The sequence below is a fragment of the Salmo salar genome, chromosome ssa22 (assembly GCF_905237065.1).
Source record: "Salmo salar chromosome ssa22, Ssal_v3.1, whole genome shotgun sequence".
Lineage (NCBI taxonomy): Eukaryota > Metazoa > Chordata > Actinopteri > Salmoniformes > Salmonidae > Salmo > Salmo salar.
In genome coordinates this window covers 2,819,770-2,955,983 of record NC_059463.1, presented here as the reverse complement: position 1 = coordinate 2,955,983, position 136,214 = coordinate 2,819,770, and the positions used below count along the sequence as shown (strand labels likewise).

Genomic DNA, 136,214 nt, shown 5'->3' with positions numbered 1-136,214 from the left:
ATCTCTCCTCCACTTTCAGCCCGGAGAGATTGACATGCAAATTATTAATGTTAGCTCTCTGTGTACATCTAAGGGCCAGCCGTGCTGCCCTGTTCTGAGCTAATTGCAATTTTCCTCGGTCCTTTTTTGTGGCACCTCACCACACAACTGAACAGTAGTCAAGGTGCAACAAAACTAGGGCCTGTAGGACCTGCCTTGATGATAGTGTTGTTAAGAAGGTAGAGCATCGCTTTATTATATACAGACTTCTCCCCATCTTAGCTACTACGGCATCAATATGTTTTGACCATGACAGTTTATAATCTAGTGTTACTCCAAGCAGTTTAGTCATCTCAACTTGCTCAATTTCCACATTATTTATTACAAGATTTAGGGTTTAGAGAGTGTTTTGTTCCAAATACAATGCTTTTAGTTTTAGAAATATTTAGGGCCAATTTATTCCTTGCAACCAACTCTGAAACTAACTGCAGCTCTTTGTTGAGTGTTGCAGTCATTTCAGTTGCTGTAGTAGCTGACGTTTATAGTGTTGAGTCATCCACAAACATAGACACTCTGGCTTTACTCAGTCAGTAGCATGTCGTTAGTAAAAATTGAAAAAAGCAAGGGGCCTAAACGTGGATAAACTAATCTTCTTAAAGAAAAACTTGAAAATCTGATAAAAAAATTTTTATTTTTTTCCTGTAACCAGTCTCAAGTGGTCCTATTTTGTTTAAGGCACTGCAATGTGACTTAATTTTGATATAAGCTGCTGGACTATGTTGAAGTTCTGTTTTAAATTACTATTTTATTTCACGTTATAAAGGCAGGCACTGCTGTTTTTTATTGTCCCTTTGTTTCCATATGCTCCTGGGAATTCAAGCTACCCATGTTTACTATTATAATAAATGGAAAATCTAAATACAGATTACATATTTCTCAGGCATTAATTTTGTCAACGTACCGAACCATGAGTTTTGTGAACCGTTTCACCCCTAGTAAATATGCATGCAAGTTTTGTTCTAATCAAAAGGGTCACGCTCAAACATAGCCCCTTTTTCATTTAATTAATGTGGAACGACTCTATAAAGTAAGAAAATAGAATGGGTGAAAGTATCTAACAACATCTGGACCAATAGCAATTCCTGATAACTATATGTTTTTTAATGGGAGTAGTAAACAATCGATGAGAAGTTCTACAGCACTACTCTTAAGGCAATTCTTATTCATCTTTGGTATAATCCAATTTACATTAGTATTCAGACCCTTTGCTATGAGACTCAAAATTGAGCTCAGGTGCATCTGGTTTCCATTGATCATCCTTGAGATGTTTCTACAACTTGATTTGAGTCAAATTCAATTGACTGGACATGATTTGGAAAGGCACACACCTGTCTCTGTGAGGTCCCACAGTTGACAGTGCATGTCAGAGCAAAACCCAAGCCATAAGGTCGAAGGAATTGTCTATAACGCTCCGAGACAGGATTGTGTCGAGGCACAGATCTGGGGAAGGATACCAAAAAACGTCTGCAGCATTGAAGGTCCCCAAGAACACAGTGGCCTCCATCATTCTTAAATGGAAGTAGTCTGGAACCACCAAGATTCTTCCTAGAGCTGGCCGCCCGGCCAAACTGAGCAATCGGGGGAAAAGGGCCTTGACCAGGGAGGTGACCAAGAACCCAATGGTCACTCTGACAGAGTTCTAGAATTCCTCTATGGAGATGGGAGCACTTTTCAGAAGGACAACGATCTCGGCAGCATTCCACCAATCAGGCCTTTATGGTAGAGTTGCCAGATGGAAGCCAGTCCTCAGTAAAAGGCACATAAGATAGCTACCAAGAGGCGCAGCGGTCTAAGGCACTGCTTCTCTGCAACCATCACTCCTGTGTTCCAATGGCATGTTGTGTTAGTTAATCCAATTATATCATTTAAAAGGCTAATTGATCATTAGGAAACCCTTTTGCAATTATGTTAGCACAGCTGAAAACTGTTGTTCTGATTAAAGAAGCAATAAAACTGGCCTTCTTCAGACTAGTTGAGTATCTGGAGCATCAAGATTTGTGGGTTCGATTACAGGTTCAGAATGTCCAGAAACAAAGTACTTTCTTCTGAAACTCGTCAGTCTATTCTTGTTCTGAGAAATTTCCAAGAAAGAAACGCTGTGTATTACTCCCTTCACAGAACAGCGCACACTGTCTCTAACAGAATAGACAGAGTGGGAGGCCCCAGTGCACAACTAAGCAAGAGGACAAGTACATTAGAGTGTCTAGTTTGAGAAACCGACGCCTCACAAGTCCTCAACTGGCAGCTTAAATAGTAAAAATAGTACCCGCAAAACACGTCTCAACATCAACAGTGAAGAGGCAACTCCGGGTTGCTGGCCTTCTAGGCAGAGTTGCAAAGAAAAAGCCATATCTCAGACTGGCCTAAAAGATTAAGATGGGCAAAAGAACACAGACACTGGAGAGAGGAACTTCGCTTCACTGTTGACGATGAGACTGGTGTTTTGTGGGTACTATTTAATGAAGCTGCCAGTTGAGGACTTGTGAGGCGTCTGATAACGGAGTTTGCAGGTGTGCTAACATTATTGCAAAAGGGTTTCCTAATGATCAATTAGCCTTTTAAAATTATAAACTTGGATTAGCTAACACAACGTGCCATTGGAACACAGGAGTGATGGTTGCTGATCATGGGCCTCTGTACGCTTATGTAGATATTCCATTAAAAATCAGCCGTTTCCAGCTACAATAGTAATTTACAACATTAACAATGTCTACACTGTATTTCTGATCAGTTTGATGTTAGTTTAAATGGACAAAAAATTTGCCTTTCTTTCAAAAACAAGGACATTTCCAAGTGACCCCAAACTTTTGAACGGTAGTGCATATATTACACACACACCACCAGTTAAACCTTTCGTGTTACGTGAGTAGCCTACTTTATTCCATCAAATGTTTTGAAGGTGCATTTCATCCTTTTCCCCAATTTTGGATCACCACCATTGTTGAACTCCTTGTTAATTCCTGACTCAGAGGAATGAAAGAAGAATATCTGAAGCAGAAAAGAATAAGAAATATCTATGATTGTAGAAAATAAAATAGAAAATACGGTTACATGTGGTCCTAATTGGTATCAAAAGGCACAATGAGCATTGACACAGTAATTCCAGAATGTGATTTACACTTCTGATAGTGGGCCTACTCATTTCCCTGTGTGGTGTGTTGGCTCCCTCGTGTGGCTAGGAGAGCGAAGCGCTGCAGTTCTGCTTGCTCCACTAAGCCTTGAGGGCAGCAACATTGACTGGATCTAGTTTCAGCATCTTGAAGTAGGAAACAAGTTGATTTGGCACCTCAGCCAAGACGCTCTGGGCGAGGGCTTCCTTAGGATCACAGTGTCATGGGATGAGTGCCAACAGCAGGACAACAAAACAAACAAACTCAAGATAGAAAAGTATGTAAAATTTGTCAATATTTTACCAAAGTGGTATGGACTGGTGCTTCACTACCCACTGATACTATTACAGACTAGACTGATGTAATGTGATGTTCCATCGTGAATCTTCTCAGTGGTACGGACAACACACTGCACAATGACACAACCACAGACTAAAATAAACATACATTGGCAAACTGTCTGAAGGGCACAAACTGAACAATGTCCCTGGCCACGGGTTCGCCACTCAGGGACTTTTCCTTCTCGGGTCGTGGTGTATTTTGCCAATCATAACACAGGGCCGCGTAGCAGAGATGCGGTGCGCTCGGTCCACTTTTAGGCCTTGGGGGAAATTGTCAAATCCCCAACAGTTTTGGTATGAGTTCTGCCATGAACTGTGTTGGTCTGCCCTTCTTAATTTTTTCTTCCAAGCCTGTGATTTTGATATTCGAACGCCTTGAACGTCCCTCTAGGTGAATTAGCTTGAGTTTCATAGCTTTGTTTGCTGTTAGTAGCTCTTCATACTGTCCCTCGAGGGTGGTGATTCGTGTCTCGTGGTCACTTGCTTTTCCTTTCAGATCAATAATGCGGGTTGTATGTTCAGCCAGGGAGGTTTGCACTGATTGTAAGGATGAGCCAAGATGATTAAATCGAGCGTTCATGTCCTCTTCCATTTTCTTGATAGCTGCTAATATAATAGTCGGTGAGGGCTCCGAGTCAGGGATAGCCATGCTAGCCATTACGGCCAGGCTAACGCAAGCCTCCTCGTGCTGTGGTGGGGACTTTGCCGTGTTTCTTTCTGGTTGTTTTTGGATTAATTAGTTTCCCCTTGGCCGTGTTTCTCATGGAGTTGCTCATTGTAGCAGTTTGGTCGTGTAAAAGTAGAATTTAAATCAAATTTAAGCAAGGGTGAGGAGGAGTTAGTCGGAGACGCGTCTACTCCATGTGGTGCTCACTAGCGCCCCCCATGATCGCTCACCTTTGTTGTTGTGAGTGGTAGGGGGAGGGCTTGGGACAAAAGAGACGGAGCCAGAGGTTTCAAACTCACCAAAATCTGTCCAAAATAAGCCCAATGTATTTATATGCGCTTATTTTCAAACTAAGCTGGTCACCTGCTTTCTTGCCTTTTGGACAACGACTCCCATTGTTAGGGCGGAGACATGAGCTTCTTGTCATTATATACATATCTCTGGTGTAAATGGGAGGGTGCCCAGCACAGAAGGACCAAACGAGACCAAAAAGACATGAGAACAAGCGGACATATAATAAACGCTCATAAAAACGAAAAATGTATTCTGCAATAGAGACATTTGGAATACATTGTAATTTGATATATCGCCCAGCCCCACATTCAGTGTCTTGATAAGTAACTCCAGCGTAGATTTGGCCTTATGAATTCATCTCCCAGTGTCTGGTGGAAAGCAGACAACCAGGCTTTCCTCTAGGATTTTGCGTGTGCTTTGGTCCATTCAGTTTTATCCTGAAAAACTCCACAGTCCTTAAAGATTACAAGCAAACACATAACATGATGCTGCCACGACTATGCTTGGAAATATGAAGAGTGGTCCTCAGTAATGTCTTGGATTTGCCCCAAACATAATAGTTTCTATTCACAACAAAAAGTGAATTGCTTTGCCACATTTTTTGCAGTTTTACTTTAGTACCTTATTGCAAACAGGATGCATGTTTTGGAATATTTTTATTCTGTACAGGCTTCCTTTTCACTCTGTCAATTAGGTTAGTATTGTGGAGTGACTACAATGTTGTTGGTCCATCCTCAGTTCTCCTATCACAGCCATTAAACTCTAACTGTTTTAATGTCGCCATTGGCCTCGTGGTGAAATCCCTGAGCTGTTTTCTTCCTCTCCGGCAACCGAGTTAGGAAGGACGCCTGTGTCTTTGTAGTGACTGGGTGTATTGATACACCATCCAAAGTGTAATTAATAACTTCACCATGCTCAAATGTCTACTTTTAAAATGTTCACCAATCTACCAATAGGTGCCCCTCTCTGCGAGGCATTGGAAAACCTCCCTGGTCTTCGTGGTTTAATCTGTTTCAAATTCACTGCTCAACTGAGGGACCTTACAGATAATTGTGTGGGGTACAGAGATGAGGTAGTCATTAAAAATCATGTTAAACACTATTATTGGGGCCTCACGAGTGGCACAGCATCGCAGTGCATGAGGCTTCACTACAGCACCGGGTTCGATCGGCCGTGACCGGGAGACCCATGAGGCGGCGCACAATTGGTCCAGCGTCATCCGGGTTAGGGGAAGGTTTAGCCGGCCAGGATGTCCTTGTCCCATCACGCTCTAGCGACTCCTAGTGGCGGGCAGGGCGCCTGAAAGCTGACTTCGGTCACCAGTTGTACAGTGTTTCCACCGACACATTGGTGCGGCTGGTTTCTGGGTTAAGTGAGCAGTGTGTCAAGAAGCAGTGCAGCTTGGCAGGGTCATGTTTCGGGGGACGCATTGATTCTCGACCTTCGCCTCTCCTGAAGTTGTACGGGAGTTGGAGCGATGGGACAAGACTAAGTATCAATTGGATATCACAAAATTGGGAAGAAAAAGGGGTAAAAGTACCAATTTCTTTTATTAAATACTATTATTGCACACAAAGTGAGTCCATGCAACTTATTAAGCACATTTTTAGGTTTGCCATAACAAAGGGGTTGAATACTTATTTGAGTCAGCTTTAAATGGTTTATTCATTTGTAAAAATTCAACAAAACATGATTCCTCTGTCATTATGGGGTATTGTGTATAGGCCAGTGACAACATTTAATCCATTTTAAATTCAGTCTCTAACACAAAATGTGGAAAAAGTCAAGGGGTGTGAATATTTTATGAAGGCCCTGTATATCAAAATCGATCTATTGTTTGACTACCATAAAGCCACTAAGAGGGTCATCTGCATTGGGCATCCTCTGTCTAAATGGAAAAATATGACCCCACCCATGTTCAGTTTATTAGATAGCTAAATAATATTTTATTTAGTCTATAGCGCTAGGATAAACTTTCATTCATGGTTTGGATTATTTTAAATAGTCACCGCTAACTTGAGTCAACTTTATCCAACACTGCACAAAAACAATAGGATTGATTGGAAGTCATTATGTTCGAACTGTGTAGCCAAAACAGTAACTTTAAATCAATCCACTCTATTTTGCTCTCTCCCAGTCTCCCCTCCAGGAGGCTGAGCCCCTAGGACCGTGCCTAAGGACAATCTGGCACAATGATTCCTGGCTGTTCCCGTCCCCAATCCACCTTGTCGTGTTACTGATCTCGTGCTGCTGTTCCGACTGCAGCTTTGAACCCCTGGCCTGACTTCGGAGTACGTGCTACCTTATCCCGGACCCATGCTGATCAAGCTCCCTTTCTCTCCTCTAGGTTTTCCTCCTATGTTCCTTTATTTTTTTTAGCCACTGTGCTTCTGCCTCTGCTCTTTGCACGCCCATTATTTTTTGATTAGCAGTGGCTAAAGTTTATTCAACTTAGCAGTGGCCATTTAAAGGTAGAGTCAGCAACGCAAAGTAAACAGCAACATTGGGTCGATTTCCAAAACAACTAAGAGTGTTGAAGCGCGGGGCTAAACTTCAACTGTTTTGGCCTTACAGCCATCACTTTTCAAAAGCATGAAGCGCACATCTTTTGCTATTGCAACATTTTGCATCACACTCATGTACAATATCATGCTGCTCGTGGCAACATCATATCCCAGAGTCTCAGTTTAAGAAAACCTGAACCATGGATGACGGTTTCTCCTGGTCCCAGTCTATTTTCTTTCATGAGAGGAAGGGGGGGGAAGAGAGGTGTTGCATGTGGTCTAGAGTGCTGCATGGGTCCGTTTTGTTTTAAACCGCACCCGCCCACATTTCAAGCACCATCTTTTTTTCACAATGAGATACGCCACATTGACAACTCAAAACGCTTAGAAAAAAATAGCTTTCTAAATTATCCTTCTTGACTAAAGAAAGTGTGACAAAGTTGGCGGTTACCTTGTACACATAAAAAATGTTTCTTGAAGTATCTAATATCTAATTTGTTGTCAATAATTAGATCAATACAACAGGTAAAAAATTAGGCTGAGAGCTAAAACACGGATTAGAAGATCAAAAAGCTCAATCTAGCAAACATGCTCTCCTCTATCCTTGCTTCCAACTACCTCTCACCCTCCAAAGACATATAGACCTGTATTTCATCAACTGAAATAGGTGGGAGGGGCACACAGTTACAATCAGCCAATCCTGATTTTACACACATATTCAATTGACCCACTTAACTGCTGCAGGTGAAATGGTGAAAAACATGTTTAACATCAGGGCTGAACTGACCAAGATGCACCTCCAACAACAACTTCACATAATTCTGCCCAAAAACAATGATAATTTCTCTCAACCAGTGGCATATGGGCTTTTTAGGTGAGTGTTGATGTTCTATGATAAGCACTGCACACGTTGTCAAAGGCAGGGATGCAAATGATGTATCTTGTCCATTCCCAGTGCGCCTCTCCAGGGTGCTGTTGGAGACGCAGCACTGTGGCGCTCCACCAACATTCCATCAAAGAAATGACCATAAATAATGTTGCATATGGTAGAAAGAGTATGTGGCCTTTTCTGTAGCCTACACGCTGGAGATAAAATGAGACGGAAAATGTTTGCATCATGCAGGTTTCTACGATCAAATAGCCTAACCTAAAATGGCGCCCAATGAAATATAACACGAGCTGACATGCTAAATAACATATCCTAAGAACAGGGCAGGTCAAAGTAAAAATTGACAATATGGAATGGACAATCAGGCTAGTCATCTAGTGGATTTCATCTAGTGGGTTACTTTGTCATGATCAGTGGTTTCAAGTTTGTATCCATAAATATTTTACAAGCTGATCATAGCGAAAAATAAAAAGAACTTCTGCATTTCCCACTGTGTAAACATACTGCTCAAGATAACTCCTTCTGATAAAGTTGGGTAGCTGATATTCAGAGCTTAAATAGCCAAATTGATTAGTCACAGGAATCAGGACTAATAAAGCCAATACAATAGCCTCTTTTACAAACGGTGGGCCTACCACATGGATGGGCATTCATAAAATGTAACTGTGGACCGACATGGTAGGCTAGACCCCAGTAAGCACAGACCAACGTCTTGTTTTGGTCCTGTCTGGATGTCTTTTTGGGGGTTTAACAAAAGGTTGGCCTACCACAGAGATTGGCATTCCAAAAAAAATGTGACTCACCACCTGGATTCGGTCTTATGTAGCAACAAATGAATCTGTTTTCTTACATTGGATAAAAGTAGAGACTCAGAGCTACAAAATGGTATATCATACACGGCATTTGAGGAAACAATGGGAAAGTAATTATGCTTTAACAGTTGATTAACTTGTAAACTCACTTTTGAGAAAAGTCTTTCAATGTTTTGGCACTACTATTGGAGAGCCCTTCTTTGTCTACACCCATTCAGCATTGTTCACACCCTCTTAATTAAGCCTTAGCCCCACCCATCTCTTTAAGGGTTGATCCGAGCATTCTGTACTAACTTGCCAGCTACTATATATAAATATATGAGAGTGAGTGAGTGAACAGGTCACTGAACATTACTCGCCCTAGCAGAGCTGGTAGGCTGCTTTGTTATCCAGAGCGTTGGTGACTGCAACTGTGCTGTCAGATTGTCCATTCGTAAATTCAGAGCGTTTCGCGTTCAGAGCGCACACTGGACGCTCTGGCCAATAAGTAGGGTTGTTCCGAAAGCTCTGACCTCACAACGACAGTCAGGCACCCAAGCTAACTGGCTAACATTGGCTAGCTACTTCCATACACATAATGAGAGAACACCCCACTCTGACCATTTTACTCACCCTAGCAGAGCTGGTTAGGCAGTTTTCATGTTACCCAGAGTGTTGGTGACTAATAGTGCTGCTGGCTACAATTGAATTACGCTTTGTTGCCAACGTTTACTGACACAGGACATATTCAACCGGTGTTGAGCGCTCAAAAATGAATCAGTTATTCTAACCAACCAGGTTATATGGCTATAACTAATAAAGCAAATGTGTCTGAGATACGAAGAATAAGATCATACACATAACGTTAGCTAGCGACCCCACCAGCTAACATTAGCTAGCTACCAGTACACTTGAAATGAAACCACTGTCAAAATTAGAAACGTGTAATATCAGAAAATGTAGCTAGCTAGACTATCTTACCAGTATACATCATGGTTGGACGCGTCTCCTGTCTGATGCCATTCATGGTTGCCTTAGTTTGACAATGTAATCCGGACTGGTGTTCTCTCCATCTCCTTAGCTATCATACTCAAATTCCACTGATTTCAAAACTTGGTCTTCCAGAAAGTGGAGAGCATACACATAACGTTAGCTAACGAGCCAGCCAGCTAACGTTAACTAGCTAACATTACACTTTAACTTGACATTAGGTTTATGCAGTTTTACTACGCGATACATTTGGAAAAAAAGCTGTGTTTGACACTATTACCTAGACATACTGACCAGCTCCAATAGACAGACATGTGCTATATGGCAGAACAATACAAACTCATCTCTCGTAATGTCCAGCCCACTCATTATCTCAGTCAACCATGGCTAGTGGGAAGGTTGCTCACTTTTTCTGTGGCTAAACCAACTAGGCTCGTAATTTAACAATTGTATTCGTATTTACAGATGGCATACAAGTTTGATATTAAGGCACATGAAAGTTCACATGTTTGAGAAGGCATTTCTGCCAAAAAAACGCATTTTGATGTAAAAAAATATGTTTTTTTGCGTTCGAACACCTCTCCTGTGAATTAGTGACTTGCAACATACGCCTAGTTTCATGAATCGGGTCACAAATGACATATTTTCAACTTTCATTCAGAATCGAAAACGTCCGGAAAATACGTCTTTTCACCTTTTATTCAGAACCTAACTTTAACATCTGGGAAAATACATAATTCTGCTTACTGGGACTATTCTTGTAGGGGTAGCAATTTTTAAGTCCAGGGCCGATTCTGGTTAATAAGGATCCGCCCCTTTTTTTCCCTCCAATTTTTGCCTAAAATGACATACCCAAATCTAACTGCCTTTAGCTCAGGACCTGAAGTAAGGATATGCATATTCTTGATACCATTTGAAAGGAAACACTGAAGTTTGTGGAAATGTTCAATTAATGTAGGAGAATTTAACACATTAGATCTGGTAAAAGATAATACAAAGAAAATTGTTTTTTGGTATTTTTTCTCTACCATCATCTTTGAAATGCAAGAGAAAGGCCATAATGTATTATTCCAGCCCAGGCCCAATTTAGATTTTGGCCAGTAGATGGCAGCAGTGTATGTGCAAAGTTTTAGACTGCCCAAATGTGCCTAATTGGTTTATTAATACATTTAAGTTCATAACTGTGCACTCTCCTCAAACAATAGCATGGTATTTTTTCACTCTAATAGCTACTGTACATTGGACAGTGCAGTTAGATTAACAAGTATTTAAGCTTTCTGCCAATATCAGATGTCTGTGTCCTGGGAAATGTTATTGTTACTTACAACCTCATGCTAATCACATTAGCCTACATTAGCTCAACCGTCCTGCGGGGGACACATCGATCTTGTAGTGGTTTTAACATGTTTATTGCAGGATATGAAAAATGACTGAAAACAGGGCCCTTTAATAATAACAAATTCACACACAAAATGTGGAATGTTCAGTATTTTAGTGAGGATGCGTCTCACAGAAAGCCTATAGCCGACATAAAACACCACCATTTTGTTTAGATAATCAAATAGTTCAATTGAACTGAAATAAACAAATTCCCAGACACATAAACAGGATGCAAAAATATATGTATTTTGAAGGATATTGCCTACTCAAAAACTTTACCAGCCGCACCGGTTTCAAATTGATATGGTCTAAATCAGGGATGGGCAAATGGCGTTCTATGAATTATTTATTTGGAACTCAGTCGGGTTCTCAACTTAATGTTGAGAGTTCGAATACACAAGGTGCAATTTCGAAATGTGGTTGTGCATCAGCAGTTTCTCTTGTTGTGTGTCAGTCACTGACAGTCACTCAATTAGCCCATGTAAGCAAAACATTTTTAGATGTATAGAATTGCAGCTAACGTGCTGCAAATTTTTCTCTCAACTCCATGGCAAAATGTGTAGAATTTCATGAAATTAAATAGAAATGGCAGGGGCCGCAGCGGTCAAAAAAAAAAAGGCAAAATCCTCTCTATGTCCACGACAAAATGTGTGGAATTGCAGGAAATTAACTCTAAAACTGAAATGTTTTGCTCCCAACTAAATTTCACTTAGGGCCCCCAAAAGGCTACGGTCGGCTCTGACTGCATGTGTGGGTATAGATGTAGGAAGACCCACGAGCCACTGCAGCCCAGATTGTTTTGTAGCACCCACCCCCTACAAAGTTGCCCATCCCTGGTCTAAATTAACGAAAGCCGTAATTAACATAATACAGTGCCTTGCAAAAGTATTCATCGTTTTTCCTATTTTGTTGCATTACAACCTGTAATTTAGATGGATTTTTATGTAATGGCCATACACAATAGTCCAAACTGGTGAAGTGAAATGGAAATAATAACTTGTTTAAAAAAATTCCCCAAAATAAAAAACAGAAAAGTGGTGAGTGCATATGTATTCACACCCTTTGCTATGAAACCCCTCAATAAGATCTGGTGCAACCAATTACCTTCAGAAGTCACATAATTTGTTAAATAAAGTCCACCTGTGTGATCTCAGTATATATATATATATATATATATATATATATATATATATATATATATATATATATATTATATACACACCTGTTCAAGGAAATTTTTTTAAATATCAACACCTGTTCTGAAAGGCCCCAGAGTCTGCAACACCACTAAGCAAGGGGCACCACCAAGCAAGCGGTACCATGAAGACCAAGGAGCTCTCCAAACAGGTCAGGGACAAAGTTGTAGACAAGTACAGATCAGGGTTGGGTTATAAAAAAATATCAGAAACTTTGAACATCCCACAGAGCACCATTAAATCCATTATTAAAAAATTGAAAGAATATGGCACCAGAACAAACCTGCAAAGATAGGGCCACCCACCAAAACTTTGCAAGGAGGGCATTAATCAGCGAGGCAACAAAGAGACCAAAGATAACCCTGAAGGAGCTGCAAAGCTCCACAGCGGAGATTGGAGTATCTGTCCATAGGACCACCTTAAGCCATACACTCCACAGAGCTGGGCTTTACAGAAGAGTGTCCAGAAAAAGCCATTGCTTAAAGAAAAAAATAAGCAAACACGTTTGGTGTTCGCCAAAAGGCATGTGGGAGACTGCCCAAACATTTGGAAGAAGGTACTCTGGTCAGATGAGACTAAAATTGAGCTTTTTGGCATTAAGGAAAACACTATGTATGGTGCAAACCCAATACCTCTCGCACCCCAAGAACATCATCCCCACAGTAAAGCACGGGTGGCAGCATCATGCTGTGGGGATGTTTTTCATCGGAAGGGACTGGGAAACTGGTCAGAATTGAAGGAACGATGGATGGCGCTAAATACAGGGAAATACTTGAGGGAAACCTGTTTCAGTCTTCCAGAGATTTGAGATTGGGATGGAGGTTCACCTTCCAGCAGGACAATGATCCTAAGCATACTGCTAAAGCAACACTCGAGTGGTTTAAGGGAAAACATTTAAATGTCTTGGAATGGCCTAGTCAAAGCCCAGATCCCAGTGGCTAGATGTGCCAAGCTTATAGAGACATACCCCAAGAGACTTGCAGCTGTAATTGCTGCAAAAGGTGGTTCTACAAAGTATTGATTTTGGGGGGGATGAATAGTTATGCACGCTCAGGTTGTCTTATTTCTTGTTTGTTTCACACTAAAAAATATTTTGCATCTTCAAAGTGGTAGGCATGTTGTGTAAATAAAAAGGCTACAAACCTCCCAAAAATCAATTTTAATTCCAAGTTGTAAAATAGGAAAAATGCCAAGGGGGGATGAATACTTTCGCAAGCCACTATAATGAACTGATAATAAACTGAATTAGCCTATCGTAAACAAATAGCCTACCAACTTGCACTTTCTGCAAGCTGTGTATCCATCTTCCGGGTTGTCCTTGTCCCCAAGTACTCCAAAATCTTTCCAAACCAAACCAGGGATTTCACTTGCCCAGCACTTGTTTCCATGATGGTGTATACCAAGGGTATTCAACTCATTTTTTTTTTTACCTTTATTTAACCAGGTAGGCTAGTTGAGAACAAGTTCTCATTTACAACTGCGACCTGGCCAAGATAAATCATAGCAATTCGACACATACAACAACACAGAGTTACACATTTAATCAACAAAACATAAGTCAATAATACAGTAGAACAAAAGAAAACAAAAAGTCTATATACAGTGAGTGCAAATGAGGTAAGTTAAGGCAATAAATAGGCCATGGTGGTGAAGTAATTACAATATAGCAATTAACACTGGAATGGTAGATGTGCAGAAGATGAACGTGCAAGTAGAGATACTGGGGTTGCAAAGGAGCAAGATAAATAAATAAATAAATACAGTATGGGGATGAGGTAGGTAGATAGATGGGCTGTTTACAGATGGGCTATGTACAGGTGCAGTGATCTGTGAGCTGCTCTGACAGCTGGTGCTTAAAGCTAGTGAGGGAGATACAAGTCTCCAGCTTCAGAGATTTTTGCAGTTCATTCCAGTCATTGGCAGCAGAGAACTGGAAGGAAAGATGACCAAAGGAGGAATTGGCTTTAGGGGTGACCAGTGAGATATACCTGCTGGAGCGCGCGCTACGAGTGGGTGCTGCTGTGGTGACCAGTGAACTGAGATAAGGCGGGGCTTTACCTAGCAGAGACTTGTAGATAACCCCCCTCTTACCCTACGAGGTCCGGGTGCCTGCTGGTTTTCTTTTCTACCTGATAAATAATTGCACCCACCTGTTGTCCCAGGTCTAAATCAATCCCTCATTAGAAGGAAACAATTAAAAAATGCAGTGTAATTGTCTTCGAGGTCTGGAGTTGAGTTTGAGGGGTGTAGGCTATCATCATCACCTTTTTTATTTCTGCGTTGACGTTAGCCATTTTCGTGTGAGCTAGGCTAGCCAGGGAAAGTAGACTTGGCAACGTATTCTCACGTGGGGGGGATGAAACATAAAAGATTCAGCTCCACACAAATACTTGACAACACACTACGTGCATGGCTGGTAGCATATATGTCTGCCACACCGCTCACAGGATGGAATTCTCAACACAATGCAACAAGCTCATGGGTTCAATTTTTTACCTTTATTTAAAACGTTTCCGACGTGCGATAATTGTTCTTAACCGCGAGCCGACCTGCGGGTTGAAAGTACGTTTTCATTTTTTGTGGGTCGAAATCCGATGCAGGATTCTAAAGTGGTCTAGACTCACCGATGCGTTGTTCTGCTGTGTCGCCCCTGATGCGATGCCTGCCACGTGGTTGATGATGGGGGAGAAGTTGGTGGGACCGTAGAGCTTCACCTGAGGTAGGGCCATGCGGTAGGCCTCCACAATCCCCTGGACTCCTGCAACACAACACGTAGGGCCACATTAGTTTGAGCTAGAACTGCTGTATATACCGTAGGGCAATGGTACCAAAACACTAGAAGGTCCAAATAGTGACAGCATGCACAATATATTACTTTGGCAGAGCCAGGAGTAAGCATGATTTGCATTGTCCACAAGAATGAATGTAATCCATGGTACCAATGTTAACAAAGCCGCATTGCAAGCCAGAACTTCCTAAAAAAAATCTATGTTCGGTAGTTGGAGTTTGCAGGGATTTATTAACGTACATACTTCTAACTTTAAAAAAAAACATTAATTCTACTTTTTAGTCAGGGGAAACCCATTGAGACCAGCACAGCAATATAAAATAATCACAAAAAAAATACGTAACTGTTCAAAAGTTTGGGGTCACTTTGTCCATTAAAATAACATCAAATTGATCAGAAATAGTGCAGACATTGTACATGTTGTAAATGACTATTGTAGCTGGAAACGTCAGATTTTTTTATGGAATATCTACATAGGTGTACAGAGGCCCATAATCAGCAACCATCACTCCTGTGTTCCAATGGCACGTTGTGTTAGCTAATCCAAGTTGATCATTTTAAAAGGCTAATTGATCACTAGAAAACCCTTTTGCAATAATGTTAGCACAGCTGAAAACTGTTGATTAATGCTGATTAAAGAAGCAATAAAACTGGCCTTCTTTAGACTAGCTGAGTATCTGGAGCATCATCATTTGTGGGTTCGATTACAGGCTCAAAATGGCCAGAAAAAGACTTTCATCTGAAAAACTGGACAGTCTATTCTTGTTCTGAGGAAAGAAGAATATTCCATGCGAGAAATTGCCAAGAAACTGAAGATCTCGTTCAACGCTGTGGACTACTCCCTTCACAGAACAGCGTAAACTGGCTCTAACCAGAATAGAAAGAGGAGTGGGAGGCCACGGTGCACAACTGAGCAAGAGGACAAGTACATTAGAGTGTAAGCAGATTTCCTCTGTCCAGTGTCTGTGTTCTTTTGCCCAACTTAATCTTTTATTTTTATTGGCCAGTCTGAGATGTGGCTTTTTCTTTGCAACTCTGCCTAGAAGGCCAGCATCCCGGAGTCGCCTCATCACTGTTGACGTTGACACTGGTATTTTACGGGTACTATTTAATGAAGCTGCGAGTTGAGGACTTGTGAGGAGTCTGTTTCTCAAACACTCTAATGTGCTTGTCCTCTTGCTCACTGGTGCACCGGGGCCTCCCACTCGTCTTTCTATTCTGGCTAGAGCCAGTTTGCGCTGTTCTGTGAAGGGAGTTGAACACAGCGTTGTACAAGATCTTCAGTTTCTTGGAAATTTCTCACATGGAATAGACTTCATTTCTCAGAACAAGAATAGACTGACGAGTTTCAGATGAAATGTCTTTGTTTCTGGTCATTTTGAGCCTGTAATCGATACTCAGCTAGCCTTCATTTCTCAGCTAGTCTAAAGAAGGCCAGTTTTAATGCTTCTTTAATAAGCACTACAGTTTTCAGCTGTGCTGTCATAATTGCAAAAGGGTTTTCTAATGATCAATTAGCCTTTTAAAATTATAAAAACTTGGATTAGCTAACACAACGTGCCATTGGAGTGATGGTTGCTGATAATGGGCCTCTGTACACCTATGTAGATACTCCATTTTAAAAAATCTGCCGATTCGAGCTACAATAGTCATTTACAACACTAAATGTCTACACTGTACGTCTGATCAATTTCATGTTAGTTTAAATGGACAAAAAAATAGCTTTTCTTTCAAAAACAAGGACATTTCTAAATGACCTCAAACTTTTGAACTGTAGTGCACATGCAGTTGAAGTTGGAAGTTTACATACATTTAGGTTGGAGTCATTAAAACAAGTTTTCAACCACACCACAAATGTATTGTTAACAAACTATAGTTTTGGCAATTCGGTTAGGACATCTACTTTGTGCATGACACAAGTCATTTTTCTAACAATTGTTTACAGACAAATTATTTCACTTATAATTCACTGTATCACAATTCCAGTGGGTCAGAAGTTTACATACACTAAGTTGACTGTGCCTTTTAAACAGCTTGGAAAATTCCAGAAAATGACGTCATGGCTTTAGACGCTTCTGATAGGCTAATTGACATAATTTGAGTCAATTGGAGGTGTACCTGTATTTCAAGGCCTACCTTCAAACTCAGTGCCTCTTTCCTTGATGTCATGGGAAAAATCAAAAGAAATCAGCCAAGACCTCAGAAAAAATTGTAGACCTCCACAAGTCTGGTTCATCCTTGGGAGCAATTTCCAAATGCCTGAAGGTACCACATTCATCTGTACAAACAATAATACACAAGTATAAACACCATGGGACCACGTAGCCGTCATACCGCTCAGGAAGGAGACACGTTCTGTCTCCTAGAGATGAACGTACTTTGGTGCGAAAAGTGCAAATCAATCCCAGAAGATGCTGGAGGAAACAGGTACAAAAGTATCTCTATCCACAGTAAAACGAGTCCCATATCGACCTGAAAGGCCGCTCAGCAAGGAAGAAGCCACTGCTCCATAACTGCCATAAAAAGCCAGACTACGGTTTGCAACTGCACATGTGGACGAAGATCGTACTTTTTGGAGAAATGTCCTCTGGTCTGACGAAACAAAAATAGAACTGTTTGGCCATAATGACCATTGTTATGTTTGGAGGAAAAAGGGGGGATGATTGCAAGCCGAATAACACCATCCCAACCGTGAAGCACGGGGGGGGCAGCATCATGTTGTGGGGGTGCTTTGCTGCAGGATGGACTGGTGCACTTCACAAAATAGATGGCATCATGAAGTAGGCAAATTATACGGATATATTGAAGCAACATCTCAAGACATCAGTCAGGAAGTTAAAGCTTGGTCGCAAATGGGTCTTCCAAATGGACAATGACCCCAAGCATACTTCCAAAGTTTTGGAAAAATGGCTTAAGGACAATGAAGTCAAGTTATTGGAGTTACCATCACAAAGCCTTGACCTCAATGCTATAGAAAATTTGTGGCAGAACTGAAAAAATGTGTGCGAGCAAGGAGGCCTACAAACCTGACTGAGTTACACCAGTTCTGCCATGAGGAATGGGCCAAAATTCACCCAACTTATTGTGGGAAGCTTGTGGAAGGCTAACTGAAATGTTTGACCCAATTTAAAGGCAATGCTACCAAATACTAATTGAGTGTATGTATGTAAACTTCTGACCCACTGGGAATGTGATGAAAGAAATAAAAGCTGAAATAAATTTCACACTCTTAAAATAAAGTGGTGATCCTAACTGACCTAAGACAGGGATTTTTTACTAGGATTAAATGTCAGGAATTGTGAAAAACTGAGTTTAAATGTATTTGGCTAAGGTGTATGTAAACTTCTGACTTCAACTGTACATTGAAAACTTACATGTTAGAACTTTCAACATAACAACCATAAAAATATTTTCATTCAATCCAAACAACTCCCACTCAAGACATGTAATACTAGGGTCTTAAACTGCCCTGGCGGCACCTGGGAATCAAGATGTAAGGAGTTCTGCAGGCTATTCCAAGAACGGGGGGGCATTAAAACTGTAAGCGGATCTACCTAGATCGATACGGACTAGTGGAACCTCGAGAGTTAACCATCCCTGTGAACGGGTTTGGTGTCCCATATTGTTTTATTTTAACAGTGAAGCGAGGTAGGTAGGAAGCTTTTTCAGCAGCTTTGTAAACAAAAAGGGAGTAACGAAGTGATCTACAGGACTTTAGCGAGGACCAGCTGACCTTCTGATACAGGATACAGTGGATGAGCATTAAACCTGTCACCTGTGATGAAGCGAAGTGCGCTATGGAGCGAAGTGCGCTAAGTGCGTTAATTAACATAGACACAGTTAGCATCACCTTCAAGCATAGCCTACACCATCACAATAATTCCATTATTTATTTTAGACAGGTCTAAAGAAATATGATACGAAGAAAATGTAGTCTATTTCAGAAGAACAGAATAGCATACTCTGTTGTCCTTATGTTAGGAACTGACCTGGCTATGCAATATGGCTGTGGGCAACACACGTTAATTTAGAAGACAAGATTTTCTTAGAATTCCGTAGCATTATTTGATATTATTTTATAGTGTGAAGAACACAATTGAACAAAGCTGAATAAAATATAAAGGATATTTTCTCCAAACGATTTGAGGGAGTGCGCACATGCGTCTATTCTGTGTTGAGTGGTTAACAAAGAAACAGGTACTCCTACAATACAAGTCAAAAGTTTGGACACACCTACTCATTCCTAGGGTTCTCTTTATTTTCACTATTTTCTACATTGTAAAATAATAGTGAAGACATCAAAACTATGAAATTACTCATATGGAATCATGTAGTAACCAAAAACAAAGTGTTAAACAAATCCAAATATATTTTATATTTGAGATTCTTCAAAGTAGCCACCCTTTGCCTTGACAGCTTTGCACACTCTTGGCATTCTCTCAACCAGCTTCATGAGGTAGTCACCACTAATGCATTTAAATTAACAGGTGTGCCTTGTTAAAATTTAATTGGAATTTGGAATTTCTTTCCTTCTTAATGCGTTTGAGCCAAGCAGTTGTGTTGTGACAAGGTATGGGTGGTATACAGAAGATGGCCCTATTTGGTAAGACCAAATAGACCAAGTCCATATTATGTAAAGAACAGCTCATCAAGCACTATGATGAAACTGACTCCCATGAGAACCGCCACAGGAAAGGAAGACCCAGAGTTACCTCTGCTGCAGAGGATAAGGTCATTAGAGTTACCAGCCTCAGAAATTGCAGCCCAAGTAAATGTTTCAGAGTTCAAGTAACATCAACTGTTCAGAGGAGACTGCGTGAATCAGGCCTTCATGGTCAAATTGCTGCAAAGAAACCACTACTAAAGGACTTGCTTGGGCCAAGAAACACGAACAATGGACATTAGACCGATGGAAATCTGTCCTTTGGTCTGATGTGTCCAAATTTGAAATTTCTGGTTCCAACCGCCATGTCTTTATAAGATGCAGAGTAGGTGAATGGATGATCATCCCATCTGGTTTGCGCTCATTTGTTTTTCAACTGGATAATGACCCAAACACACCACCAGGCAGTGTAAGGGCTATTTGACCAAGCTGGAGAGTGATGGAGTGCTGCATCAGATGACCTGGCCTCCACAATCACCCGACCTCAACCCAATTGAGATGGTTTGGGATGAGTTGGACTGCAGAGTGAAGGAAAAGCAGCCAACAAGTGCTCAGCATATGTGGAAACTCCTTCAAGACGGTTGGAAAAGCATTCCAGGTGAAGCTGGTTGAGAAAATGGCAAGAGTGTGCAAAGCTGTCACCAAGGCAAAGGTTGGCTACTTTGAAGAATCTAAAATATATTTTGATTTGTTTAACACTATTTTGGTTACTACATGATTCCATATGTTTTATTTCATAGTTTTGATGTCTTCACTATTATTCTACAATGTAGAAAATAGTAAAAATAAAAACCCTTGAATGAGTAGGTGTGTCCAAGCTTCTGATGGAGTTATTCATGTAACTAGTTGTGATACAAATGTTGGGCTATACAGAGCATTCGGAAAGTATTCAGACCCCTTGACTTTTTACACATTTTGTCACATTAAAGCCTTATTCTAAGATGGATGAAATGGTCTCCCCCCTCAATCTACACACAATACCATATAATGACAAAGCAAAAACAGGTTGACATTTTAGCAAATATATAAAAAAAGAAATACCTTCTTTACATAAGTATTCAGACCCTTTGCTATGAGACTCGAAACTGAGCTCAGGTGCATCCTGTTTCCATTTAGCATCCTTGAGATGTTTCTACAACTTGGGAGTCCACCTGTGGTAAATTCAATTGATTGGACATGATTTGGAAAGGCTCACACCTGTCTATATAAGGTCCCACAGTTGACAGTCCATGTCAGAGCAAAAACCAAGCCATAAGGTCGAAGGAATTGTCTGTAGAGCTCCGAGACAGGATGGTGCCGAGGCACAGATCTTTGAAAGAGTACCAAAAAATGTCTGCAGCATTGAAGGTCCCCAAGAACACAGTGGCCTCCATCATTCTTAAATAGAAGCAGTTTGGAACCACCATGACTTTTCCTGATCCAGGCTGCATCACATCCGGCCGTGATTTGGAGTCCCATAGGGCGGCACACAATTGGCCCAGCGTCGTCCGGGTTTGGCCGGCCCCCAGACCAATCTGAGCAATCGGGGGGAGAAGGGCCTTGGTCAGGGACGTGACCAAGAATCCGATGGTCACTCTGACAGAGCTCCAGAGTTACTCTGTGGAGATGGGAGAAACTTCCAGAAGGACAACCATCTCTGCAGCACTCCACCAATCAGGCCTTTATGGTAGAATAGCCAGATGGAAGCCACTCCTCAGTAAAAGGCACATGACAGACTGCTTGGAGTTTGCCAAAACGCACATAAGAAACAAGATTCTCTGGTCTGATGAAACCAAGATTAAACTCTTTGGCCTGAATGCCAAGCGTCACGTCTGGAGGAAACCTGGCATCATCCCTACGGTGAAGCATGGTGGTGGCAGCATCATCCCTACGGTGAAGCATGGTGGTGGCAGCATCATGCTGTGGGGATGTTTTTCAGCGGCAAGGACTGGAAAACTAGTCAGGATCGAGGGAAAGATGAACGGAGCAAAGTACAGAGAGATCCGTGATGAAAACCTGCTCCAGAGTGCTCAGGACCTCAGAAGGTTCACCTTCCAACAGGACACCGACTCTAAGCACACGGCCAAGACAATGTAGGAGTGGCTTTGGGCCAAGTCTCTGAATGTACTTGAGTGGCCCATCCAGAGCCCAGACTTGAACCCGATCGCACATCTCTGAAGAGACCTGAAAATAGCTGTGCAGCGACGCTCCCCATCTGCAGAGACGAAATGGGAGAAACTCCCCAAATACAGGTGTGCCAAGCCTATAGAGTCATACCTAAGAAGACTCAAGGATGTAATCGCTGCCAAAAGCTGCTTCAACAAAGTACTGAGTAAAGTGTCTGAATACTTTTTGCTTTGTTATTATGGGTATTGTGTGTAGATTGATGAGAAAAAGATTTTGGGAATTAATTTTAGAATAAGGCTGTAACAAAATGTGGATAAAGTCAAGGGGTCTGAATACTTTCTGAATGCACTGTATGTTTTGATTATTAATACATTATAAGGCTGCATGATGTGACTAATGATGATTTGAAAAAAGTCACATGAAAGGCATGAGCTCTGCTTTGTTTGTGCAGGCTGTACGCATTTCATCAGTCTCTCATTCACAATTTGACAAGCACTTGATAATGCCTCAAATTTCCCGGTGGCATCCCCTTTGTGTGGCCGTAATGCCCCCCCCCCAAAAAAACATGTATTTTGCGGTCTGTGGCCGTTGTGCCCTTGGCCTGAATATGATCATTTTAATTCCCTCCTCCCAACTTTGTACCGAAGCACCTCTCACTCACATGGCTCTCCGTCACATGATCGGGTCTTTCTAACAGGCTACAAGTGAAGACACATCGGGGACGCAACTGTGTGTGTCCTTATCCAATTCCGAGGACCATATTTAAAGATATTAGAAGAACTATCCACATTTATTTTTCATCAGCCAACAAGATGAGTAGGCCTACTGAACAGCAAAAGCACTAGCCTATGTGAATCTACTTTCCCCACAGCACAAAAGTTGACCTATTCTGTGCAATAAATAAATATTCCCAAACATAGTCTGGGAGAGTTGTGGGATGCGATAGCGCCCAAATTCATACAACCACTAGCTAATCAAAAACCTGTGAGAACGTGTAGCTTAAAATGTTATGATAAACTATTAGGCTATTTCTTCATATTATATGCGCAGCAATGTGCACATGGCAGTAGGCTTTTAGCACGAATGTTCCATTAGCAAGAAAAAAACATTCTCAAAAGTGACCACAAATGTGATTATGCATGTATTGCTTTTATTATAAATGCGCATTTTTATGGTGAAAATTATCTTCCCCAAACCGGTGCGCCGCCTATGTATGCCAGTTAGGCTCTACACCCGTTGTAAAGCGGATTAATGTGCTTTATTTTAAGAAGTTATTTGGACACTTTAGTTGTGATAAAACCTTATCAAAACATATAGGCCAGGCTACATGAGGTGGGCGACTATGTTAATTTCAAAGAATTGATTCTAGCTTTGAAAGATTCCAAAAAGTGTCCAATTATTTCAGGTCCAGTACCATCATTGGGACGCAGGTGTGAAAGATTAAGCAGGCTACTGGCATAACACATCTGGCTAAAAGACTACTGTAGCTCTGTTGGAATAACTTAGATAACTTTTACACCTTCTGGAAACAGAAGATACTCTACAGGAATGACGGAGTCCATCAAAATCATCTTGACTCCTGTCCACGCCTTTCAAGGCTGCGTTGATACAATGACCACAGCTAAGATAATCTCTACCATTGTGTTGCTGACTTATCGTAATGCTGCAGCAAATGTACATTATCCCAGGGGCGTTGGCAGTCACAATGCAAGTAACCTAATTTATGTCCCTCTAACTCCCCTAAATGTCCCTGTCGATCCTACAGCTACTGATCCAGTAATTATGTGCCTATGAACCAAAGTTATACTGTTAGCACAGAGGCGGTGTGCCCCAGTAGGAAGTCCACTGTGTGCAGCTCACCCTGCATTGTCTACTCCCGATAAGCTTCCCAGTAAAGCAATAAAAACAATCAAGCAACCCAGAAAAGTGCTAAAAAATAGCCCAATAACATACAGTTGAAGTCGGAAGTTTACATACACCTTAGCCAAAAACTCAGTTTTTCACAATTCCTGAGATTTAATCCTCGTAAAAATCCCCTGTCTTAGGTCCGTTAGGATCATCAATTTATTTTAAGAATATGAAATGTCAGAATAATAGTAGAGAATTTTTGATTTCAGCTTTAATTTCTTTCATCACATTCCCATTGGGTCAGAGGAAAACATACACTCAATTAGTATTTGGTAGCATTGTCTTTAAATTGTTTAACTTGGGGCAAACGTCTCAGTTAGCCTTCCACAAGCTTCCCACAATAAGTTGTGTGAATTTTGGCCCATTCCTCCTGACAGAGCTGGTGTAACTGAGTCAGGTTTGTAGGCCTCCTTGCTTGCACACACTTTTTCAGTTCAGCCCACACATTTTCTATAGGATTGAGGTCAGGGATTTGTGATGGCCACTCCAATACCTTGACTTTGTTGTCCTTAGGCCATTTTGCCACAACTTTGGAAGTAAGCTTGGGGTCATTGTCCATTTGGAAGACCCATTTGCGACCAAGCTTTAACTTCCTGTGTCACGTCCTGACCAGTAAAAGGGATTATTTGTTATTGTAGTTTGGTCAGGGCGTGGCAGGGGGTGTTTGTTTTGTGTGTTTCGGGGTTTTTGGTTTATGTTCTAGGTTATCTATTTCTATGTGTTTATCTAGCTTTTCTATTTCTATGTTAGTTTTGTCAATGACCTCCAATTAGAGGCAGCTGGTTGTTGTTGTCTCTAATTGGAGGCCATATTTATGTGTGTTCGTTTTCACTTGTGTTTGTGGGTGGTTGTTTCCAGTATAGTCTGTGCACTTTATTGGACTGTTTTCGTCGTTTGTTTTGTTTAAGTGTTTTTCCTTCAATAAATAAGAAGATGATAAATATACCCGCTGCATTTTGGTCCACTCCTTACGACGACCGTTACATCCTGACTGTTGTCTTGAGATGTTGCTTCAATACATCCACATACTTTCCTCCCTCATGATGCCATCTATTTTGTGTAGTGCACCAGTCCCTCCTGCAGCAAATCACCCCCACAACATGATGCTGCCACCTCCGTGCTTCACGGTTGGGATGGTGTTCTTCGGCTTGCAAGGCTCCCCCTTTTTCCTCCAAACATAACTATGGTCATTATGGCCAAACAGTTCTATTTTTTTTTCATCAGACCAGAAGACATTTCTCCAAAAAGTACGATCTTCATCCACATGTGCAGTTGCAAACCGTAGTCTGGCTTTTTATGGCGGTTTTGGAGCAGTAGCTTCTTCCTTGTTGAGCGGCCTTTCAGGTTATGTTGATATAGGACTCATTTTACTGTGAATAGAGATACTTTTGTACCTGTTTCCTCCAGCATCTTCACAAGGTCCTTTGCTGCTGTTCTGGGATTGATTTGCACTTTTCGCACCAAAGTACGTTCATCTCAAGGAGACAGAAAGCGTCTCCTTCCTTAGCGGTATGACGGCTGGTCTACATTTTGTTTCTGACGTTTTGGCAGAATCTTTTTGATTTTCCCACAATGTCAATCAAAGAGGCACTGAGTTTGAAGGTTGGCCTTAAAATACATCCACAGGTACACCTCCAATATCTCAAATGATGTCAATTAGCCTATCAGAAGCGTCTAAAGCCATGACATCATTTTCTGGAGTTTTCCAAGCTGTTTAAAAGGCACAGTCAACTTAGTGTATGTTAACTTCTGACCCACTAGAATTGTGATACAGTGAATTATAAGTGAAATAATCTGTCTGTAAACAATTGTTAGAAAAATTACTTGTGTCATTGTAAGGGCTGTCGTCGGAAGAAGACCAAAATGCAGCGGAGTTAGTGTTCAACATATTTAATTATTGCCGTAACACTATTCAAACAAAACAAGGAACTGACAGCCAACACAGTCCTATCAGGTGAAACATACTAAACAGAAACAATTACCCACAAAACCCCAACGGAAAAACATGCACTTATGTGTGACTCCCAATCAACAGCAATGAACTTCAGCTGTGCCTGATTTGGGAGCCACACACGGCCCAAAACAAAGAAATAAACACATAGAAACAGAACATAGAATGCCCACCCAACGTAACACCCTGGCCTAACCAAAATAAAGAACAAAAACCCCTTTCTATGGCCAGGGCGTTACAGTACCACCCCCCCCCAAGGTGCGGACTCCGGCCGCAAAACCTGACACTGAAGGGGAGGGTCTGGGTGGGCCCTCTTACGGCGGCGGCTCAGGTGCGGGACGTAGCCTCTGCCTCACCCTTGGCATCGCCCTCTTAGGTGGCGCACCTGGCCGCGCCGAAGGTCTGGTGGGCGACCCTTGCTGCGCCCCGGCTGGCGGGCGGCGATGGCTGCGCCCGGCTGGCGGGCGGCGATCGCTGCGTCCGGCTGGCGGGTGTCCCTTGCTGCGCCCGGCTGGCGGGCGGCGATCGCTGCGCCGGGCAGACGGGTGGCGATGGCTGATCCGGGCAGACGGGCCACTCCGGCTGGGCCGGAGGGCAGGCGGGCCACTCCGGCTGACCCGGGCAGGCGGGCCACTCCGGCAGATCCGGCTCAGGATTCACCAGGCTGGGGAGACATGAAGGAGGCCTGGCTCTGGGCGCAGGCCCTGGACTCAACAGGCTGGGGAGACCCGCTGGAGGCCTGGTCTGAGGAGGCAGCACAGGAGAGACCAGGGTGGAGGGATCCACCGGAGGACTGGTCCTTGGAGGAGACACGGGACGAACCAGGATGGGGAGACCCATTGGAGGACTGGTCCGTGGAGGAGGCACGGGCTTGACCAGGATAGGAAGACATGCAGGAGGCCTGGTTCTGGGCGTAGGCACAGGACGTGCAGGGCTGGGAAGACATGCAGGGGGCCTGTTTCTGGGCGCAGGCACAGTCTTCACCAGACAACCAGCACGCACCTCAGGACGAGTATGGAGAGCTGCCTCAGGTGACATCATTTCCACGACACGCTCCGTAGGGCGAATGCCGTGCCTTATGCACCAAACTAGCAGCTTTCTCATCTCTCTCCCCTTTAATTTCCCCATTAACTCCTTCACAGTCTCTGCCTCGTACCCCTCGCTCACCTCCAAAGTCAACCCGACTGGCTCTGGTTCCGACCTCGGCTCCGCCGACTGTCCCGTGTGCCCCCCCAAAAAAATTATTGGGGCTGCCTCTCGTGCTCGTTGTGCTCTCTCTCCTCATAATATCGCCTCTCCGCTTCAATCTCCCACTGCGGGAGGCGATACTCCCCAGCCTGAGTCCATGGTCCCTCTCCGTCCAGTATCTGTTCCCATGTCCACGAGTCCATCAAGCTGTTCTCCTGTTGCTCCTTCCTCCTCCGCTGCTTGGTCCTGGTTTGGTGAGTAATTCTGTAAGGGCTGTCGTCGGAAGAAGACCAAAATGCAGCAGAGTTAGTGTTCAACATATTTAATTATTGCCGTAACACTATTCAAACAAAACAAGGAACTGACAGCCAACACAGTCCTGTCAGGTGAAACACACTAAACAGAAACAATTACCCACAAAACCCCAACGGAAAAACATGCACTTATGTGTGACTCCCAATCAACAGCAACGAACTTCAGCTGTGCCTGATTTGGGAGCCACACACGGCCCAAAACAAAGAAATACAAACACATAGAAACAGAACATAGAACACCCACCCAACGTAACACCCTGGCCTAACCAAAATAAAGAACAAAAAACCCCTCTCTATGGCCAGGGCGTTACAGTCATGCACAAAGTAGATGTCCTAACCGACTTGCCAAAACTATAGTTTGTTAACAAGAAATTTGTGGAGTGGTTGAAAAATTAGTTTTAATGACTCCAACCTAAGTGTATGTAAACTTCTGACTTCACCTGTATGTATCCTAAGAAACAAGGTAAATGAAATCGATAACTTGCTAGTATCAGATGACATTCATATTCTGACTATATCTGAAAGTCACATACTATAGATACAGTGATAGCAATACATGGTTATAACAGCTACAGAAAAGCCAATGCTTTGCAGTCCATATTCAGAGCCACATTACTGTTCAACTTAGAGGATCTCATTAAATACCGTTGAAGTAATATGGTTACAGGTTCACCTGCCTCACCTACAGTCCATTGTTGCTATACACCACCAAGTGCTAACAGTCAGTATCTGGATAATGTGTGTGAAATGCTTGATAATGTATGTGATATCAACAGAGAGGTATATGTTCTGGGTGAACTAAATATTAACTGGCTTTTATCAAGCTGCCCACTCAAGAAAAAGCTTCAAACTGTAACAAGTGCCTGCAACCTGGTTGCCTGCTACCAGGGTATTTATGAAATCATCAGGTACTGATCACATCTTTACTAATGCTGCAGAAATTTGTTTTTAAAGCAGTATCCAAATCCATCGATGGTAGAGGGCCTAATATAAAGAGATCACACAATACGTTTTGTAATGATTTCTATGTTGATGATGTAAATAATATTTTCTGGTCTGTGGTGTATAATGAGGGGCAACCAGACACAGCACTTGACACATGAAATGGTTTATTCCAGTTACTAATAAGCATGCAGCCATTAAGAAAATGAGTAAAAACTGAAATCCCTGTGGATTGATGAGGAATTGAAAAATTGTATGGTTGAGAGGGATGAGGCAAAAGGAATGGCAAATAAGTCTGGCTGCACAACCGATTGGCAAACGTACTGCAAATTCAGAAATCATGCAAATAAACTGAATAAAAATAATCAACTATACCACGAAAACAAAGATAAATGACATAAAAATAGTCAAAAGCTTTGGAGCACCTTAAATTACATTTTGGGCAAAAAGGCAAACTCAACACCATCATTCATTGAATAAGATTCATTCATCACAAAACCTACTGGATATTACCAACTACTTTAATGATTTTTTCTTTGGCAACATTAGCAAGCTTAGGCATGACATGCCAGCTACAAACACCGACACTACACATCCAAGTATAATTGACAAAATTATCAAAGACAAGCGTTGAAATTTTGAATTCCGTAAAGTGAGTGTGGAAGAGGATCATTTTTTGGTCTATCAACAATAACAAGCCACCTGGGTCTGACAACTTGCATAGAAAATGACTGAAAATAATAGCGGACGATATTGCCACTCCTATTTGCCATCTCTTCAATCTAAGCCTACAAGAAAGTGTGTGCCCCCAGGCCTGGAGGGAAGCAAAAGTCATTCCCCTACCCATGAATAGTAAAGCCCCCTTTACTGGCTCAAATAGCCAACCAATCAGCCTGTTACCAACCCTCTGAAAACCTATGGAAAAATTGTGTTTGACCTGATACAATGCTATTTTACAGTAAACAAATTGACGACATAATTTCAGCATGCTTATAGGGAAGTACACTCAACAAGCACAGCACTTACACAAATGACTGATGATTGGCTGAGAGAAATGTATTAAAAATATTGTGGGAGTTTTTGACATTATTGATCATAGTCTGCTGCTGGGAAAAACATGTGTGTTATGGCTTTACTCCCCCTGCTATATTGTTGATAAAGAACTACCTGTCTAACAGAACAAAGGGTGTTCTATAATGGAACTTTCAGTAAATCCAGCGTGCCTGTGTATGTCCAGAGTACTCAACAGTCAACACTTAAAGAGCTGCAGTCAGTTTCAGAATGGGTGGCAAAAAAACAGTTAGTGCTAAATCTAAAAGCATTGTATATGGGACAAATAATTCGCTAAACCCTAAACCTCAACTAAACCTTGAAATAAATAATGTGGAAATTGAGGTGTCTAAACTGCTTGGAGTAACCCTGGACTGTAAACTTTCATGGTCAAAACATGTTAATGCAATCGTAGCCAAAATGGTTTGTTGTCTCTGACGTATTGTTGTCTCTACCTTCTTTCCCTTTGTGCAGTTGTTTGTGCCAAATAATGCTTGTACCATGTTTTGTGCTGCTGCCATGTGTTGCTGCCATGCTGTGTTTGTGGTCTTAGGTCTCTCTTCATGTAGAGTTAGATATGCAGTGTTACATGGTCAAAACATGTTGATGCAACCGTAGCCAAGATGGTTTGTTGTCTCTGACTTATTGTTGTTTCTACCTTCTTTCCCTTTGTGCTGTTGTATGTGCCCAATCATGTTTGTACCATGTTTTGTGCTACTACCATGCTGTGCTGCTGCCATGCTGTTGTCATGTGTTTTCATGTGTTGCTGCCATGCTATGTTGTCTTAGATTTCTCTCTATGCAGTGTTATGACATGTTGAATGCACCGCGCTCTCTGTTTAACTACAAGACATGCCACCAGAGGTCTCTTCACAATCCCAAAGCTCAGAACAGACTATGGGAGGCTACTATGGGAGTACAAACCTCAGCAAAAAAATATATAAATAAATCATCTCACTGTCAACTGCATTTATTTTCAGCAAACTTAACATGTGTAAATATTTGTATTTGTCAGGATGAGCCTGCAGAAAGGGTACCACATGAGGGAGGAGGATGTCTTCCCTGTAACGAAAAGCGTTGAGATTGCTTGCAATGACAACAAGCTCAGTTCGATGATGCTGTGACACACCGCCCCAGACCATGACAGAACCTCCACCTCCAAATCAATCCCGCTCCAGAGTACAGGCGTCGGTGTAACGCTCATTTCCTTCGACGATAAACGCGAATCCGACCATCACCCCTGGTGAGACAAAACCGCGACTCGTCAGTGAAGAGCACTTTTTGCCAGTCCTGTCTGGTCCAGCGACGGTGGGTTTGTGCCCATAGGCGACGTTGTTGCCGGTGATGTCTGGTGAGGACCTGCCTTACAACAGGCCTACAAGCCCTCAGTCCAGCGTCTCTCAGTGTATTGCGGACAGTCTGAGCACTGATGGAGGGATTGTGCGTTCCTGGTGTAACTCGGGCAGTTGTTGTTGCCATCCTTTACCTGTCCCGCAGGTGTGATGTTCGGATGTACCGATCCTGTGCAGGTGTTGTTACATGTGGTCTGCCACTGCGAGGACAATCAGCTGTCCATCCTGTAGCGCTGTCTTAGGCATCTCACAGTACGGACATTGCAATTTATTGCCGTGGTCACATCTGCAGTCCTCATGCCGCCTTGCAGCATGCCTAAGTAACGTTCACGCAGATGAGCAGGGACCCTGGGCATTTTCTTTTGGTGTTTTTCAGAGTCAGTAAAAATACCTCTTTTGTGTCCTAAGTTTTCATAACTGTGACCTTAATTGCCTATCGTCTGTAAGCTGTTAGTGTTTTAACGACAACTCCACATGTTCATTAATTGTTTATGGTTCATTGAACAAGCATGAAAATGGCTATCTAGTAAAGATCAACAACCAACTTGACAGAGTTTGAAGAATAATGTGCAAATAGTGTATAATCCAGGTAGTGCAAAGCTTTTAGAGACTTACCCAGAAAGACTCACAGCTGTAATCCCTGTCAAAGGTAATTCTAACATTTATTGTCTCAGGGGTGTTAATACTTATGTAAATATTTGTCTGTATTTCATTTTCAATAAATTTGTGATATCTAAAACATGTTTTCACTTTTTCATTTTGGGGTATTGCGTGTAGCTGGGTGAGAAAAAAAATGTAATTAATTTTGAATTCAGGCTTTAACAAGAAAATGTTGTATAAGTCAGGGGTATGAATACTTTCTGAAGGCACTGTAGGTCCATGCCTCTATACAAATAATTTGGTAATGATCCTTAGGGCTAAACATTTCCATGACCTATATCTACCCAACCAGGAAGGCAAGCCAAGAGCTCCGTTGCTGTATTATGATTCTCATCGCATCCCCCCAAAGTGTGCATTTCCTCTTCCTCTCATAAATTTAACAGCATTTGACTGGTGTTAGCATTGGCTCGAGAGTGTATCCACCAGATTTCTTAAACAAGATAACGCATTTAAAATGAATTAGGTGGCGGGTGGAAGCCATCTATTCATTTACTCATGGCCTCTTCCCTCTTGGGCGTTCTACAGAGCAGAAAGAGTGTTCTTCTTACGTGTCATAGTCTTGGACCACCAGGCCCACTGACCAGGTGGCCGCCAGGTACTGGATCAGACCGTCAGGACTCAGGTAATGCAGGGACTGTGGGGATCGAGGGTCGCCATTCAACCCAGTGAAGTCAATGCCCACCTGAGTGATGAAGTCCAATTGGCACAAAAAAGCTCAAATAAAGACTAATTTAAAATAAGCAATGTTTAAAAGATGTAGCCATTGATTCTTAAAGGGCAATTCCACCACATTTCATACTCATTATTTATCTCCAGCACCAAACCAGTGTCTACATACGTGAAAACAACACGGTTCTATGCATTGTGGTTAGAAGTCAAGTGGCTGCCCTCCACAAGAAAATCAGCAGACTTCCTCACTGGGTTAATGCGGAAGACACATTTCAGTTGAATGCATTCAGTTGTACAACTGGCTAGGTATCCCCCTTTCACTTCCTTCCTTCCTTCCTCTGACCAGCTCACAGGGTAGGATTAAAAGTAAGACAGTGGTCCCACTTACACAGTGACTTTCAAAACCTGCAACGAGTTTCTAGCCACAGCGAGGGTATTTTCTTGCTCCCCATGTCACAGTGCTTCTAAAATGTTTTAACTTTTGATGGTGTCGTCGGGTAGAACTTCATATTTTTTCGGCACAAGGTAGAAATGCACCGTTTTCACATATGTAAACACTGGTATTGTGCTGGAGATACTTAAAAGGAGGTTGACAAAATTATGAAATTGCTCTTTAAAGAATATAACGTGTAAATACCTTACGATCTTAGTCCATTTGTCATACCCCATCAGAACCCAAAATATAATCTTATTTTACTCCATTGTTTATAATCAATGTAATTGTAAACAAAAACTGTAGTCTATGTATTTGAGAGTGGTTACATTTCTACAGCCCCCCTCAGCTGTTTACAAAGACAAATGATGGTGTTTTTTTGTATCCCGGAATTCCCCTTTAACTTATCTTCATTAGTGCATTTCCAATCCATCAAAGATAATGCTTGAGTTTTGGACATGAACTAATAAGCACAACTTCAACCTTTTATTTCTGATTGTGTCCGAAGAGCTTACTTACGCTTTGAACACACCGACTGTGTCTGGCGTTTCGATACACCAGAAGTACATTCATTTCCAATGGAACGCTGCGTTTGCCTTGCAGCATTGCGTTGCAGAGGCAGTTGCAGTGCGTTCTGTGTGGTGCATACGTTCGATTGTATGCGTAGACTTGACAGAAAGTAGCAAAATGTGAATGTTGAATTTTTGTTGCACACATATCCAGTAAAAAAATGTGGGATTACATAATAAAAACAGTTTGACTGGAGAATTTGTTTAGATTTTTTATTCATTTAATTGTCAAGAATATTATTTATTCGATGACATCCACAAATTAATTGTGAGAGCCTATAATATAATTTCCCTCAACTGCAGTTTTGGAGCGAAATGCAATAATAAATAGTCAAGATAGCAGCGTAGGTTCTTTCAACAATGAGACCAACATTGAGGAAGGTGGTCTTGATCGCACTGTTGGGCCGGGACCAGCCCCGCTGAAAGCGCAGGTCTGTGTGGTTCCAGAGATGGTTAAAGTCCCGAAAGCAGGCAGGAGGGTTCCACCGTCTCATTCAAGAGCTTCGAATGTTTGGAGAGGAATTCCGAAGTTACTTTCGTCTGGACCGAAGCCAGTTCGATCACCTGCTCCAGATGGTTGGAGCCAGGATCGCCCGGATGGATACCAACTACCGGGAGTCCATCAGCACGGTTGAACGCCTGGCGATTAGTCTCCGGTAAGCTTTTGATTGATTCATTGTTTTTATGTGCAACCTAGCTAGCTAAAGGGCGCTGTAGTTAATATTCCCTATTTGACATCAGATGTGCTTTTACAGAATGTTCATTAGGACTATAACTTTTCCCAAAGTTGGTTAATAATAATTTAATTATGCAATGTTACCAAATGAAAAGAAAATTGGGGTGCCTTCTGCTCTGATGAAGGTAGGCTAGTCTTCTCCAGGATCCATTGTTGTTCAAGATAGTTACAGTCATTCATTACATTCTTATTGGACTCAGGTACACTCTTAGAGAAAAAGGTTCCAAAAGTGTCCTCCTGCTTTCCCCATAGGATAACCATTTTTGGTTCCAGGTATAACCCTTTGGGGAAAATGTTATACATGGAAGCCAATAGGGTTCTACTTGGACCCAAAAGAGGTACTACCTGGAACCAAAAAGGGATCTCCTATGGGGACAGCCAGAGAACCCTTTTAAGTAGATAGAAAGAATGGTACTAAGAGTAGAGTTGGCCTGGGCTACAGTTTAATGATATAGTCATTGCCTTTGAAACAGTACACAATTCAGTCTTTGTTAATGATGGTTGATGAATATTACAATATAATTAGTAGATCATTAAAAAAAACAGTAATGAGGTAGCTATAGGAGTAGATAGAATATGTGGGTGGAATTCAAGTTACACACAATATTGATCATTATTTGGAATTATATTCTAGATTCTTGGTGACAGGGGACTCCTACAGGACCATAGGATTCAGCTTCCGAGTTGGACGGTCCACGGTGCAGGCATTGTCCCCTCTGTGGCACAAGCCATTTGGGACTGTCTGGTTGGTGAATACATGCCTGTCCCCACAGAGGAAGACTGGAGGGCCATCGCTGCTGAGTTGCTGGAGAGGTGGAATTTCCACAACTGTCTTGGCTCCATTGATGGGAAACATGTAGTAATCCAGGCTCCACCGTGCTCAGGTTCGCAATTCTACATTTAGTTTACATATTAAGTTGTACTCTTGGCGGTTGTAGATGCCATCTACTATTTCTGTGTTGTCGATGTTGGTGCTTATGGCAAGGGAAGTGATGGCGGGACCCTCCGGGACTCTGCCGTCTGCCAGGCACTTCAGGATGGCACCCTGGAGATTCCACCACCTGCATCACTCCCTGGAGCTGAAGACCTGGGACCTGTTCCCCACGTCTTCGTCGGCGACAAGGCCTTCCCTTTAAGACCCAACCTCATGAGGCCCTACGCTGGAGGCCAGCTGCCGTTGCCAAAGCCTGTAACGATCTTTAACAAACGATTGTCCAGGGCAAGGTTAGTTGTTGAATGCGCCTTTGGGATTCTGGCAGCCCGGTGGAGAATGTACATTTAACATTACATTTAAGTCATTTAGCAGACGCTCTTATCCAGAGCGACTTACAAATTGGTGCATTCACCTTATGATATCCAGTGGAACAACCACTTTACAATAGTACATCTATATCATTTTTTTTTGGGGGGGGGGTTAGAAGGATTACTATATCCTATCCTAGGTATTCCTTAAAGAGGTGGGGTTTCAGGTGTCTCCGGAAGGTGGTGATTGACTCCGCTGTCCTGGCGTCGTGAGGGAGCTTGTTCCACCATAGGGGTGCCAGAGCAGCGAACAGTTTTGACTGGGCTGAGCGGGAACTGTGCTTCCTCAGAGGTAGGGAGGCGAGCAGGCCAGAGGTGGATGAACGCAGTGCCCTTGTTTGGGTGTAGGGCCTGATCAGAGCCTGAAGGTACGGAGGTGCCGTTCCCCTCACAGCTCCGTAGGCAAGCACCATGGTCTTGTAGCGGATGCGAGCTACAACTGGAAGCCAGTGGAGAGAGCGGAGGAGCGGGGTGACGTGAGAGAACTTGGGAAGGTTGAACACCAGACGGGCTGCGGCGTTCTGGATGAGTTGTAGGGGTTTAATGGCACAGGCAGGGAGCCCAGCCAACAGCGAGTTGCAGTAATCCAGACGGGAGATGACAAGTGCCTGGATTAGGACCTGCGCCGCTTCCTGTGTGAGGCAGGGTCGTACTCTGCGAATGTTGTAGAGCATGAACCTACAGGATTGTGTCACCGCCTTGATGTTAGTGGAGAACGACAGGGTGTTGAAGAGCGCTTGGTCTCAGCCCCTCAAATGTCGATGCCTGCGTAAAGGCCACGTGTTCTCTATAACTACCTGCGGCGGTCATTCCAGGAGCCGCTCTGGATGGAGATGGGCACGCCAAATGGTCACCTACCTGATGTCACCAGGGCAGGTGCCAACAACGCCCCCAGACAGGCACTCCAGGTGAGAGAGAAGTTGACCACCTACTTCTCATCGCCAGCAGGTGAAGTTCCATGGCAGTATGCCGTGGAGTGAAACTGCTCTTTTAAGAGCCCCCTAACACAAAGGTTACTTTAAGAACCATCCACCGTTGTCCATAAAGTTGCATTTTTCCCCCAGATTACTTTATGTATCATTGTCTCTCTTCATTTGGAAGCTATATTTAAGTGAAATTTGGGAGTAAAGACCACACCTTAACCCCTTCCCTCTCCTTAACGTCAGTATTATACACACCTGGCATGGTACATCAGGTGAGCAGGAGCACTAATTAAAGGTTATACGACATACAGTTAGTATGATAACAAAGGGAAAGGGTAACCTAGGGTCCATACAAATAGTACAGTTTACCACCATGTTCACTGGCCTGACAAAATACAGGTGGGAAAAAAAACGAATTCGGAAAATAATGTGTTTTTACTTTCATCTTGTCTTAGATCTGCAAAGGTGTAGGGAAGAAATAAGCAGATTAAGTCTAAATGAGATATTAATAAACAACTGACTATGAAAACATAATTTACTAAGTATTCAAGTACAGGAAAGAATGTTTAAAAAAATAAAACTATTGAAAGCGGTGTGTGTGCGTGTAAATAAAATAAAAAATGAATGTGTAGCCTGTAATCTGTAAGAGAACAACAAGAGCATGTTATTTTGGTACAACTGCAGACTGATACAGGGACTACTCATAAAGCCTAGACGTAGTAGGGGAACTTCAGACATGGCCATAAAGAGAGAGAGGGCAGGGCACTGGAGATCTGAGGGACAGAGAGGAGTGGAGAAGAGGTGTGTGTCTGTCTCTGAAAAAAATAAAATAATGTGTAGCCATAACACAGCTAAACAAACAAATGGTCCCTGGATGTCATGGACCAGTCGATGGAACATAACTTCACAAACAGTTTCAACACCCGGATTTTCAAGTGGTTTTAAATGAAAGAAATACATTGACCTTTAGTCTTGTAAGAGACCAACAAGAGCTTCTGAATTCTCCGGTGTATGGGTTTCAATTCCGTCAATTCAGAAATCTATGTAACCCTAATAATGAATGCTATCCTAGGACTTTATAAACAAATGACTTTATGAATTGACTGAATTTAAATGGAACTGACGTGTGTGAAAAGAAAGGTACAATGAGGGAGGTCAAAACAACAACCAGACAACTCCTCTCCTCTTCCTGTGAGCTGATCGGCTAAATTGACTCCATTTCTGAAAGGGAAGAGAAAAACAACATATACAAGCTTAAAATGATATGACACCATAAAAGGTGAGATTTATGTTAACTAAATACTGCTTGTGTAGTTAGAGGCATAAATATAGGAACAGTGTGGTAAAGTTGGTAATACTTGCTGTTTACTCATGGAATTTGTATTTCAGATCAAAAGATGAATGTGACAGGCAAATATTTAGACAGCAAACTGTTGTTTTAGGATATTTTCTAACCCAGAAACAACAGCTATACATTTGCCTCATTAATACTTTGATCTGAAATACCAATTAGCCTACATGACTATACTGTAAAAATGACCTACTTTACGTCACTGTTGCAACACTTATGACACTACCTGTGAAGTGGAGAAGAAAAAACGTACCATTGAACTCGGCTTCGAAAAGCAGCTGATACATTTTAACCTTGACTGCTGCTTTTCTTTGCTGAAGCAGCCTCTTCAGTGTTGGCACCAGGCTCATGGCAAAGAGGGTCTCTTCATCCTCCTTCCTGTGAGCATCAGGTTGGGCTGCATCCCTCTCGATGGCTTGGAGGAGCCTTTGCTGAAATGAGTTGAGTGGATCTGGGGGCTGGTACCTCCGATGACGCCTGGTGTGACATTGTTCCTCTTCGTTTCTCTCTCTGTCTCCACGGCCACATCCTGTTCAACGAGGTCCTCAGTGGTCACTTCTGTGAGGTTCATAATAATCTCCGGTGGTCCTAGATCCAGCGGTGCTTCCTCCATTTCATTGTCTTCCTGGCTGCACCGGTGGTGGTCATACTCGTGGATGACGTAGTAGAGGGTCTGGCTGCAAAATTGCCACTCGTTGCCCTAGGCACAATAAATATATCTAGAAAAGAATGTGGCAGAAGCGCCAAGGCTGCTGGCCTGAAGCTGCTGACCCAGACCTCTTTTTCTCTTTCTCTGCCCTTCTCTCTCTGTGATACCTGTCCCTGAGTCCTCTCCACTTCCGCCTACAGTCTTCTTCTACATAGACATGATAAGCCAAACCATTACCTAGCATACCTATAGTTATTAGATAGCTGTCACCTACTGTACACAGACATACACACGGTTGGTTATCTGACCAAATGATCAGGGGTACAGTAGTATCTACCATTTATTACTATTTATGACATACACACTCACACTCTTTCAAACATGATTATTTGGTAAAGTTATCAGGGGTAGTAACTAGCATAATTTATTTGACTATTTCTTCACACACACACACACACACACACACACACCTCATTGGCTAGGTTAGCAAGCTAGGTTAGCTAGCTAGCCACATCTAGCACATGCTCACTACTAAACTGACCTGGCAATCCTACTATCGTGGACACTTGTCTCCAAGCAGCATTTTTTCGTGTTTATGTCCCTGTAGCTGTCCGCAGTTGTGTCAAAAATACACCGTTTTGAGGATACTGTGAAAACTATTCTCTCCTCCATGTGTCCAACCGCATGCGACCATCTGCAAAAGGTACCTGCATCAGAATAGTTGCATAGCTGCGCAAAATGTTATGTAGCAGTGTTTTCGAAGCGTTACCGTAAAATTTATTTGGCAACCTCCCATGACATAGTCCAGGAATGTGTACCGTGCCTGTATCTAGGGGGAAATTACTATTAGCTTTAGAAGTAACAAAATTTAGAGGGTAAAATCTAAGGGCTAATGATAAGCTACTGTGCAATTAATTATAACCTACCTGGCAGCCCTTGACACTGATTACACCAGAGTTTTAACTCTTCTTCTGCTTCTCTGGATGGACACAGTCAAACTCCACCTGATTAAACATCAATAAAAAGGTTCACAATGGGCAATATAAAACTAACTCAAATAATAAACTACCTTCACCATGATTAAATAAATGAGGTGGAAACCCTTTACATTGAGATGCTCAGATTTTATACATGTAGTTAATACAGTGCATTCGGAAAGTATTCAGACCCCTTCCCTTTTTCTAACATTTTGTTACATTACAGCGTTATTCTTAAATATGTTCCTCAATCTACACACTAGAGGTCGACCGATTATGATTTTTCAACACCGATACCGATTATTGGAGGACCAAAAAAAGCCGATGCCGAGTGTGGCTGTTGTCAATGTGTTCCTGGTTCGAGCTTAGGTAGGGGCGAGGAGAGGGACGGAAGCTATACTGTTACACTGGCAATACTAAAGTGCCTATAAGAACATCCAATAGTCAAAGGTATATGAAATACAAATGGTATAGAGAGAAATAGTCCTATAATTTCTATAATAACTACAACCTAAAACTTCTTACCTGGGAATATTGAAGACTCATGTTAAAAAGGAACCACCAGCTTTCATATGTTCTGAGCAAGGAACTTAAACGTTAGCTTTTTTACATGGCACACATTGCACTTTTACTTTCTTCTCCAACACTTTGTTTTTGCATTATTTAAACCAAATTGAACATGTTTCATTATTTATTTGAGACTAAATTGATTTTATTGATGTATTATATTAAGTTAAACTAAAAGTGTTCATTCAGTATTGTTGTAATTGTCATTATTACAAATATATATCTCGGACGATTTAATCGGTATCGGCTTTTTTTGGTCCTCCAATAATCGGTATCGGCGTTGAAAAATCATAGTCGGTCGACCTCTAGAAAAGAATGGTATAAACTCCCCAAATACAGGTGTGCCAAGCTTGTAACGTCATACCGAAGACTCGAGGCTGTAATCGATGCCAAAGGTGCTTCAACAAGATACTGAGTAAAGGGTCTGAATACTTATGCAAATGTGATATTTCAGTTATATTTTTAATAAATCTAAAAACAATTTTTTCCCTTTGTCATTAAAAACTATTTCATCCATTTCAGAATAAGGCTGTAATGTAACAAAATGTGGAAAAAGACAAGGGGTCTGAATACTTTCCAAACGCGATGTAAAGCATATGATATTTATACTGTAAAAAGCACATAGAACAATAATTCAATTGTAAACAGAAACTGGCCCAATTTGTAAATAGTGAAGTTTGTGTAATTAGATGTAAATATAATTACACAGACAACTTTAAAATGCACGTAACATGGTATCTTTACAACTTAATGTCAAGTGGGTGTCATAAAGAGACAGAAGCTTAACAGTAAGGTAACCAAAAAGTTTAAGATTGCTAGAAGAAAAAGGAAGATATGGTCTCACCGGCAAACCAGCTTCCTGTAGCTCCGACACATTCGTTTGGAAAACACCGATAAGTTCATGCGAGCCATCACTATCATAATCAGAGCAGTGGACCTGGCGAAGAAAGAGGGACAGGAAAGGGAGTTTAAGAGAGAAAAAAGGACGGAGAGGGGTTCCCTTAGGCTCACCGGACGGTCTTTAGCATGCGAAAGCTGGGCGGTTGTGCAAGTAAACTCGCCTATAATATCTGAACTTGTGTCTTTGTCCTTATCGTAACACGTGACCTGCCAGTAACAGACACGTAGGTAAGCCCTGGGGCTACAGAGATCCCATAACAATAGGGCTGTAGGTTATGTCAAATCAAAAAGGCACACACAACTTTGAGGAACTCTCATTTTCCCCCATAAGAGTTTGCTCAAGGGATAAGAATCAATGCTTGAATTTGGCAGGAGCTCATCGGAGCCTCTTATAGAATATTAGCTAAAAAGTATTGTGGAGCTCCTGCACCTAAATAGAAAAACAGTACCAGCACCCAAAATGAGTACCGGAACCTATTTCAGTCCAAATCATGCACTGATAAGACACCTATTTTATGACATTTCCACTGGATCAGGGCATGACATGTTTCACTTTCTCGCTATGGTTATCGAAGAGAGAGAGTTTTCAAATACATTGAGGAACTATTGTAATTCTCAATGGATGTAAAAACAGACTTCATTTGTTTGCTGTTTGAGGTGAAGAAAACATTACCTTGAGAAGCTCCACAGGTAAGTCAATCAGAAACACTATCAGATCCTCAAATGGGCACATTTATATGCCGACATTTGCGTGCAGGCCAGGTAGCCTATAGGCCTACTTCTATGCATCAACATTGACAGCAGCGCTCCAAACAAAAGACAATGAATAAATTGACAGAACTTGTAAATGAAATTAAACAAAAAACTTGTTTCACACAAGTGTAGCATATGTTTTGCACTCTGCAAACAATGTGTCCACTCAGACAATGAGAACAGGAAGAATGATAATAATAATAATAATAATAATAATAATGAATGCATTAAAATAAATGACAATAAACAAAGTAGCAAACATTGTAGATTACAAATTACAGGAATTAAACGGTAAATGTACGACTGGTGATATATGTAATGGGGAATTGATATACACTAACAATGAAATGCAAACAATTCACACTACGAAGTTATTAAACAATGAATGTGCACAAATTGGCGGGAGAGAGTGCATTCTGGAGAGAGAAGTGCATTCTGGGCGCATGGTCAATCTGACGTCTGCATTGGCCATGTAGCATTTACAGTAATATGGCCTAAGCAGAAGTCAGGGCATTCATACTTCTTGTGCTTCGCGGAGCAGTGCAGAGCTGTTGTCAAGGAAGTGAGTTTGTGTTTGTACAGGATGTACCGCCCCCAACTACCGTCAACCAATCATGTCAATGCGGAGCTATACAGAGCCCTCCGCATTGTTACAAAATTTAGGAGGCGCATGGCAATGCGGTGAAGAGCTCGATTTGGCCTCCACAATTGCGTCACACCCTCCATATGGAGCCTCCGTCCACATTTTCGAACCGAACATAAATTGGCTTTTTAGTGAAGACATCAAAACTGAAATAACACACATATGGAATCACACAAGTGTTAAACAAATCAAAACATATTTCCTATTTGAGATTCTTCAAAGTAGCCACCCTTTGCACACTCTTGGCATTCTCTCAACCAGCTTCACCTGGAATGCTTTTCAGTCTTGAAGGAGTTCCCACACACACTGAGCACTTGTTGGCTGCTTTTCCTTCACACTGCGGTCCTACTCATCCAAAATCATCTCAACTGGGTTGAGGTCGGGTGATTGTGGAGGCCACGTCATCTGATGCAGCATTTCCATTAAGCTCCTTCTTGGTCAAATAGCCCTTACACAGCGTGGAGGTGTGTTGGGTCATTGTCATGTTAAAAAAAAAAAAATGATAGCCCCACTAAGCACAAACCAGATTGGATGGCGTATCGCTGCAGAATGCTGTGGTAGTCATGCTGGTTAGGTATGCCTTGAATTCTAAATACATCACAGACAGTGTCACCAGAAAAGCACCCCCACACAATCACACCTCCTCCTCCATGCTTCACGGTGGTAACCACACATGCGGAGATCATCCGTTCACGTACTATGCGTCTTACAAAGACACCGCGGTTGGAACCAAAAACCAGGACAGATTTCCTGGGGTCTAATGTCCATTGCTCGTGTTTCTTGGCTCTCGCAAGCCCTTTCTTCTGATTGGTGTACTTTAGTTGTGGTTTCTTTGCAGCAATTCAACCATGAAGGCCTGAATCACGCACATCACCTCTGAGCAGTTGATGTTGAGATGTCTGTTACTTGAACTCTGAAGCATTTATTTGGGCTGCAATTTCTGAGGCTGATAACATTAATGAAGTTATCCTCTGCAGCAGAGGTAACTCTGGGTCTTCCTTTCCAGTGGGGGTCCTCATGACAGCCAGTTTCATCATAGCGCTTGATGGTTTTTGCGACTGCACTTGAATAAACTTTCAAAGTTCTTGACATTTTCTGATTGACTGACCTTCATGTCTTAAAGTAATGATGGACTGTCATTTCTCTTTACTTATTTGAGCTGTTCTTGCCATAATATGGACTTGGTCTTTTACAAAACAGGGCAATCTTCTGTATACCACCCCAACCTTGTTACAACACAACGATTGGCTCAAACGCATTAAGAAATTCCACAAATCAACAAGGCACACCCATGAATTTAAATGCATTCCAGGTGACTACCCCATGAATTTGGTTGAGAGAATGACAAGAGTATGCAAATGGTTGCTACTTTGAAGAATCTCAAATATAAAATATTTTTGGATTTGTTTAACACTTTTTTGGTTACTACATGATTCTGTGTGTTATTTCATAGTTCTGATGTCTTCACTATTATCCTACAATGTAGAAAATTGCACAAAATAAAGAAAAACCCTTGAAGAAAACCCTAGCTGTGTCCAAACTTTTGACTGGTACTGTATATCAACCAGTCAACTAATTGGGGTCAGTGCTAATTTACATGCTTGTTTTTCCACAGTATGAGTGATTTTATGACAAGTTCATTGAGTTTCCCCAACGTTATTTTGATGCACCTTTCTCTCTACAAGCCTGGTCTCCACAAATCTCTGCACTCGCTGGCAAGAACTGACAAAGTCAGACCAATTACATTTGCGCATACGATACACCTGTATTCTACACCCCCATTTCTTTCGACACACGCAGTCAACGGTAGCCATTGGGTTCTTAAGACAAACAAATATTGTGATAAGTACCTCTGTTCTGTGAACCAGCTGCCACTTGCCATCATCTTCTTGCTTAAAGAACTCTAGGAATGGATCAGATTTCCCAAATAAGTCCTGCAAGAGAGAGAGAGACAAATAGGAGCACTGGCAAATGAATAATGGAAGGGAGAGAATTTAGAAAACTGTTTATTACTCCTTAATAATGTAGAACATTTATTGTACCATCTTATCCAGGCCTTTAGCCTCCAACTCCAGCACTATGGCCCTGTTATCCTTTATCTCCTCAGCAGTAATCTTTAACATACACAATAAAGCACAAATTGGGGAATTCATATGATCATCTCAAGACACTGTTTGCATTAGCCTTATGGTTGTTATCACAACATTTACATAAATGGGACCATTATACATTTACACAGCCACTTAAATACTTAGAGTAATGGTGCCTTTTCCTGCAGGCTTACCCTTCTTCATTTGTAGAGGTCTGGTAAGCATCTTGCGGGACACAATCTGAAAGGCAAATGGTTGTTTGGTGGAGGCACACCACCATTCCTAGAGAAATTCCAAAACGCCATTGGGTTAAGTTCACAGGAGGTTGGTGGCACCTTAATGTGGGAGGACGGGCTCGTGGTATTGGCTGGAGCGGAATGGTATGAAATACATCAAAAACATGGTTTCCATGTGTTTGATGCCATTCCATTTGCTCCGTTCCAGACATTATTATGAGCTGTCCTCCTCTCAGCAGCATCTACTGGTTAAGTTAATACCTGCGAAAATAAAAGTATCAACACAAGGACACAAAGATGTGAGAATAATTGGTCCACACTTTCTTATATCCTAACCTGTCCCAGTGTGCACTCAAACCCCCCCAGGAAGTCATCATTCAGATCAACAGACTTGTTGTCTATGTCATAGACACCCAGCTTCAACTACTGCACTTTCTCAAAGCGGTAGTCCAGGAGCAGCTTCTTGAAGAACTCCGGGTCCCGGCAGTTCTTCACCCTCTCTGTGCGGTCCAACTGTATAGTGAGCCAGAAAGCATCTTCATGAACAAACCATAGGCCATTTCATTATATACATTAACAATTATTAGATGTTTCAATTAGTTAGCGCTTTCTCCCTACCTCGGTCCACTTGTCATTCCCGATGCTCTGCAGCATCACGCTGAGGGGGTCGGACTTGGATCCAACATCTTTGTTGAGGAGATTGTTGCATGAGATGGAAAGCTCTACTTGACACACATTGAGTATCCATCTGAAAAACACAGGAAGAAAAAAAATGGATCAATTATGACTGTATATTAAAGCCACAGTCTGCTCTGCAATTAAAAACAATAACAATGGGGCCCCTGCCACTTGTTTTGGTATAAAGCTGAGGGATAGGGCCAGGGAAAGGAAAATCCTCTCAAATTCATAGATAGTATGTGGACACCTGCTCGTCGTAAGATCTCATTCCAAAATCATGGGCATTAATATGGAGTTGGTCCCCCCTTTGCTGCTATAACAGCCTCCATTCTTCTGGGAAGGCTTTCCACTAGGTGGGAACACTGCTGCAGGGACTTGCTTCCATTCAGCCACAAGAACGTTAGTGAGGTAGGGCACTGATGTTGAGCGATTAGGCCTGGCTCGCAGTCGGCATTCCAATTCACCCCAAAGGTTTCGATGGGGTTGAGGTCAGGGCTCTATGCAGACATTTCTGTATGGACCTCCCAATGTGCACAGATGCATTGTCATGCTGAAACAGGAAAGGGCCTTCCCCTAACTGTTGCCACAAAGTTGGAAGCACAGAATCGTCTAGAATGTCATTGTATGCTGTAGCATTAAGATTTATCTTCACTGGAAATAAGGGGCCTAGCCCGAACCATGAAAAATAGCCCCAGACGATTATTCCTCCTCCACCAAACTTTACAGTTGGCACTATGCAGTCGGGCAGGTATCGTTCTCCTGGCATCCGCCAAACCCAGATTGACCCGTCTGACTGCCAGATGGTGAAGTTGGCCGAACGCCATCTGGGTTTGGCCGGTGTGGGCCGTCATTGTAAATAAGAATTTGTTCTTAACTGACTTGCCTAGTTAAATAAAGGTTAAATACAAAACATAAATGATGGTGTTTTAATGGTCATTTCAATTCATCCCATATCCCAGGCTAAGCTTTAACGTACACAACTCAGTAAAATCGCAATTTTGCGATTAAACGCTTCTCACCCTGATAAGCACAGGGACAGGTAGCCTACTTCCTACTAGTTGACATCTGTCAACTTGTCATTGAACTAGGCACCTTGCATGGAACCAACCAAGTGCGTATTTTACAGTAAAGACTCGACTTGGAGGAGAGAGAGCTTTCTATGAAGGCAACAACCATTTTTCATCAAAAACCCATTTTGAAGAGAGTGACAAGAATTCCATGGGCACATGAACGCCCATAAAAGAACAATCAACGGATTTGCCTCATCAAACTCAAATCAAGCATTGGTGTACTTTAGAAAAATAAGTAGGCAAATGTTACAAATATTACCTTGTCGCACGAAACGGCAATATATCGGGTGTCCTATGAAACAGTTGTACTTGTCATGCAACTCTAAACTGCACTCTGCCGTAACGCGATATAAATGTCGAGTCGAGCTAAGATTTACTAAATTTGCTATCTGACAAAAAAAGGTGTGGCAGATGTCAAGTGAGCATGATAGCTAAACAATTGGATAAGCAGCCAGCATAAAAACGTTCCTATTGGACAAGAGGCAACGTCACTCACGCTGTGCCCCCAGTGCAGGAAGTGACTACACACACACACACACACACCTTGTTCAGGCTGCACTCAAATATTTTTTTTCCACCCCTAGAGATAATACAAATGTAGCCTTTTACAATTAGCCGATACAGCCGATGTTCTGGAATACAATGTTAACGTATAAACTCCGCTCAATAAACTGACATAACCACCGTTGGAAACGAAGCTAACTAAACCAGATACAAATGTATGCGTAACTGCACAATATTTATTTTAGTGTTAGATCACTCATGCTTTGCGAATTTGCAAATGAATTCGGTCCTTATCAAAATCATTAACACAAATAACAGAAACTACACATTTCTGCACTACTACTCGTCTAAATGTTAACAATCTTATCACATTTCAATAAAGGAAACTATTCATACTTAACAATAACTGTTATTTGTATGTTATACCACACACAATGGGCAAACAATTCACTTTCTGTATATAGCAAGGCTGCATTTGCTATGTAGGCCTACTAACATTCCCACACGTTTTTCTCTCAAATTCTGCCGATCCATTTCTCCACACCTACAGTATACATTTGATAGTTATACATACATTTCTGCACATATCCTTGGACAGTTGGTCTATTCAGCTCTAATGATACAGGGCAACAGACAGTGCTGCAAGTTTAGCACATCAATTACTTTACAAATAAGTATAGGAATTAAGTTAATGAAATACAAGCAATACTGTAGTGTTAACCTTTCACTGCATTACTGAGGTGGTGAATGATTTCTCTCAATAATAATTGTCTCCATTTACAACCCAATAGATCAAACCTTCTAGTGTTGTAGGCCTCAACTTCGCTCAATAAACAGACATGAAACATTTTTGGAAACATTGCACAACCTATACTGACCAAAAATATAAAACGCAACAATTCCAAAGTTACAGTTTACAGTTGAAGTCAGAAGATTAAATGTATTTGGCTAAGGTGTATGTAAACTCAGTTGTTCACAATTCCTGACATTTAATCCTAGTAAACATTCCATGTCTTAGGTCAGATGGGATCACCACTTTATTGTAAGAACGTGAAATGTCAGAATAATAGTAGAGAGTGATTTATTCCAGCTTTTATTTCTTTCATCACATTCCCAGTGGGTCAGAAGTTTACATACACTCAATTAGTATTTGGTAGCTTTGCTTTTAAATTGTTTAACTTGGGTCAAACGTGTTGGGTAGCCTTCCACAAGCGTCCCACAATAAGTTGGGTGAATTTTGGCCCATTCCTCCTGACAGAGCTGGTGTAACTGAGTCAGGTTTGTAGGCCTCCTTGCTCGCACACACTTTTTCAGTCCTGCCCACAAATGTTCTATAGGATTGAGGTCAAGGCTTTATGATGGCCACTCCAATACCTTGACTTTGTTGTCCTTAGGCCATTTTGCCACAACTTTGGAAGTATGCTTGGGGTCATTGTCCATTTGGAAGACCCATTTGCGACCAAGCTTTAACTTCCTGACTGATGTCTTGAGATGTTGCTTCAATATATCCACATAATTTTCCTCCCTCAGGATGCCATCTATTTTGTGAAGTGCTCCAGTCACTCCTACAGCAAAGCACCCCCACAACATGATGCTGCCACCCCCGTGCTTCACAGTTGGGATGGTGTTCTTCAGCTTGCAAGCGTCCCTCTTTTTCCTCCAAACATAAAGATGGTAATTAAGTCCAAACAGTTCTATTTTTGTTTCATCAGACCAGAGGACATTTTTCCAAAAAGTACGATCTTCCTCCACATGTGCAGTTGCAAACCGTAGTCTGGCTTTTTAAAGCGGTTTTGGAGCAGTGGCTTCTTCCTTGCTGAGCGGCCTTTCAGGTTATGTCGATATAGGACTCGTTTTACTGTTGATATAGATACTTTTGTACCTGTTTACATCATCATCTTCACAAGATCCTTTGCTGTTGTTCTGGGATTGATTTGCACTTTTCGCACCAAAGCATGTTCATCTCTAAGAGACAGAACGTGTCTCCTTTCTGAGCGGTATGACAGCTGCGTGGTCCCATGGTGTTTATACTTGCGTACTATTGTATGTACAGGTGAACGTGGTACCTTCAGGCGTTTGGAAATTGCTCCCAAGGATGAACCAGACATGTGGAGGTCTACAATTTATTTCTGACGTCTTGGCTGATTTCTTTGGATTTTCCCATGACGTCAAGCAAAGAGGCACTGAGTTTGAAGGTAGGCCTTGAAATACATCCACTTCCAATTGACTCAAATGATGTCAATTAGCCTATCAGAAGCTTCTAAAGCCATGACATCCTTTTCTGGAATTTTCCAAGCTGTTTAAAGGTACAGTCAACTTAAAGTATGTAAACTTCTGACCCAATGGAATTGCGATACAGTGAATGATAAGTGAAATAATCTGTCTGTAAACAATTGTTGGAAAAATGACTTGTCATGCAAAGTAGATGTCCTAACCGACTTGCCAAAACTATAGTTTGTTTACAAGAAATTTGTGGAGTGGTTTAAAAAATGAGTTTTAAATGACTCCAACATAAGTGTATGTAAACTTCCAACTTCAACTCTATATATCAATTGAAATAAATTCACAAGGCACTAATTTTTGGAATTCACATGACTGGGAATACAGATATGCATCCGTTGGTCACAGATACCTTAAAAAATGGGCTTCACAACGGGCCTCAGGATCTCATCACAATATTTTTGTGCATTAAAATTGTCTTAGATAAAATGCTAATTGAGTTTGTTGTCCGGAGCGTATGCCTGCCAATACCATAACCCCACCGCCACCATGGTGCACTCTGTTCACAACGTTGACATCGGAAAACCGCTCCCCCACATGACGCCATGAATGTGGTCTACGGTTGTGAGGCCGGTTGGACATACAGCCAAATTCTCAAAAATGACGTTCAATTCTCTGGCAACAGCTCTGGTGGACATTCCTGCAGTCAGCATGCCAATTGCACACTCCCTCAAAACTTGAGACATCTGTGGCATTGTGTTGTGTGTCAAAACTGCACACTATAAAGTGGCCTTTTCTTGTCCCCAGCACAAGGTGCACCTCTGTAATGATCATGCTGGGATTTTTTATTTCAGTTCATGAAACATGGGACCAAAACTTTGTTACATTTATTTCATAGTAGATTTGATTGAGACTTCTAATAGGGAATGACACAAATTAGGAAAATAATTTACTGAACAAAAATATTTGTAAAAAACAATCCCCATTTGAAATCCAGTGCCAGTTGGAAGTGATGGAACCGTGGCTTATTCTGCAGAAGGCTGTCCTAGTGTCCCATGTCAGACTCAATCAGGATTTAGGATTGTGTGGCCCTCTGTTATATCAACAAAGACCAGCTATATGGCAATATTTGATATACACTTCATGACCAAAAGTATGTGGACACCTGCTCACCGAACTCCAAAATCATTGGCTTTAACAAAAATGTATGCACTCACTACTATAAGTCGCTCTGGATAAGAGTGTCTTCTAAATGACTAAAATGTAAATGTGAAATTCTAACATGGAGTTGGTCCCCCCTTTGTTGCTATATTTATTTATTTTTTAATTTTACCAGGTAAGTTGACTGAGACCACATTCTCATTTACAGCAATGACCTGGGGAATAGTTACAGGGGAGAGGAGGGGGATGAATGAGCAAATTGTAAACTGGGGATGATTAGGTGGCCATGATGGTATGAGGGCCAGATTGGGAATTTAGCCAGGACACCGGGGTTAACACCCCTACTCTTACGATAAGTGCAATGGGATCTTTAATGACCTCAGAGAGTCAGGACACCCGTTTAACATCCCATCCGAAAGACGGCACCCTACACAGGGCAGTGTCCTGGGGCATTGGGATATTTTTTAGACCAGAGGAAAGAGTGCCTCCTACTGGCCCTCCAACACCACTTCCAGCAGCATCTGGCCTCCCATCCAGGGACTGACCAGGACCAACCCTGCTCAGCTTCAGAAGCAAGCCAGCAGTGGGATGCAGGGTGGTATGCTGCTGGCATACAGGTTGGTGTATATCAGCCTACACTGTTCTGAGAAGGCTTTCCACTCTTCGTGTCCATACTTTCCATACTCGGCCTTGTCTCAGGATAGTAAGTTGGTGGTTGAAGTTATCCCTCTAGTGGTGTGGGGGCTGTGCTTGGGCAAAGTGGGTGGGGTTATATCCTGCCTGTTTGGCCCTGTCCGGGGGTATCCGACGGACGGGGCCACAGTGTCTCCCGACCCCTCCTGTCTCAGCCTCCAGTATTTATGCTGCAATAGTTTGTGTCGGGGGGCTAGGGTCAGTCTGTTATATCTGGAGTATTTCTGTCTTATCCGGTGTCCTGTGTGAATTTAAGTATTCTCTCACTCTCTCTCTGAGAGGACCTGAGGCCTAAGACCATGCCTCAGGACTACCTGGCCTGATGACTCCTTGCTGTCCCCAGTCCACCTGGTCGTGCTGCTGCTCCAGTTTCAACTGTTCTGCCTGCGGCTATGGAACCCTGACCTGTTCACCGGACGTGCTACCTTGTCCCAGACCTGCTGTTTTCAACTCTCTAGAGACAGCAGGACCGGTAGAGGTACTCTGAATGATCGGCTATGAACAGCCAGCTGACCTGTTGCAGCCTCTACAACCACTGTGATTATTATTATTATTTGACCATGCTGGTCATCTATGAACATTTGTTTTTCTGTTATAATCTCCACCCGGCACAGCCAGAAGAGGACTGGCCACCCCTCATAGCCTGGTTCCTCTCTAGGTTTCTTCCTCAGTTCCGGCCTTTCTAGGGAGTTTTTCCTAGCCACCGTGCTTCTACACCCACATTGCTTGCTGTTTGGGGTTTTAGGCTGGTTTTCTGTACAGCACTGTGTGACATCAGCTATTGTAAGATGGGCTTTATAAATACATTCGATTGATTGATGTTAAAACATTGCTGCGGGGACTTGCTTCCATTCATCCATCCACAAGAGCATTACTGAGGTCAGGCACTGATGTTGGGCGATTAGGCCTGGCTCGCAGTCAGTGTTCCAATTCCTCCCAAAAGTGTTAAATGGGGTTGAGGTCAGGGATATGTATGTGCAGGTGAGTCAAGTTCTTTGACACCAATCTCGACAAACCATTTCTGTGTGGACCTCGCTTTGTGCATGGGGGAATTGTCATGCTGAAACAGCAAAGGGCCTTCCCCAAACTGTTGCCACAAAGTTGGAAGCACAGAATCTCCAGCCAACACTTAGCATTGCACATGATAATCTTTTGTCCTAATGTTGCTTCCTGAGGCAGTTTGGAACTCGGTAGTGAGTGTTGCAGCTGAGAATATTTACGCACTACGCGCCTCAGCACTCGGTGGTCCCGTTCTGTGAGCTTGTGTGGCCTACCACTTTGCGGCTGAGCCGTTGTTGCTCCTAGACGTTTCCACTTAACAATAACAGCTCTTACAGTTGACCGGTGAAGCTCTAGCAGGGAAGAAATTTGACAAACTGACTTGTTGGAAAGGTGGAATCCTATGCCGGTGCCAAGTTGAAATTCATTAAGCTCTTCACTAAGGCCATTCTACAGCCAATAATTGTCTATGGAGATTGCATGGCTGTGTGCTCGATTTTATACACCTGTCAGCAATGGGTGTGGCTGAAATAGCTGAAGCCACTAATTTGAAGGAGTGTGCACATATTTTTGTATATATAGTGTAGCTTACTGCTTTAGGTAACAATCCGGTTGACTGCTTAATTTCAAGAGTGTGAGAACTATATTCCTGCTTTTCCCGTCTTAAGTCGAACCACAATAAAGCAAGTCCAGCAAACCTAGATATAGGCATAATGGCTCAAATACTTAATTTATTCCACACCATGTGTCACCTCGCACAATTCATTAAAATAACTAGTACTTACCTCTGCATGTAAATCCAATAGTGAACCAAGTGGCTCTCATTGCCTTATACCCAACAGCTTGGTACCCAGAAAGTAGGTGTAATGCATAATATTCAAAAAGTTTTTTCCAGAAGCACACTCAGTGACTTTGAAAGGAAGCAAACCAAAATAGGCATGTATGAATACTGAATGACAGGTAAGTCCCAACTTGCTTTGCATCGCAATTCATCAGCTTTTTCCCCATCGGCTCTCTCTAACAGACACAAAGGCATTTTTCAGGCCAATTTAGTTCACACCATGCCCTAGGTTGTCATGTCTGTCCCCAACAACCCACCACTTCACCCCAGTGCTGTATACTAGGCCCTTCTCAATCCGTGGACTCGTTAGAACCCCCAGCATTTCACTCTTCTTTCAAACATGACGAAGTAAACAACTTATTTGATGAGCACCCTATATGATTACTCTGCCTGATTTATAGAGACCGAAAATAAAACAAGGCTGTATACATATGACATTTAAACATATATAATTCATGTTCAGAGAACTTATATGACCTCAGTCAATAACTTTCCATTAAACCGCATTATGAAAACAAGACAAATGTAGGTTTAGCGGTAGGCTAGCTTGTAACACACAAGAAACAAAGACTCTCTTAGCCTTACAGTAGGCATGTTTGCCACTAGCATCTATAGTGGAATTGAAAGTGAGCCTTGTGACAGTACACAATTTATTCCACTCTCAACACAAACAGAGACAATTTATGAACAGAATTATATACAGTGCTCCATCTTGACAATTTTACTGCTGTATTGTAACATGTCTGGGACCATATCAACAGTGGCCTACTGAACAAAATACTTTAAAATAAAAAACACTTGAGTGAGGTTATCATTTGTGTGTGTCTCTACATCCAGTATGAATGCAGTTAAAGGTAGTTTGGGGAGCAAATGCTAACTAGCATTAGCACAATAACTGGAAGTCTATGGTATCTACTGGCATGCTAGCATTTACCATAGACTTCGTCATTGCGGTAACATTAGTTAGCAATTGTGCTAACGCTAGTTAGCAACTAACTTAACTGCACGCTGAGACAAAAATTGTATCCACGGCTTCATCTGACTCTGTGGAACTAGACAGGGCTTAGCGGCCAAGATCCTGAAGTATCCCTGTAAAGGCAAGGGTGTCAAACTAAATTCCTGGAGAGCCATGTGTCTGATGTATTTTTTTTTTTGTACAATTAAGACCTACACAACCAGGTGAGGGGAGTTCTTAACTAATCAATGACCTTAATTGATCAATCAAGTACAAGGGAGGAGTGAAGACAAGCTGAACTTGGCACTCAAGGACTGGAGTTTGACACGTGTTTTAAAGTAACTGTCCAGTGTTTCCAGATTTCTATGAAATTTGACCTATAATTAAATTACAATATGAGCCAAATCGTTCTGTCCAATAAAAAGTACTTGTAGGCCCAGTGCAGTCAAAATGTAGATTTTCCTGTGTTATACATTTCCACACTACGAGGTTGGAATAATACTGTGAAAATGAGAATGGCCTTTTAGCGTAAGAGCTGTTTGAAAAGACCTCTTGAAATGTCATGCTTTTTTGGTGGGATGGAGTTTTAGCCTGCCTGGTGACATTGCCAGGTGGTAAATTAGTTAACAGACCAATAAGGGAGTTCGAAAACTCTCTGCCAATAAGAACTAGTTTTTAGTTTTCCCCTCCACACTCCTAGCAAAATTCTTGCTTGAGAAATTGCGCTTGCTAAGATGTTTTTTTGACCATTTTAATTGAAAACAGTCACAGTAATTGTCACTCAGAAATTATTTGATAGTGAGCTAAAAACAGCTGCATTGGGCCTTGCTAAAATGCAGCTTTTATGGGTTTGGATGGTCCACCACAAGACCATTGTACTTGCATATGGAGCAGCAAGAGCAACTGCCCCTCCCTACCGTCAGGCCATGCTCAAACTCTACACCCCAACCAGAGCACTCCGTTCTGCCACCTCTGGTCTCTTGCGCTCAGCCCAGTCCAAGCTCTTCTCTGTTCTGGCACCCCAATGGTAGAACCAGCTTCCCCCTGAAGCTAGGACAGCAGAGTCCCTTCCCATCTTCCGAAAACATCTGAAACCCTACCTCTTCAAAAGAGTATCTTAAATAATCCCCCCCCCTTCTCAAATATTCATGCAAGTAGCCCGCTGATTGGCCAGCTCAGCCAATGAGCCAACATGAAATGTTCTATGAGGAAATAGCAAGCATTTTTTTAAACAGTCTGAGATACAACTGAGTTGGGGATTTGAAGTTTTTTTTCTCTAATTTATGCTTTGGCCACAAATACAAGTATAAAACGGGTTAACAACATTATTTGGGTATAAGTTAACAGAACGCACTTTTAAAAGTGAGATTTTCATTGGCGAGTTACTTTAAAGGATGGTTTCTAAAACAGATTAAGCTTGGTCCTGTTCTAAAAATGATTCTAAACAGAATTGCCATGATAAGGCATTTTAGTCCAGGAATAGGCTTAATCTGGTTCTGGGAAACTGGGTATATAGGTTTCTTAGTAAGATCCGATTGAATTTCCCATTCAACCCCTGTATATCCTATATGTTCACTTGCGAAACCTAGATATAGCCAAGCCTATATGACCTTTTAAAGTTAACCTAACCATCCCTAACAGCAATACTCATGCCTATCTAAACTTTCTTTCATACCTGGAACATGTTTGGGAAAAACTCAGTGCCTTCCCTTCCAAAACCATTTTAATTGTTCATATGGAAAATCAGCAAGCAGTGAAAAAGCATTGGAGAAAAATAGAATGCCTTGTAGATAGATCTATGTCAGGAATGTCATTTTATTGACAAAAGTGTAAGCTAAACAGTAGGCTATATACACACACACTTGTGAAATAATAAACTGGAACGTCCCCAAAAATGAAACATAAAAATGTATCTTGTCAGGCAACACTACAAAACTAAGACATTCCAAACAGCTCATACTTTCAAAAAGAACATATCGCAGTGGGAGGGTTGGCAGATACAAAATATTCTAAAGAGCTCTGCAGACCATTAAACCAAATGCAAAGTTCAAAATGTTTTTCTCAGAAACAAGCAGTACAATCTCACATCATAGCTAACATTAACATTTGCATTTATTAACAGTGAAAAACAGCATAGAGCAAATAAGCAAACGCTTTAACCATGGCACAATAAGTGTTCTCTGTACTAACACCATGCATGGCAGCATTTGGTGAGTACCCCCTTTAGAATATCGTCACAAAGCACAGGTAAAAGTAAAGACAATGTTAAATCTATGGAAGAAATACAAGAACACAAAATGTGTCAGGGCATTTGAAAATGATACATGCTTCCAAGTCAAAGTGATGTCTCAGCACAGCAATAACAGACTATCCTCCTACTCCAACCATATTATTTTGACTTTAGAAATGAATTTCAGCGCTCTTGCTCGAAACGGGATTGGACTCAAGCTACATCAACATGGCAAGTTGGCTTTTTGCCATTTGAAAATCCACATCCTACTTTTGTAATCATATTATACATCAAATCGATATAGCAGTTTTCCATTTCATTCCTACGCTACAAACTTTGGTAAAGGAACTAAAGATAGTTGGGAGATTAAATGCAAGTTCTTACCTTTGCATTAATGAAACCACATGTTTCACTTAATCATTATTGGTAGAGGGGAAAATTGGGAGTCTTATCCTAGGGTTATCTTCACTTTCCTAGCCCCAATAGGCCTATCATTTAAATCCATGACAGCAGACGTTGCCTCCTTGTGCGACTCAAAGGCAACCATTGCCTCGCCAGTGGGCAGGCCCTTTTCACTGAACTGCAGACAGACTGAACCAGGCAGAACCTGATACCCATAAAAGAAATCTAGAATCTCATCGACTGTTACAGTGAAAGGCATGTTTTGGATCTTTACAATGGTAGGTCCACGAGGGTTACCAGGGCCTCCGGTTGATTGCCCTCTCAGAGGGTCAGAGCCAGGGCCAAAGGCAGACTGAGGACACCCTCCTGATTGCCCATGGCCACCTCCTCGGTTGTTGTTGTTGAGGCCTCTGCTCTTTCTAGGGCCATTGTCAAAAGGTGGCATGCCCCTCAATCCCTCTGGCCCAAAGCCAGGTGGGCCATTGTTGCTGCCTGGTCGGAAGCCCGGGGGTTCCAGAACTGCTCCAGGCAAGTGACCGGCAACCATGGGTGGGGGAATGCTAAGGGCTACATCCCCTAGACTTGCTGCAAGTGGGGGTGGAGGGGGGCCCGCTAGTCCATTACCTGGGACAGTAAATGGTGTAAAAGGACCATTGCCTAAATTGCCTACAGTGTTTCTGAGGAAGTTGAACTCTTCTCCTGTCATACCGGCAAAGGGGTGAGCTTGAACTGGATTCTGTGCATGGCTGTGTGCCTGGCCTTGAGTGTTCCCTTGGGGTTTCTGGCCTCTTTTAACCTGTGGTGGTGGGTTTCTCTCAATTTCCTTCATCTGCTCAAAGGTGACCAAATGTACAAAGGCATCTCTGCCATTTAACTTCTGCCTGTGTAGTCTCTCAGCATTTAGCGCATCCTCCTCTGCCCTGAACTGCATAACAGCCTGACCTAGACTGTTACCACTGCTGTCAACCAGAACTTTAAGACTTTCGTCAAATACTGAAATGCCTTCTAGAAACAGACGGACATCTTTCTTCGACGCATTAAATGGAATATTTGAGATGTGAGCACAGTTTCTAGGGCTCTTGCCTGATTCTGAGTTGTTTTTCTTATCACCACCCTGCATCCTTTGACGAATTGAACCAATCTTTTCAAACATAGCTTTTTTACTGATGGGGTGAACTTGTATGAATCGGCTACCCATATACTGCATGTGACAACCGAGGGCAACTTTGTAGTCCATTTCCTTTTTGAACTCGACAAAGCCCTCGCCTGTAGCTCGGCCAGTGGGTCCATAAGCAATGTAAATGCTGTCTTCCACAATATCCAAGTTTTTGAAAAACTCAAAGATCTGTTTGTTTACTGCTTCATAGGGCAGGCCTTTCAGGTAAACACAGAACTCCTTGTTGTGAGGGGAGCGGGACCTCGCACGGTCTCTGGTTGACGGGGACGCTGAACTCATGTTGCTGCTGACACTCATCCACTGCCTCTCTGTGGCCGGAGAGATGTCCACGTACCTCTGCCCTAACATTCCAGTGCCTCTTTTGAGTGCCTCAAAAGTGTCCTGAGGGGAAAGGAACTTGACCAGCGCCCTGCCGCTACTCCGGCCCATGTTGTCCCTGACCAGTCGGATGGAGTCCACCGCTAACCCACGGAAAAACTCCCTAATATCTGTTTCTGTACCTGAGAAGGGCAGGCCTTGAAGGTGGACATATAACTCGTCTGAATTACCTATTGCTGCCTTCATGTGTGCCTGGAGATTTAACAGAGGGTTCATATGGCCCAGAAACATGTGGTTTGGGGTTCCTAGAGGCAGCCCTGAGGCCAGTCCACCAGGGGGTGGGATGCCTGGGTTAAATGGTGGCATTGAGCCCATGTGGGACAGGTGACTCATGGGAAGGACAGGGGGGCCTTGGGTTAAAGGTGACACAGTGGGAACAGGAGGCATAGAGGACACAGGTGGTGGAAGTGGCATGGGGGGTATGGAAGGCATGGGTGGCAGGGATGGCATGGTTGGCAAAGGGGGGATAGGTGGTGGTACAGAGTTGAGGGAGGACATGGCTGTTGTCATAGTGGATCCCATGGTAAGATTTGGGCTGCTGAAGTTGTTGCTGAAACTGGGGGGCATGTTTCCCATGCTAGTGGTGGCAAACGTGGACACATTTTTGTTGCTTATAGTTTCATGTGCAGATGCAGCTGTGGTGACTGTGGTTGGTGTGGTGTTGCTGAAGCCTTGTAAAGTGGTGGGTAAACTGCCCCTCCCACCTGTGCTGACGGTGGGGCCTGGCCTGCTACCGTTTCCTGCGGCTCCCTCCACATTGCCTGTTTCAAAACGCCTGCGGCTAAGTTCGATCATATTCTGCATCTCTGTCTTGCTGCTCAGCAAAAGTGACACTTTAGAACCTTTGATTGCTCCCCCTGTACGCATCATGCCAAGCCTGGCATCTTCATCTGTGGCGAAAACAATAAAAGCCTCACCATGTTCACCCCCTACAATATGCACCCCACCATCCGGGATAGTCAATCCAGAGAAGAAATGGCGTATGTCCATGGTGCCCGCCACTATCGGGAGACCCTGCAAGCGGATGACCACAGCCATGCTGCTGAGGCGAAACAACACACACCTGCAGGTGAAAAAAGGCAACCACCGTAAGACTAGAGGAAAGAGTAAAGAACAGACAAAACAAAAAGAGCAGGAGACAAACCATGATTTAGAAAACAGCTTAGGTTTGGAGGTATTCGATAAGAGAGCCCAATGCATCAATAGAGGAATTCAAAATACATGTGCAAGTATTAGGCCGTCTGTCTACTCATCACCACTCTTACACAGCCATCCACACATTGCTTCATTTACCACATACATCAGCCTTGGCTCAAGGACATTATGTAGGCCCAAGGTCTGCTACGCAAATATTGGAGAAATTTAGCTCGTAGGCCTAAATCTTGCTCATAATTAGACCCAGAGTACCACACATTTCAATGCTGTAAATTGGATGAACCTGTAGCCCAACTTCCAATTTATCAATCTGATGCATCATGAGGTCTATGTCCAGTAAAGGTCAGGTGGAAGAAGGTGCCTGAATTTAAAGGCTGAGTAAGTAATTTTCTAAGCTTGCAGGATGCATTACTTACCAACAACAGCTGACAAATCCTAATAAAACTACATCACGTTCTGAAGTTGACTTTCCTTTGTCTAACTACACTATCTTGAATGTAGCAAAGAAGTTCTGTGGTTCAGAGTGCAGTATTTAGTTACGTAGTGCAAATGTTGGCTAGCACGTTTTTCACACTGTCTTTAGTCAGCAGGGGGAGCAGGCCTGTACAGGAAATTCCCAGTGTTGCCTAGAGTTCCTCGAAAGGGAGACAATGCTGGCAGAGCGACAGATTTACATGATTCTATGCTAGATTTGTACCGAACAATTAGCAAGACAGCTAAAATGGCGTTGAAAAAGTAAGACCTCAGCTAATAGGGAGAAGTATCTAACAAAATAACTACACTATGGCAGTCACTAATTCGAAATTATTTACATACAATAGGAATTTGGGTACATTTGTGGACGAAAACCCTACTTACTCAACCTTTAAAATATAAAAACGTGTCAATTTGATACTACTGCAATGCAGTGTCCGTAACCCATTGGACGACACTGTGCCATCTCCGTAGCAACTGGTAAACATAAAAATGCATTTATGAATCATTTAAATACCAGTCAAGAATGTTGTTTTATCACGACACCAACCATATTAAAACATTAAAAGAGCAAAAACAATTAGCCTATGCTTAGGCCTGAGTCTCAAGCATTGTTTAGAGCAAGTGTTGGACAAAACAGCCTATCAAAAAGCAAGTAGAGAGAATGTGGTCCACAGAAGGCAGTCAGGTCATGAAGTGGAGACATTTACTTAGGGCTTTGTGGATGTGGTATTTTGCCAAAGAAAGCCACTAACATACCATGCACTCCCTCTATACCACTCATACCTTGGTAGGTCATTCTTAGCTCTCCTCACCTTCAGAGGTTTCCACAATAGAGTGAACATTGAGCCCAAAGGGAATCAATAAGGTCAATGAATATTGCCTAACAAAGCGAATAATTACTGGTAAAAACCACCAAGAGCCCACAGGAGGTTGTGAAAGTTGGACTGGCAGTCAATTGAATGAACCTATGTTCAGGACATATTTACAAGCTTACCTGTAATAATAAGTGGTGCTTCGTTAAAACTGTGGCACAGGATATCCAAGCCAATCCTGACGGCAAGCAATTTAAATCAATTCTAGACTGTAACAAAAGAATAGGAAATGGAAGCAAAAACATGAGCAAACAGCAGGCAAATTTAGGCATCCTTAGTGAACAACATGTACAAAACACTCTTGATTCAGACCCAGCACCATATCAGCTGTTTTGCGTCAGTAGATGGTCAGAGAAATGTAGTAAATTGGCATCAACAATAAGAGCACAAACTCTTTGAAATGGCTGCCTTGCCAAAAGTCACACAGTAATAATAAAAATCATGCATCTCATAATTTCTGATGTTGACATCAAGCATAAAGAGACATTTGATTCATCACAGCAATCCATAATAGCAAAATAAACATGCATGCCATTGAAAAACTTCAGCAGTGAAATACAGAATTTCCCCCATTCTAACGGAATACCTTATTCTTAGGTACATTTCTAAAGTATTCTATATAAAACGTAAATGATAACATCTCTAAATGTAAATGAGGGATGTGCAGTTCACCTAGCAATGTGCAGATTGCCTAGCAATCAAATGTACATTGTTTAAAGCACAGTTTTGCACGTCTAAGTCAAATGACACCTCTAAAAAAGCCCCCAATGAACGACAGGTTTGTAGAACCATGACTCTTTCGAGTTTTATGTTCGCTGGTAGGGAGGAGGGATGTGCATTTTACCTTTTGTGGCTGTTTGAGTACTTGCATGATTTTTTTGTTTACTCAAGTACAACAATTCTAATCAAAAAGCTGTTTTTAGAACACTGGTGGAATTTCTCACTGGAAAATTGTTTGTGCATTTATCTACAGCAGTTGAGGCTTGTGGGAGGAGCTATGAGGACGGTCTCATTGTAATGGCTGGAATAGAACGGTATCAAACGCATCCAACATAAAGACACCACACGTTTGACTCCGTTCCATTAATTCCATTCCAGCTATTAGAATGAGCCCATCCTCCTATAGCTCCTCCCACCAGCCTCTGGCAATATACCGTTTTTGCCAACAGTGAGCAACAACGCCTAATTTATCATAACCATTACTGAAAACTCATCTGAATTGCTAAATTGCCTCATTCAGTCAATAAAAAAAAAGTATAATTTAAGATTTATTTACTAAATAAACCCTTGCTCTACAGAATAATATAATAGATCAAAAGAATGAATGCTTTAAATCAAGTTGACATTGGTAATCTGACATTGAACATCTGTCATCTTTTGTGGAGCAAAGACGTTTAAGGACGGGGAGAAATTACAATAAAGCAAAAACAAACAGGAAAGATTTTCTGTGCAAAATGTCCAAATGACAGTTTGGCTGGTTGTAAGGAAAAAGAAAGATTTCAGTTCAGCTTGGATGCATATTTTATGTGGTTGAAATAGTATCAACTTTTATGAAGACAGCACCTCTACAGATCGTAACTAACTGAGCACTGCATTCTCTCAAGATACAGAAATAAATTATTTCTCTCCACTCCTGTTCCCAAGTCAAAATTTTGCCTACATTTGGTGTATATTTTTTTCTGCAAGAAATGCTTAATTCTGCAGGAGTTAAGGCTATAGCCCTATTCGCACGTGACTAGTACTATTAGAGAACGTTGGTTATGTGTTTATTACCCCAGAATGTCTGCCATTTCAGCAGACGATTAGGACGAGATACGTATTTTTTCTTCCCCAAACTGCCCCCTTTAATTGTTATTTTTTTTATAAATTGATGGAAGCCTGGAGATTTTTTCCCCTAAATGTTTAGATATTTCAACAAGTCCAAGCCACAACAGGTTACACTGATAACTTGGGAACCAAGCTCAAGTTTCTTAAACATCTTTGGTATAGTGTCACCATAAAATTTGAATTGAGGAAGTGTGATCATAATCATTAGGATATTTTAGCAATGCGCAGTAGAAGACTTCCTAAAAGCCCCCCCCCGGCTAACTTGCACTTCATATGCTTTTGGGGGGGGGGGGCCTATGGATGAGAAAGTGAACTTGTTCCAAACGTTTAGCTCAGCTGTATGCCGTTTTGCGATCTATTAACAGCAAGGTTTGCATTAAATAGGCGCAATGTTTTTTTAACGATGCATTTGGCGATGTTCAATTAATTTGCACAAAACGTATAAACAAAAGCATTCACTGTAAAAGTTAAAAGTATTAACTTTTACAGTGAGTGCTTTTGTTTATACGTTTTGGGAGCAGCACTTTGTTCAATTTATTGAATCAGTTATTGTTTTCTTGCTCAAACTGCGAGCAACACCTCTCAAACCACAGGGATGTCGATTCATACTGGGCTAGTATTAGAGGACTTTGGAGTTTGCCAATAAACAGTAGGTTATTCTGGTTAGTCAATGTCCAGATTTCAGTTTGCATTTAACCCATCTAAACAGTAGGCCATTGTTTCCTTGAAATGCCACAGGCCTATTTGAAGTCCAGTCTTGTGACTGTCTAATTTGTATTGCGCCTCACAATAATCACACATAACATGATCCTCTTTTACCACTTCACCAAATCTTTTCCAAACATGACTTTTCTGGCCCTCCCTTCTCCTTATTTTAAACTCTCCATTCACAGCTTTTGTCTCATTGAATTAAACTTTAACAATGTCCTTTTGCCACCGTGGATTGAAGGTAACTTTTTCTGCCAGTTAAGCCCTAAAGCTTATGCACTAATACTAGATAGCCTAAAAACATTAATGTAGGCTAAATAAATTGCACAATAATGATACATTTATAGATTATTTAAGGCATTGTTTCTCTATATTCAACTCGCCTGCGATCCACCCACCCTTCAGCCACACAATATTTAATGACCCTAAACCAATCCTCCCCGCGGATATAACCACGGGGACTGCGGGTTGTGTGTTAACCCGCGCATCACTATTGCGCATGAGTCGGTTTTGTTGCTAAACATCCAACCAGCCTATGGACAAACCCTAAATCAGGCCCGTTGCGTCAGTCTCGCACTGAGGATTGTATTCAGAGCCTGCCCCATGAAAAATATAAGCCTGGGCCTACAATGAAATGCAGCCTCCCATATTCCTTATATCGTATACAAAATGTTAGAGAAAAAACAACCACCTGCGCGTTAACACTCATCAATGTAACCTCAAAGCTTCAGCACACTACAATCTCTCAATTGTGTGGGAATCTTTCTACAAAACATACAGGAGACAAAGGTCACTCCTGAGAGCACCTAACCACCTGGTACACATCAGCAACAATGGACAATGAGAGAGGTCATCAACTGGCTTACTTTTAAACACGTGTGCACTTCAACATGACAAAGCAGAATATAACCCTTCGGATGACAAAATGCAAAATAATTTGCAACTATAATAAGCTAGAAATAAGCTACAAGAGAGAAAGTTAACTTCAATGCAGATGCCATATTAGCAACAGATTAATATTTGCTACGGTTAATATTTAAGGAAGTATTGCCAAGTAAAGGGTTGTTGCGCCATAAAATAATCCATCAATGCATATGCCGCCATTTTGGGGGGGGATTTAATATTCTCTCATTATGGGAGTTCCACCGCTACTGGAAACACAAGTTAAGACAATAGTGCCTTCCAAATCGGGAAAAAGGAAGTATCGTTGTTTGAAAATGTTATGACCATGGAGATCAAAAGATAAGCTGTAAGTCTATTCAAGTAAGACTACAGTCAGCACACCGGTGCATATCCACGGTTACGACTTCAAAACGACTGCTAATGCCATATGGCAGGGTTTGACATTCAGGGCTGTCCGCTGGCCCAGAAACATCTGCCGAGCTCAGCGGGCCAGTTAATCAAGCTTTCATATGGCCCACATTTTCAAACTCCAAAACTGAAAATAATGGGGTCTATTTCATCTTCCCTTCGTGACACTTCACACTTGTTATCAATCAGCATACGGTTTCTAAGCGGAGGCAAGAATGTCAAAGCCTTCCCTCTCCGTCTCGAGTGAGCCCCGCCTTAGTAAGGCCTGGATACTCACTCCAGACCCGCAGAGTTGAACAACGGCACGCGCATTCCACAATCACAGAATAAAAGTCCTCTACCAGCCTTTTTTCATATCATACACCCAACAGAGCAATATCTTTATTAACAAAGAAAGGCCTAGTCATACACTATGTAGCTGCCTGATTGTCAAAACATGAAAATGATTTACACAAAATCACTTACAAAATAAATACAAATATAAATACAAATATATTTTCTAATGCTGCTCTCTGTAGTCTATAGAATTGTTTAAAAGCCAAATTAAATTTACAGAAGCTGTTAATGAGCTGTCATTTATCCGTGGAATATCCACTGTCGGGTGGCAAGAGCGTGCAGCTCCTCATACAGCCGATTGCTGCATGGACAGAAACGTGTTCTAATAAACCCAGTCACTGTGTAACATTCCTAAATGCAATCTCGGGAAAAGACAATTTAGATGGCAATTATTGTAAAGAGCTAGATCCCAGCTTTCCCATGCAGTTTTATTTCGCAACTCCAATTTTTGCACAATTGCAGCGTTTTACAATCAGAGTGTCTGGCATGACAAAAAAAGTAACTGCAGGAAGCGCGTCATGGTCATTGGAGTGTGTAAACAGTAGGCTTGGAATGTAAAATTCACACAATTACACTAAACACTGTAAAATCACATGATTTTATTAGGCTAGTGGAAGTTTAGGATATTAAACAAGCAACAAGATCATATTTAGAGTCTGATATCTAGCTAATGATCAGGGTAAAAGCAGATGAGCATCCCCATGCTTCAGCCATGTGGCCACTATGCTGCAAACTGTTTAAAAATGTAATATCCAGCCTGTAATATGGACCATGTACAGGCACCTAAATATATTACCTTTCATCAATATGTTATTGGGCCCAGGAGGGTGTATTTTTATTTTCCAAACAGTTGTTTGGATTCATTTTCTTCAAATTAAAAAAATGGACTGCAAATTAACATGAAAAAACCCATGATTGAAATTCTGGTTCATAACTTGCTTTCCTGTGAACTTGGCCCGGGCAAGTTCATTTCTCATTCGGGCCAGTCGTTTTCACTTGGTACTGGCCCAGTGTGCCACTGGCAAATGTATCTGACCTGCATATGGGCTTTTCTTCTAGTCTTCCCATTCAAATGAAATCGTTTCAAAATGTTGGCCTATTCTTATGGTAACTGGAGGGATACATATTGATTCAGATGATCCACATACCAGTATGTTTCTATCTGTATTTCATCTTGATGTTAACTTGGGCTAGAATAGCCTGTGTACATAACAATTAAACATCAAGGTTATTGCCCATACAAATAAGTGGTAGACAACAACCCAGACTTGAGGTCTCCAAAGGACGCATTAGAGTTGACGTTAAAACCTTACATCGAAGAGGGACCTGGGCTCCCCAATCTCTACACAGGACAAATAGCACACACAGGTAAGTTGATGAAATAGCAGCAATGAAATAGTATGTGCACAAAAACGCTGTCAACATGAACAACGCTGTAAGACTTCATTGTAAAACACATTCGCCAGTAACGTACCGTTAGCTAAAAGCTCAGTCCGCCAGAGTACAAAAGCAGTTGCCAATCTGAAGGGCTGCAGGTAGACAGCAAATTCTGCAAAACTACAGGAAGACCGCATAAATATTACATCCAGTATTGTTTAATAATTTTAGCCATTATTGTTCAGTTGGATGTGCACCACTGATATTTACTTGAGGAAAAGCGTCATGCTAGATAGCTAGTTTGATTCATGTAAAAGAGCACAGTCAAGATGGCGCTGGTCCTACATCGAAAACGCTTTATAGAAACTAGCTAGTTAATTAACCAGGGCCTGGTTTCCCAAGAGTATATTATGGCTAAGATTATAGTTAGGACCATTGAATGGTTCTAACGATTAACTTAGCCATAAGACCCTTATGGGAAACTGGGCCAAACAAGATTGGTAATTACTAGCGGCAACATTTGCTAAAAACAGAACAATTGCACTTCAACGTACTGTAATTCTTCAGATTAGTAACATCACAGTAGTTAGCTAGCTAAACAACCAAAACAAGACAGAACAGCGAACCTAAATGTTTCCCCACAACCGTTCTAAACTTAAACCATGGCTAGGATCAGAGTGGTAGTTAACATTATATATAGCCTGTTTGCTAAAAACATAGCTAGCTACCCCATTTGGGCAGGCCAACCATCTAAAATGCCGATAAAAAAAACGACGCTGTTAGCTAGCTAGTACTTGCTAACCATTCATTCTCGCTATAGTCCCCGCATGTCTGCAGGATTATATTTCACTGGTGGATAACAATTTCAACATTAGTGGCATTTGTTTGCTGTTTTTTTTTGTCCTTACCGAAATATCTGTTAAAAGATCTTTATTTTATTTTGTGATGCGTTCTCTCCATTCCGTGCTCTTCTCTCTTCTTGTAGCTGGTAGTAAAATGTCGGTCGCGCGACGAACTCGAATGGTGACGTAGACCTTCTCAGCTCTCATATAATACCGCCATCTAGTGGACTCAAACATGATGTTTTAGACAACATTTTATATCTTTGTCAAAATACTATAATTCAATCAGAGCATGTGTAGAATAATTTAAGAAGCAACATAACACAATTCAGGGTCAGGCCGAGTCAAATGTTTATTGGAGCGCTAGCTACAAACATATGCATGTATGTATACATTATGTGAGATTAGATTGCTGTTGGACATTATGGAAAGACATTTTGGGAAGAGTAATGAGTCTGCTGTGCTATCTGCTGCATGTACAAAGCAGAAACAACAAGCGCTGTAAATGTTCAGTCACGGTGGTGGTAGATTATACTGATGTCATAAAACAGCTGGCCATGTAAATTGGTGTGCATACTTCCCTCACAATAAATATTCAAATCAGTTTAAATGATAACATGCAAGATTCATACAAACAATGCACATTTTGCCAGAGACTATACAAACCAACTGGGGAGAATTTCCATTATTGGAAGACTATTAACCCACAAGATTGGCATTCAAATTCACAAATTGAGATGAGGGAAATATTTGATCAATTTCCTCATTTAGTGACATGAAATCTGTACTGTTGACTTTAACCTTGTTAGCATGCTGTGTGTTGTCAACGTATAATGACTTATCCATGAACTAAATGGAATGTAGCACATGCTACATGAATTAACCATTTTGTAACTTGCTCTCAGTCATGAAATCCCATGTTCAAAGCAGCTGATAAATTTTGTTAACTACTTAAGAGCACTTGTAAAGAACAGGAAGGCATGCACACAAATTTATGCTCCCAATTCAATGCTTTAAGGGACTTTCTGTTCTTTATAAGGTTTCTTTATTAGCCCAGCACCTACATTTAAGGATGTGCGTATGAATACAAACTTTTCTAACTACTTAAGAGCAGAATATATGCATCAATAATAATAATAATAATAATACTTTGTAAAATACAAAGGAACAAATTATTCAGGTCTGCAAATACAAAATCTAGTCATAAGCCTACACTAAAGTAAGTCAGGAAGTTGTGCGTGTTTCTTGACAGTATAACTAATTACTAGTCATCACAGGAGTGGCATAGTATGCAGCAAACTAAACAAGTTTACTATTCACAATGCTCTTAGGTATGTTTCCTGAAGGCTTTCTTTAGTGCTGCGTCCATTTGATGCTCTTCAGATCAATTCCTTCTTGCACCATCTCCCACAAGGGGCTGAAGAGAAAAAGAAGATGGACAACAATGAATATATTAACCTATGAGTGCATTGCTAATATTGCAAATTAAAAGGCTATATATTATAAAGTATTTAATTAGATCATCAACACTATGTGTACAAAAAATATTACAATTTCTTTCCACCAGTAAATTTCTAGTTAAGTGACATTCAGCATGTACATTTTGCGGTGGTTTCCTAGACACAGATTAAGCCTAGTCCTGGACTAAAAAGCACGTTCAATGGAGATTCTCCATTAATCTTGATTTGTAGTCCAGGACTAGTCTTAATCTGTGTCTGGTAATCCACTGTATGTATGCTATTCTACTCTTTTTCTCTCACCTCATCTCTCTCAGGCGTTTGACCTGCTGAATGCACTTGTCCGCTGTGTAGTCCACTTCTGCCTCTGTGCTAAATCGTCCGATTCCAAATCTTCAGGTATTTGGAGTAACAACAAAAACAGACTAGGTAAAACACCAAAATAATACCATTCAGCTGCAACATGTTATTCTTGACCCTGCTCTTCTGTAATTAGGAAATATAAAAAGGAACATTTAAATATTTCAAATCCCATGACCATCCATTTGAGCTTCTTGAGTTGTGTTCCTAACCGTTACTCACCTGATTGAGGAGTGGGCAAGGTCCTCATCTGTTCCAATAGCTCTCAAGACATATGAAGGCTCCAATGAAGCAGAAGTGCAGGCACTGCAGGAAGATAGCATCATCAACGTACAGTATTTTCATGTGGATCCAACTTAACTTAATATAATACATTAATAAAATCAATTGAGCCTCAAATAAATAATGAAACATGTTTAATTTGATTTAAATAATGCAAAAACAAAGTGTTGGAGAAGTAAAAGTGCAATATGTGCCATGTAAAAAAGCTAACGTTTAAGTTCCTTGCTCAGAACATGAGAACATATGAAAGCTGGTGGTTCCTTTTAACATGTGTCTTCAATATTCCCAGGTAAGAAGTTTTAGGTTGTAGTTATTATAGGACTATTTCTCTCTATACGATTTGTATTTCATATACCTTTGACAATTGGATGTTCTTATAGGCACTTTAGTATTGCCAGTGTAACAGTATAGCTTCCGTCCCTCTCCTCGCTCCTACCTGGGCTCGAACCAGGAACACATCGACAACAGCCACCCTCCAAGCAGCGTTACCCATGTAGAGCAAGGGAAACTACTCCTCCAATAATCAGAGCGAGTGACGTTTGAAACGCTATTAGCACGCACCCGGCTAACTAGCTAGCCATTTCACATGGGTTACACCAGCCTAACCTTGGGAGTTGATAGGCTTGAAGTCATAAACAGCGCAATGCATTGCGAAGGGCTGCTGGCAAAACGCACAAAAGTGCTATTTTGAATGAATGCTTACGAGCATGCTGCTGCCTACCATCGCTCAGTCAGACTGCTCTATCATATCATAGACTTAATTATAACATAATAACACACAGAAACACGAGCCTTAGGTCATTAATATGGTCGGATCCGGAAACTATCATCTCAAAAACAAAACATTATTCCTGTTACATTGCACAACCTTCAGTGTTATGTCATAATTATGTAAAATTCTGACAAATCACCCAAAGTGTTGCATATACCCTGACTGCGTGCAATGAACGCAAAATGACACAATTTCACCTGGTTAATATTGCCTGCTAACCTGGATTTCCTTTTAGCCAAATATGCAGGTTTAAAAATATATACTTCTGTGTATTGATTTTAAGAAAGGCATTGATGTTTATGGTTAGGTACAACACCATTAACTTGTTACGATTGTGCTTTTTTCGCAAATGCGCTTTTGTTAAATCATTGCCGTTTGGCGAAGTAGGCTGTATTTGTTAGGAAGAAATAGTCTTCACAGTTCGCAACGAGCCAGGCGGCCCAAACGGCTGCATATACCCTGACTCTGTTTGCAAGAGAAGTGACACATTTTCCCTAGTTAAAAGAAATTCATGTTAGCAGGCAATATTAACTAAATATGCAGGTTTAAAAATACACTGATCAAAAAAATAAAGGGAACACTTAAAACAACACAATGTAACTCCAAGTTCTGTGAAATCAAACTGTCCACTTAGGAAGCAACACTGATTGACAATGAATTTCACATGCTGTTGTGCAAATGGAATAGACAACAGGTGGAAATTATAGCCAATTAGCAAGACACCCTCAATAAAGGAGTGGTTCTGCAGGTGGTGACCACAGACCACTTCTCAGTTCCTATGCTTCCTGGCTGATGTTTTGGTCACTTTTGAATGCTGGCGGTGCTTTCACTCTAGTGGTAGCATGAGACGGAGTCTACAACCCACACAAGTGGCTCAGGTAGTGCAGCTCATCCAGGATGGCACATCAATGCGAGCTGTGGCAAGAAGGTTTGCTGTGTCTGTCAGCGTAGTGTCCAGAGCATGGAGGCGCTACAAGGCGACAGGCCAGTACATCAGAAGACGTGGAGGAGGCCGTAGGAGGGCAACAACCCAGCAGCAGGACCGCTACCTCCGCCTTTGTGCAAGGAGGAGCAGGAGGAGCACTGCCAGAGCCCTGCAAAATGACCTCCAGCAGGCCACAAATATGCATGTGTCTGCTCAAACGGTCAGAAACAGACTCCATGAGGGTGGTATGAGGGCCCGACGTCCACAGGTGGGGGTTGTGCTTACAGCCCAACACCGTGCAGGACGTTTGGCATTTACCAGAGAACACCAAGATTGGCAAATTCGCCACTGGCGCCCTGTGCTCTTCACAGATGAAAGCAGGTTCACACTGAGCAAATGTGACAGAGTCTGGAGATGCCGTGGAGAACGTTCTGCTGCCTGCAACATCCTCCAGCATGACCGGTTTGGCGGTGGGTCAGTTGTGGGGTGGCATTTCTTTGGGGGGCCGCACAGCCCTCCATGTGCTCGCCAGAGGTAGCCTGACTGCCATTAGGTACCGAGATGAGATCCTCAGACCCCTTGTGAGACCATATGCTGGTGCGGTTCCTCCTAATTCAAGACAATGCTAGACCTCATGTGGCTGGAGTGTGTCAGCAGTTCCTGCAAGAGGAAGGCATTGATGCTATGGACTGGCCCGCCCGTTCCCCAGACCTGAATCCAATTGAGCACATCTGGGATATCATGTCTCGCTCCATCCACCAACACCACGTTGCACCACAGACTGTCCAGGAGTTGGCAGATGCTTTAGTCCAGGTCTGGGAAGAGATCCCTCAGGAGACCATCCACCACCTCATCAGGAGCATGCCCAGGCATTGTAGGGAGGTCATACAGGCACGTGGAGGCCACACACACTACTGAGCCTCATTTTGACTTGTTTTAAGGACATTACAAAGTTGGATCAGCCTGTAGTGTGGTTTTCCACTTTAATTTTGAGTGCGACTCCAAATCCAGACCTCCATGGGTTGATAAATTGGATCTCCATTGATTATTTTTGTGTAATTTTGTTGTCAGCACATTGAACTTATTTAATTCATTCAGATCTAGGATGTGTTATTTAAGTGTTCCCTTTATTTTTTTGAGCAGTGTATATACTTGTGTATTGATTTTAAGAAAGGCATTGATGTTTATGGTTGTAGCAACGTGTACCTAAGCGATTATATGCAACGCAGGACAGGCTAGATAAACTAGTAATATCATCAACCATATGTAATTAACTAGTGATTATGATTGATTGATTGTTTTTTATAAGATAAAGTTTAATGCTAGCTAGCAACTTATTTTAGCTTGTTACTGCATTCGCGTAACCTCGTGGAGTGCAATGTAAAGCAGGTGGTTAGAGCATTGGACTAGTTAACCGCAAGGTTGCCTAGTTAAATAAAGGTCTAAAAAAAAAAAAAGTAATAATAAAAAAAATATATATTATAATATATATATATATTTTTTTTTAAATGATAATAAAAAAAATTCGGCCAAATCGGCATCCAAAAATACAGATTTCCGATTGTTATGAAAACTTGAAATCGGCCCCAATTAAATCGGCGATTCCGATTAATCGGTCGACCTCTAGTCCAGTGTGTTTTTTTTGCCCATCTTAATCTTTTCTTTTATTGGCCAGTCTGAGATATGGCTCTCTCTTTGCAACTCTGCCTAGAATGCCAGCTTTCTGGAGTTGCCTCTTCACTGTTGACGTTGAGACTGGTGTTTTGTGGGTACTATTTAAGCATTGTACGAGATCTTCAGTTTCTTGGCAATTTCTTGCATGGAATAGAGTTTTTCAGAAGAAAGTCTTTGTTTCTGGCTATTTTGAGCTGTAATCGAATGCCCTAATGCTGATGCTCCAGATACTCAAGTAGTCTAAAGAAGGCCAGTTTTATTGCTTCTTTAAATCAGGACAACAGTTTTCAGCTGTGCTAACTTTATTGCAAAATGGTTTTCTAATGATCAAATAGCCTTTTAAAATGATAAAACTTGGATTAGCTAACACAACGTGACATTGGAACACAGGAGTGATGGTTGCTGATCATGGGCCTCTGTACGCCTATGTAGATATTCTATAAATTTGCAGTTTCCAGCTACAAGTCATTTACAACATTAACAATGTCCACACTGTATTTCTGATCTATTTTTTTTTATGGACAAAGTGCTTTTCTTTCAAAAACATGGACATGTGACCTCAAACTTTTGAACGGTAGTGTATATACACAGTACCAGTCAAAAGTTTGGACACCTACTCATTCCATGATTTCTTTATTTTTACTATTTTCTACATTGTAGAATAATCATCAAAACTATGAAATAACACATGGAATCATGGAATAACCAAGAAAGTTTTAAACAAATCAAAATATATTTGAGATTCTTTAAAGTAGCCACCCTTTGCCTTTGACAACTTTGCACACTTGGTATTCTCTCAATCAGCTTCATGAGCTAGTCACCTGTAATGCATTTCAATTGACAGGTGTGCCTTGCAAAAAGTTAATTTGTGGAATTTCTTTCTTTAATGCATTTGAGCTAATCGGTTGTGATATACCGAAGATAGCCCTATTTGGTAAAAGACCAAGTCCATATTATGGCAAGAACAGCTCAAATAAGCAAAGAGAAACAACAGTCCATCATTACTGACATGAAGGTCAGTCAATACATTTCATTTCAAGAACTTTGAAAGTTCTTCAAGTGCAGTCGCAAAAACCATCAAGCGTTATGAAACTGGCTCATGAGGACCGCCGCAATAAAGGAAGACCCAGAGTTACCGATGCTGCAGAGGATAAGTTCATTAGAGTTACCAGCCAAATTGCAGCCAAAATAAACGCTTCAGAGTTCAAATAACAGACATCAACATCAACTGTTCAGAGGAGACTGCATGAGTCAGGCATTCGTGGTCTAATTGCTGCAAAGAAACCACTAACTCCTAAAATGACACCAATAAGAAGAAGAGACTTGATGGGGCCAAGAAACACGAGCAATGGACATTAGATCGGTGGAAATCTGTCCTTTGGCCGGATGAATCCAAATTTGAGATTTTTTGTTCAAACTGCCATGTCTTTCTGAGATGCAGAGTGGGTGACCGGATTATCTCCGGAAGTGTGGTCCCCACCGTGAAGCATGGAGGAGGTTGTGTGATGGCGCTTTGCTGGTCAGTGATTTATTTAGAATTCAAGGAACACAACCTGCAGGGCTACCACCACATTCTGCAGCGATACGCCATCCCATCTGGTTTGCGCTTAGTGAGACTATCATTTGTTTTTCAACAGGAAAAATTACCCAACACACCTCCAGGCTGGGTAAGGGCTATTTTACCAAGGAGGAGAGTGATGGAGTGCTGCATGAGATGACCTGGCATCCACAATCACCTAACCTCAACCCAATTGAGATGGTTTGGGATGAGTTAGACCGCAGAGTGAAGGAAAAGCAGCCAGCAAGTGCTCAGCATATGTGGGACCTCCATCAGGACTGTTGGAAAAGCATTCCAGGTGAAGCTGGTTGAGAGAAGACCAAAAGTGTGCAAAACTGTCAGAGGCAAAGGGTGCCTACTTTGAAGCATCTCAAAATATTTTGATTTGTTTAACACTTTTGGTTACTTCATGATTCCATGTGTTATTTCATAGTTGATATCTTCACTTATTCACTTATTCTACAATGTAGAAAATAGTAAAAATAAAGAAACCCTTGAATTAGTAGGTGTGTCAACTTTTGACTGGTACTGTGTATGTACAGTGAGGGAAAAGTATTTGATCCCCTGCTGATTTTGTACGTTTGCCCACTGACAAAGAAATGATCAGTCTATAATTTTAATGGTAGGTTTATTTGAACAGTGAGAGACAGAATAACAAAAAAATCCAGAAAAACTCATGTCAATAATGTTATATATTGATTTGCATTTTAATGAGGGAAATAAGTATTTGACCCCCTCTCAATCAGAAAGATTTCTGGCTCCCAGGTGTCTTTTACACAGGTAACGAGCTGAGATTAGGAGCACACTTTTAAAGGGAGTGCTCCTAATCTCAGTTTGTTACCTGTGTAAAATACATGTCCACAGAAGCAATCAATCAATCAGATTCCAAACTCTCCAACATGACCAACACCAAAGAGCTCTCCAAGGATGTCAGGGACAAGATTGTAGACCTACACAAGGCTGGAATGGGCTACAAAACCATCGCCAAGCAGCTTGGTGAGAAGGTGACAACAGTTGGTGCGATTATTCGCAAATGGAAGAAACACAAAAGAACTGTCAATCTCCCTCGGCCTGGGGCTCCATGCAAGATCTCACCTCGTGTAGTTGCAATGATCATGAGAACGGTGAGGAATCAGCCCAGAACTACACGGGAGGATCTTGTCAATGATCTCAAGGCAGCTGGGACCATAGTCACCAAGAAAACAGTTGGTTACACACTATGCCGTGAAGGACTGAAATCGTGCAGCGCCCGCAAGGTCCCCCTGCTCAAGAAAGCACATATACATGCCCGTCTGAAGTTTGCCAATGAACATCTGAATGATTTAGAGGACATCTGGGTGAAAGTGTTGTGGTCAGATGAGACCAAAATGGAGCTCTTTGGCATCAACTCAACTCGCCGTGTTTGGAGGAGGAGGAATGCTGCCTATGACCCCAAGAACACCATCCCCACCGTCAAACATGGAGGTGGAAACATTATGCTTTGGGGGTGTTTCTGCTAAGGGGACAGGACAACTTCACCACATCAAAGGGACGATGGACGGGGCCACGTACGATCAAATCTTGGGTGAGAACCTCCTTCCCTCAGCCAGGGCATTGAAAATGGGTCGTGGATGGGTATTCCAGCATGACAATGACCCAAAACACACGGCCAAGGCAACAAAGGAGTGGCTCAAGAAGAAGCACATTAAGGTCCTGGAGTGGCCTAGCCAGTCTCCAGACCTTAGTCCCATAGAACATCTGTGGAGGGAGCTGAAGGTTCGAGTTGCCAAACATCAGCCTCGAAACCTTAATGACTTGGAGAAGATCTGCAAAGAGGAGTGGGACAAAATCCCTCCTGAGATGTGTGCAAACCTGGTGGCCAACTACAAGAAACGTCTGACCTCTGATTGCAAACAAGGGTTTTGCCACCAAGTACTAAGTCATGTTTTGCAGAGGGGTCAAATACTTATTTCCCTCATTAAAATCCAAATCATTTTTGACATGTGTTTTTCTGGATTTTTTTGTTGTTATTCTGTCTCTCACTGTTCAAATAAACCTACCATTAAAATTATAGACGGATCATTTCTTTGTCAGTGGGCAAACGTACAAAATCAGCAGGGGATCAAATACTTTTTGTCCTCACTGTGTGTATATATATATATATATATATATGAGGGATGAAATGATTACCGGTTTCACGATACAATTCCAGAAGGTTAGTATTACAACTGAATTTTTATTATCATTAAAACTGTGTTTGATTACCACGGTTTGAAAAACTCACTGTAAATACTGTCCAGCATCAACCAAAGTTAGCAACAGTCTGACGCCGGCACAGCATGCAACATGGGTTTTGTTTTGTGTGAAAACATGGCGGAAGGCAGTGACAGCGCTCGGGAGATTTTTCAGCCTTCTTAGAGGACCAAATCTGAAGTGTGGTCGTATTTTGGGTTTTACATTAGTGCAGAGGGAAACTTAATTGAAGATGGTCACCTTGTCTGCAGAACAAGCAACAAAAAGAAAATGCTGTGAAAGGGGGCAACACTTCAAATCTCGAGTCATGTTTGTGACCACCACCCACTACTTTATAGCGAACGCAAGGTAAGTTAACTTTTAGCTCAATGCGTGATGTGGGGACTTCGGAATGGGGGGAAAATGTCATGGTTTGTCTATTTAACTTGATAATAGCTTGTCAATAATGTAAACTGAAGCTTTCAGTGTTACCTACTCTTGTAAAAACACTACACGTTGTTCTGCTGCTGTATGCGTCGTGTGTCTGAGGACTCTATTGGCCCATTGCACACGATAACACGTTATGTAGTTTAATCACCCAACCAACATATTTTGTTCATTTAAAATCCGTAAGTCATCGACTTGGTTGTAAAAGTATTCCAACAGGAGAAACACTATAGACTCCTTTACAAGACTCCTGAATGTATGTCAATTGTTGGGCTCATTGCAATTACTATCACTGTCTTAAGACTCATTTTTATTTATGTAAATTGTGCATGGGGTCATAGCATATACTCGAATGCAACACAGAAGATAGACTGTGTTGGTGGGTGGGTAAGCGAATAATAAAACACCAATAACAAATTTGTTATTCGCTTGTTCACAGAGTGGGCGTGCAGCAAGCAAACCCAGTGATGCTACTGGTCCCTCCTCATCTACAGTTGTGAAACAGGAACTCAAGGAAGCATTTAAAAAAGGCAGGCCGCTTATGCACCCACATCAAAAAATGCTCAAGACCTCACTGCAGCCCTTTCATATTACATTGAAATGTAAAAATGTCAGCATATTTAATTTGCAATCTCAAGTGAACAAAAGATGCATACATACAGGATGTTAGGCCAGCAGCACCTTATTTCCTCATGAAGGAGAGAACGGACATACAATCAGTGCTGTTCATTTGATTTCTTTACATAGTGTTATTTTAATGGCAACACCTGCACATTGGATTTGTTTACATAGTTGTATTGTTCTTACTTGCACATTGCTTTACTTGTTGCTTTAATATGCAAATTTGATTTACTTAAGGTTGTGTTCATTAAAACATGCACGAGGGAAACTTTACTCATGACCACATGGTGCCATCTTTAATGTTTATGCAAAGTGCATAGTGCTGCTAATTTTATTTGTTGTTTGTTGGCTTTCAATATAACTTGGTGAAATGATTTCAGTGTGTGTGTGTGTGTGTATCAGTACATTTTGAACATTTCCAGCACATTTTAATAATACCGCTATAATACTGATAAGTGTTAATTTTGGTCACTAATCGTGATATGAAATTTTCATACCGTTTCATCTCTTAATAAATATATGCATGTGTATGGACACACACACACACACACACACACACATATATATATATATACACTGCTCAAAAAAATAAAGGGAACACTAAAATAACACATCCTAGATCTGAATGAATGAAATAATCTTATTAAATACTTTTTTCTTTACATAGTTGAATGTGCTGACAAAATCACACAAAAATAAATCAATGATAATCCAATTTATCAACCCATGGAGGTCTGGATTTGGAGTCACACTCAAAATTAAAGTGGAAAACCACACTACAGGCTGATCCAACTTTGATGTAATGTCCTTAAAACAAGTCAAAATGAGGCTCAGTAGTGTGTGTGGCCTCCACGTGCCTGTATGACCTCCCTACAACGCCTGGGCATGCTCCTGATGAGGTGGCGGATAGCCTCCTGAGGGATCTCCTCCCAGACCTGGACTAAAGCATCCGCCAACTCCTGGACAGTCTGTGGTGCAACGTGGCGTTGGTGGATGGAGCGAGACATGATGTCCCAGATGTGCTCAATTGGACTCAGGTCTGGGGAACGGGCGGGCCAGTCCATAGCATCAATGCCTTCCTCTTGCAGGAACTGCTGACACACTCCAGCCACACGAGGTCTAGCATTGTCTTGCATTAGGAGGAACCCAGGGCCAACCGCACCAGCATATGGTCTCACAAGGGGTCTGAGGATCTCATCTCGGTACCTAATGGCAGTCAGGCTACCTCTGGCGAGCACATGGAGTGCTGTGCGGCCCCCCAAAGAAATGCCAGCCCACACCATGACTGACCCACCGCCAAACCGGTCATGCTGGAGGATGTTGCAGGCAGCAGAGCGTTCTCAGCGGAGTCTCCAGACCCTGTCACGTCTATCACGTGCTCAAGTGTGAACCTGCTTTCATCTGTGAAGAGCACAGGGCGCCAGTGGCGAATTTGCCAATCTTGGTGTTCTCTGGCAAATGCCAAACGTCCTGCACAGTGTTGGGCTGTAAGCACAACCCCCACCTGTGGACGTCGGGCCCTCATACCACCCTCATGGAGTCTGTTTCTGACCGTTTGAGCAGACACATGCACATTTGTGGCCTGCTGGAGGTCATTTTGCAGGGCTCTGGCAGTGCTCCTCCTTGCACAAAGGTGGAGGTAGCGGTCCTGCTGCTGGGTTGTTGCCCTCCTAACGGCCTCCTCCACGTCTCCTGATGTACTGGCCTGTCTCCTGGTAGCGCCTCCATGCTCTGGACGCTACGCTGACAGACACAGCAAACCTTCATGCCACAGCTCGCATTGATGTGCCATCCTGGATGAGCTGCACTACCTGAGCCACTTGTGTGGGTTGTAGACTCCGTCTCATGCTACCACTAGAGTAAAAGCACCGCCAGCATTCAAGTGACCAAAACATCAGCCAGGAAGCATAGGAACTGAGAAGTGGTCTGTGTTCACCACCTGTAGAACCACTCCTTTATTGGGGGTGTCTTGCTAATTGCCTATAATTTCCACCTGTTGTCTATTCCATTTGCACAACAGCATGTGACATTTATTGTCAATCAGTGTTGCTTCCTAAGTGGACAGTTTGATTTCACAGAAGTGTGATTGACTTGGAGTTACATTGTGTTGTTTAAGTGTTCCCTTTATTTTTTTTGAGCAGTGTATATATGAATTTTGGCCCATTCCTCCTGACAGAGCTGGTGTAACATTGTCTATAGTATTGAGGTCAGGGCTTTATGATGGCCACTCCAATACCTTGACTTTGTTGTCCTTTGGCCATTTTGTCACAACTTTGGAAGTATGCTTGGGGTCATTCTCCATTTGGAAGACCCATTTACGACCAAGCTTTAACTTCCTGACTGATGTCTTGAGATGTTGCTTTAATATATCCACATAATTTTCCTTCCTCATGAAGCCATCTATTTTGTGAAGTGCTCCAGTCCCTCCTGCAGCAAAGCACCCCCACACCATGATGCTGCCACCCCCGTGCTTCATGGTTGGGATGGTGTTCTTCCGCTTGAAAGCCTCCCCCTTTTTCCGCCAAACATAACAGTGGTCATTATGGCCAAACAGTTCTATTTTTGTTTCATCAGACCAAAAGACATTTCTCCAAAAAGCACAATCTTTGTCCCCATGTGCAGTTGCAAACCGTAGTCTGGCTTTGTTCTTCCTTGCTGAGCGGCCTTTAAGGTTATGTCGATATAGGACTCATTTTACTGTGGATATAGATACTTTTGTACCTGTTTCCTCCAGCATCTTCACCAGGTCCTTTGCTGTTGTTCTGGGATTGATCTGCACTTCTCGCACCAAAGTACATTTATCTCTAGGGGACATAATGCGTCTCCTTCCTGAGTGGTATGACGGCTGCGTGGTCCCATGGTGTTTATACTTGCGTACTATTGTATGTACAGGTGAACATGGTACCTTCAGGCGTTTGGAAATTGCTCCCAAGGGTGAACCAGACTTGTGGAGCTCTTTAATATTTTTTCTGAGGTCTTGGCTGATTTCTTTTGATTTTCTCATGACGTCAGGCATAAAGGCATCAAGTTTGAAGGCAGGCCTTGAAATACATCCACAGGTACACCTCCAATTGACTCAAATGACGTCAATTAGCCTATCAGAAGCTTCTAAAGCCATGACATCATTTTCTGTTTAAAGGCACAGTCAACTAAGTGTATGTAAACATCTGACCCGCTGGAATTGTGATACAGTGAATTACAAGTAAAATAATCTGTCTGTAAACAATTGTTGGAAAAATTACTTGTGTCATGCACAAAGTAGATGTCCTAACTGACTTGCCAAAACTATAGTTTGTTAACAAGAAATTTGTGGAGTGGTTGAAACACTTAGGTTGGAGTCATTAAAACTAGTTTATGTAAACTTCCGACTTCAAGTGTGTGTGTGTGATATTTAAAAAAAACAAATATATATATATATATATATATATATATATATATATATTTAAAAAATTGATAGTCCCACCAGATGAGACGGCGTATCACTGCAGAATGCTGTGGTAGTCATGCTGGTTAAGTGTCATCATACCTCATCCTCCATGCTTCATGGTGGGAACCACACATGCGGAGATCATCCATTCACCTACTCTGCATCTCACAAAGACACGGTGGTTGGAACCAAAAATCTCAAACTTGGACTCAGACCAAAAGGACAGATTTCCACCTATCTAATGTCCATTGCTCGTGTATTCTTGGCCCAAGCAAGTCTCTTCTTATTGGTGTCCTTTAGTAGTGGTTTCTTTGCAGCAATTCGACCATTAAGGCCTGATTCACGCAGTCACCTCTGAACAGTTGATGTTGAGATGTGTCTGTTACTTGAACTCTGTGAAGCATTTATTTGGGCTGCAATTTCAGAGGCTGGTAACTCTAATGAACTTATCCTCTCTTCAGGATACATTTTCCAGATAGACTGACCTTCATGTCTTAAAGTAATGATGGACTGTCGTTTCTCTTTGCTTATTTGAGCTGTTCTTGCCATAATATGGACTTGGTATTTTACCAAATAGGACTATCATCTGTATACCACCCCTACCTTATCACAACACAACTGATTGGCTCAAACGCATTAAGGAAAGGAATTCCACAAACTAACAAGGCACACCTGTTAATCGAAATGCATTCCGGCTTCCTCATGAAGCTGGTTGAGAGAATGCCAAGAGTGTACAAAGCTGTCATCAAGGCAAATGGTGGCTACTTTGAGGAATCTCAAATATATTTTGTTTTGTTTAACACTTTTGGTGACTACATGATTCCATGTGTGTTATTTCATAGTTTTGATGTCTTCACTATTATTCTACAATGTAGAAAATGGTAAAAATAAAGAAAAACACTAGAATGAGTAGGTGTCCGAACTTTTGACTGGTACTGTATATAAATAAAAGCATCTAATAACTCTTTATTTGCTACTGACCTGCCAGATGATAGAGCAACATCCTTCAGGGCCATCAACAGACTCTCTCCCTCCACGTAGGCAAAGGACAAATTAATGCATCCTGTGTCAGACAAAGATTCAAGTTAATAATAGAGCATCAACATTTAAGGAATTCTTCACCGATTCATCAACTGACTAATGTACAATCCACAAACTTATGTGTTTCACTTCATCTGTAGGCATATGCAAAATACTATTGCTCTAATGTGATTATGATAATGTACAGCACAGTACTTGATTTAACTCATACACAACTCATAAGGTATAAAGGGACTTATTTAACTTCTTTGGGATAGGGGGCAGTAATTTCACAGCCGGATAAAAAACATACCCAATTTAATCTGGTCACTACTCCTGCCCAGAAGCTAGAATATGCATATAATTAGTAGATTTGGATAGAAAACACTCTAAAGTTTCTAAAACTGTTTGAATGGCATCTGTGAGTATAACAGAACTCATATATATGGCAGGCCAAAACCTGAGAAGATTCCATACAGGAAGTGCCCTGTCTGACAATTTGTTGTCCTTCTGTTGCATCTCTATCGAAAATACAGCATCTGTATCTAACGTGACACTTTCTAAGGCTTCCATTGGCTCTCTAAAGCCGCCACAAAGTGGAATGGGGTGTCTGCTGTCTCTGGACAAAGTACCGCAGCAGAGTTTGTAAGTGGTCAGCCTGGGGACAGTGAGACTGAGATGCACGTTCACGAGACTTCTCAATTTTTTTTCTTTCAGCCTTTGAATGAATACAACGTTGCCCGGTTGGAATATTATCACTATTTTACGAGAAAAATAGCATAAAAATCGATTTTAAACAGCGTTTGACATGCTTCTAAGTTCGGTAATGGAATATTTTGAATTTTTTTGTCATGAAATGCACTCGCGCGTTACCCTTCGGATAGTGACCTGAACGCACACACAAAACGGAGGTATTTGGATATAACTATGGATTATTTGGAACCAAAACAACATTTGTTGTTGAAGTAGAAGTCCTGGGAGTGCATTCTGACGAAGAACAGCAAAGGTAATCAAATTTTTCTAATAGTAATTCTGAGTTTAGGTGACCCCGAAGTTGGCAGATGTCAAAATAGCTATCCGTGATGGCCGAGCTATGTACTCAGAATATTGCAAAATGCGCTTTTGCCGAAAAGCTATTTTAAAATCGGACATAGCGATTGCATAAAGGAGTTCTGTATCTATAATTCTTAAAATAATTATGTATTTTGTCAACGTTTATCATGAGTAATTTAGTAAATTCACCGGAAGTTTTCGGTGGGTATGCTAGTTCTGAACATCACATGCTAATGTCAAAAGCTGGTTTTTGATATAAATATGAACTTGATTGAACAAAACATGCATGTATTGTATAACATAATGTCCTAGGAGTGTCATCTGATGAAGACCATGAAAGGTTAGTGCTGCATTTAGCTGTGGTTTGGGTTTATGTGACATATATGCTTGCTTGGAAAATGGCTGTGTGATTATTTGTGTCTATGTACTCTCCTAACATAATCTAATGTTTTGCTTTCGCTGTAAAGCCTTTTTGAAATCGGACAATGTGGTTAGATTAACGAGAGTTATCTTTAAAATGGTGTAAAATAGTTGATTGTTTGAGAAAATTGAATTGTGGTATTTTAGTTGGTTTTGTATTTCGCGCCGTGCGATGCCATTGGCTGTTGGCTAGGGGTTCCACAGGCGGAACGGGGTTCCGCTAGCTTAACGTCTGTCCTCAACAGATTACCAGCCAATTACATCTAATGATTATTATGAAAAATATGAATTCCACTTCCACCCACTTATATGCCTGTGTCTATTATTCTGTCCACAAATCCCTTGCTCTGCGCTTCACCTGGGTATCTTTGCTCTGGATCACCATTCATCACAACATCAGGGATCTCTGACATGATTTTGCGCACAAGGCGGTTTGCCAACATGGACACCCGGCTGTGATCATACTGGAAAGGAGAGAAGATCAATAAGCAACAAAAATAATAATAATAATAATATGTGAAATTATTCTTTCACTATAAAGAATACACTACTACTACAGTAAACACTTCTAATTTACCCATCAACACAACATGCAGCAAAAAATATGATGGAACCTTTCATATAATCCAGTGGGGATTGGTCAGATAAAAGAACATTATCAGTTTGCTGTGCAAGCCTCAACATTTCGACTGTTTTTTCCGATGTCTTTTGAGCTCAAGTAAAACATTTTTTAAAACAGTAAAAACAAACAGAAGCAAGCATTGATGAACAACATCCTGTGTAAGTTTGTTTCAGTAAATAATGAGTTGTCTACCTCTAGCTCCTGCTGGGCTATATCACAGGCTGCTCCCAGTCCCACAGCCAGAGGAGTGGGCACTGTCCCTGAGCGAAGCCCCCTCTCCTGGCCTCCACCATTCTGCAGTGGCTCCATTCGAACCCGGGGCCGGCGCCGCACATACAGTGCCCCGACCCCTGTCAAATCATAAACATACTTCACTTGTAATTATTTATAGGTCACTCAATTGCTTGCACAGTTCTTACATAAACACCAACAATTAAAGGAGTTTAATATGTGGCTGGACAAAAGAGTTCACTCAATATAGTAGTCAGGCTTGGGGTCAATTCCATATCAATTCAGGAATTAAACCGACATACCAATTACATTTTCTCTCCTTGCTTTTCAGTGATGAAAACAGGAATTTCAGTGTTGTTCCTAAATTAAAATGGAATTGACCCCAACCCTGATAGTATCTGATATTCAACAATGTACCTTTGGGACCATATATTTTGTGCCCGCTGATGGACATCAGGTCTACCTTCCAGTCAGATACATTGATGGGGATTTTTCCCACAGCTTGAGCTGCATCAGTGTGGAAGAACACGTTCCTTGACCGGCAGATTCGACCTGGAGAAGTGTGTGTGAAAATAATAGCGGATTAATATAGATAAAACAAAGATAAAACGAAATGTCTCAATTTCATAGTGGATATACTTCTGAATCTATTTAGGCTAAAAAGGTTACCTATGTCTTCGACAGGCTGCCTCACACCAATCTCATTGTTCACAGTCATCACAGACACCAAACTTGTGTCTTGACGAATTGTTTCCTCCAGTAGCTGTAAAAAATAGCAATATTTTTATATCAGCATGTGAGGTATTCAAGACATGCAAACGTATTGAAGAAATAGGCCATGAGAACTTAACAATTTATCTTATTCTTGGTACAAGAGCAGATTGTGGAGTGGATTCATACAATGGGGCTGTATAAAACATAGCACGTCTGCCACATTTAGATAAAACAACCAAACAATTGAGCTTGCCTGTAGGTCAACCAAACCATTAGTCTTCACGGGAAGATAGGTTATGTCAAAGCCCTCTGCCTCCAAGACTCGACAGGAGTCCAGCACACACTTATGCTCCGTCTGAGTGGTGATCACATGCTTCTTCTTGGATTTGTAAAATCGGGCCACACCCTAGGAGGAATGCATTGTATGAAGAAACAAAAACAACCACTCAGTTCCTTTTCCTCTTAATTGTTAGCATGTATCCTCATTTACAAATAAATTACACAGCAGAACAGTTGACTGACCTTAGCTCATTCTTATGTCTTAATCTTTCCATCAGCTGGCAGTTCTCGGCATGTATTATTCACCCTCCCAAATCCTTGCCGTTAATCTGACTACTAAAGCGGTAAAAGGGAGACTTACTTTGATTGACATATTATTGGATTCAGTGGCACCACTTGTGAACACGATCTCACGAGGATCTGCAGCAATCAGGTCTGCCACTTGCTGTAAGGATAAATCAAATGAAGATATGTTAGCCTTATCATCGAATGACATGATGCACCAGCTATTCAATTAATTGTAAATTAATTACCTTTCTAGCTTTTTCCATTGCACTTTCACTTTCCCAGCCATATGCATGTGTTCTGGAGTGAGGGTTACCATAATAATTAACTTGATAGGGAAGCATTGCATCCAGAACTCTTGGATCCTAGAGTCATGAGATAAAATATATTGAGTTGAAGATTCTGTGCTGGTGGCAGTTCAAAAAGATAGCATTAGATCTTATTAATTCGCTTCAATGCAATGTTTTACAGATTTGACATGCCACCAGTTTGGTATAATTATCGTGGGAGAGGCTATAGGCTGGCAGCTAACGTTAAAGAGCCACATACCATTGGTGTTGTTGCTTGAAAATCCATGTACAGAGGTCGCAACTCATCTTTCTCCAGTTCCCTACTTTTGATCAATTCTGTAAAAACACCATAATATTGTGTCATTTGGGTCCAGAAAGCATACACATTGATCTGTGAATTCATTGGAAAACGTCTCATATGCATTCAGGGCAGAAATACCCTGTCACACGGATGTTATGTGACGGCATAAAAGTTGGGGAACTGGTTACAGCAGGGATGTCACATTCAAAACTGGAAAATCGGACAAATACGATCTTCAAGTCGGAAAACCTGAACTCTAAAAAGAGGCCAGAGTTCCCGAGTTGGATGACCGTTGAAATCGATTTTTCCTAGTCGGGAGCTCGTTTTTTCCAAAGTTCCCAGTTATTTTAAACACGGCATTATCTAACTAACTTGCTGCGTCACAGAACGAGTATCGTTAGCTCGTGAGCTAGCTAGATGATAAGTAGTTAATAAGACATTGTGTAAAAAAGCCGCAGAAACTAAAATACCTCTCGCAACAGCATTCACAGCATAGTTCATTCGGTGGCTTGGGAACCCTCGCATGGATCCCAGAAGCTTCGTCGTAACAGTCTTCCTCATCATCTTCACAGTAGGATAATGCTTTGCCTACCTTGCTATACAGTTGTACCTAACCTTCACCAGTGACAAACAGGATTCGCAGGGAGGAAAATAAACTTGCAGATCTTTATGTTTGCCTGGTTTTGTGCGACCCAGGTATAGCAATGTACTGGATTAACAGGCTGGTTTATTATTAAGACGCGTCAAATCCTTGTCGACACAGTCATCATGTGAGACATCGCCAAAATGGCAGCGAGGGAGTTCTATTAACCTGAGCCGCGGTGCACCGGTGTATGGCCAGTGACGGGAATGGGCAAAAGCGGCGAGGGAGGAGCGCCATTCTCAAATCAAGGCAGCATTGTGCATCGTCCAGAAACATACAACATCTCTTTTCCATAAACTATATGTTCGTATTTTCATTGGGAAGGTAGATAAAGCCTTTATATGAAAAGCAATCACTTTTGCAGGAGTAAACACATTCCATACTATGGAATGCCATTTAGGTCTTTGCGTGTCAAAAAAAGATACACATCAAATAACCCTGTTTGACGTTTCAAATAAGCTTGTTGACCAATCAGGACCGGAATATGACTGCACGTGACATAATTTAACACGTTCATAACGTTTTTACGTAGTTATTACACATAGATTACACTATCCCTCGTATTTCATATGTCACTGCGATTCACTGATACGTATGTTATGATGCTGGTAAAGTTTTGTCTTGCTCACTTTCTGCGCTTGAGCTCAGACACACTTCCCCAAACTCTGGGACAGTGCTGGAAAAAAAAAAAAGGTAGCTAGCTGATGCATGCAAATAATGTTCTTTCCCAAAAACATTGCGAAACGACAATCTGTTTCAGTAGTTATAGTTAACTAGCTAACTATCTAGCTAGGTGTCATAATCTAAAATACCCCTAACATGTTTCAAACAGACCACCATAGTCCCTGGTGCCCAAGAAAGCGAAGGTAACCTGCCTAAATGATTACCGCTCCGTAGCACTCACGTCGGTAGCCATGAAGTGCTTTGAAAGGCTGGTCATGGCTCACATCAACACCATTATGCCGGAAACCCTAGACAAATCACATTTTATTTGTCACATGCGCCGAATACAACTGGTGTAGACATTACAGTGAAGTGCTTACTTACAAGCCCTTAACCAACAATGCCGTTTTAAGAAAATACTAAAAAAATAAATAAGAGATAAGAAAAACAAATAATTAAAGAGCAGCAGTAAATAACAATAGCGGGGCTATACAGGGGGTACCGGTACAGGGGCACCGGTGTCAAGGTAGTTGAGGTAATTATGTCCAAGCAGGTAGGGTTATTAAAGTGGCTATGCATAGATGATAACCGAGAGCAGCAGCAGCAGCGTGGTGGAGGGGGGGTGCAAATAGTCTGGGTAGCCATTTTATTAGCTGTTCAGGAGTCTTATGGCTTGGGGGTAGAAGTTGTTTAGAAGCCTCTAAGACCTAGACTTGGCGCTCCGGTAATGCTTGTCGTGCAGAGAGAACAGTCTATGACTAGGGTGGCTGGAGTCTTTGACAATTTTTAGGGCCTTAATCTGACACCGCCTGGTACAGAGGTCCTGGATGGCAGGAAGCTTGACCACGGTAATGTACTGGCTGTACGCACTACCCTCTGTAGTGCCTTGCAGTCAGAGGCCGAGCAGTTGCCATACCAGGCAGTGATGCAACCCGTCAGGATGCTCTCGATGGTGCAGCTGTAAAACCTTTTAAGGATCTGAGGACCCATGCCAAATCTTTTCAGTCTCCTAAGGGGGAAAAGGTGTTGTCGTGCCTTCTTCACAACTGTCTTGATGTGTTTGGACCAAAATAGTTTGTTGGTGATGTGGACACCAAGGAATTTAACTCTCGACCCGCTCCACTACAGCCCCGTCGATGTGAATGGGTGCGTGTTCGGTCCTGCTTTTCTGTAGTCCACGATCATCTCCTTTGTCTTGCTGTCTCATCGTTGTTGGTGATCAGGCCTACCACTGTTGTGTCGTCTGCAAACTTAATGATGGTGTTGGAGTCGTGCTTGGCCATGCAGTCGTGGGTGAACATGTAGTCAATGAACAGCATTCTCACATAGGTGTTCCTTTTGTCCAGGTGGGAAAGGGCAGTGTGGAGTGTGATTGAGATTGCGTCATCTGTGGATCTGTTGGGGCGGTATGTAAATCCAGGACCTTTATACTAGGCGGTGTCAGAAGAAGGCCCAAAAAATTGTCAAAGACCCCCACCCCCTTGCTTTTACGTTGCTGCTACTCGCTGTTTATTATCTATGCATATTCACTTTACCCCTACATAGATGTACAAATTACCTCGACTAACCTGTACCCCCGCATATTGACTCGGTACCGGTACCCCCTGTATATAGCCTTGTTATTGTTATTTTATTGTTACTTTTTTACTTAATTATTTTACTTTAGTTTATTTAGTAAATATTTTCTTAACTCTGTTTCTTGAACTGCATTGGGCTTGTAAGTAAGCATATCACGGTAAGGTTTGCACCCGTTGTATTCGGCGCATGTGACAAATAACATTTGATTTGATTCCATAAATACTAACCATTTGCGTTACTTTCAAAGGGGGACTTTTACTTTGAAGGCAAACCGCCAATTCCACTATTGTGGTTAATCCTTATTGTTGCTACCTTTACAACACATAACCCGGTAGGGTCAAGCCTCACTGAAGCTAGCTGGCTTATAACGTTAGCTTGGGTAAAAGGGTTTAGTAGCTGGCTAGGTAGTTATTTTCATAAACTGAAGTGGAATTTCCATAGGAGATGGAAGTGGCTACCAAGCTAATACTTACTCACGTGGATTCCTAAATCATTGCTATGAACATTGAAAATGACTGCAGTTTCTTGTCATTGTTTTCACGCTGCTTGCATTGGTGCTAGCTAGGATGGTACCACGCATAAGCTAGCTACCCCAGAAGTTTCTAATAACATCTGTATCAACTATATTTGCAAACATTTTTGATCCTGCTCTTATTTCAAATGCTCACACAGACGTTTTCCCAATCGGTCGAACAAATAATGCCTTATTACCAACCTGGTATTGTAAACATATCATGGCCGGTGAAAAGCTTATTTAACGGGTTAAATATTGTTATGTTTTCTTTACACGCAAAGACCCAAACGGCGTTCCATACCTTTTTTATATTTTTTATTATTAAATACATTTTTATTCAAAATACAAAAATCAACAATTTACATTGCTACATCAAACATGTCTAACAAAACAGGCATTAACAACAAAATACAGATTCTCACCTTTTTCACAGAAAACGCAGACATCAATAGCCACAAATTTGGACAACATAGAATTACATGGATATATCTTACGTAGAATTTTAAAGTGCACTTCCTTAAATTTGTTTGGTCTACAATATTTGTAAGGCCTTAACCAAGCTTTTTTCCCAAACAATGTCAGGAATAAGCATGTTCCAGAAAAAAGTACCTCTAGGTGTAAGTTGTTTCTGTGAATGGAGAATTTGTCATATATATTTATTACAACAAGATTTCTCAATTAAGCCCACGCCTTCGAAATTGAGTTCTGGATAAGCTTTGTGACCATTACCAAAGTTAAAATGAGTTTTCATTAGAGTAGTTAGACCACTGGGAATGGCTTTGATCACAGAAATAAACTCTCTGAAAGGTATTGGAAACTCATTCAATGTTATAAATTGTTCATATGTAAGAATATTACCCCAGTTGTCAAAAACATCAAGAACAAAGTCAGTATTCCTCTCATGCCAGCTGGGGTAGAACAATGACTTATTCCTTACGATTATGTCTGAATTATTCCACAAAAAGAGCTTTATGTGGGGAAAATTGTGCAGGAAACATTTTCCAGGCCATTAAAGCTTGTTGTTGAAACCTAGCCAATTTTGCAAGTTATCTTTCAGGAATATAATTACATTTCAGAAAAAAATTGAAGAGCTCCCAATTTATTAAACACATTATTTGGAATGAAATACCATATTGAATCAGTATTGATCAAACATCTTTTCAACCAGTTGATCTTGAAAGTGTTATTTATGTCAACAGAATCCAACACTTCCAGACCGCCTTAAGCTGTTTCATTAAAGAGGACTGACTTTTTTTAGTTTGTGAGACTTATTTTTCCAGATGAAGTCAAGAAAGGTCTTGTTGATCTCTTTACAAGTAGAGGGATTTACAAATAAAGATAATGAGGTGTACACAAAGCGAGACAGTCTCTCTGCCTCGGACAGAAGTATTCTCCCAAGTATAAAGATCTCTTTGTAGCCAATTATTAAACATGTTTTTTGATTAATTAATTTTAGGAGAGAAATTCATATGTTGTCTGACTGAGTGCTTTTTTTGACAGATGTATTCCTAAATATTTAACACAGTCCTTTACAGGAATATTTTCTATTTCTTTATCATCACAGTCAAATAAACATAAGATTTCACATTTAGAAACATTCTGTTTTAATCTTGATGCAATAGAGAATGCAGTGATAGCATTAAGGGCATGGGTGACTGTCAGGCTGTGGGTAACTGGTGCATGGAATCAGGCGCAGGAGAGCAGAGATGCGTGTACAAGGTAATTTATTCCACGAACAGCACCAGTATAAAACAAATACTAAAGGTGCGTGAAATACCGGTCACTCGTAAATAACGGGCGTAATAACGAACCCGGCAAACAAGACCAGTCAACAAGTAACGACCTGAACATTATAAACAAACACACACACAAACATGGGGGAAACAGAGGGTTAAATAATGAACATGTAATTGGGGAATAGAAACCAGGTGTGTAGAAAACAAAGACAAAACAAATGGAAAATTAAAAGTGGATCGGCGATGGCTAGAAAGCCTGTGACGTCGACCGCCGAACGCCGCCCGAACAAGGAGAGGGACCGGCTTCGGCGGAAGTCGTGACAGCGACCTGGTCTTTGTCTCTTAAAAAAAGAGTAGTCATCAGCCAGTTGGGAAATTTTGATTTGTTTGTTAAAAACGGTTAAGCCATACAGAGTTACTCATTATTCAGAATATCTAGAGATAGAAGTTTCACAACCAAAATGAATAAAAATGGCAAAGTTGGGCATCCCTGTCATGCACTTCTGTTCATACTGAATATTTTGGATGGGTTAAAGTTCAGTAACAGAACTATTTTTATCTTTGTAAAACATGCGAATGACTTTGATAAACTGTTTGGCTTTGGTGAAAATGTTAAGTGACCTAAAGAGAAATTCATGTTTAATTGTGTCAAAGGCTTTACAGAAGTCCAAAAATAAGACAACCGCATCTGAGTCAATTGCATCTGAATAATCTAGAAGGTCCAAGACTAAACGAATGTTAGAGCGTATGTGACGGCCCTTCAAAATCCTGTTTGAGTCTCATTTATAAATGGTATCTATTCCTTTCTTTAATCTTTTGGCATAAACCAGAGCAATCAATTTGTAATCAATATTTAATAAAGTAATTGGTCTCCAATTGTCAATGAGAGAAGTGTCTTTATCGGGCTTCGGAATCAGTGAAATAAGGCCGTGTTTCATAGTGGAGACCGTTTCCTCATTTTCAATGCAATCTTGAAACATTAAAAATGTGGGTCTTCTAAATAGGGTCTTCTAACTCCCGAATCTGTCTATAGAAATCAACTGACAGGCTATCAGGGCCAGGTGATCTCCCTTTTTTCATTGAATTCATGGCCTCTCTAATTTATTTAATTGACACAGGTGAATCGCAAACTGAGTGTAAATCATCCTCAATTACAGGGACATAATTTTGAATGTGGCAAATGTAGCTTTCACAACCATCTTCCGGAAATTGTGAGTTGTAAAGCTTTTCATAAAAGAAATTGACAAATGTTGATATTGTAATGGGATCTTTGCATAACACATAATTTATTTTGAGTACAGTTATAGATTTTCTTTTGAAGTTTCTCTTTTCAAGTGCAAAAAAGTAACTAGTGTTTCTTTCCCCCTCTTCAATCCATTTTGCTCTTGATCTGACAAAGGCACCCTTTGATCCATGTAAAGCTGTTATAATTCTAGTTGTAAAGATTTAAATACAGACTCTTCTTCTTGAGATAGATTATGTTTCTTTAGAAAACTGTCATGCTTGCTCATCAACTCTTTTTCTATAAGGTTATTTAAGTGCATCAGCTCTTTGGCACATTTAATGGCTACAACTCTGACTTTATATTTGAAAAATTCACATCTACTTCCATGACCCAAGTCTTTTCTTGCAACAATATCTTTGGCTAACGATTTGATATTTCCAATGAGAATAGGATCTTTAAGAAGTGTGTTGTTTAATTTCCAATATCCTCGAGTACCTTTTGATTTTTTAGTAGCTTGTAAGTTCAGGGAAATCAAGTGATGATCAGAAAAGGGAGCCAACCGATGATCCACATCTATAACAAATTGTAACAAAACTAGATTTACATGACATAGTGTTGTTGGTCCAGGCATCTGGATTGAAATAACGCCAGGCATCATCAACAGAGAGATCCTTGCATAATGTAGTGATGATATTGCTATTTTGAAGGCTTTGACTCGTTCTAGGCGGAAAACGATCAACAGATTCATTGGGTGTTTCATTAAAATCCCCCGAAATAATTAGAAAAGCCTCTGAGTATTTGTTGTGTAAATCCTGTAATTTTCTGTTAAGTTGGGTAAAAAGGGTCTTGTTTGGAGCATGTGAGTTATGTCCATATACATTACAAATTATGAAAATGGCATTGTCAAGTTTAACAGTTACTATGACCCATCTCCCATCCTGTGAAGATGTTGATTCTAGAATGTCACCTTTAAACTTGTGAATAAGTGTCAAAACACCACCATAATGGTTTGGTCCATGACTGAAATAGGCAATGTCTCCCCATTGTGATTTCCAAAAATGTTCATCACTTTCACACGAATGAGTTTCCTGAAGGACAAAATCTGCATTACTGCGTTTACCATATAAAAATAAGGCTTTCCTTTTTGTAAGGTCTCTCAAACCCCTAGCATTCACACTAACAATATTGAGTGAGTTGAAAACGAACTCCTGCATTAAAAAAATTAATAACACAATCTAGATAACAGAAGTAGTAATGTGAACAATAAAACAAACAGTGAACCTTGAGAGGGTTACTCTGACGGAAAACTACACTCAGCCGAGGTAGCAGTGGTTAACAGTATAACAAATCTCTTTCTTTTTCCTCCCTTTTTTTTGTTGGCAAGTGTTCATAAATTGTAGTTCGCACGGTACATTAACTAGTGGCAGTACATTGAATGTACTCTTGGCAGTACTCACAGTTCCAGTATGGTTCATGTCAACAGAGGTCCCCATTAAAAATTATTCCTTCGATAAACGTGTGCGGGCCCTTGAACCCAGCCTTCTTTCCCTCTTGTTGTGCCTTCTGTATAAGCGGACAGTGTCTCCCTGGCAGTCTGATCCTGCGGTATCAGAGCTTCTTCTTGTCCAGAAACTTGTTCACCTTGGCCATTTTCCAGATGATGTCCCTGTAATGGTGCATAGTTAAGCACAAGATGACTTAATTTCCCAAGTCGATGTACCACGTCGATCACGTCTCTTAGCTTGTCTTTGATGCGCAGAGCCACCTTTCCTGGGATATTAATGACTGCTTCCCTAATATCCTCTCCCTCTACCTCTTTTACACCTTGGATTTTCAGATTCCATCTGCGAGAGTACCTTTGTAGTTCAGCTACATTCTCACACAGCTCATTATTTTGGGATTGCAGTTTCTTATGCTCATTCTCTAGGAACGTTATCTTTTCCTTGTTCTCGCTCATAATTTTGTAAAGCTGATTTACAGTTTCTGACAAATTATCGACCTTCTTTGATGTTTCTTCGGTAGCCCGCTCTATGATGGACACTTTGGAGAACGTGGCGTCTTGTTTAGTAGACAGGTACTGGATTGCAGAGAAAAGTTCAGACATAGAAATGTCCTCTTTCACTTTTTTTTCATTTTGAAATGGGGTCTGAGGTAAAGCGGTTGCAAGGATTTCATCCTGGTCAGTTTTGATCTTTCTCTTGCTTGAGCTCGCAACATCTTGTGTATCCATGCTGTTCTGGCTCTCGTCGTAGCTAGCTAGCATGCCTGCCATCTTCTGTGAGGCTTGGATATTCCATCTACTGTTGTCTTTGTCTTGTTCTTCCCATTCAAGTTGACAAAAACGAACTCTAAACTTGTCTTATGTCGCTCGCTAAAACAAGTTATAGTTAGTTTCTTTCAACATTGATAGCCAATATTAGACTGTTAAATCAAATCAAATTCATTTATATAGCCCTTCTTACATCAGCTGATATCACAAAGTGCTGTACAGAAACCCAGCCTAAAACCCCAAACAGCAAGCAATGCAGGTGTAGAAGCACGGTGGCTAGGAAAAACTCCCTAGAAAGGCAAAAACCTAGGAAGAAACCTAGAGAGGAACCAGGCTATGAGGGGTGGCCAGTCCTCTTCTGGCTGTGCCGGGTGGAGATTATAACAGCACATGGCCTAGATGTTCAAATGTTCATAAATGACCAGCATTGTCAAATAATAATAATCATAGTAGTTGTCGAGGGTGCAACAAGTCAGTAACACAAGAGTAAGTGTCAGTTGGCTTTTTCATAGCCGATCTTTGAGAGTATCTCTACCGCTCCTGCTGTCTCTAGAGAGTTGAAAACAGCAGGTCTGGGACAGGTAGCACGTCCGGTGAATAGGTCAGGGTTCCAGCAGGTCTGGGACAACAGGTCTGGGACAGGTAGCACGTCCGGCGAAACCACCTAACCCTCAATGTTGCTTTGACAAGTGTTATGTTTGTTCCTTGTATAATGACAAACCGGGGCGTAGGTTTAACTACTTTTAATGAACATATACTTCAGCATGAAAACTCCATGTTTAGCCATGCAAGGCATTCTTCAACCACCTGCCCCGCCCCCCTGATGTATTATTATTATTTTTCAAATAAATATAGTCTGTCCAACAATACTCTATTGTGGCTCTATTTCTTTTCACATAAACAAAACATTCAGTCCAGGTGCCCCTTTTTCTTTTCTTTTTTAGCAATTCAGGGGCTCTGACGGTCCTTTTTGGTCGTTCTGCTGAAGTGCTTCCTGAAACAGTTGGACAGCGTTCGTTGTCAGTCAGGGTGTTCTGACTGAATTGTCCATTGCTAAAGGCATTTGACGCTTCAGCAGTATCCTCCTGATGATCCTCAGTCCCTTGAGTGAATGGCTGAAGCCTTAGATCCACTCTGTTTCGTCTCAGTTGTGATCCATGCTCCATTTGGATCTCATAGGATCAGGGTGCAACTTCTCTCTCCACACACCCTCATCCAGTTTCCTGTAGTGATGTCTCTGAGTCGTACATGATCTTTCCCGGGATATAGATCATCTTCACATCATACTTTTTCAGTCTGATCAACATTCTCTGGATTCTCATTGGACAATCATTCAGTGGCTGTCACAGTATCCACAGAAAATGGTGCCCCTCCTCGGCCGGGCGGTGCTCGGCGGTCGTCGTCGCCGGTCTACTAGCTGCCACCGATCTATGTTTCTGTGTTCGTTGTGTTTTGTCTGTCTAGGTCCGCACCTGTTTCCTTTTCTGTCATTAGTGGGGGGGGGGGTATTTAGTTTGTTCCTTTGGGTTTGTGTTTTGTGCGGGATTATTTGTTTGTCAGCGGGCAGTGGTGTTGTACGTTGTGTTTTTTCTCCAGCATTTATATATTGGAGTATTGATTCTAGCCGGGCTGCGCTCCGTGCGTATTTTTTCCTCTTTATTGGATTACCTGTTTCCCTTTTGGGGTTTTGTGCGATCCCTTTGCTTTTGATTCACCTAGTGTGTTGGGTGTCAATAAACTTCGGCCTACCAAACAATAGTATCCTGCATTTGACTCTGCTCCTTCCTCCTGCCATAAATATCCGTGACAGAATCCCGCACCAAAATTATTATGGAGTCAGCAGGAGCCGAAGCGCCTTCAGTAGCTGAGCAGGTGTCGCAGCATCGCCTGGGCTCGGCGATGGACCAAGTGCTGGCCCGACTGGAGAGCTGGGAGAGAGGTACCTCCCCCACCAGACCAGCTCCAGTTTCTCAGCCGGCGCCCCTACCGACACCCCCTGAAGTGGGCTCGAGCGGGATCCGGATTACGCCACCGAGGGAATTTGATGGGACGGCCGCTGGGTGTAAGGGGTTTTTGCTCCAGATTGAACTGTACCTGGCGACCGTCCGCCCCTCTCCCTCCGACGAAGAGAAAGTGAACGTCCTCGTCTCCTGTCTTACGGGTAGAGCCCTGGAATGGGCCAACGCGGTCTGGGAGGGCCCAGACTCGGCTCGGGGCGACTACCCGGAGTTCACCCGTCGCTTCCGGGCAGTATTCGATCATCCCCCGGAGGGCAAGGCGGCGGGTGAGCGGCTGTTTCATTTGAGACAGGGGACGAGGAGCGCTCAGGACTTCGCCCTGGAGTTCCGGACTCTCACCGCGGGATTGGGGTGGAATGAGTGGGCCCTGATGTATCACTATCGCTGCAGTCTCTATGAGGATGTCCGCCGGGAGCCGGCTTGTAGGGACCACGCCATCACCCTCGACCAGCTGGTGGATTTGTCCATCAGGCTGGACCACCTGCTGGCTACCCGGGACGTTCTAGTCGGGGTCTGTTCATTCCACCTCCCAGCCCTCCTGCTCCACTAACCATGGAGATAGGAGGAGCTGCTTCGTGGAAGACTGGAGGGGGGGCCTCTCCTGCACCCACTGTGGACGCAGAGGACACACTGCGGACCGGTGCTGGAGGGGTCCACCTGGGAGCCGCGGGGTCGCTAATAGGTTAGGGATTCCCCTGGTTCAGCTGGACCACCCCTTCCCTGTGCACGCCCTAGATAGTCGACCGCTAGGGTCCGGCCAAGTGGGGGAGGTTACTGTGCCACTGGTTATGGCGACGTGGGGGGGTCATGTGGAACGTATCAGCCTATACCTCATTGACTCCCCTGCGTTTCCGGTGGTACTTGGAATCCCCTGGCTAGCCACTCACAACCCTCAGATTTTGTGGAGACAGAGGTCTCTTAAGGGGTGGTCGAGGGAGTGCTCAGGTAGGTGTGTAGGAGTTTCCATTGGTGCAACTACGGTGGAGAGTCCAGACCAAGTCTCTACAGTGCACATTCCTTCTGAATATGCCGATTTGGCTATCGCCTTCAGTAAAACGAAGGCGACTCAATTACCACCCCATCGACAGGGGGATTGTGCGATAAACCTCCAAGCTAACGCGGCCCTTCCTAAGAGTCACGTGTATCCTCTGTCTCAGGAGGAGACAGTGGCTATGGAGACATACGTCACTGAGTCCTTGAGACAGGGATACATTCGGCCATCTAAATCACCCGTCTCCTCTAGCTTCTTTTTTGTGAAGAAGGAGGGAGGCCTGCGCCCGTGCATTGACTATAGAGGTCTAAATTCTATCACAGTGGGGTTCAGTTACTCACTACCTCTCATTGCTACGGCAGTGGAGTCATTCCACGGGGCGCGCTTCTTCACCAAACTAGATCTCAGGAGCGCGTATAACCTGGTGCATATCCGAGGGGGAGACGAGTGGAAAACCGCATTTAGTACCACACCTGGCCATTATGAGTACCTCGTCATGCCGTATGGGTTAAAAAATGCTCCCGCTGTCTTCCAATCCTTTTTGGACGAGGTTCTCCGAGACATGCTCGGACAGGGTGTGGTGGTGTACACCGATGACATCCTGATCTACTCCGCCACACGCGCCGCGCATGTGGCTCTGGTGCGCAAAGTGCTTGGGCGGCTGCTGGAGCATAACCTATACGTCAAGGCTGAGAAATGTGAGTTCTCCAAACGAGCCGTCTCTTTCCTAGGATATCTCATTTCCACCACAGGGGTGGTGATGGAATGTGACCACGTTACGGCTGTGCGTAATTGGCCGACCCCTACCACGGTGAAGGAGGTGGAGCGGTTTTTGGGGTTCGCCAATTATTACCGGAGGTTTATCCGGGGTTTTGGTCAGGTGGCAGCTCCCATTACCTCACTGATGAAGGGGGGTCCGGTGCGGCTGCGGTGGTCGGCGGAGGCGGACAGGGCCTTCCGTCATCTGAAGGTTCTGTTTACTGACACTCCGGTGCTGGCGCATCCGGATCCCTCTTTGCCATTCGTAGTGGAGGTGGACGCGTCCGAGGCTGGGGTAGGAGCAGTTCTGTCGCAGCATTCGGGCGCTCCTCCGAAGCTCCGCCCCTGCGCTTTCTTTTCTATGAAGCTGAGCCCGGCGGAGCGCAACTACGATGTGGGGGACAGGGAGTTGTTAGCCGTGGTCAAGGCTTTGACAGTGTGGAGACATTGGCTTGAGGGGGCACGTCACCCTTTTCTCATCTGGACTGACCACCGTAACCTGGAGTACATCTGGGCAGCGAGGAGACTGAATCCTCGTCAAGCCAGGTGGGCTATGTTCTTTACTAGGTTCCAGTTTACCCTTTCATGCATTCCGGGTTCTCGGAACCGGAAGGCCGACGCACTGTCGCGTCTCTATGACACCGAGGAGAGGACCATCGATCCCACTCCCATACTCCCTGCGTCCTGTCTAGTGGCGCCGATGGTATTGGAGGTGGATGCGGACATTGAGCGGGCAGTTCAGTCAGAACCCACTCCGCCTCAATGTCCCGCGGGTCTGAAGTTCGTTCCGCTTGGTGTTCGCGATCGCCTGATCCGATGGGCCCACACTTTACCCTCCTCGGGTCATCCTGGGGTGGAACGGACAGTGTGAGGCCTGAAAGGGAAGTACTGGTGGCCCACCTTGGCTGAGGATGTAAGACACTATGTCTCTTCCTGTTTGGTGTGCGCCCAGTGCAAGGCTCCTAGGCACCTGCCTCGAGGGAAACTACAGCCCCTCCCCGTTCCACAGCAACCTTGGTCTCACCTCTCGGTGGATTTCCTCACGGATCTCCCGCCATCTCAGGGGAACACGACGATCCTGGTTGTTGTGGATCGGTTCTCGAAGTCCTGCCGCCTGCTCCCATTGCCCGGTCTTCCTACGGCCCTACAGACCGCGGAGGCCCTATTCACCCATGTCTTCCGGCACTACGGGGTGCCCAAGGACATCGTATCTGATCGGGGTCCCCAGTTCACTTCCAGAGTGTGGAGGTCGTTTATGGAGAGGCTGGGGGTCTCGGTCAGCCTGACCTCGGGTTTCCTCCCCGAAAGTAATGGGCAGGTAGAACGCATCAACCAGGATGTGGGCAGGTTTCTGCGGTCGTATTGCCAGGACCGGCCAGGGGAGTGGGCGAGGTTCATGCCATGGGCCGAGATGGCCCAGAACTCTCAACGCCACTCCTCTACTAACCTGTCACCTTTTCAGGTTGTATTAGGTTATCAGCCGGTCCTGGTGCCCTGGCAGCAGAGCCAGACGGACGCTCCTGCAGTGGAGGAATGGGTACAGCGCTCTCAGGAGACCTGGAGTGCTGTCCAGGAGTGCCTGAAGCAGGCTATCAGGCGACAGAAGGAGAGCGCTGACCGCCGCCGCAGTGAGGCCCCCGTGTATAATCCGGGGGACAGAGTCTGGCTCTCGACCCGGAACCTGCCCCTCCGCCTGCCCTGCCGGAAGCTGGGTCCGCGATTTGTGGGGCCGTTCAAAGTCCTGAGGAGAATAAACGAGGTGGGTTATAGGTTACAACTCCCTTCATATTGCCGTATTAACCCCTCGTTTCTTGTGTCTCTCCTCAGGCCGGTGGTAGCTGGTCCACTGCAGGACGCTGAGGTGCGGGAGGTCCCTCCGCCCCCCCTGGACATCGGGGGGGGGGGCCCCAGCGTACACAGTCCGGGCCATCCTGGACTCCCGACGTCGGGTAGGGGGCCTACAGTACCTCGTGGACTGGGAGGGGTACGGCCCGGAGGAGAGGTGCTGGGTTCCGGTGGGGGACATTTTGGATCCCACTATGCTCCAGGAGTTCCATCGTCTCCGTCCAGACCGGCCGGCGCCTCGCCCTCCGGGCCGTCACCGAGGCCGGCGTCAGGGGAGGGGTACTGTCACAGTTTCCACAGAAAATGGTGCCCCTCCTCGGTCGGGCGGCGCTCGGCGGTTGTCGTCGCCGGTCTCCTAGCTGCCACCGATCTATGTTTCTGTGTTCGTTGTGTTTTGTCTGTCTAGGTCCGCACCTGTTTCCTTTTCTGTCATTAGTGGGGGGGGGGGGGGGGGTATTTAGTTTGTTCCTTTGGGTTTGTGTTTTGTGCGGGATTATTTGTTTGTCAGCGGGCAGTGGTGTTGTACGTTGTGTTTTTTCTCCAGCGTTTATATATTGGAGTATTGATTCTAGCCAGGCTGCGCCCCGTGCGTATTTTTTCCTCTTTATTGGATTACCTGTTTCCCTTTTGGGGTTTTGTGCGATCCCTGTGCTTTTCACCTAGTGTGTTGGGTGTCAATAAACTTTGGCCTACCGAACAATAGTATCCTGCATTTGACTCTGCTCCTTCCTCCTGCCCTAAATATCCGTGACAGTGGCTTAGACATGATTGACACCAATGGTTTGTGGTCGGTTTCTACTTCGAAGTCTCGTCCGTAGATGTATTGGTGAATCCTTTCGCAAGCGTATGTGCTCGCCAGTAATTATTTCTCTATCTGTGCATACCTTGTCTCTGCGCCTGTCAAGGCTCTGGGCGCAAAAGCGATGAGTTGCCATGTGTCGTCATGCTTTTGCAGAAGAACTGCTCCCAGGCCAAACTGTCTGCAGAAATCCTTGTGCTTTTCTCTAGATCATAGAACCTGAGCACTGGCTCTTCTGTGATTGTCTTCTTTAGGTTTTTGAAGCAGTTTTCCTGTTCATGGGACCATTCCCATTTGTTTTTCTGTTCCAGAAGACATCTGAGTGGAGCGGACTGTGCTGACAGTTGAGGTATGAACTTTGCAAGGTAGGTGATCATGCCCATGAAGCTACTCACGTCGTCCTTGTTCTTCGGGCGCTCCATGTTGTTGATGGCTGATGTTTTCCTCCGGTCTGGTTTGACTCCATCCTCTGAAAGTACGTCTCCCACGAAGGTAAGTGTTTTCACACCAAACTCGCATTCATCCTTATTTAGTTTAGTTTTAGGTTGACTTTCCATGTCATCTCCAGCACTTGTCTCACTCTCGCGTCGTGTTCTTCTTTTGTGGACCCCCAGACGATGATGTCATCCATCATGGTCTCCACTCCTGGACTGTGCTCGAAGATCATGTGGAATGTCTTGTGCTAGACCTCTGGCGCTGAGAGAATCCCATATGGTAGACAAATAAATCTGTACCTGCCCTCAGGTGTGTTGAATGTGCATAGCCTTGAGCTTGGATCGTCTAGCTTCATTTGCCAGAATCCTGATGAGGCATCAAGCTTACTGAACCACTTTGCTCCAGCAAACAGACATTTTCTCTTCTCTGGTTGGCATCTTGAAATACTCTCTCTTGATTGCTTTGTTGAGATCACTCGGGTTTAGACATATCCTGAGATCGGCGTTCTTTTTCACCACAATAACCAGTGAGCTTACCCAGTCTGTGGGTTCATCCATTTTTGTGATGACGTCCATCTTTTCCATGCGTCCGAGTTCCTCCTTGAGCTTTTTCCTCAGTGCAAATGGAACTTTTCTGCATACATGCACAACTGGAGTAATTTTGTCATCAGTACATATTTTGTGTTCTCTTGGTAAACATCCAAGACCCTCAAACACATCCTCATACTCAGCCAGTAGGGATTCTTGGTCATTTCAGTCTGCGATGTCACTACATACTCTTTTCAACAATTGAGCTTTTCACATGCATTGATTCCTAGAATAGGCTGTACAGTCTTTTCCACGATCAGCAGCTGTGCTCTGAACTGTTTTCCTTTGTGCTGTAAAGTTACTATGCAGCTTCCTTTGACTGGTACGTTCTCCCCAGTATAACTAGTAACCTTAATTTTCACCGGGTGTATTTTGCTCTTCACTTTCAGTGTTTTTTAGTCATCCAGTGACAACAGGTTTACCTGTGCTCCAGTATCAAGCTTGAATGGTATTATAGTTTCATTCACAGTCAATGGCACAATTCATTCATGTCACACCCTGACCAGTAAAAGGGGTTATTTGTCATTGTAGTTTGGTCAGGGCGTGGCAGGGGGTGTTTTTTGTGTGTTTTGGTGTTTTTGGTTCTATGTTTTCTATTTCTATGTTTAAATCTAGTTTTCTATTTCTATGTTGGGTTTTTGGTAGGACCTCCAATTAGAAGCAGCTGGTTGTCGTTGTCTCTAATTGGAGGCCATATTTAGTTGAGGTTTGTTTCACTTGTGTTTTGTGGGTGGTTATTTTCTGTATAGCCTGGATGCCTAATGGAACTGTTTTTCGTCATTTGTTTATTTTGTTTAAGTGTTTTCATCGAATAAATTAAGTAGTTAAGTAAATTAAGTTTTCCAGGCACAAAGTAGTTCACATCCAGGCAGGCTTTGGAAAATACATACGAACTAGCAGATTTTGTAGCATTTCTACTATATCTGACATGTTACTGTGGTCTTTTTTTAACCTGTTGGGGCTAGGGGGCAGTATTTGCACGGCCAGATAAAAAACGTACCCGATTTAATCTGGTTACTACTCCTGCCCAGTAACTAGAATATGCATATAATTATTGGCTTTGGATAGAAAACATCCTAAAGTTTCTAAAACTGTTTGAATGGTGTCTGTGAGTATAACAGAACTCATTTGGCAGGCCAAAACCTGAGAAGATTCCTTACAGGAAGTGGCCTGTCTGACCATTTCTTGCCCTCCTTGATCATCTCTAACAAATACAGGGGATCTCTGGCATGACATGACACTTCCTACGGCTCCCATGGGCTCTCAGAAGGCGGGAAAAAGCTGAACGATGTAATTCCATCCCCAGGCTGAAACACATTAGCGCGTTTGGCAAGTGCTCTATCAGAGGGCCATTAGACTGAGGCTCGTGCATGAGGGGATAGCATGCTTTTACTTTCACTCTCTTTGTAATAAAAAACGATTTCCCGGTCGGAATATTATCGCTTTTTTACGAGGAAAATGGCATAAAAATTGATTTTAAACAGCGGTTTACATGCTTCGAAGTACGGTAATGGAATATTTAGACATTTTTGGTCACGAAATGCGCCATGCTCGTCACCCGTATTTACCCTTTCGGATAGTGTCTTGAACGCACGAACAAAACACCGCTATTTGGATATAACAATGGATTATTTGGGACCAAACCAACATTTGTTATTGAAGTAGAAGTCCTGGGAGTGCATTCTGACGAAGAACAGCAAAGGTAATAACATTTTTCTTATAGTAAATCTGACTTTGGTGAGTGCTAAACTTGCTGGGTGTCTAAATAGCTAGCCCTGTGATGCCGGGCTATCTACTTAGAATATTGCAAAATGTGCTTTCACCGAAAAGCTATTTTAAAATCGGACATATCGAGTGCATAGAGGAGTTCTGTATCTATAATTCTTAAAATAATTGTTATGTTTTTTGTGAACGTTTATCGTGAGTAATTTAGTAAATTCACCGGCAGTGTTCGTTGGGAATGCTAGTCACATGCTAGTCACATTCTAATGTAAAAAGCTGGTTTTTGATATAAATATGAACTTGATTGAACAAAACATGCATGTATTGTATAACATAATGTCCTAGGGTTGTCATCTGATGAAGATCATCAAAGGTTAGTGCTGCATTTAGCTGTGGTTTGGGTTTGTGTGACATTATATGCTAGCTTGAAAAATGGGTGTCTGATTATTTCTGGCTGGGTACTCTCCTGACATAATCTAATGTTTTGCTTTCGTTGTAAAGCCTTTTTGAAATTGGACAGTGTGGTTAGATTAACGAGAGTCTTGTCTTTTAAATGGTGTAAAATAGTCATATGTTTGAAAAATTTTTGTTTTTGCATTTTTGAGGTATTTGAATATCGCGCCACGGGTTTACACTGGCTGTTGAGTAGGTGGGACGCAAACGTCCCACCTAGCCCATAGAGGTTAAGTCAATGAACATGTGTGTAAAGTGTACACTTTTGTTTCACAGTAGATTTGTTTAAGACCACCAAGAAACACCTGCTTTATCCCACGGCATTAATTAATAAGTTGGGTAGAAAAGGAATCTGTTTAAGTCATAAATAAAGGGCCCAACTTAAAGAGTACAATTACCCTTTCAAAAAGAGGCTGGCATGATTGACTGTGACAGCCACCCCCTGGAGAGCAGCTCTCCTTTGATCCCCAACCTTGGAAAAATCACCTGTTGTTTGGGTATCGTTATGTATATATGCCCTCCTATTGTTGAATTGTTTAGATAAAAAAACATTGTTTCAAACACCCCTGCAGACAGACAGACACACGCACACACACACCCCGAAAAAAACATTGTTTTGAAACACAATTGCATACACACACACACCCCGAAAAAAACATTGTTTTGAAACACAATTGCATACACACACACACACACACACACACACACACACACACACACACACACACACACACACACACACACACACACCCCAGGATAGATCAACAGCATACACATGCTTTAACATATACTGATGCACTATCTTGTTAAATAAACATGAACTCTAAAGCGTGACAGCTATAAAGGAATAGATGCACTATATGCATAAATTAACACTCACTCTAAGGCGTGAGAACAGTAACAGGATGTCCTGACATATATGGGCACTCCCTAGAGCACGTGATAACTTCCCGCCAGGATGTCCTGACCGGATGCCCATATATGGGCATACACACGTCACCCATGACATAGGGTCATAAATCACACGTTTGACGTGTGCCGTCTACTGTATTCTCTCTGTTGTGGTGCAGAGCCATTGACCCACACCATCCTGAAGAATGACACTAGCTCAGTGTTGTATACTGGCCTTCCTCTTGGTGTTTTCTTTGACCATGTAGCATTTCTGCAGAAATCCTACACGGCTAACTTCAAGATGCGTATCACTGATCAAATACTGATAACCTTGATGAAGCTGAATCTACTCCAGGGTGATTTTGCTGAACGCTTTGCTGTGTCCCAGGGAGTAGTGAGCAGAATCCTTTCCTTTTGGATTGACACAAATGGAGGAGCACATGAGGATCTACATTCCATGACTTCCGAGGGAGACAATCCAGAACACAGTGCAGGCCAGCTGTCTGACGAGGATGTCACAAGCACAAGAAGGATAGCTAATGTGCGTATACATGTTGAGAGAGTTATCAGACGACACGTGTTCAAAATCCTCTCCCAGACTGTTCCCATCAACCTGACACACAAAATGGACAAAGTCCTTAGAATCTGCGCAGCACTTGTTAGCATGCAGGGTGAGATCATCCATGAGGATGCCGACTGAACAGTGAGAATGTTCATACAACTGAAATGTAACTTTATACACTATAATTTCATCCACATAAGATACTGTGTGTGAATGTATGTATGTATGTATGTATATATATATGTATATATATATACATACACATACATACATATACATATATATATACATATATACATACATATATATACACATATATATATATCATATATCTACATACATATATATATACATACATATATATATATACATACATATACATACATATATATATACATACATATACATACACATATATACATACACATATATATATACATATATATATATACATACATATACATACACATATATATGTATATATACATATATATACATATACATATATACATATATATATATATATATACATATATATATATATATATACATATATACATATATATATATATATATATATATATATATATATATATATATATATATATATATATATATATATATATATATATACATACATATACATACCTCTCAAAAAAATAAAGGGAACACTTAAACAACACATCCTAGATCTGAATGAAAGAAATAATCCTATTAAATACTTTTTTCTTTACATAGTTGAATGTGCTGACAACAAAATCACACAAAAAGAATCAATGGAAATCCAATTTATCAACCCATGGAGGTCTGGATTTGGAGTCACACTCAAAATTAAAGTGGAAAACCACAGTACAGGCTGATCTAACTTTGATGTAATGTCCTTAAAACAAGTCAAAATGAGGCTCAGTAGTGTGTGTGGCCTCCACGTGCCTGTATGACCTCCCTACAACGCCTGGGTATGCTCCTGATAAGGTGGCGGATGGTCTCCTGAGGGATCTCCTCCCAGACCTGGACTAAAGCATCCGCCAACTCCTGGACAGTCTGTGGTGCAACGTGGTGTTGGTGGATGGAGCGAGACATGATGTCCCAGATGTGCTCAATTGGATTCAGGTCTGGGGAACGGGCGGGCCAGTCCATAGCATCAATGCCTTCCTCTTGCAGGAACTGCTGACACACTCCAGCCACATGAGGTCTAGCATTGTCTTGCATTAGGAGGAACCCAGGGCACACCGCACCAGCATATGGTCTCACAAGGGGTCTGAGGATCTCATCTCGGTACCTAATGGCAGTCAGGCTACCTCTGGCGAGCACATGGAGGGCTGTGCGGCCCCCCAAAGAAATGCCACCCCACACCATGACTGACCCACCGCCAAACCGGTTATGCTGGAGGATGTTGCAGGCAGCAGAACGTTCTCCACGGCATCTCCAGACTCTTTCACGTCTGTCACGTGCTCAGTGTGAACCTGCTTTCATCTGTGAAGAGCACAGGGCGCCAGTGGCGAATTTGCCCATCTTGGTGTTCTCTGGCAAATGCCAAACGACCTGCACGGTGTTGGGCTGTAAGCACAACCCCCACCTGTGGACGTCAGGCCCTCATACCACCCTCATGGAGTCTGTTTCTGACCGTTTGAGCAGACACATGCACATTTGTGGCCTGCTGGAGGTCATTTTGCAGGGCTCTGGCAGTGCTTCTCCTGCTCCTCCTTGCACAAAGGCGGAGGTAGCGGTCCTGCTGCTGGGTTGTTGCCCTCCTACGGCCTCCTCCACGTCTCCTGATGTACTGGCCTGTCTCCTGGTAGCGCCTCCATGCTCTGGACACTACGCTGACAGACACAGCAAACCTTCTTGCCACAGCTCGCATTGATGTGCCATCCTGGATGAGCTGCACTACCTGAGCCACTTGTGTGGGTTGTAGACTCCGTCTCATGCTACCACTAGAGTGAAAGCACCGCCAGCATTCAAAAGTGACCAAAACATCAGCCAGGAAGCATAAGAACTGAGAAGTGGTCTGTGGTCACCACCTGCCGAACCACTCCTTTATTGGGGGTGTCTTGCTAATTGCCTATAATTTCCACCTGTTGTCTATTCCATTTGCACAACAGCATGTGACATTTATTGTCAATCAGTGTTGCTTCCTAAGTGGACAGTTTAATTTCACAGAAGTGTGATTGACTTGGAGTTACATTGTGTTGTTTAAGTGTTCCCTTTATTTTTTTGAGCAGTGTATATATATTTCCTGTTTAATCTGAATCATTTTAATGGTCCTACATTTGAAATGTACTGTAACTTTGCCTGTTCCTGATAATTACAGGCATCCACTAGGTTCCACTATCATGCCTTCTTAAATCTGTTTAAAATAAATGTTCTTCAACACCAACATGTCTAACAGACCAAGAAGGAAGACAACTGTTTATCAAGTGCCACACTGTTTTGTTCATTTGTGCCCTTGAAAACCAAACCCAGAATCAAACTGAAAACACATTTGAAACCCTTAGACATGCCTTCTCGTCCTTCATTTTAAAATGTTAAATACATTAAATATCAAAGAAAATGTCAACAAAGTGGAATTTCAGTGTTTTTATTAACAACATAATTTGCCAAGAGCAAGATGAGTTACGGTATGCGTAGGTAAGTTCATGGAGTGCCATATGAGAAGAAAGAGGTACAAGGTACAATACAAATATTCATAAATCATAAGGACTTATCCTTAGGCATTAGATAAACATGTATGAAGAGAGCTGTACAAGGCAAGACAAAAAAAACACAAAGAATTCTGCAAATATTATCAGGTAAATGTGCACATGAAGAGAACTGTGCAAGACAAAAAAACACCAAGAGTTATGCTTAGATAATAAGGTGGAGCTGACAGAGTGAGCTTTACGAGGCACAAAATAAGAACTATTCAAAAACAAAGTATTACGACCCAAGCCCAGATACCACAAATGAACATGTTTGGAGCACAGAGTTAGTCTGGCTGACTGGAACTCCAATTCAATCCTAGGCAACATATCTGTGAAATGGAATGCCTTCAGTTTAGGGATAACATCATCAGTTCAGTCAGACTCACACAGTTCAGTCAGACTCACACTTCTTACTCAGAACAGGACCTTTGATTTCTAGAAGTTCTTGAGAGTTTAACACTCCATCGGGGCTTGCAGAAAGCCATGGCTCCTTGACACTCACTACTGTGCCTCTACTCTCCAGACTAAACCCACAGCTCTCCATCCATGTGTAGACCACCTGCTTGTTCTCCTTGCCATATGTGGTTGCTGAGTTCCCATGGAACCTTGGGAAGAGATGCTCCCGCACAAAGTTGCACAGGACCTTCTTTGTTGAGCTGAGTTCGCAGCTAGCTAGCTAACGTTTGCAAAATGACAAGAACGCAACAACGGAAGTCCTCCACAAAACATAACATTCAGACATTGTTTTTGTGTTGTTATGTGTTAATAACATTTAGACTACGTTACCCAGCAGGCTATGCGGGGGGCAGGTGGTTGAAGAATGCCTTGCATGGCTAGACATGGAGTTTTCTAGCTTAAGTATATATTCATTAAAAGTAGTTAAACCTACGCCCCGGTTTGTCATTTTCTAAGGAACAAACATAACAGTTTTGTTTCCGGGTCCTTAAATAAGGTGAATCGCTTCTCCCAACACAAGACGGAAAGGACAAGACATGGGTGTACTGACCGCTTATATGTAGACATTTAATTGGTCCATTATCAATGTTTGTGCGTTTACAGATGTGGCATTTAATGGAAGTTTATTATATCCACCAATTGAAATAGAGGTCATATGGATTCATCCAGAGTTTACAAACCCCTTTGTTTGGTTCGTCGTCATTAAATATTGGCCAAATTGATTATTTTGTGTGTGTGAGTGAAGGAATAAACGTGTACAGAAGTATAAAAGAGAAGTTTAGAAGTCAGAGAACTTTGGGATGATATGAGGCTTTTAAAATTCATTATGATATGCCCTTATATGCCATTCATCCATTGTTCCATGGATTTTCTGCGATATTTACAATGCATGTCTTTCAACCTTCCATTGGTTTATAGATTACCTATTTGTAGACCAGATATGAATATGCTCATTTCAAAGGTCACACTTTATTGCACATGTGGTGTTCTATATACTCAAACCAATTCTTACAATTGAGAGCCTGTCTATAGTCACATTTTGGGGAGGAAATATCAGCTTCTGACAGCACATTATAATCGTATAAAACAGATTCATCCTACATTATAGTAAGCATGGGAACAAAGTAGTCTACCCAAGTTAAAATATAACCTAACTGTTCTGTTCTCAAGAACTGCTCAGAGTAACTGATCGGCTACAGCAGGTAAGGTGACAAAGTATGAGCCAAATGTCTAAAGGTGTTCTTGTGTATACTTTGGAAATGTATAAGGACATTTAAAACATGAAAGTTGAATGTCTTAAAAGTTCAAGCTCTGTGGTCAATGGAAAATTATGTGGAGAGGATGGGTACAGAACTTCAACTTCAAACAGTAAAATAAAGTGCTGTAACGGTACACAGAACCGTCAATTGTTGTCTGTTGCACCGGTTTACTACTACAGTCTACATGTAATCTAGTATGTAATAGTCTAATCATGTCTCAAGGGTCATTGTCAATAATGTACACATTCTTTCAATGAAATAAGATCGAGAACAAATAGTTTGGATAGAAAACAACTTTTGGAAAGAGTGTACTTAAAAAAAAAATGCAGTGGCTGGGTGACCTGATTTTGTCGAAGCCTCTACCCAATAGCTGAACAACTGTACCTTCTGCACATGTGCTACTTTACGGTGAAAGGCACGTTGTACAAACTTCTTTGTCTACTGTAACCACAGAGAATGATACAGGCCTCGAGTGGCCATTTTAGCATGGGCAGTGTCATTGAGGGCGTCCACCATGCTTCAGGCATTTTAACTTCTATGGGCAAACGTCCCACCCTAGTCAACAGCCAGTGGAATCGCGTGGCGCAAAATACAAATACCTTAAAAATGCTATAACTTCAATTTCTCAAACATATGACTATTTTACACCATTTTAAAGACAAGACACTCGTTAACCTCTTACATCTAGACGTTCCGCTAGCGGAACACCGCTCCAATATCCAATGATAGGGCGTGGCGCGAAATACAAACACCTCGAAAACATGACTATTTTACACCATTTTAAAGACAAGACTCTCCTTTATCTAACCACACTGCCCGATTTCAAAAAGGCTTTACAGCGAAAGCAAAACATTAGATTGTGTCAGGAGAGTACCCTGCCAAAAATAATCACACAGCCATTTTCAAAGCAAGCATATATGTCACAAAAACCAAAGCTAAATGCAGCACTAACCTTTGATGATCTTCATCAGATGACACTCCTAGGACATTATGTTATACAATACATGCATGTTTTGTTCAATCAAGTTGATATTTACATCAAAAACCAGCTTTTTACATTAGCATGTGATGTTCAGAACTAGCATACCCACCGAAAACTTCCGGTGAATTTACTAAATTACTCATGATGAACGTTGACAAAATACATAACAATTATTTTAAGAATTATAGATACAGAACTCCTTTATGCAAACGCTATGTCAGATTTTAAAATAGCTTTTTGGCGAAAGCACATTTTGCAATATTCTGAGTACATAGCTCGGCCATCACAGGCTAGCTAATTTGACACCCACCAAGTTTGGGGCTCACTAAACTCAGAATTACTATTAGAATAATTTGATTACCTTTGCTGTTCTTCGTCAGAATGCACTCCCAGGACTTCTACTTCAACAACAAATGTTGTTTTGGTTCCAAATAATCCATAGTTATATCCAAATACCTCCGTTTTGTTCGTGCGTTCAGGTCACTATCCGAAGGGTAACGTGCGAGCGCATTTCGTGACAAAAAAATGCTAAATATTCCATTACTGTACTTAGAAGCATGTCAAACGCTGTTTAAAATCAATTTTTATGCTATTTTTCCCGTAAAATACCGTTAATATTCCAACCGGGCAACATTGTATTAATTCAAAGGCTGAAAGAAAAAAAATTGAGAAGTCTCGTGAACGCGCATCTCAGTCTCACTGTCCCCAGGCTGACCACTTACAAACTCTGCTGCTGTACTTTGCCCAGAGACAGCAGACACCCCATTCCACTTTCTGGCGGCTTTAGAGAGCCAATGGAAGCCTTAGAAAGTGTCACGTTACAGCACAGATGCTGTATTTTCGATAGAGATGCAACAGAAGGACAACAAATTGTCAGACAGGGCACTTCCTGTATGGAATCTTCTTAGGTTTTGGCCTGCCATATGAGTTCTGTTAAACTCACAGACACCATTCAAACAGTTTTAGAAACTTTAGTGTTTTCTATCCAAATCTACTAATTATATGCATATTCTCGTTTCTGGGCAAGAGTAGTAACCAGTTTAAATCGGGTATGTTTTTTTATCCGGCCGTGAAAATACTGCCCCCTATCCCAGACAGGTTAAAGTAGTCAAAGTAGTCAACTGGGTCGGGACTCTTATGAGTTGTAGCCTCAATGGCACTGCCCATGCTGTCACAGACGCTATAATTGTCTCATGTCTGTTGTAACTATAAACAACATTATCTTTTCAGGGTAGGATATGGCATATATGACGATTAGATCAAGGTTCATAGCTTACATCTACTGATGGGAAGTAAGAAAGCATAAAATCAACAAAAATGTACACAAATCATGTCTTAAAATACATTCCACAAAGGATACCGACACATTCCACATAGGCTGCCAGTAGACTGATTTGTGCGTAACACGTGCAGAACGTGATATGGTTCTTTAGCTCTCGGGAAGAAGAGTCCTGGGGGGGGCATTTTTCAATTGAGGTGAACCCTCAGAGTACTGTAAATCACAGGAGCACATTCAATTAAATTCTATTGACATGCTTGCTTTATTGACAGGTGGCGTTTGCAAACTCCATAGTTCTGAAGATGGTACCTCCGCTTTGCTTTCAACACCTCAAACAATACTGGGCCATGTACAGGTTAAGACTGATAAGGAAAAGCTGCTTGACCCAAATTAAATTTCTTGGCTTTGATACTAGACTGTGTCATTCTTCCAGACCTCCAGTAGATTTGATCGGTATCAACTACCCAGCAGAAACAATCAATGGGAGAAAATACAGAGACAACAATCAGACCAGTCAGATGCCTCTTTCTAAAATAAACCACATCTTAAAAGCTAATGAGTACACTTATAAAGTCAATGGATATGATGGACGAAACTCTGTTAACTCAATTTTAGGGTTTGATAGTAACATCTTGGCATCAAATGCTCTGAATGAGGACCGCAGGAGTGCAGCGACTTGTCTCCAGAGTAGGGGAATGCTTTGTGGGGTTTTCGATGGACATGCAGGTTATGCGTGCGCCCAGGCAGTCAGTGAAAGGCTCTTCTACTACATTGCTGTGTCTCTACTCCCAGTGAAGACCTTAATGGACATTGAGGATGCAGTTGAGAATGAAAGGCCGGTGTTACCCATGCTACAGTGGCACAAGCACCCAAATGACCATACCAGCAGAGACTCTGGGAAGCTTTACTTCAACAGCCTTAGGACGTACTGGCAAGAGAGGATCGATCTAGAGGAGGACGAGGACAAGGACGTCCAAGCGGCTTTGATGAATGCATTCAAGAGGTTAGACAATGACATTTCACTTGAGGCCCAGGTGGACTTTGGGGACCCCTTCTCCCACTTCACCCCTCTTCAGGTGGCTCTGTCAGGGTGCACAGCATGTGTCGTCCATGTGGATGGAGATGACCTGCATGTGGCCAACTTGGGGGATAGCAGGGCCGTGCTGGGAGTCCAAGAGGAGAACGGGACCTGGTCAGCACACACCATCAGTAACGACCACAATGCCCAAAACGCAGACGAGTTGCAGAGGGTTCTATCTGAGCACCCTGCGCTCGAACGCAAGACGGTAGTCAAACACGACAGGCTACTGGGCCTTCTCATGCCCTTCAGAGGGTTCGGAGACATAAAGTTTAAATGGAGTGGTGAAATGTTGAACCGGGTGTATGAAACAAGACCAGACATCTTGTCGGCCAATGAGTTTGTTAAGATGCTCCCACCTAACTACCACACGCCGCCATATCTCATTGCTGAGCCAGAGGTGACAAGCCACACACTGAGGCCAAAGGACAAGTTTCTGATCATGGCAACTGATGGACTATGGGAGCTGATGCACAGGCAAACTGTGGTGCAGGTCATAGGAGAACATCTGACTGGTCTACACTGGCAGAAACCTGTATCTGGGCTGTCTTTCACACTGGGACAGATGCACAGGTTGCTCCAGGAGAGGAAAAGCAGAGCCATTTTGGCTTTAGAGGATGAGAACTCTGCAACCCATCTGATCCGACATGCTTTAGGGAGTGATGGCTTTGGTACTGTGGACCCAAGGCGCTTGTCGAAAATGCTCAGCTTGCCTCAGGACCTGGCAAGGATGTACAGGGATGACATAACAATTGTTGTAATCCATTTAAATAGTGCCAACATGTAAGCCAATCAAAGATCAGACATTAAGGGGGATAAGGGGCTCTATTTTCGGCTGGCGCTAATAGCGCTCTTGTCAAACTGGGGCTCTGACATTTTCAAAGAGAGATGTGATGATGCCAGTGACCCTCATATTTTGAAATATTTCAGTTGTTTTCTGTTCTATTTGATTAAAAAGTCCTCTGTAGGCTTACCAACTATAACGAAGCCGCGTTCAACAGCAATGCGTCATTGTGTCTTTTTTATCCTGGCTATGCATATGCCAAGTAGCCTATCAAGATTTTGTATTTTTTTATTGTCTACTCGTGAGTGCCGTTTTGGAGGTTTAGACAATTTTCACACCTGCATAGCCTTCTTCATTTTGCATGTTTCTGCATCTATCCCCATTTTCATATATGCACCCCAGCTAGCACAGTGGATCTGGGCCGATTCCGGCTGAGAGTCGGGGCACTCGGCTGAGAGTCAGACTCGGCTGACGTCATGTGGCCCGAGTCTGGGCCGCCTTCGGCAGTATTACTTATGGCCAGGATGTGGGGATTGAGCTTGGGCCGAATCCGGTGTGAGTTATCTGGCCCAGATGTAACTCTCACTTGGGGCTCGGGCCGATTCCGGTGTGAATTATCTGGACCAAATGTATTACTTGGGGCTCGGGGCGATTGGGGCTACTCTCTGGCAGATGATTACACGGGCTGCTTTATATAATTAACATTTCATTATTTATTTTTCCATATTTTCTCAGTTTTTGTGATCAAAAAATACATTTAACATTTAAATGAAATTCTTTAAGAGTCCTGTGTAGTATTTTAGTATTTTGATACTTTGTGCAAGGCAATTGATAACCATTAACTTTGTGGATGGAGCCTCCCGAGTGGCGCAGCGGTCTAAGACACTGCATCGCAGTGCAAACTGCGTTGCTACAGATGCTGGTTCGAGACCCGTGCCGGCCGCGACCGGGAGACCCATGAGGCGACGCGCAATTGGCCCAGCGTCGCCCAAGTTAGGGGAGGGTTTGGCCGGTCGTGATGTCCTTGTTCCATCGCACTGTAGTGACTCCTGTGGTGGGCCAGGCGCATGCACGCTGACACGGTCACCAGGTGTAAGGTGTTTCCTCAGACAAATTTTTTTGTGGATGGGTATAATTTCTATGTATAAAAGGTATAATAGTAATATTTAAAATGACTAAATCGGGTAATTTTGTATACATTTTTAAAATTTACATCGGGCTTCTTTTAGGGGATTGTGGTAAGATGCTGGCAAAGTCGGCTGAATTCCGATAGACGGAAATGGCCCGATGTACTTAGCCGATTCTGAGCAGTCATTAATTTTGATTCCGGGCCGAGTCCGACACCCGATTCCGGGCCGATTCAATCAGTTCCAGCCCCCCGGAAGAGGCTTCTGGGACAATTCCTCATTCCTAGCTGGGGCTCATCCAACTTATTTACATTGTTCAGTCCTATAATGCCATATCAACAGCAGATATCTTGCCTATTGAGAATGTTCCTCACATATACAATACCATTTATAGAAGCCTAATATTTTTACTTTTGGAGATGTGTGAATGTAATGCGTAAAACACTAATAGTACATGATGAAGCCATCTAGAACAGTGTGGACTGCAAACACCAAACATATTTAGCAAAACTGGATGCAATTGTACTGTTGCTATTATTCGTTACTGTATGCTATTTAATAAAGGCATCAATCCACTAATATGTGAATATTCCGTGCCCTCAAGCCAAACTGGAGTGGATGATAACGCAAACCGTCAATAGCATACACAACTTGAGACAACCGCAAATCAGTATTAGTTTTTTTTATCGCTTTGGTACTATTTTCACAAGTGTGTGGTGAATTTTCAAAACTCGTAGTACAAAACTCCAAATGGGTAACACTTGTAACGCAGCCAGTCTTACATTCAAAACCTTTCATTGTGCATTCATTTTCTTTGTAGACATCTTTCACCACACAACTTTTGATCCAAAACATATGTTGACTGTGACATATAATGAGTATATTGGTTTATTCACCAAAACAGAACATAATGCCATCAGAGGTCTTTTCACAGTCCCCAAGTCCAGAACAGAATATGGGAGGTGCACAGTATATGGAACTCTACTCATATCACATCTATTCCACATCACTATTCCTCTATTCCACAAGTAACTCATGCAAATCAGTAAAATCTGATTAAAAAAACCTGATTAAAAATACACCTTATGGAACAACAGGGAATATGAAGAGACACACACACAGTCACAGACACACGCATATGACAACATGCGCACTATACACACATGTAGACATGGATTTTGTGTTGCAGATATGTGACAGTAGAGTAGTGGCCTGAGGGCAAACACTTAATATGTTGTGAAATTTGTTGTGAAATGTATTGTAATGTTTTTAAAATTGAAAATAACTGCCTTAATTTTGATGGACCACAGGAAAAGTAGATGCTGCATTGGCATTTGTAATAAATAATAATAAATATTAGATATTGAATTAAGTTATTGTAATAACCAGTTAATCCAATAGCAAAAAATTATCTAAATTGGCCTTTGAAAGTAGTATGCTACAGCACTGTAAATTACAGTACGTTACACCGTTTTCAAATTAGGCAATACACTTGAACTACCCATACAAATTTACTGAGCATCACATTTCCATAATGATCATTGAAGACATCTTTCACGATGTAATCAAATAAAAGAAATGAAAGAATGTTTAACAGGCACTAGTTTGAATCAAGCCTGTCTTGAGCCTTTGGCCATAGATTCTCATTGAAATCACAGTAAATATCCTCATTGTTCATGCACCTGAGAAAATATATTGGCCTGGCGAATCTAAGCCTGAGATAGATCTTGATTGAAGTCATTGCATGCCTCATCCATGGCCTGAAGGAGGGTGGTATGATCATGGGGATGGCAATCATAAAGTGCATTCGGAAAGTATTCAGACCTCTTGACTTTTTCCAAATTTTGCCTTATTATAAAATGGATTAAACAGTCCTCCCCCCCCATCAATCTACACACAATACCCCATAATGACAAAGCAAAAACAGGTTTTTAGAAACGCAAATATCACATTTACGTACGTTTTCAGACCCTTTACTCAGCACTTTGTTGAAACACTTTTGAAAGAGATTACAGCCTCGAGTCTTCTTGGGTATGACGCTAGAAGCTTTGGCACACCTGTATGGAGTTTCTCCCATTCTTCTCTGCAGATCCTCTCAAGCTCTGTCAGGTTGGATGGGAGCGTCGCTGCACAGCTATTTTCAGGTCTCTCCAGAGATGTTAGGTCGGATTCAAGTCCGGGCTCTGGTTGGGCAACTTAAGAACATTCAGAGACTTTTCCTGAAGCCACTCCTGGGTCATTGTCCTGTTGGAAGGTGAAACTTCGCCCCAGTCTGAAGTCCTGAGCGCTCTGGAGCAGGTTTTCATCAAGGATCTCTCTGTACTTTGCTCCGTTCATCTTTCCCTTGATCCTGACTATTCTCCCAGTCCCTGGCATTCAGGCCAAAGAGTTCAATCTTGGTTTCATCAGAGCAGAGAATCTTGTTCTGAGTCCTTTAGGTGCCTTTTGGCAAACTCCAAGTGGGCTGTCATGTGCCTTTTACTGAGAAGTGGCTTCTGTCTGGCCACTCTACTACCATAAAGACCTGATTGGTGGTTGTCCTTCCGGAAGATTCTCCCATCTCCACAGAGGAACTCTGGAGCTCTGTCAGAGGGACCATCAGGTTATTGGTCACCTCCTTGACCAAGGCGCTTCTCCCTCGATTGCTCAGTTTGGCTGGGTCGCCAGCTCTAGGAAGAGTCTTTCTTGGTGGTTCCAAACTTCTTCTATTTAAGAATGAGGGAGGCCACTGTGTTTTTGGGGACCTTCAATGCTGCAGACATTTTCTGGTACCCTTCCCCAGATCTGTGCCTCGATACAATTCTGTCTCGGAGCTCCACGGACAATTCCTTTTTCCTCATGGCTTGGTTTCTGCTCTGACATGCACTGTTAACTCTGGAAAACTTATATAGACAGGTGTGTGCCTTTCCAAATCATGTCCAATCATTCAAATTTACCACAGGTGGACTCCAATCAAGTTTTAGAAACATCAATGGAATGTTGTTTCTAGGCTGATCAAAAAGCTGATCAATGGAAACAGGATGCACCTGAGCTCAATTTTGGGGTCTAAATACTTATGTAAATAAGGTATCAGTTTTTTATTTTTAATACATTTGCAATCATTTCTAAAAAACAGTTTTTGCTTTCTCATTATGGGGTATTGTGTGTAGATTGAGGCTTTTTTTTATTTAATCAATTTTATAATAAGGCTGTAACGTAACAAAATGTGGAGAAAGTCAAGGGATCTGAATACTTTCCGTCTTGTAATTGTGTATTGTATTTTAATGTATTGTACTTACAGTGCCTTCAGAAAGTATTCAGACAACCTTTATTTTAACTAGGCAAGTCCGTTAAAAACAAATTCCTATTAACAATGACGACCTACCCCAGGCAGTTTATACAATTTTAAAACATTAAAATACATTCACAACACACTGTGTGCCCTCAGGCCACTACTCCACCACTACCACATATATACAGTACTAAATCCATGTTTATGTGTAGTGTGTATGTTAATATGTGTGTGTGTGTGTGTGTGTGTGTGTGTGTGTGTGTGTGTGTGTGTGTGTGTGTGTGTGTGTGTGTGTGTGTATGCATGTGTCTGTGCCAGTGTTTGTGTTGCTTCACAGTCCCCGCTTTTTCATAAGGTGTTTTTTTAATCCGTTTTTTTTTTTAAATCAAATTTTACTGCTTGTGTCAGTTACTTGATGTGGAATAGAGTTCCATGTAATCATGGCTCTATGTAGTACTATGTGCCTCCAATAGTCTGTTCTGGACTTGGGGACTGTGAAGAGACCTCGTGGCATGTCTTGTGGGGTATTATGGGTGTCCGAGCTGTGTGCCAGTAGTTTAGACAGACAGCTCGGTGCATTCAACATGTCAAATACCTCTCATAAATAAAAGTAGTGATGAAGTCAATCTCTCCTCCACTTTTAGCCAGGAGAGATTGACATGCATATTATTAATATTAGCACTCTGTGTACATCCAAGGGCCAGCTGTGCTGCCCTGTTCTGAGCCAATTGCAATTTTCCTAAGTCCTTTTTTGTGGCACCTGACCACACGACTGAACAGTAGTCAAGGTGCGACAAAACTAGGGCCTGTAGGACCTGCCTTGTTGATAGTGTAGTTAAGAAGGCAGAGCATCACTTTATTACAGACAGACTTCTCCCCATTTTAGCATTTTAGTTTACAATCTAGTGTTACTCCAAGCAGTTTAGTCATCTCAACTTGCTCAATTTCCACATGATTTTTACAAGATTTACTGAGGTTTAGGGTTTAGTGAGTGTTTTGTTCCAAATACAATGCTTTTAGTTTTAGAAATATTTAGGGCTAACTTATTCCTTGCCACCCACTCTGAAACTAACTGCAGCTCTTTGTTGAGTGTTGCAGTCATTTCAGTCGCTCTAGTAGCTGACATGTATAGTGCTGAGTCATCCGGATACATAGAAACTCTGGCTTTACTCAAAGTCAGTGGCATGTCGTTAGTAAAAATTTTAAAAAGCAAGGGGCCTAAACAGCTACCCTTGGGAATTCCTGATTCTAACTGGATTATATTTGATAGGCTTCCATTAAAGAACACCCTCTGTGTTCTGTTAGACAAGTAACTCTTTAGCCACATTATAGCAGGGGGTGTAAAGCCATAACACATACGTTTTTCCAGCAGTAGACTATGATCAATGTCAAAAGCTGCACTGAAGTCTAACAAGACAGCCCCCACAATCATTTTATCATCAATTTCTCTCAGCCAATCATCAGTCATTTGTGTAAGTGCTGTGCTTGTTGAGTGTCCTTCCCTATAAGCATGCTGAAATTCTGTTGTCAATTTGTTTACTGTAAAATAGCATTGTATCTGGTCAAACACCATTTTTTCCAGTAGTTTACTAAGGGTTGGTAACAGGCTGATTGGTCGGCTATCAAACCCTGTACCCCACACATACAATTATCTGTAAGGTCCCTCAGTCGAGCAGTGAATTTAAAACACAGATTCAACTACAAAGACAAGCAAGGTTTTCCAATGCGTCGCAAAAAACAACACCTAATGGAGTTAATAAACAACATTAAAAATCCCTTTGAGCATGGTGAAGTTATCAATTACACTTTGGATGGTGTATCAATCAATACACCCAGTCACTACAAAGATACAGTCCTTTCTGACTCAGTTGCCGGAGAAGAAGGAAACCACTCAGGGATTTCACCATGAGGCCTGTAAAAATGTTAGAGTTTAATGGCTGTGATAGGAGAAAACTGAGGATGGATCAACAACATTGTAGTTACTCCACAATACTAACCTTATTGACAGAGTGAAAAAAGGAAGCCTGTACAAAATACAAAATATTTAAAAAAATGCATCCTGTTTGCAAAGAAGGCGCTAAAGTAGTACAGCAACAAATGTGGCAAAGCAATTCACCTTTTGTCCTGAATATAAAGTGTTATGTTTGGGGCAAATCTAATACAACATAATACTGAGTACCACTATTCTATTTTCAAGCATAATGGGGGCTGCATCACGTTATGGGTATGCTTCTAATCGTTAAGGACTGGGGAGTGTTTCTGGATAGAAAAGAAACAGAATGGAGCAAAGCACATGCAAAATCCTAGAGGAAAACCTGGTTCAGTCTGCCAGACACTGGGAGATGAATTCACCTTTCAGCAGGACAACTACCTAAAACACCAAATCTACACTGGAGTTGCTTTCCAAGAAGACAGTGAATGTTACTGAGTGGCCGAGTTACAGTTTTGACTTAAATCTACCTACAAATCTAAGGCAAGACCTGAAAATGGTTGTCTAGCTATGATCAACAACAAATTTAACAGAGCTTAAAGAATTTTGAAAAGAATAATGGGAAAATGTTGCACAATCCAGGTGTGGAAAGCTTTTAGACACTTACGCAGAAAGACTCGCAGCTGTAATCGCTGCCAAAGGTGCTTCTACAAAGTATTGACTTAGGGGTGTGAATACTTACTGTACCAGTCAATATTTCTGACACACCTACTCATTGAAGGGATTTTCTTTATTTTCACTATTTTACACATTGTAGAATACTAGTAGACATCAAAACTATCAAATGACACGTTATCATGTAGTAACCAAAAAAGTGTTAAACAAATGAAAATGTATTTTAGATTCTTCAAAGTAGCCACCCTTTGCCTTGATGACAGCTTTGCATTCTCTCAACTAGCTTCATGAGGTAGTCACCTGGAATGCTTTTCCAACAGTCTTGAAGGAGTTCCCACATATGCTGAGCAGTTGTTGGTTGCTTTTCCTTCACTCTGCAGTCCAACTCATCCCAAACCATCTCAATTGGGTTGAGGTCGGGTGATTGTGGAGGCCAGGTCATCGGATGCAGCACCCCATCACTCTCCGTCTTGGTCAAATAGCCTTTACACAGCCTGGAGGTGTGTTTTGGGTTCCTTTCCTGTTGAAAAACAAATGATAGTCCCACTAAGCACAAACCAGATGGGATGGCGTATCGCTGCAGAATGCTGTGGTAGCCATGCTGGTTAAGTGTGCCTTGAATTCTAAATAAAATCACTGACAGTGTCACCAGCAAAGCACCATCACACCATGCTTTCACGGTGGGAACCACACATGTGGAGATCATCCATTCATCAACTCTGCGTCTCACAAAGACACGGCGGTTGCTACCAAATATTAAACATTTGGACTCCAGACCCAAGGCCAGATTTCCTTGGGAATAACGTCCATTACTCGTGTTTCTTGGCCCAAGCAAATCTCTTCTTCTTATTGGTGTCCTTTAGTAGTGGTTTCTTTGCAGCAATTTGCCCATGAAGGCCTGATTCACGCAGTCTCCTCTGAACAGTTGATGCTGAGATGTGTCTGTTACTTGAACCCTGTGAGGCATTTATTTGGCTGAAATTTCTGAGGCTGGTAACTCTAATGAACTTATCCTCTGCAGCAGAGGTAACTCCGTGTCTTCCTTTCCTGTGGCAGTTCTCATTGGAGCCAGTTTCATCACAGTGCTTGATGGTTTTTGAGACTGCACTTGAAGAAACTTGAAAAGTTCTTGAAATTTTCCAGATTGACTAACCTTCATGTCATAAAGTAATGATGGACTGTCATTTCTCTTTGCTTATTTGAGCTGTTCTTGCCATAATATGGACTTGGTATTTTACCAAATAGGGCTATCTTCGGTATACCACCCCTACCTTGTCACAACAGATCTGATTGGCTCAAACATATTAAGAACGAAAGAAATTCCACAAATTAACTTTTAAGAAGGCACACCTGTTAATCGAAATGCATTCCAGCTTCCTCATGAAGCTGGTTGAGAGAATGCCAAGAGTGTACAAAGCTGTCATCATGGCAAAGGGTGGCTACTTGGAATATATTTTGATTTGTTTAACACTTTTTTGGTTACTACATGATTCCATATGTGTTATTTCATAGTTTGGATGTCTTCACTATTATTCTACAATGTAGAAAATAGTAAAAATAAAGAAAAACGTTTGACTGTCACTGTATGTAAATTCGATATTTCTCTTTCATTCTCAATAAATTTGCTAACATTTATAAAAACATGTTTTCACTTTGTCATTATGGGGTAGTGTGTAGATGGGAGGAGAAACAAAAATATATTTAATCTGTTTTGAATTCAGGCTGTAACACAAGAAAATGTGGAATAAGTCAAGGGGTATGAATACTTTCTGAAGACACTGCATGTATTGTAGTGGTCTGTATGTGACTCAGTTGATAAGAGCATGGCACTAGCAACACCAGAGATATGGGTTTGAATCCAACTGGGGTCACATACCAAAATGGTGGATTGTTGTCACTTTGGATAAATGTGTCTGCTACGTAAATTGCATATATTACAGTACTACAGTGCTGTATTGGCCAATTCAATTTTAGGAAAGCAGTGTGGAATTTCTGGATTATTTGCGTATTGATATTGTATTACTGCACTGTAGGAGCTAAAAACACAAGCATTTCACAGCACTTGCTGCAACATCAGCTAATCTCTGTATGCAACCAATAAACTTTGATTTAATTTGTTACATCCAGTGCATATCTGATCTTTTCAATCCATTTTTTTTAAACATTTAATGTGAAGTTAAATCATCATAGCAATCATCATAGTAGTACATTCAAGGCAATTACTTTATATGATCATGTATTGCAATGTGAAACATGTATTTCTAGATGAAACACTGATTAAGTTGTGAAAAAGTGACTATGATTCGGTTTGATGTACTTAGTCAATTGAAAATGTGCTTAGAGTTTTGAAGCAACTGCCTTTTTGATGATCTGTTTTGAGTTTTTTGTTAAGTTGTGAAAATTGCACCAATGTGATAAAAAAAAACTGTAAGCCATAGTTCATTGGCCTGTAAGTAGTCAAGCCCTCGTCAAACTAACTATTGCGCCCATGATTCCCGCTTTGAAAATAGCAAATATATTTGACACCCACAACTCGACAGTGCTGCGGTAAGATTGACCATTGCGCTAGGTTTGTTAATATATATATATATTTTTTATTTATTAACCTTTATTTAACAAGGCAATTCAGTTAAGAACAAATTCTTATTTACAATGACGGCCCACATAGTCCAGTTTTGCTTCAAATTCATACCAAAGCTTAATTACAGTAGGATCTCAGATAATGGAGGTTGTTTGTAATACTGAAATGTTTGTTACTTTGAAATAAACAGAGTACATTTTGTGGAAAATCTTAAATTGTGTAAATATGTTAACTGTTTAGCCGACTATTGTTTTTTTTCCTCACACAAAATGTTTCACCCCACCCCCGTTTTGGTAAAGAGATGAGGTATGGGGCATGACAGTTGAACTAAGCTAAGTTATATTCGCAGATTGCCCCTTTAAAGCAACCTTCACGTTAGTCTGTTGCCTACAGAAGTTTTTTTATTTATTAACAGTCAGTTTGATATTGCCTGTTCGGCTGACCAGTAAATCCGTAACTCTGAGTTTTGCATCTTCGGGATTCTATGTCTCATCAGCATTGACATTTTTTCCAATTAAGTTTTTGATTTTCTTAGAAGTGTATATATTTTGTGAGTATATTATGTATGCTTATACCAAATGGGAGGATAATAGAATGTGCTACAGACAGTATCGAGCAAGGAAAGAAACTACTTGAATGTAACTAAAATACATTTTAATCAAGGTCTTTATAAAATCTAATCTTGATTAGAAAACATATACTGAAAAACCAAATGGTCTCTAAACGACCACAAATGAAATCAGTCATTACGTTTCCAGAGCTCATGGAGCTTAAAACATTGAATAATATTCTGATGTATAAACGAAACTGCAATAATGTTTGAATTTTATTTTTTTGCTCTCCAAAAAGACTCAATATCCTCTTTTCTTATGTCTGGGTATCTACAGTTGAAGTTGGAAGTTTACATACACCTTAGCCAAATACATTTAAACTCAGTTTATACAACTCCTGATATTAATCCTGGTAAAAATTCCCTGTCTTAGGTCAGTTAGGATCACCACTTTATTTTAAGAATGTGAAATGTCAGAATAATAGTAGAGAGAATGATTTATTTCAGCTTTATTTCTTTCATCACATTCCCAGTGGGTCAGAAGTTTATATACACTCAATTAGTATTTGGTAGCATTGCCTTTAAATTGTTTAACTTGGTTCAAACGTTTCGGGTAGCCTTCCATAAGCTTCCCACAATAAGTTGGGTGAATTTTGGCCCATTCCTCCTGACAGAGCTGGTGTAACTGAGTCAGGTTTGCAGTCCTCCTTGCTCACACATGCTTTTTCAGTTCTGCCCACAAATTTTCTATAGGATTGAGTTCAGGGCTTTGTGATGGCCACATAATACTTTGTTGTCCTTAAGCCATTTTGCCACAACTTTGGAAGAATGCTTGGGGTCAATGTCCATTTGGAAGACCCATTTGCGACCAAGCTTTAACTTCCTGACTGATGTCTTGAGATGTTGCTTCAATATATCTACTTTGGCAAAGGGGGTCGAGTGATAAATGGCAGATATGTGAGGGCAGAACTAATAAACGGGCTCTGCCCGATCACTAAAATGGCCGACTGCCAAAACTACAATTCCCAGAAGCAAGGGGAACCCTCAGAAGGTGGAGCCGACCCACAGATAAAAGGTCAAGAAAAACCAGGAAGAGAGAGAGAGGGCGGGAAGGATCTATGAACCATAGAGAAAGAGACAATCTACATTGGCTGGATTTACCGTGTACGAGCTGGACTGTTTTGGACTTACCTGTTGGCGTTTAGACCTGGACCTACCGAGAACCAGATTTGTGTACCGAACCCTGCTATCCTTGACCTTACCTGCGGCCTGGGTGGACCAGGACAGCGAAACAAACACACAGGTACTGTCATGTTCGAAATAACTTTCATTCTGGGCTGACTTTGGTGACAGTTTCCCACTTAATTTGTGACAAACGCTCCTAACTTTGAAGAGGTTTGCCACACTACATAATTTTCCTCCCTCATGATGACATCTATTTTGTGAAGTGCACAAGACCCTCCTGCAGCAAAGCACCCCCACAACATGATGCTGCCATCACCGTCCTTCACGGTTGGGATGGTGTTCTTCGGCTTGCAAGCCTCCCCCTTTTTCCTTCAAACATAACGATGGTCATTAAGGCCAAACAGTTCTATTTTTGTTTCATCAGACCAGAGGACATTTCTCCAAAATGTATGATCTTTGTATCCATGTGCAGTTGCAAACCGTAGTCTGGCTTTTCAATGGCGGTTTTGGAGCAGTGGCTTCTTCCTTGCTGAGCAGCCTTTCAGGTTATGTTGATATAGGACTCGTTTTACTGTGGATATAGATACTTTTGTACCTGTTTCCTCCAGCATCTTCACAATGTCCTTTGCTGTTGTTCTGGGATTGATTTGCACTTTTTGCACCAAAGTACGTTCATCTCTAGGAGACAGAACGTGTCTCCTTCCTGTGCGGTATGATGGCTACGTGGTCCCATGGTGTTTATACTTGCGTACTATTGTTTGAACAGATGAACATGGTACTTGTGTCATGCACAACGTAGATGTCCTAACTGACTTGCCAAAACTATAGTTTGTTAACAAGAAATTTGTGGAGTGGTTGTAAAACGAGTTCTAATGACTCCAGCCTAAGTGTATGTAAACTAACGATTTCAACTGTAAGTTGTACACTTCATCAGGGAAAACATGCCTATCAAAGCTTTCAAGCACTAGAATGTATGAACAAGAATAAGCTTTACAAAATATAAAATGGTAAATTGTCCAGATCAACCAATTAACTCTTCAGGGACTACAATCCCTTTATTAGACTGGCTGAAACTCCACCCTCAATGCCAAACACATGTTTGGACGTGGCTATGCAAGTAAAGCTTTGATTATTTTTGCGTATGGAAAGCCAACGTATGGGAAGTCAAAAAAAACATGTTGCGGGGAAAAAAAGGATTTTACTTCATCTACTAACATAAAAGAAAAACATACTGCCATAACTTGCAGGAATGAAAAACCGACCACAGACTGTAAAATGTCTAAATTTTAAAGAGAGAAAATTGAAGGGGAAAAAAAATCTATTATACAGTGTCCCACCAATCTGGGCTTTTCGTGTCTTGCTGTGAGAGATCATCGGCGAGCAGGAGGGATCAGGAGCTGGGTTGCCGTCACAGAGTCAGGGAAAAGGTTGTGATATGTTGGGAGAGGGACGTATGCCGCTGTGATCATTTTACCTGTGAAGAAAATGTTAAGGAAATGATGACAGTTTAGACAAAACATATATTTTTAAATGACTGCGTCAATGACAATTCATAATTGAGTACCACATTCTATAGTCAGTCCCACTTACCTGCAAAATATCGACCATGTAATGCGTTTACTGCAGCCATGGCAGCAGGAATGGATGGACATTTCACATACACGTTGCCCTAAAAAAAGAAAAAGTTGAATGAGTTGCTATTTAAGACGGCAACCATTTGGAAACCATTCAAATACACTTAAGTCTTACTTCAGTGGAATTCTTGTCAACGTATATGTGCACAACTCCACCATGTTTGTTGCATTCCTCAATGACATCATGCTGAATGTCAACATCCCAGTCTGGGTTATCTTCACTGTAAAATCAGATGGGAAATGATCACCCACAAACGACTAGTGATTGGGAACCAGTCTATGGGAACAAATAACATCTTAAGGTCTAAGAAGTCTTAAGTTTGTGTACTTTCATCAGCTGGCCCCCTTGGGATACAAATATGCTAGATTGAACAACTTGATTAAATGTTAAACACTTACGACTGAGGGTTGAACATGTTAGACAGCTGGAAACAGTGTGTAGCAAGTGGCTGTGAGGGTAGGTTCATAGCTGTATTCATGTTCATGTTCATAGCAGGATTCATGGCAGCTGAAAGTGTCAAAATGCATCATATCACATTAAACTAACTGAACTATGTGCTCGAAATGTTACATTTATTAATGTTTCTTATTATTTATTTATGTTCAATCCAGCCTAATTCTGACACGAGTCTCACAACAGACCAGCTCCTCGCACCGAATCAACCAATCAGTGTCTTACAAGTAAACCAACAGATTTGATCAATGCTGGATGATATATGCCTTCTCCAAATAGCTCAGCAAAAAGCAATCATGGCAGTCAGATAGGCTTGTCCAATTGATCATCCTTTTATTACCTGATACAGCGGCCATGGCACCAATAGCAATGGCCCCACTCATCTGCAGGGCTTGCTGTGCTGCTGGGGGAATCTGCAGTCCCGTGCCTGAAAGACAGAAGACACTGGGCTCGACATTCGTCCTTGTTCACACTTTATGATACGGTTCTTAAAGCTGAATTATGTAGCTTTTAGTATTTTTTTAAATGCTCAAAAGCTATAATAAGTCGCCAATGTGTTTCATCTGTGATAATTTTGTGCCACTAGCCTGCCCGGAAACCGCTCCATTCATTTCATTTTCCCTGTCGGGTCGGTTTTCCCACCGATTTAGTGCTGTGCATACTGAATAACGTAATGAATGATGAGTTCCACTATGAGCTCAGCTGACGCAATTTAATATATTTGGGGATAGAGTCTTCGCTTTCGCTAGTATATAGCTTACAGTTATGGCAGCTGTGCAATCAAACCCAAAGAAATTGGGAACTTTGGAGAGCCAACAGGCAAAAACGTAAAACATTATTATTTTTTAACCTTCATTGAATTAGGCAAGTCAGTTAACCTGTTATGGCTAGGGGGCAGTATTTTCACGGCTGGATAAAAAAAACGTACCCGATTTAATCTGATTATTACTCCTGCCCAGAAACTAGAATATGCATATAATTATTAGCTTTGGATAGAAAACACTCCAAAGTTTCTAAAACTGTTTGAATGGTGTCTGTGAGTATAGCAGAACTCATTTAGCAGGCCAAAACCTGAGAAGATTCTGTACAGGAAGTGCCCTGTCTGACAATTTCTTGGCCTTCTTGATTATCTCTATCCATTACAAAGGATCTCTGCTGTTACGTGACACTTCCTACGGCTCACATGGGCTCTCAGAAGGCGGCAAAAAGTTGAATCGTGGCTTTGCAGGCTCTGGCTGAAACAAAGTAGCGCGTTTGGGTAGTGGCTGGTTACAGTACTGTGAGACTCAGGCTCGTGCCCGCGTCGACCGAATGCTTTGTTTTCTTTCCTCTCTTTACCGAAACGCAGATTCCCGGTCGGAATATTATCGCTTTTTTACGAGAAAAATTGCATAAAAATTGATTTTAAACAGCGGTTGACATGCTTCGAAGTACAGTAATGGAATATTTAGAAATCTTTTGTCATGAATTGAGCCATGCTCGTAACCCTGATTTACCATTTCGGATAGTGTCTAGAACGCACGAACAAAACGCCGCTATTTGGATATAACGATGGATTATTTTGGACCAAACCAACATTTGTTATTGAAGTAGCAGTCCTGGGAGTGCATTCTGACGAAGACAACAAAGGTAATCAAACTTTTGTAATAGTAAATCTGAGTTTGGTCAGGGCTAAACTTGGTCGGTGTCTAAATGGCTAGCCGTGATGGCTGGGCTATCTACTGACAATATTGCAAAATGTGCTTTCACCGAAAAGCTATTTTAAAATCGGACATATCGAGTGCATAGAGGAGTTCTGTATCTATAATTCTTAAAATAATTTATGCTTTTTGTGAACGTTTATCCTGAGTAATTTAGTAAATTCACCGGCAGTGTTCGGAGGGAATGCTAGTCACATGCTAGTCACATGTTAATGTAAAAAGCTGGTTTTTGATATAAATATGAACTTGATTGAACAAAACATGCATGTATTGTATAACATAATGTCCTAGGGTTGTCATCTGATGAAGATCATCAAAGGTTAGTGCTGCATTTAGCTGTGGTTTGGGTTTATGTGACATTATATGCTAGCTTGAAAAATGGGTGTCTGATTATTTCTGGCTGGGTACTCTGCTGACATAATCTAATGTTTTGCTTTCGTTGTAAAGCCTTTTTGAAATCGGACAGTGTGGTTAGATTAACGAGAGTCTTGTCTTTAAAATGGTGTAAAATAGTCATATGTTTGAGAAATTGAAGTTATAGCATTTTTGAGGTATTTGTATTTCGCGCCACGAGATTCCACTGGCTGTTGACTAGGTGGGACCTCGCCCAGACAGGTTAAAATACAAGCTTTATTTCCAAAAGGTATCAAAATTGTCAATAAATGTTACACCCACAGAGCTGCAATAGTCTCGTAGCCAGTTATGGAGGGCTAAAAGTCTGCTGAACCGTTCAATGCCACGATTTAGGGAGGATAGAGGGCCAGATATTTTGGGATGTTTGTTGGGGTCAAGTAGTGACCCAATCAGTTTTTTAAAATCCATCTTCAGCTTTTCTGAGCTGCCCTTCATAATGTCATTCAACCCCCCTTTATGAGTGACACAATGCTTAACTATTAACTATTGCATACAAGTAAAAGAGGCGTGGGGAATAACACCCGAGGGGGGACATGACGTAGTGCCAGGACAGTGGGTGATGGTAAAAAATAAGATGTAACAGACACATTAGGGCCAAACAAAAGACTCCAATATGCAAGTATCCATTTCAATAGAACGTCACTGCAACAACTGTTTTAGAGCACTCTCGTCTGAGTGTACCAGACCGCAGAATAACTGATGAATTTACAACACCGGTTGAATATGGCCTGTGTCAGTAAACAAATGCAAAAAATGTTACCTACTTGGTTAACCTCTTTCTTGGTTAACCTCTTTCTTGGTTAACCGCTTAATTCGCGTGGCGCGAATTACAAATTCCTCAAAAATACAAAAACTTCCATTTTTCAAACATGACTATTTCAGAGCATTTTAAAGACAAGACTCTCCTTTATCTAACCACACTGTCCGATTTCAAAAAGGCTTTACAGCGAAAGCAAAACATTAGATTGTCAGCAGAGTACCAAGCCAGAAATAATCAGACACCCATTTTTCAAGCTAGCATATAATGTCACAAAAACCCAGAAGACAGCTAAATGCAGCACTAACCTTTGATGATCTTCATCAGATGACACACCTAGGACATTATGTTATACAATACATGCATGTTTTGTTCAATCAAGTTCATATTTATATCAAAAAACAGCTTTTTACATTAGCATGTGACGTTCAGAACTAGCATACCCCCGCAAACTTCCGGGGAATTTACTAACAATTTACTAAATTACTCACGATAAACGTTCACAAAAAGCATAACAATTATTTTAAGAATTATAGATACAGAACTCCTCTATGCACTCGATATGTCCGATTTTAAAATAGCTTTTTGGTGAAAGCACATTTTGCAATATTCTAAGTACATAGCCCAGCCATCACGGGCTAGCTATTTAGACACCCGGCAAGTTTAGCCTTCACCAAAATCAGATTTACTATTATAAAAGTTTGATTACCTTTTGTTGTCTTCGTCAGAATGCACTCCCAGGACTGCTACTTCAATAACAAATGTTGGTTTGGTCCCAAATAATCCATCGTTATATCCGAATAGCGGCGTTTTGTTTGTGCGTTCCAGAAACTATCCAAAATGGTAAATCAGGGTCGCGCGCATAGAGCAATTCGTGACAAAAAAAAATCTAAATATTCCATTACCGTACTTCGAAGCATGTCAACCGCTATTTAAAATCTATTTTATGCAATTTATCTCGTAAAAAAGCAATAATATTCCGACCGGGAATCTCCTTTTCGGCAAACAGAGGAAAAATCACAAAGAGGGGGGCGGCCAGGGCACGCGCCTAAGCCCACAGTCCCTTGATCAGCCACTTGAGAAAGGCGATAATGTGTTTCAGCCTGGGGCTGGGATGACGACATTCTGTTTTTTCCCGGGCTCTGAGAGCCTATGGAAGACGTAGGAAGTGTCACGTTAGAGCAGAGATCCTTTGTAAAAGATAGAGATGGCAAAGAAGTTCAAGAAATGGTCAGACAGGCCACTTCCTGTAAAGGAATCTCTCAGGTTTTGACCTGCCATTTGAGTTCTGTTATACTCACAGACACCATTCAAACAGTTTTAGAAACTTTGGGGTGTTTTCTATCCAAAGCCAATAATTATATGCATATTCTAGTTACTGGGCAGGAGTAGTAACCAGATTAAAATCGGGTACGTTTTTTATCCAGCCGTGAAAATACTGCCCCCTAGCCATAACAGGTTAACTTTAGCTATGACAATTGGTTTGTCTTGCTAGTACTCTATGGATTAGGATTATGGTTCATTGTTTAGCTAGCATGTCTAAACAAAAGACTCCACTTCGCCAGATGATGACCCACCAAGTTAGCCAGGTGTGTTTGACGGTTTTTACGGCTATCTATTGTATAATAATGCCAAAATATTTGTATCTGGAATTTGTCTTTCAGCATTAGTAGAACACAGCTGACTCTCCTCCACCAGTCATACAAGGAGAATGGTCTAATGCCTCCCATCAAAAAGAGAGCTGATCCAAGCAAGCACAGGTTACACCTGAAGCATGAGGACTTGCAGCTAGTGGTGAACTTCAACAATTATGCAGAGGAAAATGCAATATTATTACCATGATGCCACCCAGGACACAAACACTTTGGTAGAAAGCTGCTGCCTTCCAATGTGACAAAAGCAGCAGTGTGGCGTCTCCACAAGGAATTTGATGACAACACTTGTAAAGCATAAACAACACGTTTTCATTATTTAATTGACCTCCAACATGATTGGCAATACTTCTATTGATCTCACATTATTTCTGTATTTTCCAGAGGTATGTGTAGTCGGGCTGTGTGTTATCATTAACTTCCAGTTTGCAAGATTATGTTTCTGTATGCAGTGCTGCTGCTCTTAAAAAAGTATTATATTTTACATTACATACGCTTTTCATTTACTTAATGTTATTTTGTTGTTTGCAGGTGCACTATCCTTCTGTCGTTATGTAGCCGGGTCCCATCTACTTTTAAACTCCTCGCAACTGCAGTGGCCAAAACAAGAACAAGTTTGTGCTCTGGTATTGTGCCTGGCGGACCACACACAAGCTCCATCAGTCTGGACCTTCACTTCCTGATCACAGGCCACATCAAGTTTGCCCCGACTGGTGCTTTGGCCTCATCAAGCAGCACTTCAGAAAGACCAGTGAACACTGTCTGAGATTGCTGGTGTTGTGAAGGACATAACTGTGACAGGGGTCAACAGCTGGTTGGACTGGAGGATGGTACAGTGCTGGTGGAAAGCTACGGCTGGCAACAACACCTGACTCCGTACTTCAGGCCGCTGCCACAGTTCAAGCAGTACCTGCACATCAGGTGAATATCATTTTCATTGCATTAAGTTATTCTTCTTATCTAAACTTGGGAGGTGAATTGAGGTTGTAACGTCTTACATTTTTTGTTATTTCCTGTTTTACAGCGTCGACGCTCTGGAGCCTGGTGTTGTTGTCACCAAGGAGTATTCCGACTCAGTCGGACCAGGTTTCAGCTGCTGCGCAACGCTGACATCCTTCCTTCCATAGATGGTCTGCCTGTACAAGCACCACCTGGACTGGGCACAGCTAGACAAACTTATGTTTTTGAGAAGATCAGGGAGTTTTGCAATGAAGAGGATATGGACATCAAATGCCCTGCACCAAAGTCATGGGCAGGACAGAAACAGGATCTCCAAATATAGATTCCCTTGTTCATGTGTGGTTCGGAGGGACCCGTCATCAGCACTATCTGCAGTGCCTCTATTCAAATGACTCTCTCCTAACACACACGCCATTAGGCCATCACATTTGCCATCACTTTTTTTTGCTAAAAGTATTATTATATTATTGATCGATTGACTTTCACCCAGTAGTGCTATCTGCTGAGTTAGCTCCAGGTAAATGTTGCAATTCCTCAGCCATTCCTGGACCTGAGAACAAAAACAAGCTACATATGGACAGTACTAAAATAAAATGATCTAATGACTCTGTCTCTTTGCAGGAAAATCTGCAGAGCTGGGAAGGTTGTATCCCCCATATATGTAACATTCTATTGGCAGCAAGAATTCTGTATAATCATTTGAAAAGAAAAATTATACGTTTTGTATCCGGCATCGTTTTTGTATCCGTTCTTAAACCGCGTGCCATGGAATCGGTACATCGAAAATCTCTTCCCAACTATTTGCAATCTATATGGCACAGCTGTCAATTTTTTGGTCCTTATTAAATGAAACCGGTATACTTTTTATTTTCTTTAACTGCACTGGTATAGTAACTTTACTGAACTGATATAATAATAAAATAATACATGTAATTTGTATAGCGCTTTTCATTAAAGTTAGATTTATTTTATAATTATTTACAATAAAAACAAAATTTAGAATGAAGGCTGGTAAAATAGCAATAGCGTACTAGGTGCTAAATACTACGTTTTAGATTAGGACTAGGAAAAAGAGTGTAGAAGTGGGTTTTAAGGCCCGTTTTAAAAGTTCAGAGTGGCTTTCAGATGCTCAGGGACAGCATTGCATAGGCCAGGGGCATGGAAGCAGAAGGCTCAGTCCTCCATAGTTCGGAAATGTGTCTTGGGGACTTGAAGCAGTAGGGAGTGGCTGGAGCAGAGTGCGAGGTGGCTCGCTGATTGAGATGAGGTGGCCTATTCAGTCAAGGCATCAAACACAAACATGAGAGCATTTTAAAGTTGATCCTGTAGTTGACTGGTAGCCAGTGGAGTTGGGCCAGGATCGGGGGGATGAGGTCTGACTTCTTGGTCAGGACCCTGGTAGCACTGTTCTGGATTAATTGGAGCCTCTGTTGTGATTTGGCTGGGAGGCCCCCAAACAGCGCATTGCCGTAGACGATGCAAGAGAAGATGAAGGCGTGGATGGGTTACTCTGCATCTGGCTGGGAGAGTGATGGTATGACCTGGTCAATGTTTTTAAAGGTGCAATAATTATGGTTTACACCTGCTTGGGTGTCCCAAATAAACAGCCTCAGTCTTTCTACTATTCAGCTCGAGGAAGTTGTCTTTCATCCATGCCCTGATGTCTTCTAGGCAGCTGCTGAGTTTTGCAAGGGCAGAGATGGTGTCCGTTTTGGTATTAATTTAGACCGGGGTATTGTCAGCGTAGCAGTGGAAGTTGATGTTTTAATTTGAGGATTTGGCCGTGAGGGAGCGTGTAAATTAAAAACAGGATAAGCCCCAGCACAGATCCCTGTGGGACACCGCATGTGACTGCAGACTCCTCCAATCTGGACTCTCCATTAGTGATGTATTGCTTCATATTGCGGAGAGGTAGGAAGAAAACCAGTTTAGCGCAGTTCCAGAGACTGTAGTGTGCTCTCTGAGACACCACAAGAGAATGATAGGGTCTACGGTGTCAAAAGAAGCATTCAGATCTAAGAGGAGGAGGATGCTATGAGATCCAGAATCAGCAGCCATCAGTAGTTAGTTTGGTTAAAGTTACAGAGCTGTTTCGGTACGGTGCAAGGGCCAGAAGCCAGACAGGAAAACTATGACAACTGATTAGATGACAGATGCGATTGGGATATCACCCAGACCATGAATAAATAAATAAAAATCACGTACTATTTGGGTTCCAAATGAAGAATAAAGTACAGTGCAGTTGTGTTTAACATACTTGGTAATAAATAAATTGACAGCAGTTGTGTGTTTATAAGGTGCAGGAGTATTTGGATGAAAGTATTTAGCAGTCTGTGAATTTGGAGCTGTCTCTAATGGTACTGCTGGACTGCAAATGGTAGAACAGCTGTCCATGTTGTTATAGGCTTTCTTGTGACGGCGCCTCCTCCTTCCATCCTGCTAGTCAGGATCAAGGGAAAGATGAACGGAGCAAAGTACAGACAGATCCTTGATGAAAACATGCTACAGAGCACTCAGGACCTCAGACTGGGGCAAAGGTTCACCTTCCAATAGCGCAACAGCCAAGACAACGCAGGAGTGTCTTTGGGACAAGTCTCTGAATGTCCTTGAGTGTCCCAGCCAGAGCCCAGACTTGAACCTGAACCAACATCTCTAGAGAGACCTGAAAATAGCTATTGGGTTATTGTGTGTTTAATCAAGTTTATAATAAGGCTGTAACGTAACAAAATGTGGAAAAAGTCAAGGGGTCTGAATACTTTCCAAATGCACTGTACATAGGACATGTTATCATTGATCACTTTAATAATGTTTACATACTGTTTTACTAATTTCATATGTATATCTCTGAAATTGCTCGTCCTAATATTTATATTTTTCTTAATTCCATTCTTTTACTTTTAGATGTGTGTATTGTTGTGAATTGTTAGACATTACTGCATTTCCCTACACCAGCAATAACATCTGCTAAATATGTGTATGTGTCCAATAAAATTTGATTTGATGAACTGTCGATTTCCGCTAGATTTTGCCACGCTGCCGCTTCAAGTTTCAGCACCACAATGTAAGTTACTCGAATCTGGCTTATTGTGAGGTCAATAACTCTGATAAATACATCATGAGCAAGAAACATTGTTTTTTATCAAATCAATTATAGAAGTAGCAAGCTATCAAAGTTTACCTCCGGTCCTACTTACCATCTAAAGCGCTCTCCTTCTCAAACTGAACAGAATATATAGGCTAGTCCGCGCGCACGATATTATATTTATGATTTTTATTTTGGGAAAAAGCCTTTGTCTCTCTTCCTGAAGACCACTGAAGGCCTACACTGCACAGCCACTGGTTAGGCAGCACAAAAAAAAGCAGTCCGGGCTCAGGGTTGGAATATCCATTGTAGTGTGTAATGAAGCCTCGTTATATTTACGCCATACCAGCAGTGCAAATGACTCAATTAAGTTCATTTTCATCAAAATATTACTTTGCTCTCTGCTTCTCCGAGCACGCACTTCGTATAGCCTATGGATCATTTGATTGACACCACACTAAATACCCTAAAGGCGCACTTGATATTGCGTGCCCAGCTCAGAATCAGAGATGAGGGGCGGCGTCAGGCCTAATAAGCAACTAATTCTAAAACACTGAGAAATTATTGTGCTGACATTGCTTTCATCAATTACAAATGACATGACCCTCCCCCTTTCCTTGCAGATCCCCATTCTGTACATTTTGAACCATCCCTTACATGATTCCTCAAAATTATTTGTGAATACAGGCCCTGGGCTCTCTCTGGCTTTACCTTCAGCCAGTCTGGCCATGAGCTGCAGGCGCCCAGTGGTGCCCAGGTCGATGCCTGTCCTCTCCAGCTCGTCGCTGTCCAGGAAGGAGCTGGCAGTGGAGGCGTCTGTGCGCTCAGTCACATGGCCCACCTTCATCGGCCGGCCAGCCAGCTCAAAGCCGTTCAACTGATCCAAAGCCTTCTTGGCACACTCTGTGTCCGAGAACTGGAGAGAAAACACATGCCAATGAATTGACTAT

The 136,214-nt window shown here is 41.9% G+C and overlaps 4 protein-coding genes across 7 annotated transcripts in view; 1 reads left to right on the top strand and 3 right to left on the bottom strand.

The window, feature by feature from the left end:
• Positions 1 to 38,213: 38,213 nt before the first annotated feature.
• Positions 38,214 to 66,324, bottom strand: LOC106582594 (RNA-binding protein 12). The gene is given in 14 exon segments (XM_014165829.2): positions 38,214 to 38,449; positions 38,525 to 38,584; positions 38,682 to 38,759; positions 40,144 to 40,236; positions 43,446 to 43,529; positions 43,638 to 43,709; positions 43,872 to 43,925; positions 44,258 to 44,434; positions 44,540 to 44,669; positions 55,599 to 55,606; positions 55,724 to 58,292; positions 59,856 to 59,942; positions 65,390 to 65,472; positions 66,201 to 66,324. Coding segments are annotated over 11 exon segments (3,372 nt in total). The 5' UTR covers positions 58,268 to 58,292; positions 59,856 to 59,942; positions 65,390 to 65,472; positions 66,201 to 66,324; the 3' UTR covers positions 38,214 to 38,377.
• A 137-nt stretch (positions 66,325 to 66,461) lies between these two features.
• nfs1 (NFS1 cysteine desulfurase) lies at positions 66,462 to 85,889 on the bottom strand. The gene is made up of 13 exons (XM_014165890.2): positions 85,554 to 85,889; positions 85,042 to 85,118; positions 84,741 to 84,857; positions 84,569 to 84,652; positions 84,182 to 84,334; positions 83,884 to 83,977; positions 83,632 to 83,766; positions 83,176 to 83,333; positions 82,720 to 82,825; positions 80,850 to 80,931; positions 68,174 to 68,257; positions 67,895 to 67,984; positions 66,462 to 67,551 (listed from the first exon to the last, which is right to left on the bottom strand). Exons 1-13 carry the CDS (start codon positions 85,645 to 85,647, stop codon positions 67,488 to 67,490), a joined length of 1,338 nt encoding a protein of 445 aa, XP_014021365.1. The 5' UTR covers positions 85,648 to 85,889; the 3' UTR covers positions 66,462 to 67,487.
• Positions 85,890 to 108,875: 22,986 nt separating this feature from the next.
• Positions 108,876 to 113,508, top strand: si:ch211-15p9.2 (protein serine/threonine phosphatase 2C family protein). The gene is made up of 2 exons (XM_014165885.2): positions 108,876 to 109,112; positions 111,703 to 113,508. Exon 2 carries the CDS (start codon positions 111,733 to 111,735, stop codon positions 113,293 to 113,295), a length of 1,563 nt encoding a protein of 520 aa, XP_014021360.1. The 5' UTR covers positions 108,876 to 109,112; positions 111,703 to 111,732; the 3' UTR covers positions 113,296 to 113,508.
• A 12,132-nt stretch (positions 113,509 to 125,640) lies between these two features.
• The window catches only part of LOC106582636 (RNA-binding protein 39), a 51,218-nt gene continuing 40,644 nt past the window's right edge, over positions 125,641 to 136,214 (bottom strand). For all 4 annotated transcript variants that reach the window (XM_014165883.2, XM_014165881.2, XM_014165882.2 and 1 more), the window contains 6 exons: positions 135,976 to 136,180; positions 127,040 to 127,126; positions 126,645 to 126,753; positions 126,361 to 126,466; positions 126,202 to 126,280; positions 125,641 to 126,085 (listed from right to left, as the gene is read on the bottom strand). In XM_014165883.2, coding sequence (XP_014021358.1) covers positions 125,982 to 126,085; positions 126,202 to 126,280; positions 126,361 to 126,466; positions 126,645 to 126,753; positions 127,040 to 127,126; positions 135,976 to 136,180 — 690 coding nt within the window. In that variant the 3' untranslated portion in view covers positions 125,641 to 125,981. The remainder of the gene's footprint in view (positions 126,086 to 126,201; positions 126,281 to 126,360; positions 126,467 to 126,644; positions 126,754 to 127,039; positions 127,127 to 135,975; positions 136,181 to 136,214) is intronic.

What these genes read in the sequence shown, in the direction of transcription:
- si:ch211-15p9.2 (XM_014165885.2), top strand. Translation starts at nt 111,733, where the DNA reads ATGGTACCTCCGCTTTGCTTTCAACACCTCAAACAATACTGGGCCATG.
- nfs1 (XM_014165890.2), bottom strand. Translation starts at nt 85,647, where the DNA reads ATGATGAGGAAGACTGTTACGACGAAGCTTCTGGGATCCATGCGAGGG. An exon ending in ATGGTTTGGTTGACCTACAG is followed by an intron (nt 83,978 to 84,181) that starts GCAAGCTCAATT and finishes TATTTTTTACAG; the next exon opens with CTACTGGAGGAAACAATTCG. An exon ending in TCCAGAGCAAAGATACCCAG is followed by an intron (nt 80,932 to 82,719) that starts GTGAAGCGCAGA and finishes TGTCTGACACAG; the next exon opens with GATGCATTAATTTGTCCTTT.